This window comes from Aythya ferina, assembly GCF_964211825.1.
Source record: "Aythya ferina genome assembly, chromosome: 23".
Lineage (NCBI taxonomy): Eukaryota > Metazoa > Chordata > Aves > Anseriformes > Anatidae > Aythya > Aythya ferina.
In genome coordinates this window covers 6509426-6612299 of record NC_140321.1, presented here as the reverse complement: position 1 = coordinate 6612299, position 102874 = coordinate 6509426, and the positions used below count along the sequence as shown (strand labels likewise).

Genomic DNA, 102874 nt, shown 5'->3' with positions numbered 1-102874 from the left:
GGTTCCCACGGCGCATCCCGGGGTCGCCGCATCCCGGGGTCGCCGCATCCCGGCCAGGACCCGGCGGAGCGGAGCTGGGGGAGGGGGGGGGAGAAAAAGGGGAGGGGGCCGTTCCCGGGGCCGGCACCGACGGGAGGCGGCCGGGGGCGGCGGTGCCAGCTCGAGCCCTGCCCAGCTCCGGCTCCGGTTGGTGCCGTCGGACCCGGGGGGCGCGGCCACGGAGGGGCCGGTGCCGGTAAAGCGGCGGAGCGGCAGAAGGGGGGGGTCACCCCGCAGGATGGAGGGCCACCTGGCGCGGTGCAAGATCGTGGTGGTGGGGGACACGCAGTGCGGCAAGACGGCGCTGCTGCACGTCTTCGCCAAGGATTGCTACCCCGAGGTGCGGCGGGGAGGTGGTGGGGATGTTTGGGGGGGGGGGGGACACGGCCGGGGCTCGGCTCGGCTCGGCTCATCGTCCCTTCTCCTCCTCCTCCTCCTCCTCCTTCCCCCCCCCTTTAGAGCTACGTGCCCACCGTTTTCGAGAACTACACGGCCAGCTTCGAGATCGACAAGCAGCGCACCGAGCTCAACATGTGGGACACCTCAGGTGGGCTGCCCCCCCCCCCGGGGAAAGGGGTCTCCAGTTGGGGGTGATGCTGCCCGGTCCTTGCTTGGGGTTTTTTGGGGGTCCTCTGTTCCCTCTGCTCCGTGCTGGTGTAGCCTTTTCCTCCCCCTCCTCCCCCCCCCCCCGGGATGTTTCGGGGTTGGATTCGCATCCGTGCATCCCCGGCAGCGGTTGTGTAGGGCCACCGGTGAGCAGCAGCGAAACCAGTTTTGGGGTGGGAAGGAATGGGGAAGCCAAGCGAGGTGCAGCCGAGAGGGGAGACCTCGCCTCGGAGAGGAATGTGCTGCGGGAACGCGCCGGCCTTTCATCACTCTGCTCCCCAACAGAGCTTCTGGGCTGCTTTTGTTTTTTTTCTCCTCTTGTTTTGGCTTCGCCTCTTCGTCTGCATCCGCAGCTGCGATGCCGTGGGGAGCCCTAGGCATGGCTGCCCCGGCCCTCCGAGACCCTTCCCAAACTTCACGCTGCGTTTCTGGGGAGGCGTGAACTGCTTGGTGCAGAGCTAATAAAAATATTGGCCTTTTAATTTACCTCTGGCAACCTCCTCGGAGTGCTGTGTACACACGGCACGGCTCGGTGCTGGGCTCTGCCAGCGTGCATACATCGCAGGCTTGCTGATGCTCTTTCCCCATAATTTGTGGAGTCTTCATAACAAATGAAGTCTTCTCGGTGCTCAAGAGCAACAGTAAATTAAAGCATGACCTCTGACTTTTCTATGCTCGTGTACGCTCAAATTCCTCGCTATAATTTTGCACCCGTCAAATTACAGCTGTAGGATCAGCAGAGGTCTACCTAGAGCAGTGGCTTTGCTGAGGCTTGGACTAGCTCTATCATGTAAAACGTGTTTGAGTCAGCTCTGGAGGCTTCCTGACCTGGGAGCCCTCACTTTTGCTGCTTTTATGCCCCGAGACAAAAAGGGATCTTTTGCTTTGCCTGCTGTGCTGCGAGCCCTGGCGATGCTGCCTCTCGGGGTGCTGGAGCAGGGGATGAGCCTCGGCTCCCGGAGCTTGGCAGGGTGCTGTGAGTGGAGCTCAGGATGGTGGCTGCGTGGTCGTTGCCTGCTGGATGGATCCTGCTGGGCTGGCGTGTCTGCGTGAAGCCCCTCAGGTGCGGTACCCGCGATGCTGCCCTGCTCTGACCCCGAGCACCCGAATCCCGACACAGCGGGAGTCACCGGGGTGCATCTGGGCACAACCCCGGGGCTGGGACATCCCAGGGGGGGTCCAACCTGGGGGCTTCTGCGGCTGCTGGGAAGGGGCTGGGTGGGGAATCTTTGTTCATTGCTGGGCCGCTCTGCTCCGAGTGCCTGCATTTCACGTGAGGAACTTCACCTTTGGAGAGTGCGGAAGCACGCTTGAGGCATTGTGTGTTTTTTAGGAATTCTCTGGAATATTTGGCTTTGATCTTACAAGTCTTAAAAGAAAAGGACATGATACATTGGCTTTAAAGCTGTGTATATGCGTCTGATGCTGCTGTGCATTCATTTTTACCGTTTTCAACAAAAGATATGAGTTTGTCTAGTGTTGATCTCTATAGCCAAGAGGACATGGACTTTGATTCTTTCTCCCTTCCCCTTATGTAAAACGTAAGCCCTTTTTAACAGCTTTGCTGTGGATAGAGCTCAGTAGTTAGTTTTCCAGATCAATTCCCTTCTTTTGCAGCTCTAATTTTGAAATACACAGGAGCGGGTTCCTCAATAAACAGTCCTGCAAAGCAGCGCACGACAATTTCCTCCAGTAATCAAACTGACGTTTTTAGCTGCAGACTGCAGTCTGCTGCTGAATTTCCACCCTTCGGAGACGCTTGTAAACCGCAGCTTTTTGGTAAAAGAAGTTTTTGTGCAACGGAAAATTGAACCAGCTGAGCCGAAGGGATTCTGCGTGGCTTAATTGCCCTCCTCGTGCAGGATGACAGGCGCTGGGGTGCGCTTTCCCTTGTCTCCGTGCTACCTGCTGTCTCTTTTTAGCAGCTTCGCAGCCAGGGGCTCATTGTTTGTGCTAAATTCCACCCCAGCGGGAGCGGGAAGGGAGGCGCTGGGAATCTGCTCCCCTCCTTCTGTCAGGATCAGCCTTTACATCTTAAACACTCGCCACCTCTTAGATAAGTAATTGGAGCTGCAGGTCTCCAGGAATCAGCAGGCAGATCTGGGGACGGGGGAGCTGAGTGTTGATTCCTTCCCTCTGCAGCCTCGGTGGCAGCGGTTAGCGGCTCTGGAAGCTGCACGGGGTGAGCTGAGCATCACCCAGGCATGGGGGTGAGGGCAGGAGCCCTGGAAAACTGCCGTGCTGCAGCGCTCCCAGCCCGCCTGGCTGCTCCCGGGTCCTCTCGGTACTCCCCACAAACTGGGATGTTGTCTCCTCCTGGGATGTGTAGCACTGGCTGGTGTTGGGAAATGCCGCCTTTCAGCCTGAATTTGCCCCTCCTGTGATGTTAGCAGATGGCAGGCGGGCTGGAAACCTAATTAGAGAAACATTGCCACTGGGAGGGTAGGAGTGATGGGGAACCAAATGGCTCCCACATTGTACTGGGACCCTGGATTTCCTCGAAGTGTCTTGTGACCATTTGCCCATTGATTAGTTTTTCCAAGGCTGGAGGGTGACTGTGGAGACTTCCCAGCACTGGGACTCCTCCTGGATAAGGGTGCCCTGCTCAGAGAGGGCAAGTGCAGGCTCTCCGTGCCCACTGAAGTGCCTTGTGTCCAGGTGTCTGTCGGGGAGAAAAGTGAGGCAAGCATGAGCCTGACCCTTCAGCATTCCCCTGCAGGTGCTGCTTGCGCTTTGGATTTCTCCCTCTTGAAGTCAGTCTCACCTCCAGGCCCAGTGTGAGAACACAGTTCCTCCAAGTGCCATTTTCCAGTGCACTGGGGATGTCCCATTCCTCCCTTCCCCCTGAAAGCCTGTTCTCCCTGCCATTTCCTAAAGCCTCTGTTAAAAAGCAATTTGACATCTCGGTGTGCAAGAGCGGGGTGTGGAGGAGACAGAGTTCGGGCTCTGACGGGCTCCTCTCATCAGCCATGTGGAGGACATGGTGCTTCGCCACCCTGCATGTCCCCATTCTGGCAAATTCTTTTCTGTTGACCCAACGGCGCTTGCCAGAGAAACAACTTCTCTGCACGGCTCATGGAGGTGTGGGGAAGCACCAGTCCGACCAGATGCCTGCTGGCTGGGGAGCGCTGCTCCCAGGGGGCCGGGTGCCTGCTGAATGCTGGGTGCCCCTGCGAGGTGCGGGCTGGGCAGGCTTCTGAGCAATGCACCAACTAATTCCCCATGTGAGCAGCACCTTTTGCTGGTTCACCTTTATTTATTTTTTTCCCTGGTGCGCTTTTTGCTGATGCACCGTTATTTATTTTTCAGCATGGTGCACCTTTTGCTGGTGCAGGACCTGGTGCGGAGGAGAGGTGTCTGTGCCAGTGGCTTACGGGGCTGGTGCTGTGTGTGTGTGCTTATTGCCATCTTCCAAAGCTGCTGGAGAGGACTTTTCTCCCCTCTGAGCACTGCCATTCACCTCGACCTGCCCTGGTTCAGCAGTGCCTCTCTCTGCCCACTCCGTGCTGCAGCTCACGGCGGGGGACTCGCACGGCTGCCAGGCTTTTGCTGGGACTTGTGTCTCTTAAGCAGATGCGCTTTCAAGACAAGAATAACACTGGGAGTCGCTAATCCCTCCCCGCCTCCCTCTTTGCCTGAGCTCAGCAAACAGTCTGCCTTGGTAGGGCTGTGTGGGAACCGCCAGGCTCCGATAACAGCCCCTTCGTTAGGGGAACTACCCAGGAATGTTGATGAGATTAGAGATCTGAAAGGGGCTGACTTTAGCAATGGCATCTCCATGGATGCTGGGACCGGATTCCCAGCGCGCGGCTCCGGGATTGCCATGGCTGCCTCTTCCCAAGAGCAAGAGCAAGCTCAGCCTTGGGAAGAGTTCAATGCCACGGGCACTCTGAGGCAGAGAAAAATGTGGAGCTGCCCTTTCCCTACCAAAATAGCTCCTCCCATGCTCCCCGTTGAGGCTGGGAGCCTCAAACCGGCATACTTGTCTTCTGCCTCAGCACAAAGACATAGTTAAGCCTAAAAATATGTGCAGCTGGGTCACATTCTCAGGCAGGTCAGGAACCAGTCGGACAGAAGTTGAAAGAGTTGCAGCAGAAACAGCAGCAGAAATGCTTACGCCGGAGTGGGTGGAGGCTGGAGCTGAGGAGATGTGACATGATGGGACAGGACAGGACAGGACAAGACACGAGAGTCCCTGGGGGACTGTCGGGCCGGGCTGGGCATGGTGCGGGTGCTGCATGGCACAGAGATGAAGGCTGCTGCTCCTGTGCCTCCCTGCAGCGAGGCAGCATCCATCCCTTGTCCCCCAGACCTTTTTGGGGTCCTGGGGGGATCCTGGGGCTGTTTTAACACCCATCAAGCAGCAGCTCCTTAGCCAGGTGGTCACATAAACCAATTTGCAGAAGATCCCCGGAGGAGGGACTCTTGCCCTGTCCTTGGCACGTGGTGGCTCGCCTTTCCGATAGCTGTCACCCACTTGGCACCCAGGTGCCCCTCACGGTGCCTCGGGAAGGCTGCTAGGGACACTTGGTGGCGGGGACAGCACCAGAGGAGCCGGTCGGTGCTGTGCCCCCGGCCCTGTACTTGCGGTGGGGACCTGGGCGCAGCTTTCCTCCTGCCCCAGATCCCAAAGATAAGATCAGCACCCGATTAAACGTCACGCGTGTACAGGCCCAGCCTTCCCTGTGGGGAGAAACCTTATCTGGCAGACGAGCAGCCGGGGAGGGATCTGCTGCTTGTGCACAGCAAACTGGAAATGTGCAGCATTGCATAAAGATAATTGTGCTCGCTCAACCCTCGGCTGCGTTCCCCAAAGCACGTGGTGGCTGGGCTGTGGGAATCGGTTGCCACTCCTAGTCCTTGTTGTATCCTGTAGAAGGGGTTCCAGGCAGCCTGTGGCAATGCCAGCCGCCCTTGTGACGTGATGAAAGGGCCAAGAAGGAACTTCTGGTTCCCGTTTGCCTCTCGTGTCGGCTGCTGGTTCCCAGTGTCATCCCCAGCAGCCTTGTGTGGAGCCAGGGCCGGGCACTGGGGCTGTGCTCCCATCCCAGGACGTGGTGGTGCTGCCTTGGAGAGGCCACCGGGGACTTCAACAGGGAGCCTCCACCGCTGCCTCCAGATCACCAGTGTGAGGGTCTGCAGAGGGGCCCAGAAATGTCACCTCAGCCCCTCCAAACACCCTTCCCTTCATCCTGACCACATCCATCCTGAAGAAACGCCAGCTGGGCTGCTTAGCAATCTGCTGTTGTTGTTTTTTTTTGTGTGTGTGTGCATCACAAGAGCGAGGTGCAGAGGTTAATTGTCCAAGCTGGTTAGCTGCTGTTGCAGTCATGCACTTTCCAGACGATTGCTTGCTCCATGTCATGGAACCATTTCCTCCTCTCCTGGACTTAAGAGGTTTGCAGTTGTGTTGCACAAGCAAAGAAACATCGCGGCGCAGCCATCAGGAAAGCTTCCATCAGAGTCCTGGGGTGATGGCCGTGCTGTCTGATCCGTGTCCCTCAGAGATCTGTGCTGTGGGGCTCCCTCTGCTGCTTTTTGTCCCCCTCCAGCTTGGGTGGGATGCTCCACGTCCCCTTTTAGCCACCTCCCCTCTGGCAGGCAGGGCTTCATTCCTCTGGCAAAGGGTAAATCCTTTCTGAACCCTTGCCCGTGAGGAGGGCAGAGTCCCTCGTTGTGGCACAGCCCGCCCTTGGAGGGGCTTCTGAAGGGGCCGGGCTGCTGAAAGTTCTTTGGAGATGATGGAAATGGCCCCTCCAGGAGAGAAACCACCGCTGGCTTTGCCTTGCTGTGCTGGTGCAGCAACACGAGAGAGCTTGGTGCTGGCCAGGACGCTTCATCAGCCTGGCACATCACAGCCTCTCTGTGCAGGGGGGGCTGGCTTGTGGGTGTTTGACTCTGTTTCACTTGGCCTCGCGCTCCCTTCAGTCTCTAATGTCACTAATTACTTCTGCCTTTGGATCTGTGACCTTGGGTTGTTGGGTCCTGGCTTCGGCCCGCGGTGCTGTCAGCGCCGCCGTTGTGTCTCGGGGTTTGTCAGCAGGGCTTTAATTCCTGCCTCTTCCCCTCATCGCTGGGACGGACTCTACCAAGTACTGCGTTAGTGTCAGAAATGTGGGCTTTGTGTCAGTGGGGTTGGCGATTCCTCTCCTCCTCCTGTGGTCAGGCAGGGGCAGGAACCCTCAGGCAGTGAGCCCTGCTGGCAGGGACCAAACAGGACCAGGCCCCAAAGAGACCCAGCCCCAAAACAGAACCAGGCCCCAAACAGAACCAGTCGCTGGTTTGCTTGCAGGGCACAGGGTCTGGTTTCACCCTGGGAGGATGAAGCTCTTTGAACGCTGCCCTTGCGAAGGCGCCGAGATGTTCAAGGCAGGAGCTGAGCCCGCAGAGCTCATGGGTCTTTAGAAGTGAGTGGTGGTCCTTGAGCAACCCCTTGTTGGAGGGGTCTGGGGGGGGTCTGTACTGGCTGAAGAGGGGGTTTTGGGGTCTGGCTGCCCTGTATAGGATCCGTGTTCTGGCTCGGTCACCTCCTGAAGCTGCATCATCCCAAATGGGTGTCCCGTCCTCCTCCGGAGAGCTCCTGCACAGAGCCCATGACCTGCCTGGTTCCCAGCGGTGCTGGCTGGGCTTTTGTAGGGCCAGGCTGAGCTGAGTGACCATGGAATAACAATTTCTTTCATAGTCTGTCCCCAGGAGGATAAATGGATGGGGCATGACCCTCGGGGCTGTTTAACTGCTGCTCTCAAGAGATCCCTGAGGCTGAATTCCTCTTTTCCCCTCTACTGCAAACTCTGCCATTGTTTCGCTGGGCTTATTTCCCCTTTTGCAGCAATGGGGAAATATTTCTGGGTGACTCCGTGCCCTCTCGTTGCATCTGCAGAGGAAATGGCAGCTCTGAAGCATCCCGGGTGTCTCAGAGAAGCAGCTGGGATTTTTGCAGGCTCACCATGGGGACTGGGCTCTTTCCTTGCCCAGGGTGTCTGGGACAGCTGCCACTTCTGTCTCTCCCATTCACTGTCAGGTTTTCAATCCAGCATTTTTATGCTTTGCCCCCGGGAGGAGACAATAGCTGGGCTGTTCCGTGGGACATGCGCCTTTCTCATGCAGATGCGCTGCCTGCACATGGGGTGGGGAGCCCAGGGATGTCCCCCTCCCCAGTTCAGCCTCCCTGGAGGGGCTGTGCAAGGGGCAGGGGTGAGGGGCACTGCTGCCCACCCTCTGCAGTCCCCATCACGGCTTCCTGCACCCACTGCAGTGGGGTTATTCCTCCCGTGCGAATGGCTCAGACGTACCTCTTTGGTCTTAAAGGTGTGGTATAAATAAAATATGTTATTATTATTAACACCTTCATCATCATCTGCCCTGGCAGAGGAGCGACTAATCATGGAAGCCGTCAAATTCACCAGCACCTTGTGTAATATTAACGTGCCTGGGGGAACTCCCATGGGGAATGCCCATGGGGATGGGTCGGGAGCTGCCCTGGTCCCATCCTGCCCAGCCTGAGGAGGTGGGAAGGGGGCTCGGAGCCATGTCCCTGCGTGCACAGCCCCTGCCTGCGGCAAGCAGTCACCCAGATAAATTTCCCTGCAACACAAGCCACGTGGAGATGTGAATTGCCAGCCAGAAAACCCTGCAGAAGCTGCTGGGTTCCTGGGGATAAAGCTTTGGCTGAACCAGGCTTTGTTTCAGGGACTCCAGAAAGCCAGGCAGGATTTCTGCTTCCTTCTGCAAGGGACATTCTTGGTGCTGCGGGCGGCACAGGGAGCGAGCCCTCTGAGACAAGTGAGATGCTGAAAAATTTGGCCTTGGCAGCGCCCTGGCGTACTCAGCCCGAGCTGCCAGGGGGCTCCTTGCGGGTTTGCTCTCCTGGTTTGCAGCACGCTATTGTGGGGTGGGGGGTGCCCGTGTGGGGAGGCTCATTATCTCCCGGAACAGTTAATAAGGAACAAATGAAGATGAACGCCGGGTTGGTATGGATGAAACAGCAAATTTCAGTCCTCTGCCTGAGAGCAGCGTCCCTGGGTCCCAGCGCCAGGCACTTGGAGGGGCTGCCAGCTGATAAGAAAGAGGAGCTATTCATGGCTGCGCCCGCCCCTGAATTTCAGACAATTATTTTTAAGCTCTTTTTGGTGTCTGGCTCGCTCCAGTTTTCTCTCTTTAATCACGAACAGATGCACATAGGTCCTGTTTTCTTGCAAACCTGGGTGCCAAGTGGGAGAATGACTCATGCAGCACAGGAAGGCTGGATCTGCAGGCACACGAGCCTTGGGTGCCTGTGTGTTCGGAGGTGCCAGACTGCGGGGCTCTAGGGTGTCTTGCTGGAAGAGCTGAAAGGCATTGAGTGCTCGGAATCGATAAAGCCAGACACCTGGAGTTGTGGGAACCGAGGCCTTTGTGTTTGGGTTGTGTTTTTAATTGCTGTGCTTGATGACAAAGTAATAGAGGCAAAAGCTAGAAAAATAATCGACCAAGGAGAATTCCCTGATTCAGCAGAGACATCTCCAAAGAAAGCTGAGGCCGGTGGGATTCTGGAGCTCAGCAGCTTCCCAGCAGTGCTGGACACACTGACCACGCTGAGCATCGGTCTCCTGGGGTGGGGAAGGGCCATGAGCACTGGTGTTTTTCAGCTCTCAGAGCTGGGTTGAGCTACCAGTGATGGTGCTGGGGCCGTTCCTGCACCCCAGAGCTGGGAGCAGCAAGTTAAAGCACAGGGAAGCAATTCTGAGCTCATGAAGCAAACGATGCTCTCGAACCGGGGCAGCTCTTCCCTCCCCTCCTCCTGACAGGGGGGTTTGGGTTTTGTTCCAGCAGCTGCTGGGTGGTGGCCCTGCATGTCCTGGCACTGGTCTGGGGCTCATGGGACAAGTGGGGACCAGAGAGGGGCTGTGCTCCAGGCGCTGCAGGCTCTGCGCCGGCGGAGCCAGTGACGTGCCGAAGGAAGCAGCAGGTTGCTACGATACAGTTTGCCGTAGCAATGTCTGCGCTGAAAGGAGCCAAAACCACCTCTACAAAAGGAGCATTCCTGGGCTGGGAGGGGGGCGGATTTATCTGCAGTGTTTATGTAAAGCGGAGGAGCTGCAGGGAGAGGATGCGCGTGGGAATGCTTCCCTCCCGCCTGGGGCAGGGGCAGAGCCTGGGGCAGATCCCCTGGTGTGCATGGGGAAAGGGCATGGCTCTGATAAAGGGTCTGGCAGTTTTAAGCACGCAGAGCCGTGCTGGATCTCGCATCCCACCCGGCAAATATGCACTGTTAAGGAGACTGCAGGCTCAGTCCAAAGGGGAGCTTGGTGCTGCCTCGGAAAGCAGCCGCTGCTTCGCTGGGCGCGGGGTCACCTCGCCCACAGGATGCCAGTTCTGCCCGTCACGAGCTGAAGCATCCTGAGCCTGAAGCAAGGTTAGAGGTCTCCAGGGCCCCTCCTGCCCTAGCCTGCATCCTCCATCCCTGCGCTGGCTCTCCTGTGCACGGAGAGTGACTTTCCCTCGAGGAAGAGGGCCGGGCTCTGCAGAGGTCACAGCCTGGTTCTGCTGTGCTGGATCCCGCTGCTTCTCTTCCCAGGGACTTTGCAGGGACAAAGAGCCAAGCTGTGGCTTCTCCCGCTGATGGGTGCCAGGGGTGCAGGTGCCCCTGCTGCAGCAGCATGGCAGGGTGCAGCTGGGTGACCCCACAGCTGGGTGTCCCCACAACTGGCTTTGCTGTGAATCCCAAAACACATCAAGTGCTGGGTGCTTGCTCTGTGAGCATCGTAGGGCTGCATGGGCATGGCAGGATGGTGCTGGGGCCGTGCACCGTGGAGATGCCACTGATTGCTCTCCCCAGCATCCTGCTATGAGCTCGGCACAGGGAGGGCGAGCAGCCGGACCCCACAGCAGGGCATCCACCCGTCCTCCTCTGATGCCACCCCTGGAAGATTCCCATCCTCCTGGCGACATCGGCCACCATCACTCATGGTCCTTCAGGTGCTGACCTCCAGCACGGGGCCGTGGGACAAGGACTGGGTGCTGCACCCTGCGCCGGGCTGGGAAGCGCGGGGCCGGATCCTTCCCGTGGGGCTGGGGCAGGAAACGCCTCCGGTGCCCCCAGCCTGCTTCCGAGGAGGCCGATCCAACAAGGAGCCCGGTGTCTCTGCTTCCCCTTTTCATAAATAAGCAGCTGTTTCTCATCCCCGCAGGAAGTTTGAGCCATTGTAAAGCCAAATATAAAACCGAGAGAGTGTTTTTAAGCAGCGATGAGCTGATTGCTCCATTACTGGTTAGTGAGGCATTTACAATCACGCACAGAATGCGCTTCAAATAAAAACATTATGGGACAAAGGCTTTAATGCCTGAAATTCACAGTGAAGGTGCGTGTGTGTGTGTGTGTGTGTGTGCATGGCAGCGCTGTGCAGGATTCAGCCCGGGCTCTCTGCCTGCTCACTGAGAAATCCTGCAGAATACAGAATCATCCCCTCCAATTTACAGCTTGCTCACCACCAAATCCTGGCACATCTTTCATGCACCAAAAAAAAAAAAAAAAAAAAAAAGAAAAAAGAATCTGCCTGATATTTTCCAGCATAAATCCAGCAAAATGCAGGGTGTTTTTTTTTGTTGTTTGTTTGTTTTTTACCTGTCTTAAACTCTCGCAGTCTTTGTGAGCAAGCTCCCCTGTATAAAGACATCGAGAGAGGATAAAAAATAGCAGCAGCCTTCCTCGTGGCCTGCCTTCTCTCAGCTACACCTTCCTGCCGTTCCTACAACAGCAACTGCATGACAAGTGATGGGATCGGTGTGCAAGCGGTGGAGGGAGGCATGTGCTGCTCTACGGCACCACAGCCCTTTCCTTTCCTTTTTCCAAGCTGCCTTTCCTTTCTCTTGCATGCCAGGTGCTCACACGTGCTGATGGCCCTGGTCCTAAGGGACCTGTGGGGAGCACTGGGGCTCCTCTCCTGCCCCGCCGGTGTGAGAAACAAACTTGTGGTTTTGCAATAGAAGCTGTTTTTGCAGTGGAAAACCCCACTAACCTTGCGTATTCAGAAGTGATTTTGCAGGCATGACAGTGGCATCGCAGCGGGGAGTATGTTAAGCAGATAAGGGGAAGGTCCCGCTGTCCCAAAATGAGGAGGATAGCTGAGAAACACAGGATGAGCAGTGCGAAATCGGGAAAAACAAAAATCACGGGTCCTTTAGTCACAAGAGAAGGAAAAAAAAAGGAAAAGGAGAAATTAACGGTTGGTCAAATCAAATTGTAGCTGTGGTATTCAGCCAGTGAGGAAACAGGGGAGAAATCAGGTATCGGGTACTAGGGAATATGAGGTTAGGATAAACTTTTACTGGGTGCTCCTGCTTGCAGGACACCCAGCATTGCAATCACGGATAAAACAGCTTCCCAGAAGGTCCTGTTGGAAGAAAATGACTGCAATTTTTCTCGCACCGGGTAGCGAGCAGCCCGTGGATGGCACTTGCTGCTCACCGCTCTCCTCTCCGCAGGCTCAGCCTACTACGACAACGTGCGGCCCTTGGCGTACCCGGACTCAGACGCGGTGCTCATCTGCTTTGACATCAGCCGCCCCGAGACCCTGGACAGCGTGCTCAAGAAGGTGAGTGCCCGCTGGGTCCGGGCTGCTGGGATGGAGCCCCGGGGTTTTTGCCACCAGGGCAAAAAGCTCCCTTGGCTGGAGTTCTCCTGCGGGTGCTGCATGTGGGCTGTAGTGGAAAGTGAGGGATTTCCCCCTGCAAGGAGCCCCGTGAGCGATGCAGCCCACAGCAGCGGACTTGTGGGGTCTGCCTGCGTGCACACATGAAATATGGGGGCAGGGAGAGATGTAGGGCATCGGTTCTGCTCCTCGTAAAGCCCCCGGGGAGCGGCGTGCATCCCTCGCCACCAGTCCGCGTGCTGGGAGTGGGAAGCGGCCCCTGGTGCCAGCAGGGAGCTCGTTTTGCTGGCTGTCCTCTCAGTTTGGCCTCTGCCCCCTCCAAAAAAAAAGGCAGCAGTCGGTTCCCTGCAGCTCGCCAACGGGAACAATGAGCTGTGGCACTGAACTTTAGCTTGTGCTGAAGCATTGGCCTCCTGCTCAGCTGCTGGCGGGGCTGAGAGGTGGCTCTGGGGACAAGGGGACAAGGGGAAAGGACCCTCGGGGTGGCTCGCCCAAGGCACCCAGCTCGGGGGCAAGCACCTTTCATGGGGCTGGAAGCTTTCACTGCTCGACTTGGGAGCCAGCAGGACGAGAACACAGGCAAATCGCCCGTCCCCTAATGAGATGCAAGCCCACCAGTAATTAGTGGGGCTTGGGCTTTATCGATGGCTCTGCAAACTCCTCGTGCCAGCCTGCTCTGCTCGCTGCAAGGTCTTCCCTGTGCAGCCTCGCAGCTGCTCCCAGCACCGTTAGCAATGCGTTTCTGATATGGTGACTTAAATTAAGCCCTGAATCACAGGGGATTTCTTAAGTGTCTCTGAGCAGATGCCTTGTTTCCTTTGGTGCAGGCTCACAGCCTATGGAGGCGAGGTGAATTCCTAAGGCACCATGAAGTTGAAATGGGTTTTAGCAGCCGTTATCAGGCGAATTAGGAGAGTAACTCTCCCTATTCAAGCCGTGGGCAAACATGCTGGTTCAGCAGGGGAAATTTTTATTATTGTTGCCCTTCTGCTGCCTGGCTCGCCTGTATGGTTGAAGGGAAGGAGCCACCTGAGAGCAAACAGCATCTCCTTTCACACAAAGGCGGTGTTCACAGGGTGGCACCTCTGCTCTGACACGGCCAGGTGGTGCAGCAAACCTTGGCACGGCGTCAGTCTTGTGAAAAGAGGGGTCACGGCTCTGTCCATAGCCTAGGGACCCCGTTACAGACAGCCTGCTGAGAACAGACCCTACAGCTCCATTTCTGCAGGGATTTTCATCCTTCGGGTGAATGAGGGTGTTTGAATTCCTGCTCCAAAGGAACTGCAGCATCCTTTTCATGCAGCTTTTTTAGGGCACGCTGCTGGGGCAGTGGGGACACGTGGCATTCCTGGCAGACAATGTCCCCACCAGGGAAGGGGGCTGTGGGAAAGACTGGAGCCCATCTCCTGGTGGAAAACATATTTTTTTTCTCATTTTGCGGTTGCTTTGGTCTGACATTGCTTGAGTGAAACTTGTCCTTCTTGGCCCTTCCTTTCCCCACCGGGTTCTGGATGCTTGCCTGCGGTTTGGGTTTTCTTCCCCTTCCAATTGCTTGGGGTATTTGCCCAGCGGTCAGGCAGCGTGGCAGGCATTGCTAGCTCCAAGTGACATCTTTAGCTGGTGACAGCCTCTATTTGACATCTGCCTGCTGCTGGAGCTCTAAAAGGTACCGCCAACGTGGAGGAAGTGGATGTTTGCCCTGGCCTTCTCCTTCCCTCGCTTCAATCCTTTATTTCCCTGGCTGGAGCTGTGCTCTGAATGCCTTAATGCCCTTAACATGTGGCTCCCAAGAACAAATAACGAGCGTGCTGTGCAGGCAGCTCCCCACTGAGTGGGACTCAGGAGGTCCCCCAAAGTGACCCACGGAGTCCCAGACCTGTGCACCAGGCCGTGCAGTCATTATTTTTCCATATTCATACCCAGGAGGGGTCTCCAGTGGCTCAGCGCAGGGGACCGCGGCTTGGATGCAGCAGGTTTGCAGCAAGTGAGCATAAAGTTAGCTGAGAGGTGCCCTGATGTGCCCATCCTCGCCTGAGGCACTCATTAAGGTGCCCTGACGAGCTAATTAGCCTCCAAACAGCTGTGACCCCAGGCTGGAAAAGCCGTGCACAGCTCCAGCAAGCAGTGGGGTGGCTACAGAGGGCAGCCCTGGTGAACCCCAGCTGGTGGGACCCCAGGAGCTGTGCAGGGCATCAGAAGGGCTTTGGGAACATCGAGCTGAGCCCCTGCCTTTGTCATCCCAACCTCGGCTCCTCTGCAGGCTGTCAGCACTAAGCGGAGCCTCTGCTACAGCCGAGCACCTTCTCTCTCTTGTCTCCGCTGCAGTGGCAAGGGGAGACTCAGGAGTTCTGCCCCAACGCCAAGATCGTGCTGGTGGGCTGCAAGCTGGACATGAGGACGGACCTGAACACGCTGCGGGAGCTTTCCAAGCAGCGCCTCATCCCCGTCACGCACGAGCAGGTGGGTTTCGGCGGCCACCCGTCTCCACAGGGCTCGGCGGGTGCTGGGGACGTTCCCTGGGGACCTCCTAGGACAAGGAGGCTCAGCACCAAAGGACCTGCTCTGGGTTTTGGGAACTGCTGCGGGGACACGGGTTCTGGAGCTGGGCTTGGCTGTGCCGAGCTGGTGACAGTCCTGGAGAGAGGGCTCCGGGAGGGAGCGGAGGATGCTCCTGGCAGGGTGCTGAGGTCCTTAACCCCCCATTTCTGTTCCTCCCCACCTCTCCGGGCTGTAGGGCAGCGCGCTGGCGCGGCAGATCGGGGCGGTGGCGTACGCCGAGTGCTCCTCCAAGGTGTCAGAGAACAGCGTGCGGGACGTCTTCCACGTGACCACGCTCGCCTCCGTCAACAGGGTGCACAAGAACTTGAAGCGCTCCAACTCCAAGCGGGGACTGAAGCGGGCGTCACAGATGCCCGGCAGGACGGACTTACTGAACGACACGGAGATCAGGAAAGACCGAGCCAAGAGCTGCTCCATCATGTGAAAAACAGGGCTGTAAATAACGTGTGTGTGTTTTGTCCATTTTGTACAGTTAAGCGGCCAAGACCAGGGCACGGCGCTGGCTGCGGGAGCCAGCCTGCCTTTCCGAAGCCTTTCTCGGTCTCTGTAGGGCCGAGCAAAGGTCCCAGCTGCAAACCGGGGTGCGGGAGGCACCCCCCACCATGGAGACCCCTGGGTCGGCTGCCGCTGTGCTGATTGCTTGGGGTAAAGGAACCACTTGGCAGAGGAGCGTTCGGGTGCTGCGAGGTCCGCAGTCGGGTGGAACAGAGCAAAAGGGAGCGATGCTGCATGCGTGCCGCCCTCCCATCCCCACGGCCCAGCCTCCGGGTGATGATACACGGATGGCGTGGGGTGGGGGGGGCTCGGTGGGACCTGGGCTGGAGGCTGGGAGGGGGGAACCGCGGGCAGCAGGGGGATCAGGAGACGGTCCTCTTTCCATCTGCCTTTAGAAGTGGTGTTTGAGCTGGTGTTGCCTGCAGCTGGGCTGGATGGGGAGCCCCCAAGGAAGGTGCAGGGCTGGGGGAGGCTCCTAAATGTGGTGAGGCACCACAGCAGGCCCCCTCCTGCAGAGAATGTAGATAGGCAACCCTGCTCATGGTGCTCTAGATACTTGAACTCCCATCAAACTGCAGCGGCGTGGATCTGGCTGCAGGGTCTGTCCCCGTAGATGCATCCTGAGAATCGTGGTTCCCTTCAGCAAGCAAATGCCGCTCGGGAGCTGGTGGCCCAGCTGCTGCCAGCCTGGATCCTCATCGGGCTGCTCCCTGCCGCGGGCAGGCACGCCACCAGGCCCGTGGCTTCCCCAAAAGCTGACTGCAATAACAGCCCATGTCCTGCTCCCCCGCCCGTTTCCAGCTGCAGATTGTGTTGCATGGTGCCGTGTTTGTCTGCTACAGGTACCCAAAAGGACTGTACGCGTCCCTGCACCCCGGCCCCCGCCATGGCAGTGGGAGGGCAGGTGCCCCCTGCCCCTCCTGTACAGCCTGCTGCTGCCAACACCTCTCATTGCTTCTGCTGCTGCCCTCTCTAAATGCCTTTGATTACAGTGTTAGCCTTGACCTAATGTCACATAGACACTTTATGGAAAAAAAAAACAAAAAACAAAAAAAATCTGCTCCATTGCCAGTTCCAGCTGTGTCAGTGGGCTACAGAAAACAAATAAACATCGTTGGAAAATGCACAGTGCTTGACTCCGTTCGTTTTTAATAGTCAAATAGTTATCCTCTCCAAAAGCCTTCCTGCCTAACTTCTGTTTGTATCCCCATGGCTCTCTCCAGCTCTTGAAATACACTCGTGCACACTTGAGCGGCAAATGCAGAGGCCCTAGCTGCGTGCAGTCATTTGGGAGTGAAAACACCTGCCTTGAACAACCTCTCACTCCATCCTGAATCCTCCGATACCAGGCAGCATTTGCAGCTTGTCTGTGCCCGATGCCCCAGTCTGAGCTGACGGGAGATGCCCCCGTCCTCGCTGTGCCACGAGCTGCAAGTGAAGACGGTTTTTGGCTTAGTATTTTGTCTTCTCTCCCACTCAGGGCTCAGCCTTCAGCTGCACCGCGGAGGCTGTTTGGGAAACTGGAGCGGCTGAGTTACCAGCACGAGAAAAGCCCAAGAGGTGACTGAATGCTCTTGTGCTTGATGCGAGGTGCAAGAAAAAAGAAGGAACGGAGCAAGGTGCTGTGCCAGGAGCAGCCCTCAGCACCACCATTGCTTTCTCTTGCTCTGCAGTGTCCCCAGAGCCTTTATAACCATCATTAGAGACCAAAGCCATGCCCCTGCTCCATCAGAAGGAACTGGTGGCTCACAAGTGTCACCACCAAGTCCTTTACCTGCACACGTTTGTCCTCATCATTCTTGTGTTATAATTGCTGTCTTCCCTCTCTCCATGTAAGCACAACTCTGTTTGGCAAGCACGTCTCCCCTTTCCTATCATCCAGCATCTTTTGGGCTCAGACCGCTTTTGAATTTAATCTGTCCATCTCTACAAATGCAGTTTCTGGTCTGCTGATGGGTTTAAGCTCCTGGTGGTGCTCTATTAACTCACTAGCTCACCCTAAAAGCAAATCTCTGGCAGTGGGCAGCGGTCGTTGAACCCGAGCTGGGAAACTGGGGATGGAAGGAGGGCAGGATGGCAGGACAGAAGGACATCAGGACATCAGGATGGCAGGATGCTCACACCAGCCACTTGCCCTGCCTGTCCTGCTGTTGCCTGGTGGCTCCCCATCTGACCACGGCGCTTTGCCAGTGTCCCTGGGCCACTGGTGGGGAAACCCAGCTCAGCCCTGGTGGCCCTGCCTGATTGTTGCACTGCAGCCACAGCTCTGCTTCACCTGCTGCCGAAGGCAATTTTCTTTCTACGTTGAACTTCCCAGGCTCTTGCTGCTCAAAAGGCCCTCGGGGATGGATCGTGGCAGTGTAAAGGCATGTCCCAGCAGCAGCTCTGCAAGAACCCGTCAGAATTAATGGCAGTCAAAGCCCCTCCAGAGACTAAAGCAAGTGAAACAGCCTCCAAGACCATTTATCATCAAGTAGCTGAGCGGGATCCTTGGACAGGGTGAAGCACAGACGTTAAAACCCACAGGGGTAAGCCCCTACATCCTCACTTCCCACCAGCAGGCTCCTTTCTTGCAGGCACGTGAGCATCTCTGCTGCTGCAGGTGGTTCAGATGCAAAACCCAGGGCAGCCAAAGGTATTTGGGGTTGCTGGCCCCTAAAGAAGGTTTTTTCCAGGATCTGTGTCAGTGCATTCACTACTCTGCACGATACCCAAGGGATCTCTAAATGCTTGGGGCATTTGCCGTGGTCTGCTTGGAGCATCGTGGTGCAAGCCTGGTTTGGGGCTACGGGAACGGGGCAGGACCTTTTGCTGAAAGCTTCTGGTTCAGGTTGTGTGGGTTTATTTTCTGTACCAAAGGGAGATGCCGTTGCTGTCTCCCTGCTCTCCTCGGCGTAGCTCGAACTAGCTGGAAGCCAGCGGTATGAAAATAATGATATTGGAATGAAAGTGTTCTGTGCCCAGCTGCTTCTAGAACAGCCAAAAAAAGACTGAAATGAAAAAACGCGTAGCAGCCAAGAAATGTGCATTCTGCCAGAGTGAACAGGACCAGAGCTCGGCTGCAGATCTTGCCAGAGCTGAGCTAGACGTGGAAAAGCACAGCCTGCTGCAATCTAATGAAAACCAAACCGTAGCTGCTGCCACGGCTGAGCTGAACCCAAAGCACGCATCTGCCGCGCTCTCGCACGACCCGGACATCAAGTGTTTGAAGTCATCTTTGAAAGCCTGGGCTTCTGACTTCAGAGTGGGATCCATTCTGGGCAGCTGAGTGCCCCCATCCCCTCCTGGTCCCCTCCTAAGAGGACCACGAGGGCTGCTCCGTGCGGTCCCCATTCAGCACGCAGCTTAATATTCTGGCAGGCGCCTCTCCACCGGCTCGCAGGGCTGTGAAGGGTGGTTGGCCTCCCACAGTGGCTCATTTACGCAGACTTTTCAAAGGAGCCCCTCTCCCTCTCTCTCTCGCCATCTCTAAAGAGGAATAAACAAGATAAAACAGGAAGCAAATTCAAAAGGAGCGGAGAAGAGGGGAAATACATAAAATAAAGCGAAAGGAGAGCTACAGACCCACGAGAGACCAGATAAAGCCACGGTTGGGTCCCTGCTCCACCAAACCCAACCAGCAGCCTGCCTGCAAACAGTCACGGAGATTTCTCTTTTATATATATGGCAGTAGATGGAAAAATAGATGATGAAAGTGTTTTTTTGTTTGTTTGTTTTCCTTTTTTTTCTTTCTTTTTTTCCTTTTTAACATGGGAACAGCTCCATCCATGGAAGCTGCTGGAGCTAATGGCAGGCGGTTTGGGGATAAATAAAAGGCAACAAGATGCCCGTGCACAGGATGCGAGCGGCACCCGCTGCCTAAGGACCAGAGCGCCGAGCGCTGCGTTCCTTCTACAAAGCACCAGCTAATTTGATAAGTGCTGAGCACACGGAGCAACGCCGTCTGCAGCAGGAGAAATCATCTCAGACCCGAGCGATGCAGCCCATGGGGTGAAGCTTTGGGGGGCAGAGGAGCCGGAGGTGCTGCCCCCGGAGCTGGCAGCAGCCGGGCACGTTCCTGGGGGGCTGCGGATGGGCCAGCCCCAAAAAACGGAGCCGAGCAGCTGGGAGGAGTGGGACCGCAGCCTGAAAGCCAGAGCCAGCAAGTGACGGGGGACACGAGGCCTCTAATTAGCGCCTGCAGGAAAATGAACGAGCAGCGCTGCCAATGCAGGTGTCCTGCCTGGAAAAGCATCGTGGTAGGATGGGGAAGGGTGAGCAGGAGCTGCAGCATCTGGGGAAGGAGGCGGGTGTGCCCGACAGCCTTAACTCTCTCTTTACTCGTCTCATCAGGATCTTACCGCAGGGAATGGGCACGTCTCAGTGAGGCCAGTTAGGTCTGCTAGGGCGAGACCCCGCTTATAGGAAAGGGGAGGATATCTTCACCAACAAACCTCCCACAACAATTAATATCCAGTTATTAGGAACACCTGAGAGGTAAATGGATCCCTGGCTCCTCATTATGCACTGTCACCTCGTATTACTGAGCTCCAGTATGGATCACGGGGATTTGCACGGCCCCGAGCTTGTAAATAAATGCCTGTCTGCTTCTGCACACGTGGCAACAGGCGCTTTCCCCACGAGCAATCCTCTGTTGTGGACGTACATATAGCTGGAGCCGTTTTAGGCGGCTTTAACTGAACCCTGAGGGTCTGCTCTTGCTCGGTGGCTGAATTTTCTCCTCTAATGAGTCCCCTTCTGATCAGAGCAGGGATGGATCCGCTGACTTGCTCCTAGGGCTGTCGGAGCAGGGGGAAGGCACAGGTGCTGACACCCCCACGCGAAGGAGAGGCAAAGGAGGGGAGTTTCAGCACGAGCTGATAAATGAAAAAGCACCTGCACATCTCCAGGCAGGGAGGGGGTTGCTTCTCTCGTCTGGTGCTGCAAAACCACGTAACTAAATGGTGAATAAACACCAGGTAAATAAATGGTGAACCAAGCCGTGCCAAGCCTAGTGGGAAAGCTGCCAGCACGGAGCTGCTCTGCCCCCCCCCCGTACCCCTTGGTGCCGATAACGGGCTTCCAGCCAGGGAGGGGCACTAGGCTCTGGCTTTTAGAGGCTGCTGAGTTATCTCGCATGCTGAGAAAAGCGCATTTGTGTGCGCTGGGCTCGTTCACAACAGCGCTTTGTCTGCAGCCGCTGAGCCCAGGCTGCCGTAGCTAATTAGCACAGAGAAATGGGCATTCTTGCTGCACCCCTGGTGTCACCCAGGGAAGAGGGACAGGCTGCAGAGCCGCTTCCCAGAGCTGTGTCTGCCCCCGGCACGGAGCGGGGGGCTCTTCTCTCTGCATTTGGGCAGGGTTTCGTGGATTTGCATCCCTGATACGACACAGGAGCTGCTGCTGCACGCTAGCCGCAGGGTGATCAGCAAAAGTGGCTGCTGCATCTGGGCCACAAGCATCTGTCTTCCTTTCTGAGCCTAAATTCTGTTCATTTAGACCCTGTTGACCATGAAGGGATCCCCAAAGCATTGATAAAGCATCACCTGCACAGGCTTCCTATTTGGTGCAGAAGCTGGCAAGGTCACAAGAAAAGCGTATCTGTGTGTTCCCAGGGAATTTCAACTTCCCAGGCAAACTGAAAACAGGAAGGAAAGTTTTCTTTCTTATTCAGAAGAGAGAAGCTCCTAAAACTCCACAAACCACTAAGAAGCTTGCAGCTCTCTCTAGGCTTAAGCCTTGTATTTTATCTAACCTCAGCCCTCTCCATGAACACGAGATTCTTCACGTTCTCTTCACCAACCACCTCTTCCCACATGGGCCCCAAAAGAACTGGAAGAACACACACACACACAAGAAAAAAAAAAAAAAAAAACAAAAAAAAAACCAAAAACAACAAAAAAAAAAGGTCTATTTAAGAGGTCAGAGCAACCACAAGAGATTTTAATTGCAAAACTGGGCGATGCTGATTTTCTTAGAAATTCAAACTGCAGCAGGGTGCCTATCGGTTCACAAACATCTCGATCATTGCCATCCGAATTCCAAACAAACCTGGGTTGAATTTTAATTTTTCTTTTAAAAACAGAGTCCTTTTGGAAGAATTCCCAAAGCCAGCAGCCTCTCTCTTCATTGGGAATCAATGGAAATTGTGCTTGTGCCCATAAGGCTTCTGCATCAGCAGAGGCATCACACCCACAGGCCCTTCTCCAGGAGTACTTTTTCTGTTCACAAGCTCGCTCTCAAAATGCCTTTCCCCTAGGGAATCCCCAAGGGAATACAGACTACTACACAATTATTTTTATCTTGCAGGAAAAATAGCAATATATTATGAACAATCACCAAAGAGGTGCTTAGATGCACCTAGTTTGGACTAGAAATTAAAGGTCATAAGGACAATGAAAGGATATGTCCCTGGCACATAAAACTACAAAACTTCTTAATAGCTGATGTGGCAAGGAGAAACCTGTAATTCAGGCTGATATTCATAGCCCAACTGCTTATTAGGAAGCTTTAAATAAAAAATAATACATATTTTCTTCAGTACTAAAGAGCTATTATACACACTGCACATCTAAATCTGCTTCTAAGTTATAATGAAAATAGAGATTCCAAAGAGAAAGAGCTAAACCACTGGATTAAACACAAGAGATATAATTAAATTTGACACAATGTAGAAATTGAAAACAATTATTAGATTATAAAGGCAGTGCATGAGTCACCGGGGAAGATACTACAGGAAAATGGTAATAAATGGCAGGGCGTCACTGCTTGCTGAGCTACTAAAGCATTGGGAAGCAGAATACTGTACGAAATGCCATTCCCTTGAAGTCCAGGAGAGGACTATCCCACTTAATCTTTTGGTTCTAGGTCTGAGTTGTGTTTTAGTGGGGCTATAAAACAGGGAAGTGGTCCCAGCCTCACAGTGGCTGCATGCGGTGGTGGGAGCTGAGACAGAACATCCCCAGGCCAGGTAGCACTGCCATTAACTCATGCTCCAGACACCAAGGCACAGGCCAAAATGTTGTATTTATTTTCATGAATCTGCCTGAATTTGGCCACTAATGTCAGCCAGGTCTTGGACTGATCCCACGCATCCAGGGGTGGCTTCCACCACCAGCACCCCTGTGGCAAAGACTTGAGCTGCAGCCTGGCACCTTTCACATGCAGCTACTTTAAAAGCTGAATATCACCGAATTAATACAGCCATATCTGCCATCGCCTGACAAGGATATGTAAAACGCAGCTTTAAAAATCATTCAGGTCTGTGACTTACTGGAAATATTTGTCTCCCGTGAGTTTTTACTGTTTCTATAGACTTTGGGAAAGGCACTGTCGTAAAGACGCTGATTCAACAACTGCTGCTGGTTAAAGGAAGGGGCCTCTCCCTTTCCCAGTGAAATTACCTATGCTTAGCACTGCGGCACACTGGTTGAAAGAAATAATAAATGTAACAGGCTCCTTGACGTGGAGGTTAAGCGCAGTTAATGACTGATCGCATTCCCCAGCAGCGCTGGGCTTTGTGTGCAGGGCCCCAGTTGCTTGATAATTTCTTGTGCAGCCACATTTTTCTGGCTCCTGCCCGGAATGTGAAGTTCAACGCCCACCAGCTCGGGTTCATTTCCCACCTGTGCCCCCGGTGCTTCCCCTGCAGCAGCCCCTCGGCAGCCTCAGGGATGAGGGACATTAGTCAGGACATGTGAGGATGGCAGGAGCTCGGATAAAACTCGATTAGGATTCCAAATTGTGTTTTAAGTGTTAATTAATGGGCACCTCCAAGGCAGGATGACACGTTACAGTGACAATTTCCTGTCACTGCAACCCCATCTTCACTAATTAATCTGGTGTTCAGTGTAATAACACTGACCGTGGTGAACTTAAATTATTGAAAAGAAATATATAAACCCTTTAATAATCATTAACAGCATCTTCCTGGTGTACTACTTCATTAAAGATCTGTAACCTGTAAAATTAACAATCAGGGGACCCAAGGGAAAAGGAAATCGAACGGATGATCATATAACGATGAGTGCATGTATTGCTGTCAGTTTGCTTTTTTATTAGTTCAATTATCACAAAACCTGGACAAATCATACTCTCGTTACCCGTGGTACCATTTTTTCAATTGTTGCATGGCAAAGGGCTACCGACGCCCCAGCAGAAGTGGAATTTGCATCAATTCCTGTACATCTGCTGTAAAAGGACACTATCGTTATTTCCTTGGAACCGTGTGGTCTCCAGATAAAAATAACAGCGCCTTCTTCCCTCCTGCTTGGTGTGTTTAACATTTATGATTGCTGCTCTACCTCTGTTAGGCATTCTGCCTGCTTTGGAACAATAGCGCATTTCTGAATTCAACATTTTCAGTTTTTAAAGCTGCAGGTCTCCAGGTCCCCTTAAGCTAAGACAGCTGAAAAACCAGCGCGTTCTTCCAACAACCACTGGCCCCCTGCCTTGCAAAGCAGTTCAGCATTAATTCAGCATTAATTCAGCATTCCTCAGCGTGTGCAGCTTCGCAAGGGGCTGGGAGCTGCCTTCTCTCGGGCACGTACTCTCTGCCCTGGAGACCCACCTGCATCCTCACCCACAAACCCTCCAGCACCGAAACCTCTGTGCATCCACAGCACCAACGCGGCACTGCTGCAGAAGCAGGAGTTAATTTGCTGCTGGTGCCGTCAGTGCAGCATCCTGAGCCGGGCTCATCTGCTGAACAAAATGTACCTGGGAGCCAGCTCTCGGTCATCTCGGTGCTTTGCCCACCTCCAGCATCCTTTGAAACATCCCCTGGCCAGTGGACCATCTGTAGCACCCCATGGGGATTGATGGAGATTCCCCATCAGTGTCTGCGAGCCCAGGATGGGGATGGGGATGGGAAGGATGCTGAACTGGTCCTCCCAAGCCGCTGTCTCCATGCTTGATGCACATGGATGCAAAGACAGCATCATGTGGCAAAACCTGGTCCCTGCTGACTTCAGCAGCAGCCATCAGGTAAATCCTACAGCTCCTCAGACCATGGCTTAATAAATAGCTCATTCGTGCTCACCGAGTTCACTGACCTCTTTCCAATAACAGCTAGTGAGTCCCTGCTGTGATCCAGCCCGAACCGAGCATCCCTTTGTGCCCGTCCCCAGACTTCCCTGTGGATAAAATAAACTCCACACAGTTCTGCTATTGAAAGCTCAGGGGCAGTTAAAGTCCTGGCAGCGATATCAGGTGGAGCAGGACAGTGTGGAAAGTGCAGAGGGGGGCACAGTCCTGCTGCTCGCTAGGAAAGGCTCTGATCACCAAGCCTGCAAGCCCTGGAAAACCCAGCGACCTCGCTCTGTCTTTCATTGCAGGCACTGCTACAAGCTATTAGGGATTAAAGAGCTTTCTAGCAGCACACAAGTCCATGACCAGAATGCCACTAAAATCACAGTAAGTCTTAATAACTGCAGCAATATCCATCTACAAATTATTATAACGTTTGAAAAAAATCCTCACGACACAATTTCATAATGGCACTTTAGCAAAATTCATCTCAGGAAAGCCAACAGCGCAGCATCCCATGCTGAAGAATATTTTTTGCTTCCTACTAAATCTTGTTTGGGGGAGCCCAAAGGGCCGGGGAAAAACCTGCTACATCACTTCTTCCAGATAATTTTGATTTGAAATCCTAATAAGTCACTATCCTGGTCCCAGTTTAATACAGTCAGGTATTAGCTGGCACTGTTTCTATTTAACAAGGAGATCATAAGAAGGAGAAAGGGAAAGTCTGAAGCCTTCATTCTTGTGTACATTAATTCCTGTTTCCACTGCTCTGACACAAAACCCCATTTGTAGCCCATCCGAGCCTTCTACAGGAGAACCACGCTGGAAATGCAGCACTGACCCTACCTGAAGACATCTCATCTGCCTTTTACTCCATTGCATTAGTGCTCGTTGCTGAAGAAGAGGCAACATCGCTTTGGAGATACCGCACAGAGAAGGTACCAGAGGCTGATGTAATGCAGAGCAAGCGGGAGCTCAGGGCACCCTTCCTGCACTGCTCTGCAGGCTCCTGAAAATGCGTTATTGACTCCGAGGGGGAATATTTATGACTGCTCATTAGCACAGTGAGGTACATGCAGCAGCGGTCAAACAACAAAAGTCACAGACCGAGGACTCAGGATTATTTTCCTGTGATTTGTTTGCTTTCTCTCTTTGGTTTGTAGCAGAGCAGCCTGCTTAGCAATTTCCAGGCATAGCACACGTCGATAGCGTGCCTTGCTGGAAATGCAAGAGAATAAAACTGCGGGCAGGCCTCCCTCTGGATCCCACTCATACGGGCTCCTTGATATGCTTTAATTACTGATTTGACCTTGGTCTTTGCCTGAAGAAGGAATGTAAGTATGAGATGCTGTGTAATTGCTGTCAGAAGTGGTTTAACTCATTAAATGTTTACACGAGGAACCCTCTTCACTTCCCAGCATTGCCAAGCAGGCTTTAAGGAAATTAAAATCCTAGGTCTTTGTAATCAGCCTTATAGTCGGTTGGGGGATAATTAATGAATGTATCTGACACCATTAAGCCAGCAGGTACTCCTCTGCACCACTGGTCAGCATTAACTAAAAGGGTGGCACAAAAAACAGTGCTGGAGCATTGCAGGAGCTGCTGGAGCAAGGGGAGAGTGCTAAACACATCCAGATCACAGAATTTATTCACAGGTCTCCTGTGGCCCCTGCCACTACTGCAAAACCAGGAATTTATCCTTACAAACCACCAAAAAGGTCAGGAAATGCTGTTTTCCGTGCCTTACAAGTGAGAGCGGATCCAGTATCTACCAGGAATAACATGCTGCTTGATTTTATACAGGAGCTTGGAACTGAGCTAAATCAAAGAGAATTCTGACATAGATTAGGTGATCCCTGAGATAATTACTGAGTATACTGAGCAGAGCAGTGTTTGCCTACATATTAATGTGTCTACCCGTATATTTATCTGTGAGATTATCAGACACTCTCATGCCGCCCTCTGCTTCCTCCAGTTGTGTGCCTGGCTGTTAATGCCTGCTCATTATGCAGCTTCTCAAGCTGGGCTCTTACCTCTCCACCCCAGGACTTAATTCTGGGGTTAAGGTCTCTAATTAGCCTGCAGCAATTTAACATTTCTCTTAGAAATGCCAAATTCTCTTTTGGCAGGAAAATGTTTCGATTCCATTGTGGTGGTGGCTCTCCAGGAAAAAAAAAGAAAAAGAAAAAAAAAAAGAAAATCGCTGGGGCTCGTGCTCTTTGAGCTCACTTCGTGTGCCCTTTGGATGCTGGGGCAGCTTTCACTGCCTGCATCCCTGGCAGCCAGTGCTGTCCACTGGCAGAAAATGCCAAGCATGGAGCAAAAAAAGCCAGCTGCCTACCATGGGAACACTGGACTCTTGCTTTAGCCTTGCCGCAGCAATCAGTCAGCTCTGCTAGGATGGGAAGGGCAGATTGCATTGAGTGGGCTTGGATCCTTCCCTGCTAAGGTGTTTTGGTGTGGTTGCCGTTTTTTCCCACGCTGGAGAGGTGTTTTCGCTTCGGAGCCGGAACCGCAGAAGAGTTTATTACCCCTGAGCAACGGAGGGAGCTGGAGACAAGAACGCAGCTGGTAAATAGGTCAAATCAATTTGTGGAAACCTCGGTGCCACCGTGGCTGGGTGAGCAGAGGGAGAGGAGCATAGTTGTGTGTTGAGTTTTGTAACATCCACTGGAAGCTCCCAGTGGGATATGGAAAAAGAAACGTGAATATTTCTAGACTCATAGATTGCTGATTGGCTTGGGAACGCCTCCTTTTACCTAATGAGGTCTAGCTCCTCTGGGAGATGGAAAACATCAGATCCACAGGTCCCAGGCACTTCACCTGGACTCTTCCACTCCTTCCACCTCTGGAGCAGCCTCTGGAGTCTGTTCTCTTTGTTCTCTGGTGTCTGTTCTCTTTGGTCTGGCCTTGGCTGTGCAGACTCAACCACATTGCCACACTCGGGTCAACTCTGGGCACCAAGCACCACTGCATATTTTCAGTACCAGGGGGGCTGGTTGATGACATCTGGTACAGGGATAACCAAATTCTGCCTTTGAGTTTTGATGCAGTGATCTGGTCCACTGAGATCTTCTACAAGCACCCTCCCAAAGTCATCTTTTCCTCGTGCAAAGCCCTCCGAACGTAGCGCACAGCCTCACAGAGGTTAGAAGTAGGAACAACTCTGTGTTTCTTGCATCCTGGCAGCGCTTGGAGCCTTACCCAAAGGCTCAGCTCCCGCGAGGTTTTGTGCCTTCCCCAGGTGGGATTTACCAGCTTCACTCACATCTCACGTGGCCCTGGCATCGTTTGGTATTTGCTAGTTCCTTGCAGCAACCCTGCTGTTCTGGCCAAAAGGCAGAGGGCAGGAAAGCAACCTGGAGCAATCCAACTTCTGGGCGTGCTGGAGAACAGGAGCTGTTCCAGGAGGAACTTGACTCAAGTCCAGGATAGGTTTGCAAGTGCACGGAGCCTTGCTTCTTTGAGATTTTTACAAGCATCTTACAGAGAGGTCAGCCCCTCAGACGCCCCTGCTAGGCTGCGCATATTCTTTAGGCGATGCTGTCTCTTCCCTAGCAATGCTTCCCATCTCTTAGTGGATCAGATGGTAAGCACAGGACCGGTTTCACCTACTCCATGCTGGGAGGAAGAGGAGGGCTCGGAGAGGAGGTGCAGCGGGGAGAAGGGCAGCCTGCCAGCTGCCAACGGATGCGCGCAGGGGCAGGCTGAGCGCTGCTGCAGCCTGGGTGTCGCAGCGTGGGGCTGCAATTTGGGTGTGCACAGATGGGAAGAGCTGATGTAAGAAGCCAGAGCGGTTCCCAGCTCAGAGCAGACCCATTAACCTCTCACGGCTGCGGCTCCCAGATCAGCTGAGAGAGAGCTGCGTAGGCTGGGGCATGCAGCTGAGGCCAAGAGGAGTGCACGGAGAAGATACTGGGGCTCCTGGCACTGCTGCTGCTTTGCTTTTCACTGAACAGCGTCTGCCACTCACAGATTTATGAGGTTCTGACTCGTTTTAACCAAAAATAAGATCCCAGGAAGAGCTCAAAACCCCCATATCTAACACCCCTTGTTCTGAAGTGAAAATCGAATTGTCAGCGAGCCACTTGTCTTTTCCATATGTTTACCCTGACCCCAGCTGATTTCTACAACTGTCACTTAATTAATCATCCTATTTCATTTAATCAATCAGCCTATTGTAATTAATTGAAATGTATGTATGCAAAATGGCAAATGGTTCTCCCAGGAAGGGCCTTGGGGGAATGCGCTGTCAGCAGCAGTGCTCTGGGAAGCTTGTTTCATTTCTATAAACGCATAAATACAAATACTGATGACTTCATGGTCTGAATATTAATGCAGGTAATTAAACTTGCTTATTCTGGCAGGTAGCAGCACGCCAGGGCCTGGCCCGGGGAGGCTCCACAAGCCAAGCCCCGTGACACTGCCTGTGCTGCACGAAGACGTTCTTGGCCCTTGATTTATCTCTGCGGAAAGGAAGGGAGGAGAGGCACAGAGGTGGTCAGATAGGAAAGATAACGTGAGAGACAGGTGAGATTTCCTCCTCTTTGAGGTATTTAATATCTAGGCAGTGGGACAGGACACAGACCAGGCTGTTGTAGTGCTTTGAGATGGCGGCTGAGGCAGAAGGGGGGCTCCTGAAAATATTTTAGAAGTTTACCACCTATATGAGATTTGCTCACCCACATATGCTTTCCCCACAAGTTCTCAGCTTCTCTGCTGCTCAGCTTTCCTTTACAGCAGCAGAAAGCATTGGACTTGCTGTGGAACCGGGACAGGAGAGAAACCGCAGCCCCTGTCCAGTTGCCAGAATCAAATTAAGATCAAGAAGGGGTCGGTGGCTTTTAGGAAGCTGCATGGCCATCAGCAAAATAACAGGCTGCTACAATACACCAGAGGGTTTGCTGGGCAGGGCTGTGCCAGCAGCCCTTTGATTAGTATTGCCAGCACACACTTGCACAGATGCACGTCTGGTTGCCTGGCTAAGGGGAGAGACAGTTCAGCTTTCCTTCCCCCACCCTGTCAGTTCCCAAGAGCAGTATTAACCGCAGGACATGCCACACAGACCTCCGTGTAATTCAGGGTCCACACGGAGAAGAAAAGAAGCCTCATTATGTCTGTGCTCAGCAGCTCTCCAGGACTAGGTACAGAGCTCTGTACTGAGCAGTTTGAAGCCTGGATCCTTTACAAGGTATCAGGACTGAGTTTTCTGCCTGGGACAGGGAAAAAGAGGTTTATTTCACCTGTTAAACTAAAATAAAAGCCTGGTGAGGAAAAATAGCATGGTAATTGGCTCTAGGATTTGGTGCATGGGATGTAAGGACTTCATTCTTCCAGACCAGCATCCAGGATGCTGCACAGAACAGAGGGATGAGAACACCTCCAGCCTCTGGAGTTCCCTGCACATCACAGCCCTTTGAGGAAAGGCTCTAGCTCCCTGTCACAACAAACCACAAGCACCAGGTGAGAAACAGATTGTGGAAAACTGAAGATTTCTCCCATGCACACTCAGTTCTAGTCACAGTGATAGTCCATCAGTACTGGGCTGATGGTGAAGCTTTGGGCATTGACTCCTTTTCCCCTAAAGAATAAGATTTTGACCCACGTTTGTCTGATCGTGACCATGTCTGAGGGTTTTCTTTCACTACTGATGATTTTCAGAAGTCCTCCACACCAGGAGTGTGAAGTGTGTGACAGCACAAACAGAGGAGGAAGCCTCCACACACCTCCTAAAGACTTTCTGGAGAGGTTCTTACGAACAGGAGAAAATGAACAAAGGAATTAAGAGCTCGTGGGAAATGGTTGACCCAGCATCCCCCCAGGAGAAGTATAAATAGCTGCCCTGATTCCCTGCATTCACATCGGATCAGTCTGCCCTTTGTCCAGTCCTGCCTGCTCAAAGCCTGAAAGCATCTCGGCAGCAGCTCTGCCAGCTTCGGGGGAAGGATCAGCCTTCCTTCAAGGTTTCTTGCTGTTCTGCATCCCTCCACCTAACGGGCTCCCACAGGCTGGCCAGGCTGGAAGAGCTAAGCCAGACCATAATACAGCTCATGCTCTTGGCAATCCCATCCCGTGTGAAGGAGCAAACTCCAAGCAGTAAGAGTACGTGTGCGCAGTACAGCGTGGTGCACTGCCAGCAGCTGGGGCTGCACTGGCATTTTGAGCTGGGTACAAACCTCGTTCCAGCAGGATTTGTTAGCAGGATGCAGCCACACGCTGATAGCTGCTCTCTCTCCGGCTCACCATGCAATTCCTCGAGGGTTTTCTGCTCAGCAAAACCTTGCACAATGTGACAACATCCAGCTTCCCAGCCCTACACAGAGGCACTACAGCATAGCAGAAAAAAAAATAAATTAAAAAATCCAACAACTTTTTGACTTCAGTATTGGAATTGTTCCTCTGCAGGCTGCATGTCACCTTAACATTAAAAGTTTATGTCAAGCCAAACACCAATTTTGAACTGCACCCAGATTTCCTACATGTCTAGGGGCTAAATGCTAGGGTTGTTCAGCAGGCACAGCAGCAAACTGTGTAGAAGGGAGAGCCTGGCTGCTGCTATCTGACCACCTTAAAGGTGTGATTGTTCTGTATCCTGCTTTAGGGGAGACCTTGTATTCTGCTAAGAAAAAGAAAAAAAAAAAAAAAGAACTTTGCAGAAAAAGTCATCTCCTGAAAGCTTTTTTTGGAATTGGATCTTGTAGCAGCAGCAAACACATAACACATGAGTAAGTCACAGCCTGCAGAATCTGCCCTCCCTCGTGTGCTGGGGGAGATAAGTACCTGTTGCTTGCCAACTGCTATCGTGCCTGCATTCTCAACATTAAAGGCTCGGAGCCCAGTGAGCTATGTCCTGCTCCATGGCAGAACAAGGAACTGCTTTGCAGAAGTGCTCTTTACATCAAAGAAAGAAGCGAACAGGAATCAATGCTTTTCAAGTCTAAGCTGAGGCTTGTAAGCTGCTGGTAGGCACATCCTGAATAGCATGGCCTTTCAAACGGAGAGGAACCTACAGAGACAAGGGTGAGTTCAGGCTCTGAAAAGTGTGTATGACTAAAAAGCAGTTGTTCCACCCTCCTCTGCTCCGTGACCTGCTGGTAATGCTCTGGTTCAAGACTGAAGCTGCTCGTCTCAGATCTCGGCCTCGGATCAGCTGAGGCCGAAGGACTGTAGGACTGTCACCACACCTTGAGCAAAAGGCAAAGCAAACTTACTGCTGCCCAGCACCGGGTGAAGAGCTGTGTTCACCCACGTGCCTGGAAGGACTGCCAGCACCAACCACCTCTCTGCGTCCCTCAAGTCACTCCTGAACTCAGACCATCGATCTGGGAGAGGGGCCCAGTGCCCATCAGGCTGTCCTGAGCATTGGCTGCTCCCTTGCAGCAGCCCCAGGATCAGACACACGAAACAACCTGCACGAGTGAGAAAGCAGCTTGCCTTTGCTCCGGCAACTTTTACAGGTTACAGTCAGGCTGCCAGAGCAGAAATCAACATTTCCTGACCTTTGCAGAGCTTACTGCTGTGCTGCACAAGCGAATGACTCTGCAGAGCAAAGGCCTGATGTGTAGGTATATAGAAAATAAATAAAACGTCTGCACAGTGTCTTATGAGCTCACCTCTGCACTGCAGAGCGGTTTCCTGCTGCCTCCACCACCCCAGCACAGCAGAGCCTGGTCTCTACTGTGGCCTCACCTGAAATATCCTGAGAAAAGCCCTTCTCACGTCTTTTCTTGGAAGGTGTCTGTTCTTCCTGCCTGTTCCAGACAAACTATTACCTAGGCTCTGGATAAATGACTCATTTCTTCAACAGATCCCACTTGAAGCCAAATACTTGCCACACATCTTAAGCTAAGCAAGGCGCGTTGGGCAACTCACACGGAAGAACTGCTGCACAAACCCTGGAGAGCGTGAAGAGCCTGTTTGCAGTCTCAGGACCAGAGCTGGATTCCAAAGAAAAGTCAGTAAATACCCAATACGACACGGGGAGAGCACACACAATGCCCTGACCTTCACTGCTTGGCCTCAGCTCCCATCACTTCTCCTGTGAGCCAGGTGAATGAATCCGTGGGCATCCTCCACCAAGCTGGATCCTTGCGATTATGCAAGATTTTTAACGCAGAATATCAGCAAAAGAAAACCGAGACCAGATCCAAGAGGAAAACAATCCAACAAATCACCAAGAATAATTATAGGAACACACTGAATATTTCTTTGATTTACCATCAACCCTAGTAATGAGTCAGACAAGTGTTCTAATTGCATCCGTGAATAAGCTGCTCTCTTATGAATGGCTTCAGATCTGCAAGGAAATAATCCTTTGTGTATGGGGCCTAATGCAGAGGGAGGGTTTTTGAGAGTAAACTAGTTCAGCAAAAAGCTCGGCGTGCAGTCATTGCTGCTCATCAGCAGTATTAGTAGGTCAGGTACTGAAATCTGGGCAACTTTATAGAGTTCTGAATATGAGGCACCCACAGAAAAGTCTGTCTGGTGCAGAACAGAGGTGGTGCAGAAAAAAATTAAATAAAAATCTCAAGGCACAGTCACATCTCTGCCTGTCTCCATTCACAGGGCAGCAGCAGCTGGTCTGGCAAAGAGGCACCGTCTGCAGCTGGGATGCCTCCAGCCTGTACGCAGCAACGCTCCTCCTGATGTACCTACAGCCAGAAAAAAACTCAGAAAGTAAGTGCAGTAAGATCTAGCCTCAAGGAACCAAGGAACAGGAGAGAAGGATCAAATGTATCTGGAAAGCAGCTGCTGCATGAGCAAGCCTCGCAGGCTGGGCCGTGCCAGCACAATGTGCCTGCCAGAGCCCACAGCCCTTGAGTCAGCTCACGCCAGCCCCAGCGTAGGAAATGCTCAGGCACTCTCTGAATTGGTGAAATCTCTTGAATTTTAGGTTCTCTACAGGGCTGTGCAGAGGAGGATCCCGGCCAGAGAGCGCTGCAGCCCTAGGGAAGAGGTAAATCAGTTCTGATAAATTAAAGACACGCTCTTGCATCAAAACCCCTTGCCAAGAAATCGCGACAAAGGGAAGCTGCAAGGCAGGGAGTGCAGGCTGCAGAGCTCCCCCTTCTTTAAAACTCCAAGCAGGGAAGAAAGGGCAAAATCTCCCTAAAGCCCAGCCAGAGCCCAGCCTGCTGGGGGAATCCCAAGAGAGAGCTTCTTCTTTTGCTTCCTCCATACAGTAAATGGATTTGCCACTTCAATATTCTTTTAGAGCAAGCCTTAAAGCAGCTCATTTCCAATGCACAAGGGCTACAAGGCTCTGCTGGTAGAAGTATTTAAAAATCTCTATTGTAGCAGGGAGAGCAAGTCACTCCTTCACCTTTTTTTTTTGGCTCCTTCACCTCCTTTTTGAGCAGAAGCTGTTGTCCGTAACCTATTGGGAGCGCAAAGAGATCCCCAGCAACTAACCACCCCCACCAGCCACCCCGAGTGCGTGCCGAGTCTACAAACCAGGCTGTGAAGAGGCAGAAAAAGCAGTACCCTGCCCTCAAACTGCCACAATTTGGCAGCTGGATTGAAGGGGATTCTCAGTTATATTCCCCACCCCCTGCGGCTTTAGCCTTCTCCAGGCTAAACAAACCCAGCTGGCGTTGGTGGCACGGGGACCCCCCCAGCATCTCAGCCTGCAGCAGCCATGCAGGTGCTTCCCGGGGCAGCAGCAGCTGCGGTGGCTTCTGACACGTTAAAGAGTTCTGAGCAAGGAGGAGGAGAAAAAAAAAAAAGTGACAATGTGGCTCGGTCTCACCTCCTTACGTGCAAAACGCCTGGTACGGGCGAGGAGAAAGGCATCAGAGGCACTGCACAAACATTTTAGGTCTAACCGTGCTGCACCATATTGCAGGGGGAAGGCTGCTGCTTTGTCCTCTGAACGGCCAGAAACTCCCTTTGCAAAGGAGAAGAATCCTCCATCAAAATTCAATATTGCCAAATGCAAAGAGCTCCCAACTATTGAGCAATATTTTCACTTTGATGCTTAATTACCCCCTACAGTCCACAAACCTCTCCCCGTTGCTTCAGTCTGCAGCCTCGACAAAAGCTACGAAGCAAACAGCAATTACACATTTATTCCAGCAACATTAATGTAACCTGAGTGGGCTCTGGCAGTGCATAACTTCGTGCTGCCTAGCAGCAAAATATAAAGGACGGTCTGAATTAGTAATAGGCTCCTTACTCTCTGCTGCTTGCCACATAAGCATGGCTGATAAGGATGCAAGACAAAGCTACACCTAATTAACATACATGAATTTTAACCATGAAGCCGTTCCCATATATTAGAAAATAAGCCCTGGACAGCTTCTGCCCCCCCATGGCTTGCTAACAGCTTCTCTGGTAGGATGAGGCAACACAGCAACAACACTTGGACTCGTTTGTTCTGGGGAAGAGGCAGGAGCAGAGCCCCAAAACACCCTGCAGGGCCTGAGGCTTTGGGCTCTGCCCCATCCCAGGTGCTTCAGTGGACAAGATCCAGGGTAAATATTTGTGAGGAGCCCACCTGGTGCTACAGCTGTGATCCCTACTCCACGCAGCTGGGTGAAGTTAACAAGAGAAACTCTGCATGGCATGGCAGAGCACCAGGCAGAAAGCATTGCTCAGGATCGGGTGCTAAGGATTCCCACCACCACCTGAAGGGAGAAAAGGAGAAAAAGAAAAGCCACGAGAGTGCTAGTAGAGTGGTTGTGAGATAAAGCCAGCCCATTCCTGTCCCAGGGCAAGCTCTCGTTAGCACTTTGCTCTCCTGAAGCAGCAGAAGCTTCTTCTTTGCATTAGGAATTGGAATTTAACAGCCAATGGGAAAGGGGAATAAGTCAGTTTTTGCAGCCCCCTGCACAGCGTTGAGAACTGCCTGCAGTAAAGCTTCCCTCTGATGCTTTCCTGGGCTCCTCCTGATCCATAGAAAGCACGATGCCAGAAAGTACTGGCCAGCTGGAGCAGCCCAAAGCTCAGTGCCCAAAAAGATACCTCTTCTGCAGGAGGAACAACAGCAGAGCTGTTCCTTGGAAGACCCTAATGCAGCAGCAGCAAGCTCCTGTTAAGTTACAAGAGGTGAGCAATTTCAATTACACACACAGCACTTAGGGGAAGGCAAAGCCTCAGGCAAATCTACAGACTGCACCAGCGCTGATTTCAGTCTTCCCTCCCTCTAGTGAATAGCACTGAAGGCTCCTGCAGCCCCTTTCAGGAGGTATCCAGTCCTTTAATGACTGACACAGGTTTGACTCCGTTACTAAGCAGCCTCAGGTCATGTCTGTATCAGGCACGGCAGAGCCAAGCCCTGGCTGTAAAATGCACTCACCCGAGGTTTCCTACCCGGAGAAAAGTGATAAAGCAGGGCTGCTCTTCCCCACGAGCAAACAGGGAGGGAACGCAGCTTGGTCCTGATGTACGGAAGGTGGTAGCTGTGGAACTGAGTGCCAGGGCTTTAGCTCTGAAGCTGGAAATGAGACCAGAGCAGTCAAGGTGGATGCAGTGACAGAGGCCACATCAGCTGCCCGCAGCTCTCTTCTCTGGATACAGGTGCTTCCCTCACCTGGCTGCCCACTTCAGACTTTCTTTGATTCGAATCTTAAATTGAGATGCAGATTACTACAGAAATTCACAGATGCTATTTTTAATAAAGTGTAGATCTAGAGATCTAGTCACCTGCAACGAAGAAGGCCACCCTCACAGGCATCATTCCCACTGAGAATTATCTATCCGGGGCTAGTACCTTAACTGCTAGGAAGGACAAGCCTCGTGTCGAGACCTGAGGGACCATTTCATAACAGCAGGAGCAAGCCGGTCCTACTTGGCCTTTTCCTCTCATCGAAGAGGCAGCATTTAGTCCCCCAGAGCTATAATCTTTGGAGAGGTAGATTAAAAAAAGCCAATGTGGGCTCTAGAGATAAGAAGAGTGTCAGTCTGAAGGTGAGGCGGTGTTGAACAGCCTTGGCAGTTACGAAATACTGTCACATATAGAAGAAAACCGTAATGTATGGCAGCTGAGCAAACGCTTCCAGCACTCACCCTACCAATAGCAGTGCCTAGTCGGACTATATTTGCCTCCACTTGATAACGCAGTTGCTTCTCGTGTAGATAGAAATTACAATTGTGTCTCCAGCTCTGAAATTCTCATTTACATTTATGACCTCCTCCAGTACGTCTCCACACACACCCCCACTGCAGGAGGCTAGACTCCAGACATGTTTTCATGTATGCCTCGATGCAGAGGCTAAATGACTGATTCACATAAAAATGGAACAATTACATGAAATACTTGCCAGAATCAGTTTATTTACTTTAAGCATTACAGTATTTATAAATATATTTTATACGTTTCCAAGACAATCTAGCAGCATCCAAACAATTCTCTGAACATTGCTACAATTTATTACTTTTGTTTTTTTTTTTTTTTTAAACAACAACTTTATGAAAACAGGTTCACTTTCTGCTCTGAAAGTACAAAATTATTTATGAAGTTGCATTGCTTGGCAACAGAAAGAAGCAATATATTTTCTTCCATAAAAAGCAACGTGTTTTCTTTGCAGTCTCATTCTGCAGGCAGGGACTATTTGAAGCAGATTCTTACAGGGCTTATTGTAGGTCACTGGGATACTAAAGTGCATCTATTTATTATTTCTTTAGGTGCCACATACACTTCTCAGAAATAAAAACGAAAACAGAGGCTTGCTGTTTTAAGGAGTGGTTTACATTGGGAATCAAGTGCTGGCTTTTCAGGGAATGTGCTCGTACTAACCAGGAAAACCACCTACAGGTTGTGTAGGACACTTGTATAGTCACACAGTTGGATGTGTTGTATCCAGGGGTCCTAACAACAGGACTGCTGCTCGTATAGTTTTTGAAACAGATGTAGTCCACAGCTTAAGAGTAACCATGCTGATACACAAGTAATCACAAAATAGTATTTCTTTGTATTGATATACATACATCCTTATTCAGGCTATGTATTTATGCAAAATACAAATATGGAAGTTACTCAGGAGTGCAAGTACATTTTAATTCAAGCCCTGAGCCCAGTATTACTGTTGTAAACAAGTATTCCTTGAAAAAGACCTTAAGCATACAGGCAGGGACTGGCTGGGATGGTAAATAATGCATCACCATTTCTCTAAGGAAGCCATGTTCTAAATTCTAGTTAGGTTTTAACCTCAATTTGTTTTACATGGGTTTTAAGGGACTATTTTAAAATTAGAAATGTTGAACTTTACAGAACAGCAGGCAACTCCATCTTTACACAGATTTGATTAATAAAAATAGTTATTTTACCCTGAAAAAAAAAAAAAACCAACAAAAACACACTATTTGCACAAATTCTCTGCATAAGATACTTACAAATCCATAGCCCTTAAAACAATTACTAAAGTATCAGCACTGAGGAGAATTAAAGCAACGGGAAGAGAAGTGCAGACCCCTTTAGGACACAAGGTAAGTGTCAAGCTCCTGGCACTCGTAGCAAGCAACGCTGTCTAGCACCCACTCTCGAGTCACCACGGCAACATTGTTCTTTTGCTGGATTGCTGCAAGACAAAGACACACTTGATAAAACTATTATCAGTGAGGCAAAGCAGGTTAACAGCAAGCTTTCCTGATACCCTTCTGGTTAAACTACTTGTTTTATCTTTGACATCTTAAAGGCTTTGATAAAAAGCAAGTTTCCAATAATAGCTGTGTGCCACTATCCCTTTTAAAAAGGCAGGTAATGTTGCTGCTCCATAAAGAACAGCTGCTTGGCAAATGGTCCAGCAGGAAGTTTGGAACACCACAGAACAAACACTAAAATCAGCATGCAGTCCCTGTTATCTTTTAACTTAGGACCTCAGTGACATGTTGTATTTGCAACATCATCTTCCTGGTCCACTGTTTTGCTGAACTCCACCATAGCCTAACTTGCTTCAATTCATCCCAGTATCTCATTTAAAAGCAAGTCAAGTCTGGACCACTTGTGCTTTCCAGGTCACACTGTTTCTCTGGAAGCTTTTGACAGCACAAAAAAAAAAAAAAACAAAGTCTGTATCGATCTCTCTCCATATTTTATAAGTTAACACATGGTAGCTGGATATTCTTTCCAGACCAACAGAATCTTGTCCCATCTGAGGCTTTCTGCTAGATTTTTATTAGTCAGAGATGCTTCTTCCCCTTTAGCAAACTTTCCACACTACAAAAGGTTTCTGTAAAGCTGATGATATGCAGGACGACTGAGCCAACAGCAAACACACACCACCAGTATCATGTTTACAAGTTATACTAGCAGACCACCTTTTGAAACTCCATTTCTGATTCTTGAAATAATAGTCTGTCCTTTCAGACTTCAAGACATACCTCCCCCTTCAAAAGTAGTAGTAGTTTATTCCCACTCCTCTACAAATCTCTCTGATATTTAACTATTAAAACCACTCATATAATAGAGACACTCAACGTGTACCATAAGGCAATCCACGACTGTAAGCAGTTTTACCTTTATAGCTTGTACCTTCCATCCAAGCATCTGGCTGCACAACCACAACAGCAGTGGAATTCTAGGATTCCAAGATAAGAAAATAAAAATGTTATCGGTCTGTCATTAAACGACTCTCACACATATCTGCAGAGGGTGATAACTGGGCTGACTCAGCTTCAAAGAGGATTTCACAGGGGATGTTAAGTGGTGGTGGAAGAAGAAACACATTGGTTGCTAATTTTTTTCTGTTATTTCTCTCCAGGAATGCTGTGACTAAGTTAATGCACTAAAGGCTTTTTGCACTGTAAGGTGAGGCTCAGTGCTGATTTCAATAAAGATTATCTAGCTGGCTGGCATAGAGTACTTGGATCAGTTTTCAGCTCAGTGTAAGCTTGACTCCAAGTCCAGAGTATGGCAGCCATGCAGTTTTGTATTGTTACTGCACAGTTCTCTCTAACTCCCATATGCATCAGCCTTTGAGGAGTCCAAAAAGACTGGGTAATCTTTCAACACGCACATTATGTAACGCAGTGGATGGTCTATAGCTAAGTGCAACATTCATTAACACTTACCATTTTGTGGGTGAACAGATGAAGTTGCTTCACTACAGAGGCACCACAAAGCTCCACCATCCATTCAAGATGCCCTGAAGAAGTCAGATAAAAAGAAAAATCAGATATTCAGATAAACAGATAAAACAGATGTTTAGATGTAGAGCTCAGTGATATGGTTTAGTGGAGGATGTGTTAGTGTTAGGTCAGAGGTTGGACTCTGATCTTGGAGGTCTCTCCCAACCTAAATGATTCTGTGATTCTGCAAGTCTATTACTACTGTGCTTTATATCACTCTGAAACTGACACCAGTCCCTGTATTTTGTTCCAAAGCAAACTGTCACTGTAAAAAGGATGTTGGCTTTAGTACACTTTCTAGCCTGCTGAAGACACCATCTCCTTTGAACTTCTTCAGCAAGGGTAACAATATCATGAAAAGGATCAAGTACAGCAGCCAAAGGATGGAATTCCAAGTCCCAGGCGCTTTTGCCAAGTGCTTCCCTCACATTAATCAGAGCAACAACAAAAATCCAAAACAACACGTGCCAAAAAGTTAAAGAGAAAACCACCAACAATTTATTTCCTTTTACCATAAGGATGTAAGGCACGAAATTCAAATTGAAATCAGAAGTTAGAACTGTGATTATCTCTCATTAAGAGAAGTAGCTAAAGTATTTAATTTCCAGCAATTTGTTGAACTCATAGTGAAGAAAGTAAATAAGTCTCGCAAGTATAAGAGCCATAATTGATCATCACTGCAGCAGGTGAAAGCACTGCATCCTCTGTAGTAATTATTGTAAATGTCAAGAGGTGCAAGGATAATTCACCCAAAGTTATATTGGACAAATTGAAAGTACCTGCTGTAAAAAAAAGGACCAAACCACAAAAATACAAAGGGTATAAATATTTTAAATAGAAAAATTCTAGTTTAAATTTAAGACATCTGCTATACTTCATTCAGTTTTAAACAAAAAGCTATCTTCCCCAGCTTTTCTTTCACATATAAACTGCTAGTTTTGTTGTGTTTCACTTTTAACATCTGCTAATAGAGAGAGAAGATTACGCTGATGATCTGTCAACCACTAGATAAACAAATACCTTAGAAACTGTTTATTAGGACAGCAAAAAAAGCACTCCAAACATAACTTTCAGTAGCATTTAAAACGATTACCTGACAGCATGATATTAATGCTTTTCCTTCATTTCTAGAGAAGCAGGGATAAGTTAGATAAAACATCTGTTTTTAAATACACTAGAACTGCCAGAGCATTTTCCTGAGGACATCCAAATAGAAGAGAACACTTTCTGTTAGGAGATAGAATTGGATTAAATCCTCCACCTACACCATACCTCACGTAAATATTTTGAAAGTTTCAAAGTAAAAGATGTACAAAAGCAACCAAAAAGAGCTCAAACGTGAAATTGTGGTGAATACATACAACCCCTCTTCAGATATACACATGTGTGTGCGCATACTTATTTTTAATGCTGGGAATTTGTTCAGTTCCACCAAAATGACATACCTGTAGTCATATCAGTGAAAGGACCATAGCAGCAGATCTCAAAGTCTTTAAATATCTGAAAAACAAGGAACATGTTAACAGAATGCACATACGGCACCCTTACAGGGCAACATTTAGCACACTGGTTTCACTGCAATTCTAGGACCGGTTATTAAGCTAATGCTGTTTCACAAAACATAACTGAAACTTTTGTTTTGCAGGTTACAAATTAAAAAAAAAAAACAACCACCAACCTTGTACTGCCCTGTACCAATGTTATAAAGCAATGACATCCACTCTAATCACTGAGAGTCATTTAAGCATTTTTATACGTGAAAAGTGAGCTCTGTCAGCAGCACTGAAAATATGCTCAATTTGCACAATTCCGTATGTACAGAGCAGCAGAGAAATCAGAAGTAACAAATAGTCAGCTACTTTCACCACGTATCTGAAATGGTCAAGGCAGGAATGGGTTTTTCTCCCTGATATGCTTGTACCTTTTCAGTCAGAGACTGCCTTGCTCTCTTAGGACCTTGGTGGTTTCTCCCATTGATTACATCTCCTCTAACTTCAAAGGTCTCCTGGAAAATAAACAAGAAGCCTGAAGTTAGAGATTAAGAACACTTTCCTGGTCAGAGTTCCAGATCAGGACAGAAAGATATCAGATTTCAGAACTGGAAACTTCATTTTCTGCACACATTTAATTCTAAAGATTTTTTCAAGAATAAGAGAGCAGAAATGAAATCCCTGCAGCATCCTACAATTTTTGTTTTATTTCAAGGCATTCATTTTGCAGATAGATTTACAACAAATATAGTACCACATATAATAAACACTTAATTCTCTACTACTCTCACTGATACAACACTCCCCAGAAATGTGTAGTTGAGAAAAAAAATCCTAATACCATCCAGAAATACAAAAAAAAAAATAACTGAAATTAAGGTCATATTAAAAACTATTTCTTCTAGGAAAGGTAATGGAACAATACATTTTTAGTAGTTGTCTATTGCAAAGTTGAACAACAAAAACAAGGCATCAGTATTGATGTGTTCCAACACTATTACCTTATGCAGACTACAGATCTCTTCCTCTATGCTGTAATCCATCAACAGGAACACTTAAAGGGATCCATTCAATAACAATGAATACCTGTCATCTAATTGTGGCTTTTGGTAAAATTAGGAACCGATTTTTCACAGCTGGATTTGCACGTATTTCATGCTTAGACAATATCTGAGACTACTAGTAGGTTCATCAGCGTAACAGCATTGTTTACACATTTGATATTTTAGTCTAAAACATAAAAAAAACCTACCTCATCCAGTATCATTCCTTCTTTAAAAGACTGAACTACCCCTAAATAAAAAGATAGAACAGGACAAGTCATTTTATACAGTAAAGTTGTTCTTCCACTGCCAATAGTTTGACTTCACCACCATATTAAAATGAAGGTATTTGTACTAAGGGAAATTAAATACTCTGTGTTGCTTGAACGTACTTACTGAATTTTGTCAGTTTTTTTAAATACTAATTTTGCATTAACTGATACCATGCAGCTCAAAGATTTAAAGTATGATGGGAAAGGCACGTGACAGGGAAGGGAGCAATCCAATGCCGTTATTTAAAAGCAGAAAAAGTATTCAGAAGCTAAAGCAGCTCAATGTTACTTTATTTTTTAAAAAACTATTTAGAAGAAACTGCAAAACACCAGATGCTGACATATTCAAGACAGGAAAAGATATATATACGTATATATTTTTATCTGGAACAAGAGAAAAGTACATTTGTGGTAGAAGTGCAGAGACAACTTTCCTCAAAAAAAAAAAAGTTATACTTACACTGATAACTAACTACCCATTTTCTTCCTGCAATACCCAGAAAGTACTTCAGTGTCCGTTCACACACCAGCTCCTTATCTGCAGAATAAACAATGATAGAGATCTTTTAGTTTTGTTATTAATGAAAAATAGCTCAGATAATTTGTACTGAAAACCAAAAGATTTTGCTAAGCGAGGCTGCAAAATATCAAGACCAGAGAGGTTCAGAAATTTCCGTGTCCTAAAATTTCCCTCCCAAACCCGCTCAACTGAAGGAAACGAGCAGAAATTAGTCACATGTAGAACTTCTGGATGCTTTTTTTAGTTATTAAAGATAACAGGCAAGGAATGCGTATCATTATAGTAATGTTAGCATAAACTTTTAGATGACTAGCTATCTAAGCTCCTCTTCTGCTCCACAAGGACAGGCACAACTTTCAGAATACAGATCACGCTCTTTGAATGAAGGCAGAACCATCTCTGTCTCCAAAACTACATGGCCATCCTGCTAGTGATATACTGCAGGAAGAAAAAAAGCGAGTCCATAGATTTGGGCTAGCAGGATTTTCTGGCTCCCTTTCTATGTAGGTTTTCAAAAGCAATGAAGGCTCATGCCATGGATTCTATCCAAACATGAGCCATCCAGAAGTGCTTCTATGACAGTATATAGCATGCCCACACAACCAGATTTGTCTGAAAATATTTTGCTTTTTAGCATTTTTTAATTAAAACACACAGGGAAACAAAGCACTCCCACACTGATTCTGTGAAATCAAATTAGAGAGATTTGTATTCCCAAACTTAAATACCAAAAATTATGAATACCTTTTCCTCTAAATTATTTAAATTTATTGCTGAACCATCTGCTTGTTGGTTAGTTGTTAGTCTAGAGTCAACTATTTCACTTGTTGTGTAAATATGGGGTTTGTTCACATGCCTCCCAACAAACCTGTTTTCATTATGACATGTGTTGTTCCATCAGTAATGTGATTAGAAAAAGTGCTTTGAGTTTTTCTGGCAAACTTCTGGACCACCATCTGAAAAACAGTTAAAAAAAAAAAGAGTTAATAGCTAGCAAAACATTATAAAAACAAGTTTATAGTAGCAAAGCATACAGTAGTTATTTTAAATTAGTGGTTTTATTTGTGTTGGCACACAGAGTGTATGCTTCCATTAAAGACACAATAAAAGTCACTAATTTTGGCACCATCCAACAGGCTAAAGAGTTCCCAGTCAGTTTATGAACCAAAAAAATGTTTCCTCCTGGAAATGCATTGTAGAAACAGTTTCGAGCTAGTTACTGATGGTCACAAAAGAGGGATTTATTAAGGATCAGTAACTAGCACTAATGTTTTAGAAGACTATAATTAAAAAATTCCTTTCTTATGCTACTTTATTCAGAAGGCCACAAGATTCAAAAAATGCTAAGCAACAAAGACTAATGATATACAATACCTCTGCCAGGATTATTAGCAATTCAGAATTGATTAATTATAGAAATCCTCACTATGGAGCAGAATTTGGATAATGAAGTAACAGCTGAGAACAACCCAATGCGAGTTTCGGAGTTTATTATGTATGATAAACTTGTCAGCAGCTTTCATAACAAAACTTAACAAGTTTAAACACATTCTAACAAACAAAAAAAGCATTCAAATTACTTCCTCCCTAGTTAAAGCTGTCATGCATGCCATTAGTGCAACGGAAACCTAGCAAAAGCAGCTTTTTTAAAATTAGAATGTTTCCAAACAGCCAACCACTAAAGCATCGAACAAAAAAAAAAAAAAAAAAAAAAAAAAAAAAAAATCTGTATAGCAGAATTTTTAGTAGTTATTAATAGTGATTTTAGCTCTCACTACAAGACTGGTGAGAAATGTGAAAGATGTAGCAAGGCATTTCTCCCCAATGTTCTCCGCAACAGTGACTTTCAGACTACCAAATGCTGTAAGCAAATTCTGAGAAAAGGGCAGATTTCCAGTCCCTTGTGATTACATTCTTAAACCAGGTAAACACTGGAAAAAAAAAAAAAAAACAAAACGAGTGCCTTTTTTTTTTTTTTTTTTTTTTTTTTTTTTTTTTTTACCAATAAGAGAACTAATTCCAGAAGCTGACCAAATCATTTGCCATAAACATAAGCAGCAGTGCTCTGCACCACTGGCTATGAATTGAACAATAAACATAAAGGCACTGGAACAACATGGGAGTTAAGAAGCTGACATATACGTTTTTTATGATCTCTGCATGTATCTCGCTTTAGAAAATTTTAGAAGAGCAGGCACTGCAGCATTTGTTTGCCAAGGCTTTCTAAAAATAAAGTCCTCTCACTCTGGAATAATGTGATTTTCCCCTAGACAGTAGGAAGTCATTTTAAAAGTTCAGACTTCAGTAAGCTTTCTAGTGCTGTTCACAGGCCACATTCCTCATATTTTTAGGAGTGAAGTCTGACTTGAGCTACTATAGTATGATCTGTAGATTACGCTAAGATTACCTTCCAATGCAGTTACATCTGGGTTGAAAACTACAGTGATCAAGTGGCATGATTTAAAAACAGATCTCTAAACATTCTGAAATATACTTACATGTTCACTTTGATTCAGACCTGATGCCACAATTGACATTTTTTTCCTGTTAGTCACAACTGGATTTGTAGCATTTTCTTTCCCAGATGCATTGTGCAGGACAGATGTAGGAAAACATACGCTTCTCTTCGATTTACATCCTTGGGAACGGCTTTTGTTATCGTTTTGAGCTACTGCAGAAGTATTTGTTGCCTCTGCAGTTTGAAGGTGAGGAGGCTTTACAAAGGAGGAAGAGGCATGTGGACTCCTGGTCACATTTCCACAGAGATCATTTAAGACAGATGCCTTGTTTAATTTAGTCCCAGGCTTCTCGTCTGCATTTTCTAAAGGAAAAGGAATTAATTCTTATTAATTCTTGAAATAATTTCATGCTTCTTTTAGTCACAGTGGAAAGCTGTTGCATCAATTTTTAAGTTTATGTGCTGCAATCATTTCGTGTGCTTCTTTGTTTACAATTTCACCTTTGCCTGTCATTACTTTTTCCTGACAGATAGCTGAGACACCAGAATACCTGCAAAATTTTTAGCAATATGTCCTGCAAGAAGCACTGACAGACAGCCATACATTTAGACAGTTGGACTGCCAAACAAGACCAGCCAAACATGAAGTTACATCTTTTAAAACTGATCAGGAATACAAGAGTTAAAATCCTCGATTTACTTGTCAGCAAATAGCAGCTTTTGAGTGTGTGTGAAAAACACATGAACATCTGGAAAAAAGCAGAAATAAAACTATGTTGTATCCCTCTTCAATGTTACCTTCTTCACTCTGACTATATTCTTGCACTGCTTCCTGCACAGGCTTTGTCTCTTGAGGAGCTTTGTTCTCCACAACACTATCATGCCGAAGGTCTTCCTCCAGATCTGGTCTCTTTGACCAAGAGGATTTCAGAGAAGGATACGGCAGTTCAGGAGACCTTGAGAGGAAGAATTGTGATACTGAGAGTGAAAAAAAATGACAAGCGTGCAGCAACAGCTACACTACTACAATTGCTCAAAAGCTGAGAGGCATTTACTTCAAGATTCTTTTCATCTTTTTAGAATACAAGGCTATAAATAAAAAAAAAAAAAAAAAGTTTACCTTTCAATTTCTAATTCTTTTACTTCACTGTTAGAAGAATCACTTGGTATAACATGGACCTCATCAGCTGAAAATCCCTTTGAAGTGCTGCATTTGTGATTTTCAAAACTTCCTTCTGAGGTTGATTCTGCTCCTTTAAAAAAAAACAAAAACGAGCAACTCTTAAGCAAAATAACTGTTCTTAATTGTTTATTCAGATGAGAAGTCAAGCATTCTCCAAAAGCTCCATTTACATACATTTCAGAGTGGTCAGTGTCCCCAAACAGATATCTACACGAAATGCTATGCCCTGAGAAGCACAGCTAATAACTACATTTGATTTCAGATACTGCCATCTACAAAGCTGAAATACCAGCTGACCGATTAGGTGGAAAAAGGTGGAAAATAGGCCAAAGTTACACAACTTAGTGCAGTTTATTTACAAATCCCCTCAACACTCTACTGCATCTGCGTTCACAAGCAGCAGAAAGGCATTTATTTGGCAGCTGGAAGATGCCTGCAGTTTTTAACAAGCCATCAATAACGCTAATCAGTTTAAGCTTTTCCGAGACAGAAATCCATATTCTAGAATAAAAACGTAAACATGCACCAAATTAATTCAATTAATTTTCCAGCCTGAAGGAAACTAATCGTTAATTTGCTGCCTTAATCCTCAAACGTTCTATTTATAGGTATCTGCAATAGTTGGACTTACTGGCTTTAGAAATGTCACATCTCAAAACCTGTTTTATGAAATGACAGAGGATTCTCAAACCGCAGTAAACGTTGCCATGCAAATTAAGAAGTCTCATTAAATAAGCACGGGTTAGAGACTAATCAGTCCCTTAATATTTTAACGATATATTTAACATTAATGGCTTAAGATATCCAAAAAGGTAAGATTGCTGTACTGTAAAAACCACGCACAGTAAAGGCTTAATAAGACACTAAATGGCTTTGAATTCCAGAATGCTAAATTATCCTAATTGCCTTCAGAAAACAAAGGGAACTTGCTGAAATAAGGCCACAGAACTAGAAATGTATACATACGTATTTAGCAGCAAGTGGTATAATAAAACACTGGTGCAATTTATCTAAGAGTTCAACAAGAATTACATCTTTGGAAGTCTTTAAATCAGCATTGGGTGCCTTTCTAGCACTGTGAGAAGTTCAACAATGAACATCTGGACTTACTCTAGGCTTTGGTGAAAGACAGCTCTATGTTCTGTTGCAGACAGCTTGTCAAAACACTAATCTCAATATCTCCCTCTCCCTAACAAAGAAAAACTTGATATAAAGCCCTCTCACACAGACAGCAGCAGGTGATTATTAAAGAATTCTTCAGCATTTATTTACTGGCAAGGACATTTGTGTTCACGTACTGTTGAAGGGATTTACGATCTACACACCACTATGGGTATTCCCCCCCAACCCTGGCCCCAAACAGCAACCTGACCCTCATTTCTATTACTTTCAACTGCCAATACCTACCTAAACTCCTTTCTGTCTCATTCTTTCATATGTTAGAGGGAAGTTTCTACCACAGCAATAGAGGCCAAGTCCTTTGGGTATTCAGCCACCCTCTCAGCCCCTTACTCATCCCAGTGAAAAGAAAACAAGAAGAAAACAGGAGAAATGACAAAACAGGAACAGGGATTAGTCCTGCCAAGCCACAAGGCCTATTTATACTACTGCGCCATCCAACACAGATCTGGAACAGGAGTGTTGTTAGACTGCATAGTACCTAAGTTATAAATAAAACCAAGTTTGTCTCACCGAACAGCTGAATTTAAGCAAATTTTAAATTGATACATGAGCAGAATTTAACACTGTAATTTGTGGTAGAGGAGAAAAAGAGCTAATAATAGCCACACAAACGTTCGCAGGATAGCTAGGAAAGGTTTTGTTTGCTATTTACCTCTTTGCCTTGTTTGTTCCACTGCAAGTATTCTTTCACTCCTGGGACCCAGCAGCTCCCTATACGCAGGTAAGGGCTCGGAGTCCTGACTTCCATGCTCCTGTAGCACTGCTTCAAGTGCAGCCATTTCTTGTTGTAGTTTCTTCAGGTTGTTCTGCATTGCATTCTTCTGCTGCAAGCAGTGCACGGTTGCACCAACATTAGCAAACTTAAGTTTTAAACAATACTATCAATTTAACAAATACTTGAAAATTAGCAAAGCAATTATGAATTACTTTTTATTATGTGTGGAAGAGGCAACTATGATGATTTTACTCTAACAAACGCGTGCTATGTCAAAGGAAAGAAAAAGAAATCATAGTTTTTTCACTGTTCCAATTATTTCAGATTTAAAGGCTCACCACAGTTTAATTAGCCAGGGAAAAAAATAACCTTTTGCAGAAATTTCTTTTAAAATTATTTTGCTCCAGTTGCATTAGCTTATATTAGCCACTTAATTTAAAAATTAATAATGAACATCAGGTATTGAGCCTCTGCACCTTCCTCCTTTGTGAAAGCCACAAAGGCTGCTTACAAAAGGAATAAAATATTTCATCCTACTCTTTCCTACTTCGTCTCTGACTACTACGGTACCCACTACTGAACACGTCATGTGCCTCCTCATAACATGAGCTTCAAAGGATTCTTTTAAAAACCTAAAAGCTTCACCATACAGGATAAAGTGGTTTCCACAGTCCTGAATGCTGCCATTTGTAGCTCTAGCACTGACACCATGTGGAGATTCCCTGTTACTGATTCAATGAAAAACAAACAAAAACAACCCCCCTCCCACCACACAACAAACAAAACAAAAGCAACAAATAAAAATGTACACCCACCAAACAAAACCCACTGAAAATCCCCAAACAAAAGCTCCCATACTTCAATTATTCCATTCAAGCCAGACAAATCCCTTCTGCCCTGTGATGTAGCTTCGTTAATAATATCCTGCAAGTTGACCATGTCGTGTACTGATGCAGTATTTGGAACAACCACCCATAAAGCCCAAAACTGCAGCTCCACCTTCTTTGAAATACATTAAAACCCACAGTAATCTTAATGCTCAGGAGGGAGATTTGGCATGAGACTTACCCTGAAGTTATCAAAGACAAAAACAAACAAAACCCTAATACATAATTTCAGGCTATTAAACAGTAATAAAAAAATTATAATGGAGAAAAGATGCTGTGCTAGATAGATCTTTCACTGAACACAGCTCTTACTCTTACTTACATTTATAATATTCTAATACAGATTTTTTATTTTTAATCTTTACCCTTTAAAGGGAAGGCTCCATGCCTCTAAATATAAGGACTGGATTTTTCGTAGCACTTATCACCATTCATTAGAAATTCCACAGCAATGAAGCCTTTAAATATAGGAAGCTGAGGCTTCCAGCATTAGTCAAGAACGGAGATTTATTAACTAGCAACTTCCACAATTAAGCACTGTAATCAGCACCACATAACAAGCTACAGCCATTAAAATGTACCATTACCATGGAAGACAAAGTCAGACACATCACGACATAGAAGCCATTTCAAAGTTTTTGATTAATTAGGCCCTTGAATGTAACCTATTATGCTGAAAGCAGTTTCCCATTGCACTAACTTCACAGATTTGCTATATCCTAGAATGCATACTAGGCAGTGATGCTAGAAACATACATAAACTATGTTTAGAACTGTGTGTAAACTCACTCACCTGTGTAGAAAGGATTTCACCCTGAGAGAATGGCCCACATGAATCCTCTACGTGACTTGTTTCACTGTCATATCCAGATGCTTCACCTTGGAGGAGATGGAAGACAATCCAAATTAGTTATAGACAAAAAAAAAAACAACAAAAAAAAAAACACAATAACAAACCAAGCTATCCACAATTTTTATCACATAGTCCCTTTAGCCAAATTTTAACTATAGTGATAAAATGACAATGTTTGGAAAGACTTAACTTAAAAGCCCAGGTCTACTTCAAGTGAACCTTTCAAAGAACATCATGCCACATGTACGGCACAGTAAACAGAACACAAGGGAAGTGTTTCAACAGTGATGAAAGAGTCCTAAATATTTAGGAAAGCCATAAAAAGGTCAAAATAAATACTAAAGAATTCTATGGCCAATTTCAACAAACATTTCAGCTGCAGAAACAGCTTAGGAAGGCTCTATGAAGCTTTATTGATGGATCCAAGTATAACATTATAATAACAAATCTAGTATCTCACTCAAAAATTAATTTCCATCAGACAGACTCAGGCTGGCAACTGGTGCCCAGTCAAGTCAATCCATTTTTGCTCTGAACAAAGAACACTAGGAAGCTTAATTTCTTAATTTCCAGGGAAAAAAAAAAAAAAAAAACACCCTAAGTTTGTTGTTTGCTTGCTTTGAGCTGATACATTCCTTTCCAAGAGCAAGCACCACGTGAACACAGAACAAAGTTCCTGTGCAACCTTCAAGAACTTACAGGCAGTGACATTACAAACACAGCCAAGGAAATAAAAATCTGGGTTTGTACCTAGGTTTGGGTCTTCTTGGCATTCATCTTTGGAGTTTGTTTTTCTTCTCTTCAGCCCTCCAGCGCAACTTTGAAGGGTTTCTTTGCTCTCACTTACATTGCTCTGTTGTTTGGACGCATGAACTTGTAATAAAGGTTTCTTTGGCTCCTGTGCTCCTTCAGCTGACTCTTCAGACACATTGGACTGGGAAGAAAATAAATTCACAGAGCATTCTGACTCCTGGCTTGGTGAAGCACAGCCATTGCTTAGGGCAGCCTCAGGCGTTTTCTGCACGTTGTCCTCACGACTTCTACCCCGAGGCAACGCGTTGGGATTTCCTGAAGACCCCAACGCAGACGTCGCCTGTTTATTGGTTTGCAAAGGCGTGCTTGCCGACTTGCCAAATATTAATGCCTGAAAACACGGCAGGTCTTCATCCTCACTAGATTCTTCAGATGAAGACTGCAGTTTCTGTGCCCTTCTTCGAGCCCTCTGAATCCCTGTAGATTGTGGCTGGGAACTGACACCTCCGTGGTCTTGTTCTTTCACCAAGTCACTTTTTACAAACACGGCAGACCTGTCTTTCCTAGGAGCTTCACAGAAGCTGACGTTCTCTTCGCTATCATCATCGGAGCACATTAAGCCATCAGGGGTTTCAGACGTATCTGTACAGTCACCGTAGTCTTTAAAAGGTTCTTCCAGAGTCTCTGCAACTAAACACTCCGGCACCCCTGTGCTGGCAGTTTGGGTTGCTGGCTCTTCATCCCCTATTAATCGTCTTCTTTTGCTCCTTCTTTTCTCAGTGTCTTTGCAGTTGAATTCTGCAGACATTTGCTGACAAGCTGTAGGACAAGCCATTGAGCTGGGCTGAAAACACAGCACTGGTCCTTCGCTGTCAACAAATTCGGCCTTTTCTGCTTGATCACTTTCTGAACTGAAGCACGTTTCACTGACTGTGTTAAGATCTGTCCTCTGGAAAACGTGCTCTTCTGTATTGCTCTGAACACTTTGACTTCTACTGCTTTTGCCTGGATTCTGTCTCAAAGTGCTTTCTGCCCCTGCGTCAGTTGACGCTGTCTCTTCACTTCCCCGTTCTCCCTTTTGTGGTCTGTTTTTGCCTTCACTGCTAGCAGCACCCATTCTTACCGGTGTCATCAAATTCCCTTGGTTAGCAACCTGTGAAACATCCTGACAGTCCCCAGAGCACGCACATTCAGCATTGCTGACAGTGCACGACACGGGACTAGCACAAGCAGATTCACAGTTCTTCATCTTCTCTTTCTCACAAACATTACTCAAGTTCTCGGCAGTTTTCTCTTCCTGCAAGTTTTCTGTATTGAAGTATTTACTATGCCTTTTTTCTACCTGATCAGCACATGACATTTTTAGCTTCTCAGATGCATCATCATCTATTTCACATGCTTTCCTGGGAGCAGGATAAAGGCTGAAGGACAGACGCTTTGAATTCCTAAATATATTGCGCAGATACTGCGTGTCTAGCTCACTGTCTTCAGATTCCTTGGCCAGTTCTGACACATTTTTAGCCATCGGTGACTTTTCAGTTCTGAGGCCCTCTGGAACATTTTGTGTACTGTGCTCTTCGTCCTGGGGTAAAGTAGGACACGATTCAGCCCTCTTCCCTTCTGGCAGGTGGGAAGCAGTTCGCACAACAGTCTTTGAAGGAGACTGGTGGAGAAAAGGGTTACCCAGCACCTCACCTTCTTCTGAACCTGCTCTGGGTGAAGAGGAATTCAAATCTGAATGCTGGTGTGAAGGCGCAGGATTGAATAGACGTTTTGCAGTTTCTGCAGTCTCAGATGAATTTTTTGGACTCATCTGTATTGCATTTGCTTCTAGATCAGCACTCTCCAGATTGGTGAGTGGCTTGCAACTCGATATATCCTGCTGCTCACACAGGTCTTTGCATTCAGAATCACGAACTAACACAGTCTTTTCAACCCCAGAGACAGACCCTTCCTGGTCACCGTCATATTTGCTCGCTTCTTTAATTACTACCCTTTTTGCTGTCTCTTTCGTCATTTCTTCAGAAAGTAACTGGAGCCTCCTGCTGCGCCTGACTTGCCGTTGCTCAGAATCAGCATTCCTTGGTTCTTCACTGCTTGGGTAGCTCTCAATCAGCGTCTCAGCTGGATCAGGGGAAGCAGAGTTTTTATCCACTACTAACTGTAAAGCACACATAGTTCTAGTTGAACGTCTGCATCTTTTTGCTGCAGAACTTGGATTTTTAGTGGTCTTCTGATCAGAGTTACTCAGTTCTAGCTCTCCAGAGTGCTCACACATCACCTTTTCAGTAGCATTTTTCGACATGGATGCTCCTTCCTCAAATTCTGCTAGCGTACTACCCTTTCTTTTCTCAGGTGGGGGATTCTCCTTACCAGCAGAACTTTCTTCACATTTTTTCTTTTCAGCATCTCCAAGGCACGAGTTAACACTTTGAGGGCATCCACCTGCCTCTACAACATCTTTTTTCTTGATGAAGTCCTCAGGCTGTAGGTGACGGACAGACTTCCTTTTTCGTTTTAGGCTATCTTTTCTGGAATTATTCAAGCACTCCTGAACAGCAGGCACATCTTCCTTTTTTGTAGTAGGTAAAATCTCTCTAATGATAATAGGGGGATTTGACTTCCTCTCTCTCTCATATGTTTTACCAAATATTTTGTCTTTGATGCTGTCTGTTTTTTCTTTGGACCACCTCTTGTTTCCTTCAGACACTGTAGTTTCCATGAAACCCACCACAGGGCTGGTCTTCTCTGAAATACATGAATCTTTATCTGATAAAGCATCTCCTTCACCTGAAACATCACTTGCCTCAGCAGGATCATCATGGGATGAATTGGAAGATAGAATCTCATTGCTTTTTGAAAACCATTCATTGACTTTCTGAATGCTTCGTTTCAATCTCTTCCTAGAGACCTGATGCAGCGTAGGACAGTGTGGCGTCTCTGGCTGAAGGAGCTTCTCCAGAGGAGATTCTTTTTCAGAATCATTCTCAGATTCACACATTTCCACATCTTCCACACTTTGCACAACAGCATCTATTTCCTTGCTTTTACCCGGTCTGTTCTCTGAACTATCTTCTAAATCAAACTCTTGGCTTTTATTACTGCACTGAGTTTGCTCTGCACCCGTTTCTTCTGCATTCTTAGAAAGAGACGTGTCCCCATCCTTTAAGGGACTGGCATTATCTGTTCTGTCACACCTCTCTGTGAGCAGGTCTGGGGAAAGAATGTTTAAAGGAGAACTCTGGCATTCCATCTCGTTCACTTGGTCAGGATTTGCATGTTCAGTGATGCTCTGCGTGCTTTTCTTGCTCAAGGCTTCCTTTGAGAAATCACTTTCACCTGAAGATTTATAAGCATTATGAATTATTAAGCCCTATTTTAAATGCACAGGAACAATGACAAGCTTAATGGCTTCTATTTGGTTTTAAAAGAACAGTTCTTGTTTCCCTCCAAAACAGGATGCTATAATGTACAAGCCTCTCTCCAGAGGAAGGTGAAAATATCAGATTACACGATGCGTGTTCATTCAACTACTTACGCGAATTACCAGACAAAGCTTTTGTGTTCTGAGGGACAATATAATGGCTTAAATAGACCAAAGGATCTTTCCACTTTGATCAAGTTTATTTTCCCTTCCGTTTCTGTGCACAGAATGTGTTCAGTAAGTGCCTAGTCTACAGGCAGTCTTCTACTACACTGTCACTAGCTGTAGGCATCAACAAAACTACAGAACACAAGACTACAAGAATATATATTTAATAGTGTGAAATCAAAGTGTTAACTCGTGGTCTTTCTTCCAAGCTTTCCTCTCAACCATTTTTATCACTAAATTAATGAACATACCTATGACATTTGGTAGAATTATTTCTTTAGCTCTCAGCTCGGTAGCTCGTGTATTGCAAGAATATTCATTCCCCTTCTCAGGGCTCTTAGGTTCTTCTAGTTTTTCTTCAGATGAAATCTGAACCACTTCTTTGTTTCCTAACCTGTTGGGAAGGTTTGTGAAAGGAAAAAAAAATAAATCTATTTTCATTACAGAGCTAACCACGATTTGACACAATAGGAGACTTAATTTAATTTTCCCCTTATTGCTGTTGGAAATAGCTTTTACAGAAATTAGGCTGCTGAGTAAAGACAACCATGCATGACTGACACTGGCCACAACTACATCCCTTCAGGATTTCAGATACTTTAACAGCCTCCCCCCTAGTCCTGAACTTGATTTTATTTTCTAAGGCATACTACAAGCTTTTATTCTGAAGCATTATGTAAAAGACAAAATATTTAGAAAACAGCTTGGCAGCATACCATATGACAACCTAACAGGAATCAGCTAGCCATTCTACCCTGATGTCTCAAAGCTGAAAACCACTTGAGAGCTTGAGGACTCCTGTCAGTCCTATGTTAAGTAACTAAAGCAGAGTAAGGGGCATACTGAACTGTTATCTTCAGAAAATACAAATTCCTTAATAACCCTTACTTACCCAGTATTGCCTGCCTGTTTGCAAAGCTCTTCAGATGAATCAGTGCCTAAAAACAAATCAGCTGTTATTCTGCGTGAAAGGATTCAGAGAAAGGCGACTTGTCAGTGTTTATTATCACAGAGGCTTGTGCACTTAATTCTTTCCAGAGGCAGATGCTTTCAACTTTCATCATATCAGATCAAGTTCAATTGACATAATTATCACAATTTCAGTGCACAAGTATCTACGTAGCTCCAGGATACAGGTCTGCTTCCTGTTCCAGGGGATGAGGTTTTTAAAAATAGTGACTGGTAACAGAGTAAGAGTTCATTTCTAATTTCCAAACAGGAAACAGTTGCCTGCACTGAGAACTGGAAGTCAGAGCATTACATTTGAATTTATAGCTCAGATCCTTTGCTTAATATTGGTAGAAGCAATAATTACAAAACGGCAGTTATTTAGTTACAAATAACTTTTTAGATTTGTTAATCTGTCTTACATTTTACTCTCTTCAGTCGCTGAGAATAAACCAGTGCTTTAAAGACACTGAACTTTTCCACCTTTCATTACTTTGCAAGCATCATACATGAGCTTAGCCAATATGGATCTACAACAGCTCTTACCAAGCTCTATAAATACTCCTTTTTCTAAGTCATGTTTCTGGTTTCGGTTTCTTAGGGAACACCTTTTCACACTGATGTCTGCACGCTGTGTATCCATGCTAGCTCCCTGCTGATGGGAGAATAGAAAGTAATAGTTATTAATAACAGTAGGTTATTTAAAAACAAACAAATGAAACAAAATAACCACAAAGTAATTACTTAAACTACACAGGGGGGCGGATATGAAAGAACCAAGGGAAAGTATTTAAATTGGCAGCCTCTATGTGAACTGCCAATATATTTAACTTATTACCATTATTTGTAATTTATCATCCATTCTGGTATCAGGAATGGAACGTATTAATAAAAGCAACTGCCATGCATTTAACAGCTTAAATCAGTAAGAGTTTTATCATACTTAATATTGTAATCAGTACAAGTAGCTAAGAACAATTAATATTGCACTGTGAACAGACTCATACACTTAGCAGTCACCTTAAGTCCAGTTAATTCATGATCTTACCCATAAAAAAGTAAAAAGCCTCTACAAATAGTTATTTGACAGCCTCACTAAACAAGCTGTGAAGAAAAAGCTTTCAACCCTACTATCAGTAACAGAATATATTAAGGCAGTATTATCTTTTCATGATTTTTCTTTTTTAAGTAAATTTATGCAAGCAGCTTTTTTTAACAAGACAGAAATATTCAAATATTCTTGTCTGAAATAATACTCAAACAGGAATCTGAAAGCACAGTGAAATCTCATATTCCATTCACCTATGTACATGTGCATACACATACTCCAAATAAAATGCTAACCAATCCAAAAATACATCTCGCCAAAAAAAAATAAATAATATTACCAAGGTGCAGTTTTCTTGTTCATTTTCTTTAGCACTTCTTTTCCTGTTTCTGAAGCCCTTACTCTGGATGACAGAACTTTCATTACATGGAAGCTTTGCAGCAGTGGCTTCTGTGGACGATTTAGGAAGGTGATGGCTGTTTAAAACTAGAAAGTGTCAACAGAAATAAATTAAAAAAATATTTTCTTACATTGAGCATGACAGCAGGTATCTATTCATAAAATAGCCTAGTACTGACCCTATTACCTGAAATAAGTACTGAAACATTAAGTTAAATCTTGATCTTGGTAACTGATTTTCCCCAAAATTTTACTTTTATGGATAATCTAGCATGAAAGGGGTCCAGCAGTACTGATTTTAGAATGACTGAACAACTTGAAAGTCTAGTTTTTAATAGCACAATGTACTCCTTACTAAGGAAAAAATAGATTTATCCATCTCAACAGAACAACCAACACATATTATTCAAAATAGAAAAACTTCTGATTTGCCAATAGCTTTTACAAGGCACTGAGTGCTAGAAGGAATCAATTTGGATTCCAAAAGCACAAAGCTGAATGGAACAAGTTAACATATACTGTTAGGGCACTTACTAATTCATGCCTCAAGATTTTCAAAGAAGTTAGAGATGCAAGATTGGGTTTAATAACAAATCAAGAACAAGTCTTTGCCACAAAGTTATAAGTTAAAGATTATTTGATACCCATTCAGCCATAGTTCAGGAGCTGAAAGTTAGAGGACAGCTTGCAATCATGGAACATGCAGTAAAAACCCTTGAGAAAGTTTAAGATATTATTGTAGAAAAATTAGGGGAACTTTCAAGGGAACTTGAGCTTCTATATCCAAGAAAACACTTTCAAAAATTCTTCCCATATTGAGTACTTCACAGTAAATGAAACACCCAGTAAATAACTATGACAAAAGTATCAAATTCCTAACACTTACATTTTACTCCAGTGTCAAGCTCAAATGCGTGGATGGCTTCCAACAGTCCTTCAATCAGCTGCTTAAATCTGGAATTTTCTGTCAGACTTCTGAAATAAGACCACCACATGACATGTTTTTAAAACAAACGTATGGGCAAGCTATCAATGGTTCTCTTAGAATAGACTGAATAAAAAAGGAGGAGTAAAGCTGCAAAGTGGAACGTGAGACAATAGAAAACTGTGGCTAAGGAGTATCAACACAATTCCCCAAAACAGCCTACTGTTGTAATTAAAACACTATCACAAAGGGAAAATGTCATAATACTTTTCCTCATGTTTAGCACAGGGAAACTAGCTGTCATGGCTGAACAATAATACAGCCTATAATTGATAGCACAAACATTTGCTAAGAACAGTGTCTGTGACCTGTGATCACAGGTCACACCGTACTGAGGCAAAGCATTACTCCTTTGAAAGCTGACAGTTCCCTCAATCAATTTTTCTTTCACTTTTCTGCTAAGACATTTATGAACCAATGATTCATCTCCTCCCCAGAGCTCAACTCTCTCATCCCCAAGCCCACTTGCAAAGATGCGTTACCTCTTAGTAACTTCAGTCTTGCACAGAGGACACTGTACCACACCTTTCTTCTTTTTGCTGAGGAGTTTATACATACAAAACCTAGAAAAAGAATAATCACAACACAGTATTTAGTAGAAATCCTTCATTTTCAAGCAGAATACCTAGATTCTCATTCTCATGTTACAATGAATTAATCAATCCAATGTAGTACATTTGTGTAACTGCATTAATTGCTTTTTCAGAATGTAAGTTTTGCCCTTAAAATAGCCACATATTAAGTTACTAAAACACAGTAAACATCTTTAGTAGTAGAGAAGCATAATGCTGCTGTGAATACGAACAGATTGACTAAGCATTGCAATTAGAAGTTTGCAAACCTACCTGCAGAATATGTGATCACATTTTGTTGAAACTGGCTCTTTCACTACATCCAAGCTGCAGGAAAAAAATAGAAAAGGAAAACATAACTCCCGTGTTCTTGTTTGAAAATAGCAGCAACAAAATGAGCTTCAAAAATGCAGTCAGTTTCCAAAACTTAAACTTGGTGTTAGAACACTAGCAGCTTCTCTTCCAGTTCTGACCTGCCATGGCAAGGGCAAAGGCCTTTGTAAAGAAGAGGTGCAAGAGCCCGTGTAATAGAAAACAAGAAAATATACCTTCATGTCTTATAACCAGCAGATACAGGAAAGAGTTTCTATTCTTGCTCTTGTGACATTAAGCCCATGAATAACCAAGCCACCCATCCAGCAGTCACACCTCAGCAAGAAGCATGTTGTCTTTTCATAAGGAATTAGGATTCATGATTTTTTTCCTGCTGTGTAGCTCTACAGACATTCTGTATTTTCTACTCTGTGCTTTTGCAGTAGGCAATATCATCGACATGGAAATTATTTTGGTTCTCCAAAGGCAGTAATGTACAACGTCAAACACACATAAGAAAGACTTAGAGATTTAAAAACATTTGCCACAATAGACAAAAAAAATCTGCAACACCAGCAGCAAGAACCTTTAAGAACTGATCGGACATTGTAAATATCCGGATGTTAGACAGAACTTATGTTATTTTAGCATTTGTTTACATTGCAGAAGTACAAACCACACTTAACTTCCGGTGGCAAAGATCCACACTGCTTTACAAACAATGCTCTAATCGGGTAAGTTATATTTTTACTTCAGTTGGATAGAGCACCGAGTCACGGAGGGGCAACACGAAAACAAGGCTTGCCAAAATATCTGAGCAAAATGCACTTCCTGTCTTGTATTTGCTCTTAGAAAACACCAATGTTAACTGACTTTAAAACATTACTCTTCATATTTTCTTTTGACCCCACCACTCTCAAATCCCTTCACCAGAAGAGGAAAATAAAGACCAAGCCCCAGCGCTGATTCCCCGGCCGTACCAAATGGGGCACTCCAAGTTCTTCTGCATAGCCGAGAGCACATTCTGCACCTCTCCAGCGGCAACCACGGCCAGGTCCATGCTCCGCAGCCCCAAATACCTGCAAATAATAAAAAAAAAAACACCAATAACCCGCTGCGTTCCGGCGCTGCTCCGCTCTGTGGGGATGTTTTTTCCCTTCCACCTTCCCCAGAGACGCCACAAAACAGTGAAATACCCCGAGTCAGGAGAGGCCCCCGAGGATCACCGAGCCCAACCCCCGGCACCACACGGGGCTGCCCCAAAAACTCAGCCTGGAAAAATCCCAGCTCGGGGCCCGAACCTCAGCCCCTGCTTCAGGGCGAAGCTCCCCGAGCCTCCCGCACCCAGGGAGCGCCCGACAGCGCCACGGGACGGCTCTGGGCCCCGCCGCACGGCCTGAAGGGGGCACTGGGGGGAGCCCCACGGCCGTTCCCAGCGCTGAGGCTCGGGGGGAGGCCGCTTGGAGGCTGCCCGGAGGAGGCTGCCCGGAGGCCGCAGCGCTCCCCTCCCGCTCCTCACCCGCCCGCCGCCGCCCTGTCACATTTCGCGCCCTTCCCGCCAGCCAGAAAAACAACGCGCCCCAACAGCCAATCGGACCCGCCGGCTGAGTCACGTGGCACGAGAAACGCTCTCTTATTCGCTGCTTTCTTGAGGAGGGGCCCTGCCTCTGTTGCCACGGCGGGGATCGAGGCGTCTGATTGGCTGCGGTGTTACCTCGTGACCTTCAGAGCCTCAGAGTGTTCAGCACCCCTGCGGCGCGCTGCATTGTGGGAGCACCGGAAGTGCGCGGCCGCTGGCTCGCCGCCCGTCCTCCCGCTTCCGGCTTCCCCGGGCTGTGTTATTGTTGTGTTTCCACTGCGCGCGGCCCCGCCTCCCGACCAATCAGCGCGGCGGAGAGGCTGAGCGACAGGGCGGGCGACCAATAGTATCGCGCGGAGGGCGGGGGGGAGCTGGCTGGGGCCTGTCCGCCATGTTAGGGCCGGCGGGGCGCTGAGGGGCTGGGGGCAGCGGCGGGGGCTGAGGCGGCGGCGGCGGGACCCCGAGGGGCCCTGGCTGCCGGGTCGGCCTCGGTGGGGTCAGCGGGCGTGTGAGGGGCCTCTCCGGACCCTCCTGAGGGGCCTCCCGCGGCGAGGAGCGGGCCATGGAGCCGCAGGTGAATCTCCGCGTCAGCTGCCGCGGGGAGACCCAGAGCTTCCTCGTGTCCGACTCGGCGCACACGACGTGGGCCGATGTGGAGGCCATGGTGAGCCCGGGGCCCGGCTCTTTGGGGTTAAAGGGGGGGGGTGTGGGGGGTGTTGTACGGTTCTGTCGCCTCAGGGGGGGGGTTGGAGCTTTTTGGGGCTTGTTCTGTGCTTAGGGGGAGGTGGGAAGGGTGTTGTGGAGAAAGCTGCTGGGGGGATTGGTTGTGGGGTTTGGGTTTGGTGTTGGGTGGGGGCAGGGGACCCGAGCTGCGTGCTCTGTTCCTGTTGGCAATCCTTAGTTTTGCTCGTCTGCCATTCTGTTGTCCGTTTGAGTAGATGTAGTTGGATTGCTCACAGAATCACCTCCCAGATCACCCAGTCCAACCTCTGACCTAACACTGCCAAGCTCTCCACCAAGCCATATCACTAAACACTGTATCTAAACGCCTTTTAAAGACCTCCAGGGATGGTGACTGAACCACTTCCCTGGGCAGCCCATCCCAATGCTTCACAACCCTTTCGGTAAAGAAGTTCTTCCTAATATCCAACCTAAACCTCCCTGGCACAACTTTAGCCTTTCTCTGTTACTTACAGAGGATTTCTCTCATTCTCTCTCTCTCTTTTTATCCTCTGGGATGCCGAGTCACGAACATAGGCTTTTGGTTTCCTGTTTCCTGGTGCTTTGCATACCCGTGTGGCTGTAACTGTTCCTGTCAGCAGGCCTTGCGTACCTAGGCAGGTGTCTATGAAGATCTGCATATCAGATACTTGGCATACTGAGGAGTTTTTGTCTAGGTTTTCCCATCCTATTTAGTCAAGACTCTCTTGTTGGATGTGGTTTATGTTGTGCAGTTAGGATTCTCAGAGTTACGATGGAGCAGCAGCGATTATTGATTTAATTTTGTAGTAGCTCTCCTGGTTTGTGTGGGTACATTGTTTGAAAAGTTGTATCTTAAGAGGTTTTACCCATGTTTTATTTCTTCTCTTTCATTTTGGCTAATGTAGCCTACCTCGTGGAAAGTTCTTGCACGGTCACTGCCTCAAATTCAAAGTGTGAGCTGCGTCGTCTGCTCTCTTCCTTGTGTTTGGGTCTCATAGAGGAGGTGCTAGGTCAGCCTTTGGACAGCTGCTAGCCCGTAAACCCTGCAAGAACCCCTGAAGGGGTCAGAGTCTTGCTTCTGTCAAAGCTGGGAGCAGGTCACTGTGTGGGCATGGTGTTGCTATTTCTCCCAAGCACTCGGAGTGACAGTTGTGCTTGTTCCTCGTGTGGGAGTCTCTTAACGTTGCTTCTTTAACCCAGGACGTAGCGCTGGGTGTCTGTGCTGTGCTGCGTGGATTTGCTGCTTTGAGGCAGCGCTGGCTAAACTGCTCCTTGGGTTTTCACTGTCAAAGGGTCTGGTGTTGGTAAAGGATCGCCAAATCTCTGCTTCTAGCTGGTGTTCAGGGGAACAATCTCGGCATGATGTAGAGAGAGACTTGTAACTGCAGTTTCTTCTCACCCAGCTGAGTTGGTTCTCGTGCTGCACTCCCCAAATTAATTGGGGCTGTATCACTGGAGCACCGTGACAGGCACACACATTGTGCAATTAAAGAAGCATCTTGTGAGGCCGGGTAAATCCCAGCCATCTGCTGTCTTCCAAGGCTGCTAGTCATCTTCTGTTAGATCCGGGCTCAGATACAGCAATCTTCATGAGGAAAATGCAGTTTGTGTAGGTAAAGAACACTAAAGTGCACTTGAGCCTCGAAGATTTATTCACTGTAGGGTTTTGCTGCTTTTGTTTATGGCCCCTGTGCTGTTGTTGGTTCTGCCCTGGTAATACCAAGTAGCTGTTCAGCTTTGTTCTTATTCAGATAGGTATAATGGATTTACGTGTTCAGATGTGCAGTGCATCTGCCAGGGAGTTGTAGAATGCAATGCTTTGCTTTTCTTGGCACTTGAATTAATCCTAGTTTCTCAAAACACAGATGGGTTTGCTGGGGGCGGGGGAGGGAGGAGCTGCCCACCTCCCTGAGCTATCTTCCAGGTGCTTTGTGATGTGAAAGTTGGTGTTCAAAGATCGTTGGCTTTAGCCTCTGGAAGTGGGAGTGTTTACCGTGTCCGAGTTTAACTGACAACAAGTCCTCTTTCCATGGAAAGGCTGCTCAGTGATCTTGATTTTAGGGTAAACATTAACTAGAGCAGGCGAAACAAAATAAATGAAATTCGTCTCTTCATTATAAAAAGTTGGTAAAGGTCGGAAGCGAGGCACTGGGAGCGTAGCTCAACTCCAGGAGGATGGATTTGGTAAAAGTGTATTTATTTCAGCTGAGAAACTGTAACGGAGGGGTGAAAGGGTCAAAGCTTTTTTTTTTTTTTTTTTTTTTTTTCCTATTAGCAGTTACGATTAACTGAAAACTGTTACAGCTCTGTCTCATTGTATTGGTAATTTTTTCCTCATTTTTTTTTCTTGCAGGTTAAAGTTTCGTTTGACCTGGACAACATTCAGATCAAATACATTGATGAGGATAAGGATGAGGTATGATACCTTCTCCTCTCCATTCCTCCTTCCCCCCTGTTTCCCAAATGTAACGGTTTGAACCTTGCATGAGCGGTTGTTCTGCAGGTCAGAGGTGACATTTTTGTCCTTTAGAGAAGACAATAGCTATTAGTCTTTTGGTTTCAATCTTAATATAATATAGTACTCTTAATTTAAATGTTTTTTGAAGCTATTGCCTTTCTTTTTTTCCTACCAGTGTAACAGAATAGAAACAGCCAACGGTTCTTTGTGCTCAGGGGAAGGGATGTGTCTGTTGAGGGATTTCTAATTTTATTTATCAGAATAAGTTATAAGTGCTTGTGTTTGCAGCGGTGGTAAAGCCCCGTCTCTTCAATCTGCATTCCCGCCTCTGAAAAATGTAGGTCCTCTGTCATTAGCATATGTTTACTTCAGAGATCTGGTGTACTGAAATCCTCTGCTTGTTTTATGCAAATGCTATAATCTCCAAGCAGATTACTGACTCAGAAAGCAAATTGGTTACTTCTAGTTGTCCTTGTTGAGTAACTTCCTGCTTGGCACAACCTCACCCTCACATTCTGTTTATCTAGAGATTTAGATCGGAATGTGAACATAGCTGCCATGCTCCAGTGATTGATTTGCAGCTCTGCTAAATTGCAGAGATGGGGATTCTTGGTTTTATTTTCTTAACCCAATGGGAAATGTCAGGATGCTTCCAGGAACATTTCAAGGAAAGATTCTGCTCTTATTTTCCAGCCTCTCTCTTTCTCTGTGTATATATAAAATGTATATGTATGTATTTTTTGATATTTAAATATAAATATCTGTTTAAGATCTTTCACATACTGATAAAGTAAATACTGATCAAATCACGTAATGCTGTAGTGATTAAATAACTTCTTGTATTAATAACTTCTGTGTGCAAATTTGATAAATGAGCACCTGAAGTAGATGGTGTGAAGTCCTTTTGATTAGGAAAAAAACAAGGCAAGTGTTGCATCTGACCACGAACAGCAAACGGTCCAAGCTCTGTTTATTTGTCTGGAAAGCTCAGTGATATCAGCGCTGGCTTCCTTCCACTGTATGAGACCATGCTTGTTGTGGATGCCAGCAGAGCGAGAGGCCTCACTTAGTATGCAAACCTGATGAAGAACATGGTCTACTTTAAACCACCACGTCATTAGTTAATAATTAAGCATGGCAGCAATAACAAATACCAGAAGGAATGATACTTTAGAAACACTGGATAAAAGTACATTTATTTTGAAAGCATGTTAATTTTAAGGGAATCACAGAAATATTTAATTGTCTGTTAATCGCTTTTTTTTTCTTTTTGCAGGTCTCTGTGAATAGCAAAGGTGAGCTATTACTTTATTAAAATGAAATCAGGTTTATAAATAGACCCCAGCTGTTGCTTATATTTATGGAGAAGGAGATGAGAGAGCTTACATGTTGATTTGGGGATCTGTGTATGATTTGGCATCAAATCCTTCCAAAAGGAAAATACTCTTTATCTACAGAAAGTTAATTTTTTCAAAAATGAGTAAATTAATGGAATGGGAAGTCTCCAGGCTGCAAGTGTGCTTCCTTGTTGCCATACATACAGGTGTTTTCTTTAGAAGCACTATTTTAAAGTAATTTACAGAAGGTATGGAAGACATTCCTAGGTTTTTAACTACAGTGTGCTAAGTTTGCATGTATTATTTGAGATAGGGAAAATTCACATTTGTTTTCTTTTTTCTTCAGAGGAATATGAAGAAGCTCTGAAGGTAACTGGTTTCTGACTTTTTCAATATATTCAACTTTCTCTGATAAGAATTGATGTAGCAGAGGGGGGGGGAAAAACATGGATATCTCGCTCGTAGAAATCAGAATAGCTCGGTTTTCTTGCTTTGGGCATTATCCTGAATATTCGCTATACTATTGTCCCACCAGCCTAATTTTGTTTTGTATAATTAGTTGAATATGCAGTTGTGATTCAGGGCCCAGAGCAGAGAGTCAAATTAATAGCTCTCTCAAATACACAAATTCCACATTTGGAGGTACTGGCCCTTTATTGGATCCCTTTAAAAACCTTGCCGTGCAGGCTCCAACATTGCACTCTCTGGTAAAACTTTCGGTGATGTCAGTGCTTAGTTACTTCTTAAATGATTACATGTTTTTTTTTTTAGAAAAAATAAGGATTGCATTCCTTTAAATTGTACAGTACTAATGCTTTCAGAACATTTTTGCTTATGGCTTGAAATTTTAATCTGGAAATTGCTTGAAAATAATCACAAATGAGAATTTACTGGACAGAATCTTTATTGTTTACTGGCTTTATATAAACAGCTTTATTATAGATTGAAAAACTGTAGTATATCTGCATAATTTTTTTTGCTTATAGTGGACTTCCCAGTAAGCATATCAGTAACTTTTAGGAAAGGCAGAATAAAAAAAAAAAATCAGCTGACCGTAGCTTGGTGTGTGACTCAATTCTTGTTTTTTGTGTGTGTGTTTTTTTTCTCATGACCTCTCCAGTGCAGTGTAGTGCTGTATTTTTACAGGATATTTAGTGTTGGTTCGAAGTGAAGTAAATAGGGTCTGTCATGTAATCTTTATTTAGATTGCAGTCAAACAAGGAAATCAACTCCAGATGAATGTGTATGAAGAAGGCTCTTTGCTGAAAGATGCTCCATCTTGTTCTTCACAACCGCGTGAAAGACCCGTGACAGAACAGTTGGCAGCTCTTAAAGATGAGAAAATACCTCTTTCACACTACTCTGTGGTAGCTCAGGGGTCAGAGGAAGACTTGAAAAATGAAAAGGAGCTGGCAGTTCAGGTAGGATGCAGTGTTGGACTATATATTCATTAAAAGAAAATTCATAAGTGTAATTCATACTATAGACTCATTATCATCTTTACTCGTACCTAAAAACTGATGCAATTAGAAGTTGGTCTTTGTAGCTACCTGTATGCTCCCATTACGGGTCATGAAATTGTTTGAATGTCTTAAAGAGGAGGTTTTGATGTTGCATTTAGAAAAACAGGCTCTTTAATGTTGACCTGAAGCTCTGATTTGACATCTAGTAACTTCTGGTTGACTTGATTTCTTTAGCTTCGATGTGTAATTACATTCAAATGCTAATGAGGTAAAAATCTTTCAGAAAACTGTAGTGGCTTTCTTGTGTAACTTTTCTGCTGTTTTCCAAAGAACTTGAAGTCTTTTTTGTAAAAGAGTTGAGGGGAGTACCATTTGAAAGTTGTTGTTCTGCTGTATTGAGGTTTGTTTTACAGCTTCATGTGCTTAATGTGTTTGACTCTTTCCTTTTCCACCAGCAAAAGTTAAATCACAATAGAACAGGGAGAACAGATGAAAATCCTCCAGAATGGTTTACTAGCTACTTGGAAACAGTAAGTGTCTTTTCTTCTGAATTTTGGTTATTTATAAAAGGGCTACATAAGAGGTTATGGGAAGAAGATACCTGTAATGCCCAGCAATATATCTGATCATAGGTATATAGTTATATATATATCTGGTACTTGTGACCAGAGCTTTAAATGGCATTTAGGCATCTAATTACTCTTATCGTAGTGAAATTACTTGTCCTGCCTTGTTTAAAACCAGTGGGCTGGTATTTTCTAAAATAAATTCTCTTTGAGGAATGTGATATTTCTTCAAATTCATCTGGAATGTGTTGTTGCAGAGTTGAGTGAATTCTGAACTGCTTTATGCCTTGTGAGTTGGGAGATTTGGGGCAGCGTAATCCAACTTTTTGAAGCTGCTTGGGTTGCTCCAATTCATGACTTTCTTCTTCAGTTCAGGGAGCAAGTGGTGAAGGAAACTGTTGAGCAACTGGAACAGAAGTTGTATGAGAAGCTTGTTCATCACAATCAGGCTCTAGACTTTCCTGAGAGCTCTGTTACAGCAGCACCTCCAGCTTCAGAGACCCAGACTGGGAATGAGAACCAGTGTGACTGGCTCATCTCCTGCTGCAACTGTCAGGCCCGAATTGTTGGAGTTCGCTACCAGTGCAGGTAGGATATGATGAGTAATGGCTGTATGGGAAACTCAGTGTGTTGTGTGTGTGAATGAGAGTTTGAAAAGACATCTTAGCATCACAGATTTCCATTTTGCTAATCTTCAGCATGATGTACGCCTCAGGACCGTTAGCATGTCTCTCATAAACAGCTTACGTTCTCTGTTCGTGTGAACAGCCCTTATCTGCATAATAGCAAGATTAATACTGTTTTGAAAAAAACACGATCATTAAAACAATGTAAAAGATCTTATGTTTTTCACAAGCACTTTTAGACTTTCTTTGCATATGGCATGTAGTAACTGTAAAGGAAAATGCTTGGCTAAGTTAAACAAAAATGCAAAACTTATATATGCTGTTTAAAAAAAAAGCTGTTTTTCATTCTGACAGTCAATGAGTTTAATTGAAGTCATTCTTTTTTTTTTTTATGAGCTTTCTGGCAGTTTCTTAATAATATGAAATAGGTTTTTATGAGTGTCTTAAGTGAGGTTTTAATTTGAATGAGGCAGTTACTTTTGTAGGTAGGTATTTTAGGACTGGGCAGCAGCAGTGAATGGAATGCCAGTAAAGGTTTTCCTGTGGATGTTTTTCTCATTGGCATGAACTGGCAATCTGTTTTTACCAGTCCTGTTGCTGCTAGAGCAATCTCTTTTGCATCCTGAAAACATGAGCTGTCTTATCCCCTGTATTTTCACAAGTGGAATGCTGTTTCTGGCATTTGAGTTCAGTATGAAGTTTTGTTCTTTATAGCAACAGTTGTCAGGAGCTCATGCTAAAGAAAATGTCAGGTTTTTCAATGCTTATTCAAGAAGGAAGTGGGAACTGTCTTACAGCTCTTTAAAGAAGAGATATTGATCTCGATGTTCCTGATATTGATGTATAAGTGGATAAGCAGCTTCTGTTTCACTTGGTCACTGCTTAAAATGATGATTGGATACTGAGTTTGTTTCTCAGGAGAAATGTAAGAATTAATTACCCTTCAATGTCTTTTTCTATTGTATTCTTTGCCTCTCAGTAACCTACTTCTACTGCTTTGCAGCCTTTGTCCAGCCTACAATATTTGTGAACAGTGTGAAGCAGGAACATATGCACACGATCCTAATCACGTCTTGTTAAAGCTACGAAGACCTATACTGTGTATCGCTGAGAACTACAACCTTGCACAGTTTTCACCTCGCCTGCCTGCTACTCTGGAGCAAGTTAGGTAAATGGTGGCACCTGTCAACACCTGATAAGGCTGTCTTGGTAGCAAAGTGGAAAAACCTGTCATGGGGTTGATATTCAGCTTTTATGAATTTAGATTTAGAGATAACAGGAAATTGAAATAATCCTCTGGAACTGTAGTGCAAGTAGCTAAAAATAGCTCTTTACTTACAAATGGCCTCAGACAAATATCTTCCTGGACCATTGATAACAAAGTAGAAAAGATAGGATTTTGTTTCATAGGTGGATGGTAGACATGGATAGCTTGCTTTTTCTAATCTGTCTTTACCCTCTCACTGGGGCAGTTCTAAATGTCTTCACCAGCAACTGTGAAGTTGTTCTTTTAAAGTCATCTGGTATTCAGTCTTGAAATGTGAGACATTCCATGAAACATTCCCTTTAAGACTAGGACTGTGTTGGCTAAAGCTGTGTTCTAATCAGTTTAATAAGGTAGTTCTCTCTCCCTGCAGGCTCCAGAAACAGATGGACAAAAGATTTCTGAAGGCAGAAAAGCAGAGATTACGAGCAGAGAAGAAACAGCGAAAGGCAGAGGTCCGAGAGCTCAAAAAGCAGCTGAAATTGCACAGGAAAATTCATCTGTGGAACTCTGTCCATGTGTTGGAAACTAGTGGCTCACCTACTCTGAAGTCTGAGAGTCTCCAACCCAGTACCTTACTGTAAGGGATGTTGTTAGCTGAGCATTTCTTAGTTGCAGTGTCTGGCCTTCTGTGATGAGACCAAGTTTTAAAATAACAGTAGGAAAATTATGAAATCAGTTGCTCATTTGAAGTATTATTTGTGATTGGACCCTGTGAGGATTTTGTCTAAACTGAATTTGCAGAGTGGAGTGTTTTCTTTTTGATGAGAGTATCAGAAGAAAAAAAGCAAAGCAACTGATTATTGTTACCAGAAACTTGAACAGATTTATGAGGAAGAAAAATACCTACCATTATATATACGTGCATGCACATGCAGTATGAATTAATGTTGCAGCCAGAGAAACTTAAAGGAAAAAAAATCTTTAAATAGCCTCTTCCAGTTTAGCCAGTGAAATAGCAGCTGAGTGACTTCCTCAGTTCATTTTTTTTTTTTTTTCCCTGAATCCCAGGAGTCCTAGTCAACCCGTCCAAGCAATTGTCCCAACACTAAGTGCAGTATTTGTGGATGAGAATTTGCCAGATGGGACTCGCTTGCAGCCAGGAACAAAGTTTATCAAACACTGGCGAATGAAAAATACTGGCAATGTGGAATGGGGCTCAGACACAAAGGTATCTTTCCTTTGCTGTTACTTTTACACATTAAAATAGTTCTAGAAGACTAAATACATGAATTAGGGATTTGAATTCTCTCTCAGAACCTGTTTAGGGTTTATTTTGGCCAGTTAATTTATAAACTGGGAATTCCTGGGCGTTAATCTATCTAGGTCCTCCTTAAAACTACAGAGGGTAGGAGGGAAGCAATCAACATAACAATCACTGAAACTGTCTTCTAGTGCTATTCTAATGTAATAGTAGTTCAACCTTGTTACAGCACATATGTTGCACTTCTGACATGTAAAAGTTTTTCTTCGAGTGCTGACTGAGTTCCTGTTTAAACAAATATTTTTCTGGTGATAGACTGAAAACCTTGACTAGCAGCTGCTTTTCTCTGCCTCACATCTGTGCAAGGCCTTTCAGCAGAACTTGAAATGTTCTTTACTCCATACAGATCACAAAGAAACAAGTGAAGTTAACTTTTGCTTTTTCTGTTGTATATTTCAGCTGAAACTTATGTGGGGAAACTTGACCTTGGCATCTTCTGAGAAAAAGGATGTGTTGGTGCCATCCCTTCCATCAGGACAAGTAGGAACTGTTTCAGTTGAGTTTGTGGCTCCTAATATAGAAGGAACATACACCTCTCACTGGAGACTGTCACACAGAGGGGAACAGTTTGGGCCTAGGATCTGGTGCAGTATTGTTGTGGATCCCTCCCCAGCTACTGAGTCTTTAGAAAACAATTGGAAGGACTCCGATTCCAATCAAAAAGATAAATCCTCCTCCAGTAACAAACAGGCAAGTAATTCATACTGTTTTGAGGGCAGCTGTGAATTGCTGAGTAGATTGAGCAATGTATATTGTTCTCTGCAATGACATAGTGTTCCTAACTGCATTGATCTCTTGGGGATTCCTTTAGTTGATTTTTCTTCTGATCTTATTCTTAGTAGGGAAGAGAAACAACTTCTCTTGCGTTTATAAGCTCTGAAATGGTAGTTCTTTTTGACAGACGTGGGATAAGTTAACAGTCTGTTTCAGCTACTTGTATAGTTCTTTGATCAAAATTAAATGTTAAAAGATTTTTTTTTGTGTTAAATCTTGTCCTTTTGGCTCTAAAATGAGCTGAATTAATTATTTTTTTCAAGTTGTTTTTGATGTTCTTATACATAGTACTTAGGCTTTGCATTTCATGGAACTTTTATTTGCTGCCTGCTTAAGATGTTTTTGAGACTTTTTTTGGCCTTTTCAGGTTGCTTCCTTGAAGACAGAAGGCGATGCTCAAGTGATGGGTGAAATTGTGGAACAGGCTGAGATACCTCTGCCAACTCTTCCTTTGAAGATGAAAAATCTGCCAAGCGAGAGAGAATTTTATATCCCATCTGTGGATCTCCTCACTGCACAGGTAAAAATGTTAACAGGTAGACATCAGCCAAACCACCTTGGATTTCATATCTAGGTACATAGACATCCGTAAGAAAAAAAAAGTAGCTTCTGAACCCTAAAATAGCCACTTCTATTTTCAGGAAGAATATACTGCATTTTATATAGCAGAGCTGTTTCCCTGAATTAGGATGGGGGACTGTCGCTGGAAGATTATGTGCAGGACAAACTAAAATTCTCTATAGTTACAGGATTGGGTCTTTCCCTGACCTCTAACAAGGGAGTACTTAGGTTTCCCTCTTGCTGCCTTAATTTATGTACTGCTTTCTGTAATGTGGGGATGGCCTTTGTGGGAAAACATCCCCTGCCTGAGATCATGCTAAGTAACTAACAAAATGAAGTAGACCTCTTTGTAAGATATTGGGACCTAATGCTGGGGAGTACCATGTAGGATTCCAGTTCAGGGTTTGTTGATGAAAACTGTGTGGGGTTTCTTTCTGTAGGATTTACTGTCCTTTGAACTATTGGATATCAATATTGTGCAGGAACTGGAGCGAGTGCCACACAACACTCCTGTTGGTAAGGATTTTTGATACTCTGGTGTGTTATCTCTAGCTTTCTAAGCTACTGTTTACCCAATGAGAAGGTTTTATATGCAAAAAGTTTTTGCTCTTCCGGCTAGAGAGTCTTCCCAGCTCCCATGTCTTTCCATTTTAATTCTTTCTGCAGCCCTAGAGGAAATACCTGATAGTCCTTTGTAATTTGCAGTCTTAACTTCTTTCCATCTTCACCCACTCAAGGCCATAAGATTCCAGGCATTGCAGAAGGCTGTCAATTTCTCTGCTCAACTAGTGCCAGTGTCATGCAAAGCTAATTCCTTTTCACCAAAGTATTTTGTAAGATACCCGGGCTTCAGTCTTGGAAGAACATCCTTTAAGGAAAAGATAACTTCTTAAAAGGCTGCCTCTTGGAGGAAGGAAGGTTCTTATTTTAATGCTCATTATCTTTGCTGCTTTTGTTTTTCAGACATGACTCCTTGCATGTCCCCTTTGCCACATGATAGCCCCTTGGTGGAGAAACCTGGCTTAGGTCAGATAGAGGAGGAGAATGAGGGAAGTGGATTTAAACCAGTGTCTGGTAAGCAGTAATCACTGGGAGCCTGGGGAACAGGGAGGAGGTATCATCAAGTCTGACTGGGCAGAAGTGATGTTTTATTTACTGGAAGAATTCTAACTCCTGTTGTTCTCTTTCTGTGTAAGAAAAAAACAGTAGTTTGGCTTATAAGCATGTAGTATGGCACTACTGTGATTGTGGATGTTGGAGTGTAATATCTGCAATTCAGAAATGGAAAACTAGATTTTTTTCTGCCTAGTAGAATTGTTGGGAGAATTCAGAATTTGCTCTTTATAGGCCAGATTATACTGAACCATTCTAGATGTTGTCCCCCTACTTCTCAATCATTTTCACATTCAACATAAATGACTTCCAAAATCTTTCACTCTTTAAGGAGGAATCCACACACAAAATCAGCATTAGCCTTGGATAGCTTACAAATTCTTCTCATACTTGTGTTTCCTTGTTGTCATGTTTAAATAATCTCTCTTCCTTTCAAAGGAATAATTGAGGTCTGCTTTCCTACAGATGCTTGCATGGTGAAAATGAAAGGTGAACATCCACTAAACCAGGAGGAAGGGGAAGAAGACATGAGTGGGACTCAGTTTGTCTGTGAAACTGTAATTCGCTCTCTTACCCTGGATGCTGCACCTGACCATAAGCCCCCGCAGAAAAAGAAAGTGATGAAGAGTGAGTACTGCCTTAGCTGCATTCTTTGGCTAGCTGTGGCTTTACTTTCTTTGCACTCAGACATTGGCCACAAATTGCTGTGCACTGCAGGTGGCGATATCTTTTTAATTGTTTTTCTTGATTATTGTATAGATTCTTTGCAAACACTGCAAGACACCTTCACTTGTAATGTACTAAGTGAAGAATCTCCCAGGATAAAAACTAAAAAGGAATCAAAGATCTGTCAGTCAGAGGCCATGACAGAAAATGGCAGTGGTAAGTAAAGTCTGGATTTAAAGTGAAATTGTAATGGGCTACAAAAAAGCTGTAAGAAGATACCTGCTATTCTAAGAAACTGGATACTGCAACAACGATTTTCTTGATGTATCAGAAAATTGGTGTCAATACACTGAACAAGCTGCTATTTTAAGAGTTTTTTGTTTTTTTTTTTTTTTTTAAGAAGTGATATTGAGACATAATGGTTCCAGTCAAGTATTCAGATAAGTGCTCAAAGACTAAGTATGGCTGGTGCTTCTGTATTTTGTACATGTAGCTTAAAGGCTGTGCTTTGAAATGTATCCAACACATATAATTTAGGAGCTGAAAACTGTTCTCAGTGTAGCTGTTATTCCTGTTGAATTATGCTTAAGCTTACCAGTAAAATCTGTTGCTCTTTCACACCATACCCCCAACCTATTCCCAAGAGATCAAGAAAACCAGACAGTTAACATTGACAGCAAAGGTTTACAGTTATTTCTGAGTAGTTGCATTTTATATCTGGGACAGCACTGCTTTTGCTGTTACCCAGGCAATTTGGACAAATTTAATATGCTTTATTCTTTCTTTTTCTGTTAGGGGAACTTCTGTTTTCCGAGAAAGTAAACCCTTGTAGCAACACCGGCGATTCTGGTGATGAAGATGAAGGTGATGATAAAGATGATGTACAAAGTCAAGGCTCTTCTGCTTCATCAGAGGATTATATTATTATTCTCCCTGAGTGCTTTGATACCAGTCGTCCTTTAGGGGAGTCCATGTATAGTTCGGCTCTTTCTCAGCCCAGCCTGGAAAAGACGGGAGAAACTGAAACAGGAGCAGGGCAAGATGGGGGAAGTCAGCCAGAGATACACAGCGTTGCTGATACTTCGACAACATCACAAACGCTGCCTGTTGTACCCTTGACCCCAGAGACCATGGATACCTTACCGCAGACAGAAAGGTATGCTCTCGGAACAAAGCCATTATGTTAATGGCTGCAGGCTTAACAGGGCGGGGAATTGCACTCAAGTTCAATATTCAAATAGAACTGGTTGCAACAAAATCAGTGTTGTATATGATGGAGTGAATGTCCTATATCCTATAACTCTTTATAAAACCTGATGCACTTAGGTAATCAGTGAGTAGGGAAGGGAAGAAGGGAACCTGTGAAGATTTTCCTGTTGCCTATAGATTGACTTGCCTGCATGTGTATGTGTAGAATGAAAGTGGTAAAAGTAATTTTTTGCCTTATGTTCTCAGGAATCTTGCATCTCTTCAGAACTGTATCTTCCAAGAACCAAACGTACCAGCTCCAGAGAATGTCTCTTCCACTACTCACAATCAAATAAGAGAAGGTATTGACAGTACTGACCGAAGGGTGCATTCGTAGTTATCTCCTATTCCTTATACCTGTGGTTGGATTTGTTGTCTTGTTGTTCTAGAGGAAAGCAGAGACCTAGCCAAGTAATAATGTTTAGTTCTCTCTGGGTGTTTAAAACGTTACTATACAGAAGATTTGTAGAAAGCAATACAGCTTTCTGAATCCAGGTTAAAAGAGCATTTATTAGAAATGGTAGGAGGGTACTCAGAAGTGTTTGCATAAATATGGAAGATTACTTTGCTCTGGAATTAGAGCCTTGTGTATAAGCTATTGTTACAGTTATTTCGGGCTCAGACAGCAGTTCATCTCATGGTAAAGCAGATAACCACTGACTAATCAGCCAAATGATTCCTGGATTTTTTTTTGATAGTCAGGAATGTGATGAGAATCTTGCATACCTAGGTTGCATCTGGATCACTGAACTTGAAAGTATTAACTTGGACTGACTCCCACTCCTTTCCATTTACATACGTGTTGCAGCACTTCAGCTTTTCATTTACTGTCCATGTTGATACGGTGTCTTTGCTTTTTCCAGAACCTAGTGGTGAAGACAGTCATGGACCAGGATCCTCTGGATTTACAACAAGAAACCAGAAGTTCTCAGAATACCCAAGGTAATGAAACAGAAGCCGTGACTTCACAAATGACGTTTATTCTGTGGCTCTTCTTTTAAGATTAAGTGACTAGGAACCAGTGGAAGCCAGCTGCTGTAGCCTGGATGGATGTGTCACAACTTCCACATACAGATGCATTCTTCTGGGTGACAGTACTTAATTCCTTTCAAACAGTGGCAAATGGAAAATAGGCTAACAAAACTTGAGCATAAAAAGTTTATCAGAAAGTGTCAAGAAAGAAGCAGTGACTTTCCCAAATGGCTTGATTGATGGGGATTCCTTTGGATAATGGGTTGTTCTCTGACAAGAATTAAGTCTCAGCCAACTAATGGGGAGAGACTTGCATGCACACATGGCTTTGCTGACACCTAAAGTAATATCTTCTCTGTAGACACCCACAAGGAAGCAGTATTGCAGGAGAACTAGTTAAAGGAGCTTTATCAGTTGCTGCCTCAGCCTACAAAGCATTATTTGCTGGACCACCCATTACAGAACAGGTAAATGTCTTTTTCCTGTATACTGTGTGAATTTTACACCTACACTACAAGTTTTAAGGTTGGAATTTTGTATGTTTTATGAATGTATCAACATTCTGTATAGGACATTTTGCAGTGCACTGCAGGAATAGTAAGACTTTATGGCATCCCCTTGAAGTATGCTGCTTCACCAGCTGATAGGGAAATCCATGCTGTGGGGATGAAGTATCTCTTAAAGCATCGTGCAAAAGCAGTAATTCACCTTTGTAAGCGAACAATGGAAGTGAACACCAACAGCTTAATTGCAGACAAAAGGCCTCAGTGCCTTAATTATATTTTGGTTTAATGCAGGACCACTGATTGAAATGGGGAAAAGTAAGATAATAAATGATCTCTTCATATCTTTTGTTTTTTGCAGCCTGCTGCTACAGAAGAGCACACTGCTGCTCTTCTATCCAGTCTGTGCGAGATGGGATTCTGTGACAGGCAGTTAAACCTGCGACTGCTGAAGAAACACAACAATAACATGGTTCAAGTGGTAACTGAATTGCTTCAGATCAGTAACAGTGACTGGTACAGCAGTAGGTGCTGAACCTTCCTGGTGGAGCAATGAATCACCTTAATTGAGCAAACTCTCATTAAACACTGCAACAGTAGCAGGCTGTTCCTCATCTGTGTTCTGTTTGGAGGTGTAGATAACTTTAGCTTTTCTTTGAGCTTTTGATTTTTATTTTTTTTTTCTTTCATGGAAATGTCAAACTGCTTGTCACAGCATTTTATGAATTGGAGACCAGAATTCCAACTATACTTTGGACCTCCTGGTGAAATGAGTGGTCTTGAAGTCTGTCATTTTATACTGGATCCTTTTTATCTGGGAATTGTAGACAATGACTTAAACTTGCACCCAGATGAGAACTTCCCCTTTTACTGTATGTAAAATAGTTTTGGCAGCTGGGGCTCTTGTTTTGTTGACTTTTAACAAACTTTGGAATAGGAGACAATGTAAAATGTTTCTGTAAAATGTAGTCATGCCTGATCTACAAGAGATGCCCACAAACAGGAAGCTGTTTCTTCTTATATAACTTAGTCATTGATCTTTTTTGTCCGATGCATGATAGTAATGTAACAGATTTAAATCTTACAAGTCATTCTAAGAAAAAAAAAATTGCTTATAGACTGAAATTAGTCTTGAACCATCGAACAGTTCTCAAACAGTCTGAAATCACAACCACTGTTAATTTAAACTGACGTTTACCAGGAAAGTCATTGTTTCTTATAGCAGAATAAAGCATGAATGTGATTTTTACCATTGAACCATCTCTAGTAATAATGCAAATCATATCTCTAACAGAAAATATAGCCTATGTAAAAATATGTGGTTAAAGATGGATTTGTAAATGTGGGAAGGGCCTTTCTAAGCCTTTCTAAGAACATTTAGAGGTTCCTCATAAAAACGTTAAACTTGACCCCTATCTTCTTTTTATCAAACCTCTTAACCTGTTAATACCACACAGAAGAATTGAAGAATGTGTAAAAAGTCAGATCTGAATTGAAGTACAAATTCTGGTAATGTTTGAGAATGGGAAGAATGCTCGAGGTAGGGATTGTGTGACTTTTTATACTTTGAAAAAATGTAGTAACTTAAGCAGTGTGAAGTGTACGGTCTCCTGTGATGGTTCTAGCTGTGTTTCCATAGACACATCTGTAGGACTCACTTTCTCACAAGATTTTGCTTTGTATACCCATATTTAATTTGAAATTTAAGAATTCCCTTCTAAACATGCCGAGAGGAGATTTGATTCTGAAGAATCACAAGAAACCAGCAACATACACTGCTGTGCAGTGGTGTGTCCTTAGGGAACTGTTCAGTTTGGTCCTCTGAAAGTGACAGCAGTGTTGGCTACGTTCTTTTTGAGCAAACTTTCTTGCTGCAGGAAGAGACGATTGATAGTAAAATATTTATATTATTGCTGCTTCAAAATAAGGTGTTTCTGTTTAGGCGCAATGTAGCTGAAGCAGTTATCGGTATTGTAACTGACCAGGTGATCAGTAGTAGTAATGTTTTTTTTTTTTCAAAAGACATAATACCCTCAGAGATAAGATACCAGTAAAATAAATGAAGAAAAATGTATCATACTGTTCCTGTTTTAAACCTATTTTTATAGATTGTGGAAGATATACTCTTAAATGTTTATTTTGAAATACAGTAGGACTATTTTGCAGTGTGTTTCCCATCTGTCTGTACCCCAGTGCAACTGTCTGCTGTGGACCAGATGAAGATCTTTCTGTAACTTGAAACTCCTGGATTTTCCAACCGTAACTTACACATACTGTTTTGAGTACCTTTGGCTTATGCTTACTATAGAATGAGGAGGAGGAAAGGACTTGGATGAAGTGCAGTAGCTGGTGAAATTCCTAAGCTTGGCGTGGTTGTCTGCTTTGATCTGGAATGCCCAGCAGGACATTTGTTATTTCTGTGTGTACCTTTCTACTTAGGATTTTAATGTATTCTGTAAATTAACAAAACACTAAAATGTATGAGGAAAAAGCACTTCATTGCAGATTGAAAGGTGAAGTGTGAAATGCTGTTTTCCTTAGGTTACTTTTTACTAGGGTTTAGATAATGTATGCTCGGGCTTAAGATGTATTTCCGTTGGCTTTGTATATTTTGTTAATGGATGCATGGTATAATTTATAATATATTCTATAGTGCAAAACGTGACCTCTGTATCTTATTTAGGGTGAACATTTTAAAGTCAAGTGTCTTGGGGAAGGGGAGGAAAGGGGAGGAGGGCAGAAAACCACCTCTTTCTTCTCTCTGCTGACAATAAAGCTCTTTATTTGGCTGGCTCTCATTGGGCTTTTCACAAGCAGCAGCTCTGGATGGAGCTCTCGGTCTCGGCTGTGGGCATACAGGGCTGTCCCAGCTGCTCACTCCCCCGTGGCAGCACCAGGGCCCCAGCTGGGCGGCCGCCCCCGCTTCCCTTCCGGGGAGGATCGCAGCCCGCCCCGCGCTGCTTTCGGTTCCGCTTCTCTGGGCTCAGCAGCCACCCGTGGTGGGCGACCGGTAAGCGGGGTGGCTGGAAGGGACCCCAAGCAGCTCCAGCCCCCGGTGGCCTCTGGCAGGGCTGCTGGGGGCTTGGGGCTGCTGTTGGGGGAGTGTGGGGCTGGGCCCAGAGAAGCCCCCTCGGAACAGTGGGGCTGGGGCTGGCCATGGCGCAGGGGCAGTCGGGCCTGCAGGAGCTCGTTGCGCCCCCGTGGTGGTTCAAGGTGAGGGGACCTGATCCCTATCAAAGCTTGCCTCTGTTGGTTACCTTCCACTTCCCCTGACAGACCTCAGGACTGTCCCTGAGGATAGTGGTGTGTGGGGCAGGGTGTGTGGGTTAGAGCAGACCCAAAGGACTGCCTAGGGGCAGTACCTGATTGAGGTGAACTTCTCCACCTGCTTGCGGCTTGCACTTGGTCTCCCTGATACACACAAGTGAGTCTTTTCCCAGCTTCCGTGGTTGTTTGTCCCAGCTGTGTGAAGAATCTGTTACTTCTCCTCCTCACTGCTTGTTTCTGAAAAAGCTGGTAAACATTAACTGAGAGATTAGAGAAGCTGCAGCTTTGCTTCCTGGGGCGTTCAAGAGACTGCTGAGATTGTAACGCAGTCCCTATGGTAACGGGGCCCTTCTTCTTTCCGTGTTGGGGAAGCCCAAATCCTTCAGGTGTCCTCATCCTTCTCTTTTACTCAGTGTTCCCCACCCCCTTGCAGCACACAGAGTTACCTGTCTTGCAGAACCTCCTCAAGTCCAGGGGGTTCAAGGCTGCGGAAGGTTCCTCTGTGGCTCTGCAGTGCTGCAGCCATGTCCTGCTCCTGGATAAATGAGATCCTGATTCTTCCTTTGTCAGCTATGAAAGGAACAGCTGCCCCTGGAATCAGCTCTCAGATATGCTCTGGTTTCTGGGCTGAGCGATAAATCCCCTGTGATTCTATGCACTTTGACTCTCGTGGTGGTTCTCCACTAGCAGGTGGTGATGTTTCCTCCCTGGTATGTTTTGTAATAGAGCCCTGAGGGGTTATTCACTCAAAGCCTCTCTATCATCTGGGCAAATGTAGAGGCTGCTGGTATCAAAGCTAAGCATCCTACCTCTGAGTCACTGAAACCAGACTGCCTACAGCAAAGACTGTCACCAGTAGAAAACCGGGTTTAAGTGATGCTTTTTGTGATGAAGATGCATCTTTTCTCTGCTTGGTATCGTTAATGCTGTTGAGAGGATTACTAGGAGCTGAGAATTTAACTATCAGAAGCCTGGGAAAATGAGTTCAGCTGCCACTTTAACTTTTAGAGATAACGTAAGGCTACAGAATCTAAAGATAGTTTATGTTTTTACATTGAGTACTATTTGATTTTACTCAGGCTAGATTAGGACTGCCAAGGGGACACACGTGAGTAAAGACTAGGCAAGAATTTGAGAGTTCTACTTCTGAGCGACGTTGTTATCTTAAAATGTTCACGTGCTTTGAGTCAGCATTGCACTTGTTTTACCAAATACCATGAGGTGAAGAATCTGGCATGTTTGTAAGTGGCATCCTCAGACTTTTTCCCGCAACTAGAGTGTCTAGGAGATTGAATATTTAAAAGATAGAGTCACTCATCTTTTAAAGCAACTTCAGAGCTGTGCTTTAGGAAACTTAGCGAATATAAATGGCGTGATACTCATGATCTCCTACTGTAAACACTGATGGTGCTGCTCTTGTAGATTGATTTACCCAGGCAATGTTCTTAATGCATTTTTTCGTGTTGGACACAGAATTCTTCCTTCAGCCATGGGTGGAAAAATTTCACAGTTCTGGAAAACATCTGCCCAAAAGGAGAGCGAAGGGAAGCTGATCTTACCTGGGCAACTGGATGCTGAAGATGAAATCGCCAATTATGCGAGCATCAACGGAGGAGATTCTGCTACACCCGGCATGCTTGGTGCAGGCATCTTACGTCGAAGCTACGTCAATTGCCCAACGTGCCAGGGAACAGGAAGGATCCCCAGGGGTATGTAATTCTTCTGCATGCTGCCTCTGTGTTTTTAGAGACTTCTGAGGTAGGAATGTGGCTCTTTGCCCAAAGACCTTGGCTGAACCATTTCATCTCTGGTTCACCAGTGACTTCCATGGGTGCCCCTGCTGGGGGAGAATGGGGTGGGAAAGCAGATAGTGCTGCTTTTAGATAATTATTTGAAGCCTGTTAAGGAGCTCCTGAGGAGTTGTTTCAGTTCCAAGCTGGGAATGCCCAAGCTTAACTCTTAATTAACTCACACTTGCCTTCTAAATTGGACCTGTAAGCATGGGCAGACATTAAGCTGCAATGCAGTTTGCTTTATTTGCTTGTGTGACCTCTGATCTGTCGCTGCCTCTTTCAGAGCAAGAGGAGCAGCTGGTGGCACTGATTCCATATGGTGACCAGAGGCTGAAGCCCAGACGAACGTAAGTCCTACTAAATGAATCCTTTTTCTCATTTTTTGAATGTTTGTTCTGTGTGCAGAGGGAAGCATCAGTCTTGTGGGTGTTTTGCTGTTTGTGCTCTGGCTTGCGGTAAGTTTAGAGTTCACAATGTCTTCAGCAGTAGGTGTTGGACAGTCTTCTGTGGGGGAGGAAATGCCCAGTTGTTGGGGATCTCCAGTGATCTCTGCTCTAATTCAGCATGCCGCTGTGTGGGACTCTATCCTGCTTCTGCTGTGGTTTGGGAGCTGGCAAATAGTTCTGTTTTCTGGTATTCCTCTTGTCCCCTGGCTTTCAGCTGGAGCAGGGCTGCAGGTGCTTGTGACAAGGGTGACAAACCATGAGTGACTGTGGCCTTGGTGGTATTTTGCAGGAAACTCTACGTATGTCTTGCTGTGACAATCTGCCTGCTGATGACATCTCTCAGTATCTTCTTCCTGTTTCCTCGCTCCATTACTGTGCTGCCTGCAGGGCTGAATGCCTCCTCCATTGGTTTTGATGTCAATACCACCAGTATATACCTCAACATGACAGTAAGTGCTCACTCAGCTCTCAATCAAACAGATTTGAAGGGCTCCCTGCTTATCTCCTGTGCCACTCCGTGTAGGCTGGCTAGCCGATGGCTGGCTGATGTCAGTCTTGTCATTCCTGCCATTTCAGTTTAATCTCAGGCTGCTTGGAAGTAATATCAGGAGTATGTTTCAGCATCAGAGGTGTGGCTGCATACGAGCAGGTCGCAAAAAGGGGCCAAAGGAGGCTGCGTAGAAGCAGCACTGTGATTAATTCTGGGAATCCTTTTTCTTTCACATCCTTGAGCTTTTTGGCTGTACCCCTTTGGCTATCATGGGAGACACTGCAGCATATACACCTCTGTGGCCAGGCTGAGTGTATTTCTGGTGTCTTGAGAGGGACTGTGTGGTCCTGTGCTGCTGCTGTAAGACCATAACAGGAACACATTTGAAGTTACTTGGCAACAATAGCCCGTGGCCCTGCTACAGGGTGGTTTTTGTCTTTCTTTCCTCAGAATGTGCTGAATATAACTAATAGCAACTTCTACCTGGTCACTGCTGTGCAACTAGACATAGAGGTTTTGCACCAGTCCCTGGTAGTAGGGAAGACCAGTGTGAAAACCCTGCTGAATGTCAGCCCTTTGCAGAGCGGCCAGGTAAGCTCTGGTGTTTCTTGCATTTCCTTCTAAACTAATCTGGATGTCCTAGGCAGGGAGGTCCTTTTTGCACACTTGACCCACTCTTTTGTCATATACCTCCCAAATACTCAAAGTCCCCCAACATGGAGCTTCCTACATCCCACTTCCAGAAAGTGTGATCTAAGAATGTACCTGTTGCTGGGTTTGAAGCCATACCAACTTCTGGCAAGGCGTATCTGTCTTCTTAGACAAGACTCTGGAGGGAGCACTTTGAGTGCAGCTGATCCATCCTTACTGTGAAGGTCATGTGTATGGCCTCGATGGCCTTCTTAAGGTCTTTTTGGACTGAATTTCTGATTATTTTTTTACATACTGTTAATAATTGCATTGAATTAGGCATTGAAATGCAGTTTAAGACACCTAATGACAGTCCAACTCTGGCTATTTTTAGTTTTTCAGTTGTATGCAAATGTAACTAGTTCTTGTTTCTTGCTCTCTTCAGATCTATTACACGGTGGCCAGTATTATATCGGATGACAACACTTAGTGAGTAATTCATAAAGACTTCTTCCTTTGATTACTAAGTAACCCTAGTGCTTGTAGGCATTTTATGACTAGATTTCCTGCACTGATCCTGTCTGCAGTGCAGTGAGTACGTTCTTTTCAGTTTACTGCATGGAGTCGATCCGGATAAAAGTTTGGCACATTCATTTTAAGCTTGTTTTCTATTCTCTGCTTAGTGTTGGCTCAACAATGTTGTTTTCCATATGTTCTGATGAGGAGGCGATGGTATCAGTTCAATGTCTAGGCTGTAAACTTCTAATCTCTCATTTGTGAGAAGCTGAAGGAATTGTACCTTATGCAAAATACAGTTCTCTGCAAGTAACCAGCAAATTATGCAGAGTTCATGGTAACCAAAGCTTCTGTGCAGGCAGGCTTTGCATTGCATATATACAAGACCTGTGCTTACTAAATCCTCAGTTGTGTTATACTGGCAAAAACATCTACTGGTATAGAAAGAGCTGTGCTTGAAGAATTTTGCCTGCATAGCTGTTGTCAGAATAATGCACAGAGATGTTTTTAGGGAAGCAGAGCAACAGTGGAATAACTGAGGACAGGAGATGCATGGTGCAGGCAGCTCCCATGAAATTAATTCTCTTTTCTCTTGCAGTAACATTTGCACCTGGACAAAAGTCAGAGTTCACAATGTTCTGCTGCACCTACAGTAAGTGTTGCCTGGATCAGAGCTATAAGTAACACGTGTGTGAACTGCGTTTCTTTCTTGGACACCATTCTAAAAGAAGGTCAGCCTGTCAGTGCTCTTTAAGACCAGAACTGCCTTCAGTGCAAATATGCTGTTACCTAGATGGGTGTCCTGAGGTGTGGGGGGAGATGATTGTCCAAAGCCATTGCTGCTGTGAGAAGTCCCTGGGATTCAGGCTTCATGTAAGCAACAGTGACAGCTTGAGCTGTCACAAGCAGGCCTGGCAGACTTCTGTCCACAATACTAATTGTAGCTGTGAAGTAGCTCTTTGTCCGAGAGCTGGAAGTTAATTACTAGTTTGATTATGCCTGCTTTCCTGGTGCTGTTGGGAATCAGCCTGGACTCTGTCTGGGTGTCTGACCCCAAATGTTGTAGCAGCAGGTGCTGAGAGCAAGACGGGAGAAAGCAGGCTCTTCTGTGTATTCTGTTGCCTGAGGCAGCTCTTTAAACTAATGCAGTCTGAAAGATGCTTTTCCACTCCACCATGTGAAATTGAGCTGAGGATATCTCAACTGCTGCGTTCTGGGGCTGTGTCATTGGGACAGGAGAGGACAGCAGTGGAAGCTCACCACAGGACCTTTGCATTATGATAAGTCTTTCCTGGGACAATCCAAGTGCAGCTCTGCTCTGCTTTTGCCTTGCAGGGGTACCCTGACCTGCACGTACCTGTGTCACTCGGAGCAGGTGGCTTTTGAAGACTACCAGTACGTGGACTGCCGGGGGAACGCTACGTTACCTCACGCACTGTACCGCCGCCCACCATGACAGGGCCAGGCTGGCAGAGCTTTTGGGTGCTGGGTATTCCATCACTAAGGCAAGTTGTAGGGAGACAAACTCGTGGGGCTGCTTCTCAACTCATGCCTTAAGCCAGGAGGCTTGGTGTTTGCTGGGCAAGGCTCCCATCTCCCTTGTGAAGATGGTAACGTACTGGGACTGTACTGCCCCTGGATTGCAGCTTTTTCTCTTTCAGTTCCTTATCGTGGCTGACCCTACAGCTGAGTGGCCAGAGGATGGGGTGTCACACTCTGCCATGTTTCACTGCTCCATCAGAGGTGGTGTCCAATTAGTCTAACCCTACTTGTTTCTTCCTTGCACAATTTTGTACTGATGTCCTGAATTTAATAGTTCACAACTTGCAAAGGGACTGGGGTGAGACCTGGCTGGATCACATCTGTATCACTAGTGTCTGACACTTGCACAACCTGTTCCATGGGAGCAAGAAACAGGACTGATGTCTCTCTTATATTGTTTTTTTTTTTCTCTTTAAAAAAACTCACAACCTACTGCATATCGTGCCAAAACACCACGTGAGAGTGACTCTGATACCTGCTGTTTGAGCTCTCTGGTGTAGGAGGCAAGAATGCAATGCCTTGATTTGTCTTTTTATACATAAATATATATTTTAAAATAAGATCATCCTCCAGCTGTTCTGTAACGGGATCCATCTCAGTGAGAAAATGTGGAAGACTTGCTGTTTTCCAGCTAGCGGTATGTGGTAGCTGGTACCTGCTGTTTGTTGAATTGCTTTCCTGTACACTTTGCCACTGGATGCTCTGAACATGAGCAAGCATGAGTGAGAAAAGCATAGTTTGCTCAAATGTCAGGAAACAGACCTTTTCTGTGTTTTAGTTTGTGCAAAGCTGCAAGACAACCCAAGAGCCTTTTACAAGAACAGCCCTGTCAGCCTTCTGTGTGCTGACACTAGTGTTCCCTATGCCATGGCTGAGTTAAATGTATGCCTCGGGTTCTAGTTTGGGTGCTGCCTGGTCAAATAGTAGCCTGGGAGTTTCGGGACAAAACTTTTAACTCCACTGCTGAGCACTTTCTCTGCCCACTGGAAGGCAGAGCAGGGTGTCAGGTGCAGTCAGAAGAAAACCTCTGCTCCTTTCTTCAAAACATGTTTCCCAAACACCTAACTCTTACAGAGCTGTTGCAGTGTTCCTCCTCCCTGTGTCATCTCACTGAACTGGTAACTAGGCACCTTCCTCCCTCAAGCAGCTAAGTAATCCTGGAGTAATCAGCCAGTAATCCTGGAGTCTGGCACTACTGGCAACAGCACTTCTGCGGGCAAGAAATAGGATTTTGGCTGTGGGAAAGGGCTCTGAGGAGGGAAGGACAGGACATGATAGAACCAGGATCCCTTTGAGATGTGATGTTTTACTTAAGGATTAGCTTTTACTGCTGAAGGTGGTGAAACTGCCCCTTAATGCTGTACACTCGTAGTGCTGGATTCACGAAGCTTGTCCGCTTCTGATGGAGATCCTGGGTCTTACTTCTGGCCTGCAGCCTACTCCTGTCTTACCATTGCTGCAAGTACTGCAGAGCCTAAAAGCGAAACAACGATATTATTAATCCTTCAGCAGCACCGCACTGCGTGAAAAACCACTTTGGTTTCCTCGGGGTGTGACGGAGCTGAGGGCTGACTCCGTATTATTCACAAAGGACTCACCAACCGCCTCCTTACCGCTCTGAGCCGCGAGCCCTACTGAAACCAAGCAAGAAGTGATAACAATAAAACCACAAACAGAGCCCAGAAGGAGTCACACCAAGAAATTAACGCCCGTTCCCCGGGACTCCTCTGGGTGCCGGGGCCCTTACCGTGAAGCGGTCGGGCAGCTTGGCGCTGGTGGTGGGTGCTCGGTGACAGGGGCAGCAGCAGCAGCGGGACATCCGAGGCTCTGTGGAGGGACCGGAGCCGCCGTGAGCCGCTCTGCCTCAGAGCCCCCCCGCTCCCCTCACCCCCTTCCCGGTCCCGTTCCCCTCACCGGGCGGCGGGCTCGGGGTCACGCCGGTGCCGGGGCTGTGCTTGGGGTCGCCCTCGAGGCTCGCCATGGCCTGGAAGCAACAGGGAGGGGGCGGTGAGTGCCGTCCCGGGGCCGCTCTCCGCCTCCTCCCGGTCCCGGTCCCGGTCTCACCCTCAGCCGCCGCTCCAGCGCCGCCTGCCTGCGCCGCGCCTCCCAGTGGAAGGCCGACATGGCGGCGGCGGCGGCGGGGAGCGCCTAGCAACAGACGCGTCACGAGCCCCACTCGCTCCTTCGGCTGCGCTGATTGGTTCCCTCCCGATCAGCGTGGAGGACCCTCTCTCTCTATGGTCAGTGTGGGCGCGAGGCGTTCTAGCACGCCCGCTTCTCTCTCTATGGTCAGTGTGGGCAGGCTGCGTGCGGCGCGGCTTCCGGCGCCGGCCGGATGCGGAAGTGGTGGTGGTGGCGGCGGTGAGGGGGCAGCGATGGCGGACCTGGTGGCTCTGGAGGAGCTCGCCAAGCTCGAGTACCTGTCGCTGGTCTCCAAGGTGTGCACGGAGCTGGACAACCACCTGGGCATCAACGACAAGGATTTGGGTGAGTGGGGCTGAGGCGGCGGCGGGTAGGGCGCCACGGCCGGGCCTGGCGCCGCCATGTAAACAAATATCCGGGGATCCCAGCGGCAGGGCCTAGAAGGGGCCTGAGGGAGGAAGGGGCCTCGAGGGATCGCCTGGTCCAGGCCCCCTGCCGCAGCAGGAACGCCTGGGTCAGGTCCCACAGGTTTTGGATGTCTCCGGGGAAGGAGAGCCCACAACTCCCCCCGGGCAGCCCCTCCCAGGGCTCTGCCACCCTCAGCGTTAAAAAGTTTTGTCTCGTATTTAAGGGGAACCTGCGCTGTTCCAGCCTGCACCCGCTGCCCCTTGTCCTGTCACTGGGTGTGTTGGGGTTTAACCCGGCTGGCAGCTCAGCACCACGCAGCCGGTTGCTCACCCTTCCTCCTCCATCTCTGGGATGGGGGAGAGAAACGGGAAAGTGAAGCCTGTGGGTTGAGATAGAGGCAGTTTATTAGGACAAGAAAAAAAAATAATAATGATAATAGTAGTACCACTAATAATGCATACAAAACAAGCGATGCACAATGCAATTGCTCACCACCCACTGACCAATGCCCAGCCTACCCCTGAGCAGCTGGTCCCCCCACCCCAGCCAGCCCCCCTATATATTGTTTAGCATGACCCTGTATGGAATATCCCTTTGGCCAGCTTGGGTCAGCTGTCCTGGGTCTGTCCCCTCCCAGCTCTTGCTGCACCCCCAGCCTGCCTGCTGGCAGGACAGAGGGAGAAGCTGAAAAGTCCTTGGCTTAGTGCAAGCACCGCTCTGCAACAATTAAAACATCAGTGTTACCGACATTCTTCTCGTCCTTATCCAGAATATAGTGCCCTACCAGCTACTAGGAGAAAATTAACTCTTTCCTAGCTGAAACCAGGACAGGGTGTCACCGAGAAGAGCCTGGCTCTGTCCTCCTGACACTCACCCTTTATGTATGTATAAACATTGATGAGGTCACCCCTCAGTCTCCTCTTCGCCAGGCTACAGAGCCCCAGCTCCCTCAGCCTTGTAAGGGAGATGCTCCACTCCCTTAATCATCCTCGTAGCTCTGCACTTCGCTTTCTCAAGCAGTTCCCTGTCCTTCTTAAACTGAGGGGCCCAGAAGTGGAGACGATATTCCGGATGCCACAGAACAATTTTTGCCCTGCTGTTTGTAGTCTTTCCAGTCCTGTGCTCTGATTTACTTTCTGCTTCTTCTCTGCAGCTGAGTTTGTCATAAGCCTTGCTGAGAAAAACACTACGTTTGACACGTTTAAAGCTGTTCTTCTGAAGAATGGTGCCGAGTTCACAGTGAGTGAGATCTGGGTGTTGCTTACATGTTTTTGTCCTGGTGTGGCAAAGAGAGAGGTGTGAGGACTGATTATTGACTTTCTTCACCTGGAAAACCATGCAGTGTTTAGCATCTGAATGTACCTGTCTGATTGAGCCTCCCTGTCTCACAGTCTTTGTGAAGCCTCCTTTTGAGGCTGTTTACTGTCTCCTGTCTTTAGCATATAAAATACGGAAGAAACAAATTTTCTTGGAGTTAAGTGTTAGCTTAAAGCATTTTGTGGTACTTAGATGCGGGGTTAATGAGCTTCTCAGAAGCTACTGTAGTTGGCTTAAATACTTAAAGAATAAGTGGAACAATCACTTAAATTGATTTATCTTAATCACTTTCAGATTCAAGTTATATTGTTTTTTGGGTGTAAGCAAAATGTAGCAACACTTTTCTCTTTTAAAGTGAACATCTTAAGAGCTGAGCCTTTTTTGCCCTATTTACCTCTATTTTGTGTTTTGTAAGAATGACCAAAAGTAATGCAGATGCTTCTTAACCTATTGTTTTAAATTTTGCAGGATTCCCTTATTAGTAATTTGCTCCGTCTCATACAGACAATGCGGCCTCCATCAAAACCAACTACAAGTAAAGGTGTGTGTGTAATCTTGTCCCTTTCATCAGTTAGGTGTAAAAAAGGAAAAACAGCTACAAAAACAACATAATTCCAAGTCTTTTGTATTTTTTAGCCATACTGCATGAGCTCAATGCAGTACAAATCCTAATCTTATAAGGCAAGATCTTCATAGCCTTCTGTTGCATGTGGAAGACTCTGTTAGTAGTGGTGGGTTAGGAAAGCTGTTCAGATACAAAAAAAAAAAACACACTGAGCACACTGCTCAGACTATTTAATATTTCATAGATTCATGCATAACTGTGTTTGTAGGAAAGTAACATCATCGTTGAAGAGAATCTCTGTAAAATCTGTATCTAACTTTGCGTTCAGATGAAAGTTAAGCTTTGCATTTGATTACAGAAAAGCTGATGATAGATCATTTTGGACCTTCTAATTATTTATTTTTTGCTTGTTTGTTTTATTAACCTCAAAATCAGAGACCATTGTCAAACCCAAATCAGAAAAGGAAAGGTTGAAGGAGTTGTTTCCAGCTCTTTGCAGGCCGGACAATCCCAACATAAGGGTAAGACCATAATTCCATTTTTCCTTCATGTTTCATCTTTTCTTATTTTAACTTGCATTCTTTCTTAATAGGGATGGATGATATTGTTCTGTAGGTTAATTCTCTGTGACTTCTTATCAGCCTTCATACAGAATGATTCTCTGTTCTTGCAGAATATGCTGGATGAAGATGATGTGAAAGTGGCAGCTGATGCGCTTAAAGAACTTGAAGCTCTGATGCCTAGTGCAGACAGGCAAGGCAAACAGAGGAACAGTGACCACCGGTATGGTTCTAGAATATCTTTGAGGGATGGACATTGGCAGTTAATATTGCCTGCTTGCTCTGTTCTTACATGCAAATATGTAATGTTGGTTTGTTAGGACAAAGAAGAAGAGGAGAAGCCGAAGCCGTAGCAGGGACAGGAGACGAAGGCACAGATCTCGCTCTAGGTCTTGTTCAAGGACTCGGGATAGGAACAGGGGAAAATCCAGATACCGCTCACGGAGCAGGAGTCGGAGTCCTAGTAGGGACCGGAGGGATCGAGAGAAGTATGTCGAGAAAGGCAGTGAGAGATGGAGGGACAAGCACATAGACCGTCCACCACCTGAGGAGCCTTCCATCGGAGACATATATAATGGGAAAGTCACGAGTATAATGCAGTTTGGGTGCTTTGTGCAGCTGGAAGGACTAAGGTATGTTGTGATGTTCACAGCAAATCTGGTACTGCTCCATCGGTGTTCTGTTTTCTGCTAGTGTCTTAAAAAGATGATACTATAATAAAACATGATGAGTTTTGATGCCAGAATGAAGATCTGGTTCAGCAAAATAAGTCTGACAGCAGATAATGTTCTCCTTAGAAAAAAACACAGTGTATGAATGTACACAATTAGTTGACAACAAAATACTTTAATCTAGACTTTGAATGATCTAAAGGACTGCATGAGTGATAATGGTCAATGTCATACGTTTCTCTGTTTCACCTACAGGAAGCGTTGGGAGGGCTTGGTCCACATCTCAGAGCTTCGAAGAGAAGGACGGGTTGCCAACGTTGCCGATGTTGTGAGCAAAGGACAAAGAGTAAAAGTCAAAGTGTTATCCTTTACTGGATCCAAAACCAGCCTGAGCATGAAGGTATAGAATGTGTTCTGTGGCACTGGGCATCCTGTAATCTCTATTCTTTTTTTTTTAATATTATACACTTATTAAGTATGTGTTACAGTTCTAAGTGATCTGTTACTTTTTACTCATTTTCCTTAGGTTCTTTTTTGCGTGTTTCTGATGTAACAGTACTAACAGGATTTTTTGCCTTGTCACTTAGTGACATGAGAGGTCAAACCTCAGGCAGTTGCTATGCTTGGCTTCCTTTATCTGTAGGAGAGAAGCGTTTTATTTTGAATGAAATCGGTGCAGTTGCCAAGGCAGAGTGTCCCAGGCTTTGGGATGTACTCGGCTCGTAATACTAGAAAGAAAAAAAAAAAAAAACACAACACAAAATAACATTTTTTAATGTATTGGCTGTCATTGGTAGTATTCTTTCTGAGAAACACACTCAGTTTTTCGAGTTTGAGGAATTGCTGCTGTTAATGACAAGTGAAATTTAGGTAGAGCTAATTGATTAATCGATCTGATGTAGGATGTTGATCAAGATACTGGGGAAGACTTGAATCCAAACCGGAGGAGGAACCTGGTTGGAGAAACCAATGAAGAAACTTCAATGAGAAACCCAGACAGACCCAGCCACCTGTCCCTGGTGAATGCCCCGGAGGTGGAGGATGACACCCTGGAACGGAAACGCCTCACCCGAATTTCAGACCCAGAGAAATGGGAAATAAAACAGGTATGTTTTGTACTGAGGAGAAATAAGATGCCGCTCAGTAAAATTGTTAGGGAGTTTTGTGGACTAGAATACAGCTCCTTGTTTGTTTCTTTAACTTAGTCCTTATCTAAATTGCTGTCTTCCTGTGAACTGGGACTTTTAGCGTGGTTCTGACTCTGAATTTAGCTCTGCTTTGACCAGGAGGCTGGACCAAGTTGTCTCCAGAGATCACAGCAAGTTGGGGCATCCCTGTTTAGTGATACTTAGTTATTAGTGCAGCCCTCTTGAAATCAGAATGTTCCTTTGTTCCTGATATGCAAGTCTGGTAATATCATTAGAACTGAGACATCATGGGCGTAAGCTGTGTTCATTCTTTGGTTTAAATTCATGTTTTATTCATTCTGTTCTCAGATGATTGCAGCTAACGTGCTTTCTAAGGAAGAGTTTCCTGACTTTGATGAGGAGACTGGGATTCTTCCTAAAGTCGATGATGAAGAAGGTAGTATTTCCGAGTAGTCTTATTGTTGTGTATGCTTTCTGTTTCTGGACATGTTCTGATTCAAAAAGAGATTGGATGTGAAACAAATCACAATTTCTTAAACGTTTGGAACTAGGATTGCTCCAGCCTTACATTTGGATATGCATCAAATATCTGTGCATTTTTTTATATGGTGTTTTCATTTTTAACACTGGCTAATTATGTGATAATTAAGAATACACAGGGAGCACTATTTGAAGAGGTACTGTTGTTATTGTGTAGCTGGAAGAAGGTGCTTACCTTTCTATTAAAGTTGTCACTTCTGGATTTTAGATGAGGATCTTGAGATTGAGTTAGTTGAAGAAGAGCCACCATTCCTTCGAGGTCATACTAAACAAAGCATGGATATGAGTCCCATCAAAATAGTAAAGGTAAGAGATTTCCAAGACTAAAGATAGCATACTTGATTTAATCAAATAAATATTTGGGAACTTAATAACCAGTTTTCCACTTGCACATTTACTTAGAGCACTGAAAAATGTTGTCACTGAACTCAAGATCCTTTCTTTACTTACAAACTCATGTTCATACTTAGCTGGTGACAGTGAAATAGAGCAATAGAACCAAAATGTTCTAAACTTCAAAAGGACAGTGGTGACAGAAAGAAAATTTAATTTGAAACATTGGGAGTACTTGAGATCTTAACTTTTTTTTTTTTGTTTTTCAGAATCCGGATGGTTCCTTGTCCCAGGCTGCAATGATGCAGAGTGCTTTAGCTAAAGAAAGACGAGAACTTAAACAAGCACAAAGAGAAGCAGAGATGGATTCTATTCCCATGGGTCTCAACACACACTGGGTGGATCCTCTCCCTGATGGTATGACTGAACACATCTGAATATGAACTGTGCATTTTTTGGGGTAATTGAGCAACTCAGGAGAAATACCATAACGCCTAGCTCATGATAATGTGTTTTTCTGCCTCACTTTAAAAGTGAGATAAAGAAGAAATTTGTCTTTGCTGATGCAAAATAGAAGTGTCAGGGGAACATGCAGGTATATCCTGCTGTCCATCAAGATTCATTACCAAAAAGCAAGATGGATGGCAAAGCATTTTTTTTTTTAACATGGAAATTAGTGTAATAGAGGTAACGTATGTGTAGGAACTTAGAAAATATATAAACTTAAATGCACAAGAAAAGTGTAGAAGGCAAGGATAATGGAGTGTTAGGAGCAGGATCACTGGGATCTGTGCTGCACAAACCTAATGTGATGATGAAATTGTTTCTTTTCTAGTGGATGGAAGACAAATAGCTGCAAATATGCGAGGTATTGGGATGATGCCCAATGATATCCCAGAGTGGAAGAAACATGCATTTGGTGGCAACAAAGCCTCTTATGGTAAGAAGACACAGCTTTCTATCATTGAGCAGAGAGAGAGTCTCCCAATCTTCAGACTGAAGGAGCAGCTGATACAAGTAAGTCTCTTGAAATGTCATTCTTGTTTGAACAAGCAGTAATTTAATATAAATACCGTTCCAGCCTGTTAACAGATGAGTAGCCACTTGATAATTTTAAGTGTGGAACTGTAGCTTAGAGTAATTATTTTAAATGACTTGTGTGGGTGTGTTTGTATATTTTAGTAAAGCTCCAGGTATTTACTAATGTAAATCAAAATTGAAACTAGGATCACGTGGGCAAAGGGGTGAGTCAGCTAAGGGATTGAGCAGTTTGCTGGCTTGGTCAGTGAGAATGCTTGCTTGTATCATTTTTGGTATGGGTCAGTTGGAGGAAGAGCAGTAGGTACTCAGTCTAGTCTGAACTATACTTTATTGATTCTTGTTCTCGGTTTTTAAATTTTAACAAGTGTATCTGTTATGACCTTCTTTAGGCTGTGCATGACAACCAGATTCTGATTGTTATTGGAGAGACAGGGTCTGGGAAGACAACCCAGATTACCCAGTACCTGGCTGAGGCAGGATATACATCAAGAGGAAAGATCGGATGTACTCAGCCTCGCAGAGTGGCCGCGATGTCTGTAGCAAAGAGGGTGTCAGAGGAGTTTGGTTGCTGTTTGGGACAAGAGGTAAATCTCCATGTTGAAGAATGTGCCAGAATAAGCATGGAGAAAAGTTGGAAAAATCGGTGCTGGGGCTAGTTTATTTGTTCATGTCCACATGTCTCTTCCCATGTAGGCTGTAAAAATGATCTGTCAGAATAATGAAACTGGGAATTAATGGTGCTAATAACTTAATTCTGTAGATTAAGTTGTGATGTGATAAGAGAGCATTGCTTTGTATTCAACTCTTCTTTCTAGGTTGGCTACACCATTCGATTTGAAGACTGCACTAGCCCTGAAACTGTCATCAAATACATGACAGACGGTATGTTACTGAGGGAGTGCTTGATAGATCCTGATCTGACCCAGTATGCCATTATCATGCTGGATGAAGCCCATGAGAGGACAATTCATACAGATGTGCTCTTTGGACTCCTGAAGAAGGTAATATAGCATTTGATTTTATTGCTTTGGTGTCCTCTGTATGCTATGTATGGGTAGGAGCCCCTCAGGAGAGGCAAGGTCACACGAGTCAAGTTCATTCATGTTTTCTAAGAGTCTCTTCAGGAGCAAAGCAAGTACTCCTAAGGATCTGTAGTATGGATTTTCATAAAAAGAGCTGCTGGGTGAAGATAAATCAAGCAAAATTCACAGAAACAATGAGCTTTGGCACTCCAGAATGCTTGTAATGATGGATGAGCAGATCAATGTTCTTGCTTTGCTCTTCCTTCCTTCTCTGACAAAGGCTTTCTTTGATAGGTGCTGCCGAGAAAGGTTTAAAATGTGACCTTGGTGGTTGATTGTTTGAAATTATGGATGCTGGAATGAGCTGTCTGTTTTACTTGTAGAGGTTTTGGAATCTGTCAAAACGCCTGATATAGCTGGTCATAATTCTTTTTGTAATGTGAAGTATTGCTTTGACTGAAGTCAAATGCTATGTATTAATAGTCCCAAAGACAGCAAGTGACCAGAGAACTTTCTTTCCTGCTATAGACGGTACAGAAACGGCAGGATATGAAGTTGATAGTGACGTCAGCGACACTGGATGCTGTGAAATTCTCTCAGTATTTCTATGAAGCTCCAATCTTCACAATTCCTGGCAGAACATACCCAGTAGAAATCCTGTACACAAAAGAGCCAGAGACAGATTATTTGGATGCTAGTCTGATTACAGTAATGCAGATCCACTTAACAGAACCACCAGGTGAGTGGGGAATAGTGAATGAGGGATGGTGAATCTAGGGTGATTGGTAATTCAGGGACTCTAATACCTAAGAGTGAGGTCTTCTTGAGTCACTGATTGTGTGTCAGAAGCAGGAGTAAAATAGTGCCTTTGGCACTGTTGCCGCTGGCTAAAAATTGTTGCCCAGGTGCTAGCAAATGTGGGGATCTCTTCATTTTAAATGGAAGAGGTGAGGGCTGGTTATGCAGGAGCTGTACTGAGCAGAATTGATTCTGTGTGTGTTTTACTTCCGTGTAGGTGACATCTTGGTATTTCTAACTGGTCAGGAAGAGATCGACACTGCCTGTGAGATCCTCTATGAGAGGATGAAATCTCTAGGACCTGATGTTCCAGAGTTAATAATCCTGCCAGTATATTCAGCTTTACCCAGTGAAATGCAAACCAGGATCTTTGACCCAGCCCCACCAGGAAGCAGAAAGGTAATTTCAGCTAAGTGTGGCTTCATCTTGTGCTGTTTTTTTTTTTTTCTTAGTACTTCTCATTCTTAGTTACCGCTTCAGACAAAGTGGGGTAGTTTTAAAGAAAAAGACGGCTAATGAATGCCTAGAGATACAGTCTGTGGAAGTTTTTTCTATCAATATGGACTGTGTTTAAATGATAGGCAGAAATTTTCCTTGAAATCACTGCAGCCTGTGTACAAACTTACAATGATCTTTCACCTACTTTTAATTACAAATTTTATTATACTCTCTTCCCATACTGTCCAAATCTAAAACAAAGGTAGATAGAGGTTTAACACCTCTCCATTCTTGACTGTAGATAACTTTTCACTGTTCCTCAGTTCCTGAGTACATTTTTCCTTTTAATGTTAAACAATTAGAGTTGAATCTACAGTGAACTGATTATATCATCTACAGTTAACTGATTATGTCACATAGGATGGATTATTCAAGTTGAGCAGCATGTTTGGTTTGCCAGCCAAACACAGCACTGATTACTGAATCACTGTTGTTTGCAGGTTGTCATTGCCACTAACATTGCTGAGACATCGCTTACTATTGATGGAATATATTATGTGGTTGATCCTGGCTTTGTAAAGCAGAAAGTTTACAACTCCAAAACTGGAATCGACCAGCTGGTTGTTACACCAATTTCACAGGTGAGCATTCTGTATTTGACACTCTTTTTCCTGCTGCTAACATGTGTCTTGATGATGTCCAAGCACATGAAAACAAAATAAGGCAATTGAGATTCCTTGAGGCCATATGAAGGAACACAATACTTTCTTTGGTTGGATTTGAAATCTATTTTTCTATTAATACAAATAAAATTGTGATTAATGAATCATTTCATTTGACTTGTTTTCAACTGTACTTGTTTACACCTGTTCACTGAGATTCTTTTCTTTATCTTTAGGCTCAAGCAAAGCAGCGAGCAGGAAGAGCTGGGAGAACAGGGCCAGGAAAATGCTATAGGCTGTATACAGAGCGTGCCTATCGAGATGAAATGCTAACCACCAATGTGCCTGAAATCCAGAGAACAAATTTGGCCAGTACAGTACTCTCCCTGAAGGTGGGTATTTCTCTGACTTCTGGCAAGCCAGCCTGATCATTAGCCTTTCAATAAATTAGTCTGTCTTTATAAGCCTCAGATCCTCCTAGTGAACAGAGGTATTTTGAAAGGGAGATTGCATCACATGCAGTTCTTAGGCACTGAGCTTGCTCCTGCATTTTTCTATTGAGGGTTTTAGTGTTGAATATCCACCTAAATTACAAGTCTTAGCTGAGCAGAACAGTTAGATGCAAGAGACTTGAAATACAGGAATCTTATGAGCAGTGTGCGTTTCCTGTGTAAGGTATGTTTCTGTTAAACATGGACAGATAAAATACACTGTTTTAGAGTGGGTTTTGTTCCCCAAAGATACACATCTTCTAAGCGTATATCATCCTTCTGAGTGCCCACAAATGGGACCTTAACTCAGTACACGGAAGCTGGGGAAATGTCTGTCTTTCTCCTCTTTTGGGAAAGGGGAAGGCTGGAGACATACTTAATGTCCAGTGAGACTGTTACGTCACACTTATTTACAAGGCAGGAAGTCCTCAAATCCATCATTGAACCTATATGTTGCCTAGATGGAATTATTTTGCTTGCAAGAGGTATGGAACAGTACTGAAGAAACAAACCAGAAAACCGAATGATAGGTGAAAGCCATGGGCCAGTGCAGATTACCTGAAGTGTTGAGTTCAGTGTCTTCTTTCTCCTCAGTGCTGTAACTTGGTTGTTCTCCCTTCCCTCTGTTCAGGCCATGGGCATCAATGATTTGCTCTCCTTTGACTTTATGGACGCTCCCCCAATGGAAACTCTCATAACTGCCATGGAGCAGCTGTACACTCTGGGAGCTTTGGATGATGAAGGACTTCTCACTCGACTTGGGCGCAGGGTAGGCTAAATAGAATGCTTCATAGTGCTGGCTGGGTTGCGAGTGTTTAGAGGATGACAGGGAAGTAGTTGTTATGTATCTTTGCTTTTTAAAGAGCAGGTATTACTTCTCTAATAAAAGCAAATGTATTTGTCTAAAATAATCCCCTGTAAGTATTGGGATATCCTTGGGAGTGTGTATATAATTTGTTTCATGTTGAATAAAGTTATTCTGGGTAAAGCACACTGTTTTGATAAGAAAGCATGGAAGAAAGAGTTTTCCTCTCTTGCAGAGGGAACTCGGGATTTTTCTGAGAGGGTACCCTGAAACATCTTTCTTGCAGATGGCAGAATTCCCCCTGGAGCCCATGTTGTGCAAGATGTTGATCATGTCTGTACATCTGGGATGCAGCGAGGAAATGCTGACCATAGTCTCCATGCTGTCTGTACAGAATGTGTTCTACAGGCCAAAGGTAAGGAGTGCAGCCAAGAATTGTTACAGTTTGTGTTTTCTGTTGCCTGCCTCAGGTCTTAAGGAGCGAGTGTATTTACCCAAATAAACCTGTGGCTTGGTTAGACTGTTGGTTCATACATTACGTACCTGATGTACCTTTTGGATAAACACCTTGTAGCTATGGATGTTGGTAGTTACTTTGCAGATGGGAAGATGAAAGTTAGAAGCTTGGCATTCTCTTTCTTCGTTCTTACTTTTAAGTCAGCAAGCAGCAGATTGTGCTGTGGTAGTATTATTTCACAGCAGACTCTTCTTGTAACCATTATTTCTTCATTATGATGGCCTGCTGCAACTTAGACCAAAATTGAAATTAACAGACTATGTAATTACAGTGTCTGATTAACTTTTTATGAGCAGATTGGACAAGTGAGGAGGGATGGAGGGGTCAAAGCTACTGCTTCAGTACCTTTGATGGTTAGTCATTGAGGTTGCTTCAAGAGCAATAAAACTGCCTAGTTTGATTCACGCTTGTACTGCCTACGGTATAAGTGATTAGTTTCCTTTGAAGTGCTCTTTCAAAATGAGGGGCAGAAATTAAATAAAATGAGGAGAGGGGAAAAAAAAAAGAATTCATCTTTCCTGGTCAGGTCCTTGTCACCTGTGAGAGTCTTCAGGGAGCCTACAGCAAGTCTGGCTTCAGCAAGGGCAGTTCTAGGCTTTCCTGTCATACAAGCGTAGGTTTGGCTTTGTGAGAGCTGTCCCAGGGACACTTAGATGCTCCTCAGTAATCCTTAGTAATTCACCACTCAATTTTGTGTCATCTTCCCTGTTTTATATCATCTGTTTCTGGGTAGACTTAAAAAAGCACGGTATGGGTGATGAGGAGTCAGTGTCTGTAGGTATCTGATGGATGCATACTTTGTGTGTTAGGATAAACAAGCACTTGCTGATCAAAAGAAAGCCAAGTTCCACCAGACGGAAGGAGACCACCTCACTCTGCTGGCTGTCTACAATTCCTGGAAGAACAATAAGTTTTCAAATCCCTGGTGCTATGAAAATTTTATCCAAGCCCGGTCCTTACGCAGGGCACAGGACATCCGCAAGCAGATGTTGGGCATTATGGACAGGTGAGCACATCCGAAAGGATGAGTACTGACTGTTTTCTTAGTGTTCTTATACCATAGTAGCTAAACAAAACCTATTAGTCTGTTAGTAGCTCTACCTGAATGTGGAGAACTCTAATTTTTTTTTTTTTCTCCCTAATTCTTCTCTGGCAGACACAAGCTGGATGTGGTGTCCTGTGGCAAGGCAACGGTTCGAGTCCAGAAGGCCATCTGCAGCGGCTTCTTCCGAAATGCTGCAAAGAAGGATCCCCAGGAGGGTTATCGGACACTCATTGATCAACAGGTGGTCTATATCCACCCATCCAGTGCTCTTTTCAACAGACAGCCCGAATGGTAAGGAAGGGCTTGTTACATAATTCTGTTTCAGTTCAGACTTTCTAACTGAGAAGCCGATGGTGTGCACTATTTGTAGAATACAGCTTGAAGTATAGGCTGCTGACTTCTCAGCAAGGAGCAGAGTGAGAAAAGTTTCAAGTCTGCTTTTGGCTCTTTCTGCTGCTAAAATCTGTGCCTGTGCAGATGTGAGACTTACTTTTCAAACCAAGGCTGGGACTGAAGCCTTGTGATTGTGTTCCTGTCTTGTGGAATGGAGTTTCAATGTTGAAATGTTGAGGGAGAGAATGAATCGTTTTAAACAGAAGAGAGCAGCTTTATGCTGAAGAGTAGGTGTGAGGTAGGAGAGGAAAAAGATGATGACTCTTCTGGATAGTTCTTATATAGCCTGCACCAGAGCTTATAAGGAGTCTTATGCTGAAAGAGGGAAGAATCAGAGATAAAAAGGGTGAGCTTAGATACTGCAGCACTTGCCGTGCCTCTTCTTGTTTGGAAATACTAATATCCCAAGTTGCTCTCTTTTTACAGGGTGGTGTATCATGAGCTAGTGCTGACCACCAAGGAGTACATGCGTGAAGTAACAACTATTGACCCACGCTGGCTGGTGGAATTTGCACCAGCATTCTTCAAGGTTTCCGACCCAACCAAACTGAGCAAACAGAAAAAGCAGCAGCGGCTTGAACCCCTCTACAACCGCTACGAGGAGCCCAACGCTTGGAGGATATCACGTGCATTCAGACGGCGATGAGCCTAGTTCCCCCCTAGACTGTTACTGGTTTTATATTTATCATTTTGCAGTGTTGAGTGTCCTTTCTGTTGGGACTCTTGCAGTTGAAGCTTACCTACAAAATGAAAAGTATTTTCAGAGCAGAAGCACAAGGGGGCGATGCTTGCTCATGTCAGTTGCCTCTCAGATTCTACAGCTGCATGACAAATGTCCTGGGACTCCTCAATGTATTGCATCATTTCAGGAATGGTTCTTGAAACACTTTTTTAGTCGTTCTCCTTTTTTAGAGAGAAAATCTTAAGACTCAGAAATGTGGGCACTGAGCAGAACAACAACAAAAAGACGGTGATTAAGAAATAGTCGTTCACCAACCTAACCGCTCTGAATGACCAAATAAAAATTTATTTCTTTACCCTGCTAAAAGGGATTTATTTCAATTTATGCTCTTGGACAGTGGCAGTTTTCTGGGAGGTGCTTATCCTCAGTTTTTCCTATTTTATGCATTTTTCTGGTCACTGTAACTATTTGTCTCTTACGCAAGCCATCTGCAGTGAGGTATTTAGTATCTGTGGCTTTGGAATAATACAAGAAAGATCCCTTGAAACCCGGCTAGAATGTCTGTTATACTTGGACAATGGCACAGGTCAGACTGCAAGCCTTATCCTTCATCACCATCTCCTGTGTGCTGAAGGCTAGTATATCAAATGGTAATTAACCACATCCACTCTGCAGCACGGCTCTGTCTATGAACATAAGTGCTTACAGATGTTTAGACTTTCTCTACAATGTGTCATGTGTTCTATTTCCACTTACAATGCTTGGTGACATCACAACTGTTGTGTTTTTTTTTTTTTTTTAATAGAATGTTCTCTTACAGCTGAAATGTCTGTAAAACACAGTGTAACAGTTCCCTCTTGAAAAATGGATTTGACGATCCAGTGTGTTTTATGTCATGCTGAAGCTATCTGTAAATTATTTTTTTTCTGTTGCAAACAGATGAAAATTATTTGACTCCATTATTTGACTTTTTTTTTAATTCTTTTTTTTCCCCAAATCTGGGACATTGTTAAAGTTATTAATGAAATGAGTAGAATGAGCTTGGCAGGTTGTCTTCTACTCTACTTTGAAGAATGTTTCTCACTGCTAAGTAGATATATTGGAACTCTGTATCTATGTACAAAGATGGGCAGGGATGCTGTATATAGTGTTTTATTATGTTGTATAAATACCCTGAGCTTTTCCTTGGTGTTACATCTTTATAAAGTTAAATAGAATTAAAAACTTTGTAGGGTTGGAGACTCTTTAATTATGTCACTGTGTGACAAGCACAGTCTTCCAAGCACATTTTCCTTCTAAGAGCTCTGCAGCTGCTTCTGTTACTGTTTCCATGAAACTTTGCAGTTAATTTTCAAAAACCAAATGAAGTATGTGAAAGAGAAAATGCAAATTGTGAGAGTCGCAGTTGGACAGCATATTTTGGGGTATTTCTGTTCCAAATTAATTTGATTTTTGCTTTTCTTGTGTAGCCTCTTTCTCTCATCTCATGGTATGGCAAAATGCATCAACAGTTTGTTTTTGACAATTAGTTTGTCGATAACATCTTTTAATTCATTTGCAGAAATTCCACGTGGATTTCAGCTGCTTCCTCTGGGAACCCCCCACAACCAAAACTGATCTCTTTTTTTTTAAAATACGTTTTACCCACCTATTACATTCTAAAGCTTTTAAGCTTAACATGCTAATTACTGTTGATGTGATTCTTTTTGGTTGGTTTATCTTGTATAATGGTAAAAAGATTCTGAAAACCTCAAAATACACGATGTCATCCCAGCATAAAACCACAAGCATAATGCTTTCTTCTGGCAGTACTTGCATCAGCTGACTGCGTGTTTTAGCCCCTTGCTGGGAGAAAGTGTTTCTTGAGCAATGCTGCATGAGCCGCTTGTATGAACGCTTACCATCTGCCCCTGTCTAAATGGTCTGGATTATCTTAAATAGTATGAGCTGTAGATTTTCTGGCTTGTTTTCACTGACCTGAGTTAGTGAATGAGAACTGATAACAAAAGTTTCTTATCTAAAGCCAAAAATTCTGCCGGCAGAGGCCATGAGTCTAGTGTGGAATGCTTTTTTGGAGGTAGGCAGACTGGCACCAGCCTTCATGGGGAGGCAAGTGGAGGCTCTTGCCTTGTGCTGGTTGCTTTTAGTTTACCTAAAATGATGCACATGGATAACATCTCATTTTGAAAGCTTAATTTTTTTCCTGGAAGCCCAAGGAGATGTGTGAGCTGCTGAATGGGCCCTCTGAGGAATTCGAAGCCACCCGTGAACCTCAGCACCCCGAGCAACACGGGCTGGTGTAATACTTAATGCAAAGAGCATGGATGGAGCGTGGCTGGCCCCCATCCCCTGGGGTTTGGTGTTTTGTTCCTTGCCTAGACAGGGACCCCATTCTGCTTGTGAATCTCTCTGAAGAGACAGAGCAAACAATACTTGGTTCTAAACTCCAGCAGCATGAGCTGCAGGCCAATTTCCACGTGTTAGCTGCTGGTCACAAAGGATTCAGAGCCACAGAATGACTTAAACATCCACGTGTACACGCACACACGCTCATACACATCCCAAACCAACCTTTTGCCCTTAATGCATGAAAGATAAATATGATTTTTACAGCCACCCCACACGTGCTCCATCTGTTACAGTAACTACCTTAACATCATTAACGGGCTTGTTACCAGAGCCGGTGTGACAGCAACGTGCTGCTCGGACAATGGGGGGATTGTTTGGGGGTAATTCGCTTTTCATGACATTTCTGTGACAATCGCAGAAGGCTGCAGGACTCGCCCCGTAGCAGTTCCGTGGAATTTTTCATTTATGAATGCATTGTTCCTTCAATCCAGCGGGGAATACGCTGAGCGAGGATCTGTTTTTAGCCAACGTGTTTTGCATGCGCGTGTTCTGCA

The 102874-nt window shown here is 45.4% G+C and overlaps 5 protein-coding genes and 2 long non-coding RNA genes across 16 annotated transcripts; 4 read left to right on the top strand and 3 right to left on the bottom strand.

Moving 5' to 3' along the window:
- The first annotated feature begins 235 nt into the window (after positions 1-235).
- RND2 (Rho family GTPase 2) lies at positions 236-16455 on the top strand. The gene is made up of 5 exons (XM_084496484.1): positions 236-379; positions 499-586; positions 12109-12218; positions 14601-14735; positions 15010-16455. Exons 1-5 carry the CDS (start codon positions 278-280, stop codon positions 15256-15258), a joined length of 684 nt encoding a protein of 227 aa, XP_084352610.1. The 5' UTR covers positions 236-277; the 3' UTR covers positions 15259-16455.
- Positions 16456-32518: 16063 nt separating this feature from the next.
- Positions 32519-34768, bottom strand: LOC311423011. Its single transcript, XR_014685555.1, has 3 exons — positions 34510-34768; positions 34084-34221; positions 32519-32986 (listed from the first exon to the last, which is right to left on the bottom strand). It is a non-coding gene; the product is annotated as an uncharacterized lncRNA (long non-coding RNA).
- Positions 34769-36588: 1820 nt separating this feature from the next.
- BRCA1 (BRCA1 DNA repair associated) lies at positions 36589-60515 on the bottom strand. Of its 5 annotated transcripts, none has more exons than XM_084496483.1 (23): positions 60211-60515; positions 59594-59692; positions 58575-58628; positions 58212-58292; positions 57631-57719; positions 56686-56831; positions 55844-55952; positions 55242-55287; positions 54601-54743; positions 50755-54096; positions 49945-50030; positions 48202-48370; positions 46305-46437; positions 45983-46140; positions 45225-45547; positions 43595-43682; positions 42667-42744; positions 42144-42184; positions 41323-41406; positions 40847-40901; positions 39345-39418; positions 38791-38851; positions 36589-37852 (listed from the first exon to the last, which is right to left on the bottom strand). In XM_084496483.1, the coding sequence occupies exons 2-23, from the start codon at positions 59671-59673 to the stop codon at positions 37749-37751; spliced, it is 5544 nt and encodes a 1847-aa protein (XP_084352609.1). In that variant the 5' UTR covers positions 59674-59692; positions 60211-60515; the 3' UTR covers positions 36589-37748. The 5 variants fall into 5 exon arrangements, with proteins under 5 accessions (XP_084352609.1, XP_084352605.1, XP_084352608.1 ...); XM_084496479.1 differs by having other exon boundaries at positions 48202-48373; positions 60211-60514; XM_084496482.1 differs by having other exon boundaries at positions 48202-48373; positions 55844-55949; positions 60211-60514.
- Positions 60516-60637: 122 nt separating this feature from the next.
- On the top strand, positions 60638-78369 carry NBR1 (NBR1 autophagy cargo receptor). 2 transcript variants are annotated; one of them, XM_084496474.1, is made up of 21 exons: positions 60638-60856; positions 63248-63310; positions 64629-64647; positions 65036-65058; positions 65895-66110; positions 66608-66682; positions 67089-67306; positions 68348-68512; positions 68982-69188; positions 69620-69779; positions 70272-70562; positions 71014-71166; positions 71648-71723; positions 72171-72281; positions 72786-72947; positions 73080-73202; positions 73782-74142; positions 74442-74536; positions 75098-75176; positions 75568-75673; positions 76071-78369. In XM_084496474.1, exons 1-21 carry the CDS (start codon positions 60755-60757, stop codon positions 76242-76244), a joined length of 2979 nt encoding a protein of 992 aa, XP_084352600.1. In that variant the 5' UTR covers positions 60638-60754; the 3' UTR covers positions 76245-78369. The 2 variants fall into 2 exon arrangements, with proteins under 2 accessions (XP_084352600.1, XP_084352601.1); XM_084496475.1 differs by lacking the exon at positions 60638-60856 and adding an exon at positions 63051-63078.
- A 114-nt stretch (positions 78370-78483) lies between these two features.
- TMEM106A (transmembrane protein 106A) lies at positions 78484-84953 on the top strand. Of its 3 annotated transcripts, XM_084496477.1 has the most exons (9): positions 78484-78719; positions 80450-80685; positions 81053-81116; positions 81505-81664; positions 82156-82296; positions 82781-82824; positions 83450-83503; positions 84187-84356; positions 84513-84953. In XM_084496477.1, exons 2-8 carry the CDS (start codon positions 80466-80468, stop codon positions 84305-84307), a joined length of 804 nt encoding a protein of 267 aa, XP_084352603.1. In that variant the 5' UTR covers positions 78484-78719; positions 80450-80465; the 3' UTR covers positions 84308-84356; positions 84513-84953. The 3 variants fall into 3 exon arrangements, with proteins under 3 accessions (XP_084352603.1, XP_084352602.1, XP_084352604.1); XM_084496476.1 differs by having other exon boundaries at positions 84187-84953; XM_084496478.1 differs by lacking the exon at positions 78484-78719 and adding an exon at positions 78783-78922 and having other exon boundaries at positions 84187-84953.
- A 726-nt stretch (positions 84954-85679) lies between these two features.
- Positions 85680-86655, bottom strand: LOC311422941. 3 transcript variants are annotated; one of them, XR_014685541.1, is made up of 5 exons: positions 86458-86655; positions 86308-86377; positions 86141-86220; positions 85992-86027; positions 85680-85867 (listed from the first exon to the last, which is right to left on the bottom strand). It is a non-coding gene; the product is annotated as an uncharacterized lncRNA (long non-coding RNA). The 3 variants fall into 3 exon arrangements; XR_014685542.1 differs by having other exon boundaries at positions 85992-86024; XR_014685543.1 differs by lacking the exon at positions 85992-86027.
- Positions 86656-86726: 71 nt separating this feature from the next.
- Positions 86727-101220, top strand: DHX8 (DEAH-box helicase 8). Its single transcript, XM_084496472.1, has 23 exons — positions 86727-86880; positions 88097-88182; positions 88729-88801; positions 89261-89346; positions 89499-89608; positions 89706-90017; positions 90312-90456; positions 90959-91162; positions 91553-91640; positions 91953-92050; positions 92347-92494; positions 92913-93094; positions 93508-93702; positions 93934-94119; positions 94669-94879; positions 95156-95337; positions 95877-96017; positions 96275-96430; positions 97161-97298; positions 97621-97749; positions 98661-98857; positions 99008-99187; positions 99716-101220. The coding sequence occupies exons 1-23, from the start codon at positions 86769-86771 to the stop codon at positions 99933-99935; spliced, it is 3579 nt and encodes a 1192-aa protein (XP_084352598.1). The 5' UTR covers positions 86727-86768; the 3' UTR covers positions 99936-101220.
- Positions 101221-102874: the final 1654 nt, after the last annotated feature.

What these genes read in the sequence shown, in the direction of transcription:
- RND2 (XM_084496484.1), top strand. Translation starts at nt 278, where the DNA reads ATGGAGGGCCACCTGGCGCGGTGCAAGATCGTGGTGGTGGGGGACACG. An exon ending in CCAAGGATTGCTACCCCGAG is followed by an intron (nt 380 to 498) that starts GTGCGGCGGGGA and finishes CCCCCCCTTTAG; the next exon opens with AGCTACGTGCCCACCGTTTT. An exon ending in CAACATGTGGGACACCTCAG is followed by an intron (nt 587 to 12,108) that starts GTGGGCTGCCCC and finishes TCCTCTCCGCAG; the next exon opens with GCTCAGCCTACTACGACAAC.
- BRCA1 (XM_084496479.1), bottom strand. Translation starts at nt 59,673, where the DNA reads ATGGACCTGGCCGTGGTTGCCGCTGGAGAGGTGCAGAATGTGCTCTCG. An exon ending in GGAACAAACAAGGCAAAGAG is followed by an intron (nt 46,438 to 48,201) that starts GTAAATAGCAAA and finishes TTTTTTTTAAAG; the next exon opens with GAGCAGAATCAACCTCAGAA. An exon ending in GGCAGTCTCTGACTGAAAAG is followed by an intron (nt 40,902 to 41,322) that starts GTACAAGCATAT and finishes CTTGTTTTTCAG; the next exon opens with ATATTTAAAGACTTTGAGAT.
- NBR1 (XM_084496474.1), top strand. Translation starts at nt 60,755, where the DNA reads ATGGAGCCGCAGGTGAATCTCCGCGTCAGCTGCCGCGGGGAGACCCAG. An exon ending in AATATGAAGAAGCTCTGAAG is followed by an intron (nt 65,059 to 65,894) that starts GTAACTGGTTTC and finishes ATCTTTATTTAG; the next exon opens with ATTGCAGTCAAACAAGGAAA. An exon ending in AAAAGGAGCTGGCAGTTCAG is followed by an intron (nt 66,111 to 66,607) that starts GTAGGATGCAGT and finishes CTTTTCCACCAG; the next exon opens with CAAAAGTTAAATCACAATAG.
- TMEM106A (XM_084496477.1), top strand. Translation starts at nt 80,466, where the DNA reads ATGGGTGGAAAAATTTCACAGTTCTGGAAAACATCTGCCCAAAAGGAG. An exon ending in AACAGGAAGGATCCCCAGGG is followed by an intron (nt 80,686 to 81,052) that starts GTATGTAATTCT and finishes TGCCTCTTTCAG; the next exon opens with AGCAAGAGGAGCAGCTGGTG. An exon ending in GCCCTTTGCAGAGCGGCCAG is followed by an intron (nt 82,297 to 82,780) that starts GTAAGCTCTGGT and finishes TGCTCTCTTCAG; the next exon opens with ATCTATTACACGGTGGCCAG.
- DHX8 (XM_084496472.1), top strand. Translation starts at nt 86,769, where the DNA reads ATGGCGGACCTGGTGGCTCTGGAGGAGCTCGCCAAGCTCGAGTACCTG. An exon ending in GGTGGATCCTCTCCCTGATG is followed by an intron (nt 92,495 to 92,912) that starts GTATGACTGAAC and finishes TTTCTTTTCTAG; the next exon opens with TGGATGGAAGACAAATAGCT. An exon ending in GTTGCTGTTTGGGACAAGAG is followed by an intron (nt 93,703 to 93,933) that starts GTAAATCTCCAT and finishes TCTTCTTTCTAG; the next exon opens with GTTGGCTACACCATTCGATT.